Source organism: Mesoplodon mirus (genome assembly GCF_964341445.2).
Source record: "Mesoplodon mirus genome assembly, chromosome: 10".
In the NCBI taxonomy this organism is placed as follows: domain Eukaryota; kingdom Metazoa; phylum Chordata; class Mammalia; order Artiodactyla; family Ziphiidae; genus Mesoplodon; species Mesoplodon mirus.
The window spans coordinates 39722279-39866457 of NC_138986.1; the positions used below are offsets into that span (position 1 = coordinate 39722279).

Genomic DNA, 144179 nt, shown 5'->3' on the forward strand with positions numbered 1-144179 from the left:
AGGATAGATCACATCATGGATCACAAATCAAGCTGCAGTAAATTTAAGAAAACTGAAGTCATATCAAGCATCTTTTCTGACAACAACACTATGAAATTAGAAGTCAGTTACAGGGGGAAAAGCATAAAAAACACAAACACACAGATGCTAAACACCACGGTACTAAATAACCAAGACGTCACTGAAGAAATGAAAGAGGAAATCAAAAAACACCTAGAGACAAGTGACAATGAAAACACAATGATCCAAAGCCTATGGGATGCAGCAAAAGCGGTTCTAAGAGGGAAGTTTATAGCAATACAATCCTACCTCAAGAAACAACAAACAACTCAAATAAACAGTCTAAGCTTTCACCTAAAGGAACTAGAGAAAGAAGAACAAACAAAACCCAAAGTTAGTAGAATGAAAGAAATCATAAAGATAAGAGCAGAAATAAATGAACTAGAAACAAAGAAAACAATAGCAAAGATCAATAAAACTAAAAGCTGGTTCTTTGAGAAGATAAACAAAATTGATAAACCATTAGCCAGACTCATCAAGAAAAAGAGGGTGAGGACTCAAATCAATAAAATTAGAAATGAGAAAGGAGAAGTTACAACAGACATCACAGAAATACAAAGCATGCTAAAAGACTACTACAAGCAACTCTATGCCAATAAAATGGACAACCTGGAAGAAATGGACAAATTCTTAGAAAGGTATAACCTTCCAAGACTGAACCAGGAAGAAAAGAAAATATGAACAGACCAATCAAAAGTAAGAAATTGAAACTGTGATTAAAAATTTTCCAACAAACAAAAGTCCAAGACCAGATGGCTTCACAGGTGAACTCTATCAAACATTTAGAGAAGAGCTAACACCCATCCTTCTCAAACTCTTCCAAAAAATTGTGGAGGAAGGAACACTCCCAAACTCATTCTATGAGGCCACCATCACCCTGATACCAAAACCAGAAAAAGATACTACAAACAAAGGAAATTACAGACCAATATCACTGATGAATATCGATGCAAAAATCCTCAACAAAACACTAGCAAACAGAATCCAACAACACATTAAAAGGATCATACACTTTGATCAAGTGGGATTTATCCCAGGGATTCAAGGATTCTTCAATATATGCAAATAAATCAATGTGATACGCCATATTAACAAATTGAAGAAGAAAAATCATATCATCATCTCAATCGATGCAGAAAAAGCTTTTGACAGAATTCAACACTCATTTATGATAAAAGCTCTCCAGAAAGTGGCATAGAGGGAACCTACCTCAACATAATAAAGGCCATATACCACAAACCCACAGCAAACATCATTCTCAATGATGAAAAACTGAAAGAATTTCCTCTAAGCTCAGGAACAAGACAAGGTTATCCAATCTCGCCAGTAGTATTCAACATAGTTTTGGAAGTCCTAGCCACGGCAATCAGAGAAGAAAAAGAAATAAAAGGAATACAAATTGGAAAAGAAGAAGTAAAGCTGTCACTGTTTGTAGATGACATGACACTATACATAGAGAATCCTAAAAATGCCACCAGAAAACTACTAGAGCTAATCAATGAATTTGGTAAAGTTGCAGGATACAAAATTAATGCAAAGAAATCTCTTGCATTCCTATACACTCACAACAAAAGATCAGAAAGAGAAATTAAGGAAACAATCCCATTTACCACTGCAACTAAAAAAAAATAAAATACCTAGGAATAAACCTATCTAAGGAGGTAAAAGACCTGTTCTCAGAAAAGTATAAGACACTGATGAAAGAAATCAAAGATGACACAAACAGATGAAGAGATATACCATGTTATTGGACTGGAAGAATCAATATTGTGAAAATGACTATACTACCCAAAGCAATCTACAGATTCAATGCAATCCCTATCAAATTATCAATGGCATTTTTTACAGAACTAGAACTAAAAATCTTAAAATTTCTATGGAGACACAAAAGACCCCGAATAGCCAAAGCAATCTTGAGAAAGAAAAACAGAGCTGGAGGAATCAGGCTCCCCAACTTCAAACTATACTACAAAGCTACAGTAATCAAGCCAGTATGGTCCTGGCACAGTAATAGAAATATAGATCAATGGAACAGGATAGAAAGCACAGAGATAAACCTATGCACCTATGGTCAACTAACCTATTTCAAGGGAGGCAAGGATATACAATGGAGAAAAGACAGCCTCTTCAATAAGTGGTGCTGGGAAAACTGGACAGCTACATGTAAAAGAGTGAAATTAGAACACTCCCTAACACCACACACAAAAATAAACTCAAAATGGATTAGAGACCTAAATGTAAGACTGGACACTATAAAACTCTTAGAGGAAAACATAGGAAGAACACACTTTGACATAAATCACAGCAAGATCCTTTTTGATCTACCTCCTATAATAATTGAAATAAAAACAAAAATAAACAAATAGGATCTAATGAAACTTGAAAGCTTTTGAACAACAAGGGAAACCATAAACAAGACGAAAAGGCAACCCTCAGAATGGGAGAAAATATTTGCAAACAAATCAGCGGACAAAGTATTATTCTCCAAAATATATAAACAGCTCATGCAGCTCAATATTAAAAAAACAAACAATCCAATCCAAAAATGGGCAGAAGACCTAAATAGACATTTCTTCAAAGAAGACATACAGATGGCCAAGAAGCACATGAAAAGCTGCTCAGCATCACTAATTATTAGAGAAATGCAAATCAAAACTACAATGAGTTGTCACCTCACACCAGTTAGAATGGGCATCATCAGAAAATGTACAAACACCAAATGCTAGAGAAGGTGTAGAGTAAAGGGAACCCTGTTGCACTGTTGGTGGGAATGTAAATTGATACAGCCACTATGGAGAACAGTATGGAGGTTCCTTAAAAAACTACAAATAGAACTACCATATGACCCAACAATCCCACTACTGGGCATATACCCAGAGAAAACCATAATTTAAAAAGACACATGCACCCCAATGTTCATTGCAGCACTATTTACAATAGCCAGGACATGGAAGCAACCTAAATGCCAATTGACAGATGAATGGATAAAGAAGTTGAGGTACATATATACAATGGAATATTACTCAGCCAGAAAAAGGGATGAAACTGAGTCATTTGTAGAGACGTGGATGGATCTAGAGACTGTCATGCAGAGTGAAGTAAGTCAGAAAGAGAAAAACAAATATCGTATATTAATGCATATATGTGGAACCTAGAAAAATGGGACAGATGAACCGGTTTGCAGGGCAGAAATAGAGACACAGATGTAGAGAACAAACGTTAAGGACACCAAGGGGGGAAAGTGGCGGGGGTTGGGGGTGGGATGAACTGGGCAATTGGGATTGACATGTATACATTAATACGTATAAAATGGGTAACTTATAAGGACCTGCTGTATAAAAAAATAGATAAATTTTTTAAAAAACTTATAAGGGAAAATAATCTGAGAAAGAATATATATATATATATATATATATATATATATATATATATATATATATATATATATATCTGAATCACTTTGCCGTACACCTAAAACTAACACAATGTTGTAAATCAACTATACTTCAATAAATAAATAAATAGATAGATAAATAGATAAAGTACAAACTTTCAGTTATAAGAGGAATACGTTCTGAGGATCTAATGTTCAGCAAGGGAACTACAGTTTATAATGCCGTATTGTATACTTGAAAGTTGCTAACATAGTAGATCTTAAGTGTTCTCACCACACACACAGACAAAAAGTGATAACTAAGATAATGGATGTGTTAATTAACTTGATTATGGTAATCATTTTACAATGTACATGTATATAAAATCATCTTATGCAACTTAAATATATGAAATTTTATTTGTCAATTATGCCTCAATAAAGCTGGAAAAAAAAGAACCCCTCACTTCAGAGTCATCTCAAGTGAGATGCATTTGAATGAGAAGCTAATGCATGAAGCAAGAACTGAGAGCAGAAAGAAGATGGGTCAAGAGGACAGGAGGGAGAAGCAATCAAAAATAGAGGTAAGAATGGTCTGGGGTGAAGTTTTCGGTTCTTTCTGACTTCAGTTTCACTGCAAGGAGGCAAGGAGAGGTGGGTGTGTGTAAGGTGGCAAAGCTGAGGGAAAAATGTGGAGAAGGGAAAGAGAAAGCCTAAGAATAGTAATAATGATTTGGGGAATTGAATATGACAAAGCACTTCTTTGGAAAGTTGGATTCCTTTCTACCTTCTTTTGATTGCCCTTTAAAAGAACTGAAAGTGGAACTTCCCTGGTGGCACAGTGGTTAAGAATCACCTGCCAATGCACGGGACACGGGTTCAAGCCCTGGTCCGGGAAGATCCCACGTGCCGCAGAGCAAGTAAGCCCGTGTGCCACAACTATTGAGCCTGTGCTCTAGAGCCCGTGAACCACAACTACTGAAGCCCGTGCACCTAGAGTCCGTGCTCCACAACAAGAGAAGCCACCACTATGAGAAGCCCACGCAATACAACGAAGACCCAATGCAGCCAAAAATAAATAAATAAATTTATTTTTTTTAAATTTTAAAAATAAAAGAACTGAAACTGACCACAACTGATTATTGATTATTAATAAGGATATCATAGAGACAGCTCATAGAAAATAAGTGTACTGCCTAAAAGGTCTTCCATTGGCTTTCCCGAGCAGCTAGCCCCAACCAGAGACAATTATTAACATGTTGCTTAGCTTGTATCTTTCCAAAAGTGATAGAAAGGCCAACAGTTATAAGCTCAATATTTACAGCAATATAAACCCTACTAAATAAGTTTTATACCTTAACATAATGATATAGCTTAACTCCCATAAAATTAACGTACAGAAAAACTTTACTTTTAAGTCAATCAAAAAGCCATTTCTATATACTGCATAAAATTACAAACTCTTATTATCTTTGATCTGAAGAGAACTCAGAAATAACCAGATCAAATCTCTCTTTGTGCTTTATTTTTTATTTATGATAAAATGAAGTGCTTCTTTTAAAAAAGAGAACTTATATATGTGCTGTGGTTGGAATATTTGAGGAATGTTCTATACTTTTATTAACATCTATGGCTTAAAATAGGATTTTGTGTTTGGGACATAATAAAGAATAAATAAAAGTTCTTTGGAAGAGGATTTGAATGTGTTTTTCATATTTACTCTGGTAGAATGTTGCCATTAATAACCTTCAAACCTCTTCTCTCTCCAAGGAGAGAGGCACTGTGTCCGTAGCTGTTACTGAGCATCCTGTTTACAGCTGATCTCCTTATAAACCTTGAGGTATTGTACTTGCCACATCACAGCGGCAGACACGTGTGCAGGCACTAACATCCTGTGTAGATTTGAGTTTCCAACATTACCACACTGTGTTCTATGAATAAGTGGGAGAATTCTCTCACAGGAGTTCAAACAATTGGCCATCACACCTTTTTGAAGTTCATCAAAATCTTTTTGTTTTTCAAAGACTTTCCCAATAAAGGAACAATAGAGACTAAAGTTTTCACACAATCATTTTGGCTGTTAGAAGTGAACAAACACAATAACTGTTTTGTCATAAATTAACATTTATGTCATTTAAGAGCCTTTGGTGGAGATTTGAAGAAAATGAAAAAAAGGGGGGGGGCAATGATCTAATTTTATTGTTCTTCATTTTCTTCAAGCCAAATTGCAGAAATCCCTCTGTTCATTTAGGGGGAGAACAAGACAGAAGGAGATGAATATCTCTTTGAAAATGTTTTTCTAATACAAATTTCAAAAATATCTCCAAACGCTAGCTTATAGAGGCACAGACTTTCTCAGATTCCCTACACTGACTTAAATGTTAGGATCGGTTATTCCCAAAGCGTGCTTTTGGCATACAAAAAAAAAGCAATTAACTCCTTCAGTAAATTACAACCTAATTATTATAGAAAAGAGTTTTGGGGCTTCATAAGTCTGGACACTAAGTGAGGCTGTGACACAACTCCTATTAGAAGTGTTACGGAACATATTCCCCTAGTCTGAACAAAGCCTGGTTGCAATGCCTTCCCACTCAACACTGGTTCTAGATAAAAGAAGCCACCAACCTGCAATGAGAGGAAATAAGTCATCATTACTCTGTCTAAAATTAAAGTACCTATTCCTGCTTTACAGTTTATCAGATGTTTGGTCCGGAAGCTGATTGTTTTAAAAGTCTGTCTAAACATAGTATATTTCCTAAAGGAATGTTAGCAAACTAAACACTTGCTTCAAGTTACAACTTCATAATTTTATTAACATAGCAAAGATAAATGAGTGAACAGACTTGATGCTAGTCAGTATATGTATACCCCAGGAAAGCAAAACTCATGCCAGAATATGATTTATGCTTTTTACTGTAAATTATTAATTATCAGCTACAACAAAGATTTACCTAGTGCTAAATTCTTGGAATTGAAAAACATTAACCTTCCAATTGTGTGCATAAAGTCACTAACTGCCCTTTTTTCTAGTTCCTGATGAAATTATTTGTATAGCAGTGAACAAGAATGAATGAATTTGAAACAAATAAATATCAGAGCCCTGTCCCCTATTATTTCTTACACATACTTGTGGTTTGGTTTTCTACTGAAGAACAACTTTTAGTGATGGAAACTTGTGTAAGCCATGGTATTTATTTTTTCAAGATTGTTTTTATGCTGTAAGTTGAAAAGAAATCCATTTTTCTGGGTTGAAGCTTTTGCCTTTGCTCTAATTTTTTTTTAAGTTCCCCATACTTTCTGCCTCTTCCTGAATAAAGAATAATTATTCTGCTGAAGTTTATATTCAGCACATGAGTAAAACATCTTTTGAAGAAGCTCAAAATAACAAAGGAAATACTGAAGGGGTAATGGCTCTGACTCCTACAGTTATTTAGACTTATAAAGCAAATTAAATAGATCGATGTGTGTGGTAAGGGATCTTAAGATATTTTTAATGAAATAGAGATTAGCCGATCCAGCAGGTAAACACATCATTCTGGAGTGTGTTTTGGTAAACTGGAGAGGATTTTAATAATGTAGGTCAGTAAAGCACCATTTAGTTCTTTGGAGTTACTTTAAGTAACTGATTTTTTCAAAACATCAATTGTGCAATGCCACCGAGTCATTTAGGAAATTATGAGCCTGAATCCTATAAGATGCCACCAGGTCCAATAAATATTATGCTTTTCTTCTTCATCTCTTTCAACACATCTGCACATCTTCGTGGTTTGAAGGTCATCCAGCTGACATATGAGTAAGCATTGCTAATCCTATAATAATTGATTGATTTGTTTTGATTTTAGTTTTCTTATAATTGATTTTAGTTTTCTTCTTTTTACTTAATAATCCATGCAGAATTTTTATCTTTTGTTTATTCTGGTTTACTATATGATCTGATGAGACAATGCTCATACAACTTACAATTTGAGTGTTGCCTTTCATTCAATTAGCCTAGCTGTTAAAATAAGCTACAAGTAGCTGCAAGAGTCACTGCAGTCAGAAGACTTTTTCTTAGAAAGGTATTAAATAGTTCATGGTATGACTTTTGAAGTGTCATTAATAGTTGACAAGAACAATATAAATGGTATCATATACATTTTTAGATGTTTAAACTTTATTAGGACTTATGTTTTACTGTGAGAAAAAGAACCCAAAATGTTAGACAAAAAAGAATAAAAATAGCTATAGAAATGTTAACTTATAATTTTTAATCTATTTTTTATTGAAGTAGAGTTGATTTACACATAATTCTTAAACCACTTGGAAAATTCATGTGAGTAGTCTATGTCTGTGAACTCTTTTTTTTTTAATTAACTAGATTTAAGTTGAGTTATAAACAACTAACTAACTATTTTTTGGGCTAAAAAAACAGCTCAGGAAGCTCAGTTTTAATATGCTTTGTTTTCTTTGATTCATTAATCATAATGTTGGTATTTGATACTAGGCTCTAAGGCCTTCATCTAGACTTCAGAACTATTACTAACAGGCAAAAAGCTCATTCTTACACATGCCAGTAGGTCATCAATGCAGAAAGCAATTATTAAATACCTGTTTTATGTGCTGCACGAATGCCTTGGAAATTGGGTACAAAGGAAGTAAAAGACACTGCTCTGTCTTGGAAGAATTTCTAAACTCTTTGGCATAAAAGAATGAGTGGCTTTCATTGCCTCTTCTTCCTCTGACGATTTCTTAAATGCAGCTCACATTTTCTTCTCTTTTGCTCCGTATCTTCCACGGGTATCAGTAACTTTTCCCAGCAAGTCTAAGACCCAGGGCTCCAACATACCACACATAAGGTAATGTGTCCAAAATCTTTATTTTTTGTACCCCAAATTTATTCAAGTTTCAGGGTTGTGTTTCCCTTTGCCTTCTGAATAAATCCATGTTTGTGTCCCACAAGCTCTTGAAGAGATGCAAGTTGATGTATCCTCTCTACACATGCCAACCTGTTTCTTCTACTTGCCTTAAGTTTGTTAGTGGCTCACAAAACCAGGAAACCTGGAGTCCTTCTCACTCATATCACATGACTAAGATCTATCTAGTCTCCCTCCCTTCCTGTTTCGTGGTCCAGCGACCTATGGCAGATTTCATCAACTTGCATTTAAATTACTGGGGTAGCCTAGCTGGTCTCCCTGCCTCTAGTATCTCCCTTCTTCCTCTTACCTAAACACAGCATCTGAGTTATTCTTCTAAAATTCAGATATGATCACTCATGTAACTCCCATGATTAAAAGCCTTTTATGGCTCCCATGTGCCTGCATGACAAATTTCAAAATCTTTATCTTGTTATAAAGCCTCTTTCTTGCTTAGCAACAGTTTGTACTTCCAACCACTTCGCCGTTTTCTCTTTTCCCACAAACTATACCTGTTTCTGCTACAGTATCTCAATTTTTGGAGCACATTAGAATTATCTGTGGAGCTTTATAAAATGCAACTTGCAGGACTCCTGAACCAAAATCTTTTTAGCAGAGCTTGGGAATCATTCATTCTCACTATTAATCTGTCCTGGAATACCCTCTTGGGGGTTAGCCCCTACCTTTCTTGTTCTTTTAGCAGAATTTCCACTTATCCTTTAAGATCTTGCTCCAGTAATTTTTACTCAATATCTTTGGGGGTTAGCCCCTACCCTTCTTGTTCTTTTAGCAAAATTTCCACTTATCCTTTAAGATCTTGCTCCAGTAATTTTTACTCAATATCTTTCCTGTCCACCACACAGAAAAGAAGTCACTCCTTAGTCATTGTGCCCATGAGACTTTAAATATTATTCAAGTACATAGATTTATAAATTATTTGTGTTAAAACTATATCCCTCATCTCCCTTCCTGTTTTACGATTCCCCACAGTATTTATCATCATCTAACATATTATGTATTTTACTTATTTATTTCTTTATGCCTGTTTCCACCCTCTAGTGTGTATGTTCTGTTGCACAGATATTTTTCCAACTCTCTAATAAAAGAAAAATATCAAACAAAAAAATTGTTTTTTTTTAATTGAGGTATAGTTGATTTATAATATTATTTTAGTTTCAAGTGTACAACATGGTGGTTTAAAATTCCCTGTGCTGTACACTATATCCTTGTAGCTTATTTATTTTATACATAGTAGTTTGTACCTCTTATACAAAAAAAAGAATTATACAATGAACCCTCTTCTACTCACCACTTAGAGTTGATGATTGTTAACATACTTTAATTATTTGCTTTACCTATCTGGATAAAGATGCAAATAAGTACTTAAAATTTTTATAAAATAAATACAGATAGTACCCTCTAATTATAGGCAATTATCTCACAAATATACCACTTGATCACAAAGGAGAACTTATGAAAGATTTTAAAAGGATCAGTTTGAAAATATTCCTGAATTGTGTGATAGCAAGTTGTGTACATCCTGACACTTCTCTTCTAAATATGTCAGCAAGCATATCTTAAGAATAAAGTATTTTGGGCTTCCCTGGTGGCGCAGTGGTTGAGAATCCGCCTGGCGATGCTGGGGACACGGGTTTGTGCCCCAGTCCGGGAAGATCCCACATGCCGCGGAGCGGCTAGGCCCGTGAGCCATGGCCGCTGAGCCTGCGTGTCCAGAGCCTGTGCTCCGCAACGGGAGAGGAAAAAGAATAAAGTATTTTATATAACCATAGTAATTATCACACCTAGAAAATTAATAATAATCCCCTCATATTGGCTAATATCTAATCCATTATAAAATTTCCTTGATTTTTAGTAGTTAGGATTTCTGTATTTTTTTTAACTTTTTATTTTATATTGGAGTATAGTTGATTAACAATGTTGTGTTAGTTTCAGGTGTACAGCAAAGTGATTCAGTTATACATATATATGTATCTATTCTTTTCCCAATTAGTTTATTACAGAATATTGAGCAGGAGAATTTCTGTATGTTTTCTTCACTGCTGTATCCCCAACAGCCCAAATAATGACTGGCATATAGTAAACCCTTAATTAATAATTTTTAAATGGATATATTTGTATCCCTGATTAAACTGAGGTTTTTGAAGGCAGAAGCTTTGTATTATTCACCTTTTTTAATCCTAAGTCCCTAACATGGTACCTGGAGCATGGTTGGAGCTTCATTAGGTGTTTGTACAATTTAATTGAAAAGAAGGGCACATTGCATAAATTTTAGCTTTGAGACTTGAAGTGACACAGAATTTAGGCACAATCAGAGAGAAAATAATTCAGGAAAAACAAAGAAAGCTAATGTGCTTGAAGAGGAGAGTTTGGATCCAAGTCTTAAAGGAAATGGTGTCTCTCAGCATGGCACAGAAGACATCTCTTTTCCTCACATACAGATAATTTTTTCTGACCTTAGGGAGTTATCTCACAAACATAAGATCTTGATCACAAAGGAAAACCTGTGAGAGATAAAGAAGACTCAATTTCTGTCACCACTGTTGAAGAAATCTACTCAAGGCCATGCCATAAGATGAAGAAATAACTATCACCTTCAGTAGATGAGCGATGGCAACACTTTCGGAATATTTTGTATCAGACCATAAAAGCATAACATGAAATTAAAATATACTGTCAATTTTGGTTTTGTTTCCTTAATGGATTTCTTCATAATATTCAGTTACATGTTTGCTTTTCTGTCTGCTATTATAGACTTTGCCCTGAACTCGGAGGCAAGAAATCTAGGCTCTAGCTCTGGACCTGTCGGCAGAAAGCTGAGTAACCTTCTGTCACCACTGTTCTGGGTCTTGTTTTCTTCTTCTTTAAAATAAAGAAACCTGGACTCCCCTGGCAGTCCAGTGGTTAGGGCTCTGCGCTTCCACTGCAGGGGGTGCAGGTTCGATCTCTGGTCAGGGACATAAGATCCTGCATGCTTCACAGCACGACCAAAAAACTTACATAGATAAAATAAAATAAAATAGGGACTTCCCTGGTGGTGCAGTGGTTAAGACTCCTCCTGCCAATTCAAGGGACACGGGTTCGAGCCCTGGTCCAGGAAGATTCCACATGCCGCAGGGCAACTAAGCCCTTGTGCCACAACTACTGAAGTCCTCGCGCCTAGATCCTGTGCTCCACAACAAGAGAAGCCACCGCAGTGAGAAGTCTGCACACGGCAACGAAGAGTAGGCCCCGCTAGCCGCAACTAGAGAAAGCCTGCATGCAGCAATGAAGACCCAAGGCAGCCATAAATAAATAATTTATTTTTTTAAAAATTAATAAATTAAACTAAATTAAGAAGCTAAATTAGAATGAGTAGTTTATAAACTATTGGAAGTAGAACTCTTTTTATACTTTGTTTTGTGATTCATACTGTCAAAATTCAAAACATAAAGATATAAGTGAAAAGTCTCACCCCATCCTGACCCTCAACAATTGATTCCCTACCCTGACAACACTAAGGTTCCCAGTTTTGTGTATGTCTTTTTCAACCTGACAACACTAAGGTTCCCAGTTTCGTGTATGTCTTTTTTGAAATATTCTAAGTATAAATACGAAGTGTATTTATGAAACAAGTATATGGATATATATTATATGAAATAAATATATAATATATGTGCATATCTTTTAATGAAAATGGTGCATATATTGTTCACACTATTCTGAGCCCTGCATTTAACACTTACTGATATATCCTGGAAATCCTGTCAGTATGTAGATTATCCTACTTCCTTCACAGCTACATGATAGTTCATTGTATGGATGTATTATCACTTATTTAACCAGCCCCCTATTGGTAGACATCTAAGTTGTTTCAATTTTTATAATTACAGAAAATACTTCAATGAATAAATTTGTATATAAATCACTTACACAAGTGTATTTGTAGGAAAGAGCCCCAGAAGTGAAATGGCTGGATCAAAGAATATGTGCATTTGTAATTTTTATAGATCTCACCAAATAGAAGCCCTGCCAATTTACATTCTCAGTAGCAATGTATAAAAAAATACAAGAGCTAATGTTTCTTCATATTTACGTCCAAAGAGTATATCATGAAATATTTCATATTTGAAATGTGTTAAATAAAACATGACATCCCAGTGTCATGTCAATTTTCATTTCATTTATAATAAGTGAGCTGAGTCTCTACACATATGAAATTTTTGTTTTCTTTTATAAGCCATGTGTTCCTATCCTTTGAGTATGTTTCTGTCAGGATGTCATTAGCTTTCAAATTATTTTATTATAGGTGTTTTTTATATATTAAGAAAAATTAAAACTCTGGGTTTCAAATATTTTTTTCTAGATTGTAATTGTCTCTAGACTTTGTGTATAGTGGGTCCTATCGTACTCAAATTTATCAGTAAATCTTTTAATATCTTCTTGGTAATATGTCACACTTATAAAGGCCTTCTTCACCCCAAGACTATTTTGAAAACTCTCCCATAATTTCTTCTATAGTAAAGTTTCGCATAATTCATTAAAAAATCTTATCTTGGATGTAATGTAATTAGCAAATGGTTCCCATCTTCACTAGGCCCCCATTTTCAAATTCCTAATTAAGTATGGGTTGAGGCACAAAGTGGATGTCAAAGCTGGGAAGGGAATACCAGGCAATTCTGTTTATGAAAGTATCCTCTGCTCCTCATCTCCCCAGTGGGAGCCAACAAAATGGATACCTTGTATTCTCCGGAGTCCTGGGATGGCTGCTGCCAACTATAGACCAAGAATGTCTATGGACAAGAATTCATGCAGACTTCACACTTTACATCAAAGCGAATTCTTGATGTTTCATAGCTTGAAATGTTAAAGAAAGAAAGAAGCTGTAACTTAACAGCAAAACCCCATCATAAAGAAAGTAAGATATCAAAATTCAATTGTTTAAAATGAGGGATTATATTACTGTGAGGTTAATGAAATGACCAAAACAGTAGCAAGCCAGTGTAACCAGTGGGTCAAATTCTGTGCTAACCAGCTGTGCTACCCATACTCATTCTTGACTGAGGCTTTATACTCTCATGGCAGTTGCTTATGCCCTCTTAAGTATCGATGGGGAAGCTTTTGGTGACTTTTTTAAAAATTCTTTCTTTGGTTTTATACATATAAAAGGACAACGTCTGCAGGTGGCTCAGCAGTCCTGATCCGTCAACTAGAGATGTGGTTACCTTTGTTCATCGGGTGGCACGGGATTCTGGAAATGGCCAAGGGTGGGGCCCCCAGGCAGGCAGCATGGAGAGTCTGTGCCCCTCTCCTTCTCCATGCTCCTTCCAGGTGCCTCTGGGAGCTAGGGACCTGGTTTCACCTGGAGGAGGTGGAGGGGCGCTCAGCTGGGGGATGCACAGGACGCAGGGTCTCTGCGTGGCTCTGCATAGAGGGCAAGTGGACTGCCAGGCCCAGGGTGGCAGGTGCTGTGTGGATCAGCTCAGCCCACCTGGCGGTACTGAAGGTGAGTCAGGAAACTGGAGGGCATTGGGCTCCTGAATGTTTCCAGACCCCCTGCAGCAATGGGCCTCATCTGGCCCAGGAGGCCTAGAGTCAGAGACTTTCTGGGCTGGAAGGAAGCTTGAAGGTCTTCAAAACCATCCTTCCCCCCATTTGATGCCCTCCCCCCAGCGTAGCCCCCTGATTTTGCTTGTTCACCTCCAGTGCTAGGGAACTCGGTCCAGGCTGGGACAGATTGAATTCGCACTGGCACCCTGTCACTTCCACCCCTTGGTCCTGGTTCTGATCCCAAGCAGGACGAGAGCAAGCTCACTCTCCATGGTGGCCTGCAGAGGTCTTCCCATCCCCAAAGGTTCTTTGCTGAGGTCCCGCATCTCCAGCTCCCCATCCACGCCCCAGCCTGGTCCCCACACCCTCCCCATCTTGGCCGGAGTCCATCTCAACATTCAGGGCCAGGGTGGCTCTCAGGACCCCAGTGCTGCATGGTCAGTGCAGGGGGATCAGTCCTTCACCACCGGCTTTGGGACCCTCTGCCTTTGCAGGCCCATTCCAAGGTCCTGCCACACTAAGCTGATGGCTAGCCACTGTCAATCTGTCTGCTCGGTGCACACCATGCCAGCCCTGGCCCATCATTGTGCCTTGGGATCTTGGGTACCAAGGGCAAGACCTCAGTCATCTTGCTGAACCCCCGTCTGAGAGGGAGCTCCCTTGGGACCCACGTGCAGCTTGCTTGGCCCCTCCTGCCCTAAGCATTTGTCTCCATGATGCACTTGAGGAACATGGTGTCGTCCTTCATGTAGGCATGCTTGGGCGACTGCAGCTTGTTGAGGGGAAAGAAGAGTGGGCAGCCACTGGCCACACTGGTTTCACTCAGGGGCCGCTGGAAGGATGCTGAGTTCAGGTCGGGCCGGAAGGCATCGATGGCATGCTCATGGTTGTTCTGGTCAAGCAGCATGAAAGTGACCTTGTTCCGGAAAGGCCATGGCAGCAGAGCATCATACTCCCCTCTCATGATCACGATGAAGAGGGACAGGTGGGTCCTCTTCCCTGTCCCGTCCCCATTCAGGTAGAGCCACAGACACAACTTGTATCCGTACTTGGCAGTGTAGGAAGCCGGGGAGAAGAGGCTGATGGTCCTGCCACAGGCTGACTCATGGTCCTGCCACAGGCTGACTCATGGCACCGCCTGGTGGCACTGGTGACCTTCCATAGGAAGGTGCCATCATAGGAGGCCTCTTCCAGGAGGCGGGAGCTCTGCTCCAGCTTGCCCAGGGCCTGGCCTTTCTGGTCCAGGGTCTGCTGCAGCTCCACCGCCCTCCGTTCCAAGCGCAGGATGTGCTCATGGTCCAGTCGGCTCTGGTGGATGGAGGTGGCCAGGGCCAGGTGGGAGGCCTCCACCTTCTTGTTGAGGACAGTGACAATGTTCTCAAACACACACAGCTTCCCCTCCAGCTCAGTCAGGAGCTTCTCCTTCATGAAGTGCTGCAGGGCCAGCTCCTCCTAGCTCTGGGAGCAGGGGGCCCGGTAGCAGTCCACCTCTAGGTCCCCAGCCGCCTCCACAGGCCCCTGCACCTGCAGGTCTGACAGATTCCACTCCAGGGCCATGGGCCCAGACCCCAGGCCAGAGCCCAGCTGGGTTTCACGAACCCCAACAGGAGGTTCGGGTGTGTGGCCTGGGTGGTGACCTCATGCTCCTGCATGAACTTTGGGCTCCCCTTGAAGGAGTAGCCTACACCAGCAAAGGGGCACCCACTCCAGCTTCAGCCACCTTGGGCTGATCCTGCTTCTGAGACAGAAGGCTTCCTGGCCTCTTGGATGGGGAGTCACCCCCTTTACATTTGGGACAGATCCAATCCTCGCCATTCCTCACGTTCTCAGAGAGACAGACGACGCAGCAGAGGGGCCTGGGCTCTGGTGGGTCCTGGCAGCGGTGGGGGCACCCAAAGGGAACTCCTTCTCATCGGGGGCCCCTGTTCAAGCTCCTCTGGGGAGGGGACCAGCTGCACGGAGTCTGTGCTGGGAGAAGAGGTGAGTTCTGGCCTGGCCACCCTCCCTGATGAGCAGGAATCTGATGATTTTACCTTCTCGCTGGCTTGTGTGGTTCAACATCACAGCAGGGGTGAGACAGGAATTACCCTTTGTGGTGAAAAAAAATCCCCTGGATGGTGACTGCAGGCTCTAGGAGTGGCCAGTCATTCTTTTGAGCAAGAGGGAGGAGGAGAGCAAGTCAGAGAGAAAAAGGAACTATGTCACGGACTTTCAGGAACTACAGTTAGAGTTTCCCCTGTCGGAGGACCTCAGGCTGACGCTGGCTTCCTCCACCTCCTGCCCGGGGGACAGGGGCAGAGAGACCCCCAGTGAGTGACTTGTCTATGTTCCCTGCAACCTCGGAGCAGCCTAGGATTCTCAGTGTGGGTGTTCACCGCCCCAGTGGAAATCCCCAGGGTTCTGGAGTCAGGTCCAAAAATGCAAGTTCCATGCATATTAACTCTGCCCAGAGTATCTTAGGTAAAGGTCACTTTCGCACAGCGGGTCTCTGTTACCCCATCTTGGTGCCGCTGCCGCCCCCCAGCAGCCCCGCGGGAGCTTCCGGTGGCGCAAGGACCCTTGGTGGCATCTTTACATTTTATCTTAATTTTCTCTATGTCTACCTGAGGCCCTGGGCTGTATATTACTCCTCTAATACACTACTTATAATATAATAAAACTCAAGGAATGTTCAATAATGAATCAATAATATAGTGATCTCAATGGGCATATACAATGCTTATCTTTTGTATCCATCATTTTAAGCTGCATTTAAAATCTTTATTTATATAGTGTAAAATTAAGTAAAATGAATTAGAGCCAGTGAAGATAATTATTAGAGCCAGTGAAGACAGTGAAGATAATTATTCACAGGGGAGAAATTCTTTGAAAATTGATCAGTTACTTCCAAATATATCATCCTACTTTTGAAAAAATGGAAGTGAATTTGCTCTGTATTGTAAGGAAAGATGTCAAAACATCAACCTGTTTAGTCAATGTGGACTGAATTTCATCAAACTATTTTCTGACAAATGAAGTATTTATAATCATGGACTTTTTTTGGACTAATTTTCTTTAAAGATTTTTTAATATATTAGGTCACCCTTAACCTTTGATGAAACAACCGCCCCACTATGTAATATGATTTAGATGTATCATAAAAATTTCCCTATCCCTAGAATACCTTTTTCATTCAGTTCACTGAAGCCCCAAAATCCAATCTCAGATGTATTCCTTTGACTAAAGATTACTTTCATCTTTCAAAATGGAAATCTTTGGGAATATGACATAAGTTATCAAATAATCAACAAATTTACAGATCTACTTTATACAAATGCTTCAAAGATTAAATTTATTGGACTCTTTCCATGGATTTTCTGGTTATTGGGGTCTTAAAAAAGAAAAATTAAAGACCATATTGAATGAAAGGGAGTGGGAAAGGGAAGACTGAAGACAGGAGAATTTTTTTATCCTACATATTTGCTCATAGCTGTCATTCTTTGTAGCCCTATTGGCCAAGTACTGTATTGATGTAAGGTCCAGAGTATATTGTTTAACCTTCAAAACCCTCTAAAACCAATAGATAATTTTATTTAAGTTAACAAATATTTATTAAATCCCTACTGTCTGTCAGTAGGTGCACCTTTCCTAGGTGCTTGGGATACAGCAGTGAAGCAAACAGATAAAACTCCCTGCCCTATTTAAGCTTATCTTCTACCAGGAGAAGTTAAGTAATAAACAGTAATCATAATAAGTAAACAAATTATATAGTTTTTTTTAGAGTGATGGTTACTATGGGAAAATAGAGCAGCTTAAGGGGAGGAGTAAGAGTGCCAGAGGTGAGGCAGGTTGCAATTTTAAATGAGATGATCAGGGTAAGCCACACTGAGTCTGTAATACAACAATCCTCAACAGTTTAAGGGTAAATTTTGTTGGCCATGAGAATATCTGAAGAAAAGACTATTCTTAGTGAAGTGAACAACCAGTTCCAAGGCACTAAGATGGGGACATGTTTGGCATGTTCAAGTAGAACAGGGAGGCTAGTGGGAGTCCAGTTAGAAAACTATGGCAATAATCTAGGTGAAGATGTTGCATTTGGGGCTGGGGGAAGACCACAGGAAATAGGAAGAAATGATCAGATATATTTTGAAAGTAGAGCCAACAGGATTGGCTGATGGATCAGATGTGGGATATGAGAGAAAGAGCAAGAAAAAGGTTGACTCCAAAAATGTAGGCCTGGGATCATCATCAAGTGATAGGGGGAAGACTGCAGGAGGAGGAGCTGAAGGAGAGAAGACCAGAAGTTCCATTTTGGACATGTGAAGTTTGAGATCCCCATTAGCCACCCAAATGGAGGTTTTCAGTAGGCAATTTGGTACACAAGTCTAAAGTTCAGAGGTCTGGGCTAAAGACATAAACTTGGGAGACTTATGACATATACATAGAGTTTAAATCCACAAGACTGCTTGAGATCACTAAGGGAGGGAATGCATATGGAGAAGAAGAAAAAGAACTAAACTCTGTGGCACTTCAACATTGAAAGTTCAGGCAGAAAAAGACAAACCAGTAAGAGGAAACCAAGAAGCAGCAACCAGTGGCATGGGAGGAAAACCAGGAGAGCGTGGTGTCCTCCAAGCCAAGAGAAAAAAGTGTATCGAGAAAGAAGGAAGCCTTAACTCTGCCAAATGCAGCTGACATGTTAAGTAAAATGTGTCCTGAGAACTGACCATACATGCATTTAGCAGCATGAATGTTACTGGTGACCAGAGCAAGGATGGATGGCATGATGGGGGCAAAATCTTGATGGGAAGGAGTTTAGGAGGTAGAAACAGACAGTGAGCAACAACAACTATTCCAAAGAAGCAGATACAAGTATTACATCTGCTTTACAAAGGCTCCAAGAGGGTTTGTACTTGCCCAAATGCACATACCAGTATCCAGTACAGCTGGGACCCAAAACCAGATTTGCTTGAATTCAGAAGCTCTCCTATACAGTCTGGGATCTGCCCTGTTCACAGATACAGTAATTTAGTGAATGGAGAAGCATGAACTAAAAATAACCATTGATCTCTCGTCTTCTGTGTTTTTCTACCAAAAATTCAGACTAGTGTTCTTACGGTCTTCCACAGCATAAAATCCCCTCTCACTCTCTAGTGCCATCCTCTGTGTGGTCTTGCTGTTACCTCACTTGTGTAAGCATTATCCTCACTCATCTGACACTCTTCTCTTAAAAAAACAAAAAACCACTTCTCTTGTTTACCTCTATGTCCAATTATCACATTCAACTGTTTCCAGATCTCTGAATCTATATGTTATTTCCCATTTACCTAGGAATCAAAGTCCTTCAGTCCATTTCATCTCGCAGTAGATTCTGTCTGTAAGATCTATAATAAATCCACTACTGATTCTGGCTGAGAGGTTAACATACCTCATAGAGTCAGAAAATAGAGTGAAGAATCTTTGTGTTCATGTATTGGTATATGGTTGAGGGTGGAGGAAGTGGCAGACAAGGAATAAACAAAGCCGGAGATAAAACTCCAGAGTAACCTAAATTTCTAGTAACATCCCTAGCACTGTTGGCAGAAAATGAATCCAAGGGTGGAAAAAAGCAATATGGTCCATAGCATGACAAAGAGAGGAATTGGAAAATAGAGTTTCATACCAAAAAGCTGGCAGAACACACGAAGTGGGGGAGGGAGGGAGTCATAACCATAGACTTGGGCCAGTCAGATGGCAGGGAAGATAGTGAGAATGAGCCCAGGAGCACAGACGACTTGGCATAAAGAGCCCTGCTTTTACCTCTCTCCTCATGGCCCGTCTTCAAGTGCCTTATTTGTTCTACTAAGTATTACCAAAACTCCTCCTTATACTGGAAATATTCACAGTCATAGTGACAAGCTCAGTATAAACAGAACGTCTATTCCTCAGTGCACTCTGATCTGGGGCACTGGAAACACTGATTTCTTCACAGATGCTACTAACCTTTATTAATATGACAGTCCTAGTCATGATATACATCTTTGCAACAAGCTGGTCTGTTCATGATGGAGTTATACGTTTTTTCAGCCTGTTTTTGCATACACTGATCTTTTCTATGTGTATTGCCAGCCTTATCTCAATGAAAGCCCATGACTCACGATCTGTGTCTCTGAGTCATGCTCTGAAGTTAGGTGAGTTAGCCTTAATTTGGTGCTTTACACTTATCAGTGTAAGCCTTGTGTCCTGGAGAACTTTGTTTTGTTTTCCTCCCTAGCACTTGGAACTCCCTCAATTGGTAGCTGATAACTTCCACAAGTATGCATTTTACATGAAGGAGTGAAAGTTGGCTCCATGACAGGCAAGAAGAATAAAGCAAATTGGCGCTGAATAGAAACTGTGTTGTGAAAGACAACCATACTGAGGAAAGCAGAGATTCTGTAGATAAAGTTTCTTGTTTGCTTCATTGTAAACCAACTGACTTCACCCTCTAACTGTAGGTCACAAAGGAAGATGACAACCCTGGAGAATTTGATAGATATGGGAGGGGGAGTTGAGAGGGAGATGTCTTGTCCATTCATGTATCCGAGATTAAATGATTGTACCAGAAAGGGAAGAGTGGATTAAATAAGAGAGTAACATGCAAGCATCAAATGTTTCTATCATAGCCTGATGCCCCAGAAGAAAAAAAGTCTGAACTTGTAACTTCATTTTATATCCTGACATTGTCTGTTATTTAAAAAGGCTTATGAACTAATAGCATCTGAGAACCTGAGAAATGTGTCTGGAACTGAACTATCAGGTCAGGAAACACGTAGACAGTGGTCTGAGTAATTCATTTATATGTTAGAACAGATAGGAGAACTTATTTACCTGTCAAAGTGTTTAGAAGGAGAATCTTGAAAGTGTACCCAACATTTCTTTTCTTTTCTTTTTTGCTCTACTATTTAAACTTCACTAATTTACCGTGGTCATTTTTTCAGCAAAGAAAGCTTAATGTTTTGCTAATTTTTCACATGCATTTTCAGACATTTAAGTAAACAATTCTTTACATCCTAGGAATTTTGCAGACTCATTCATAATAGTTTTAAACATGTTTAACACTTTATTACTCATTCTCAATGGGTAATACAAAATTAATTTTTATTTGATGTTGTAACATATTATGTTTCTTTTCCAAAAAACTCATCTACTTTTGGTCTATAACAAGATATTAATAAAATGAGAAGGCCAAGTGTTATTTAGCATCCAGGATAAAGCCAGTCTGTGGTTCCATACTTTTTATATATTACAGACATGACTAATTCAGAAGTAGATTGTTCTTGAATAGGTATGCATTATGTTCCATTTTAACAAAAATAGATCTTTGTTCCTTCTTCCCTTTACTTTTCCTCTGAAAAATATTCATGGAGTCTCACCTATTGTCTACGCACTGTGATAGATATCATAGATAGAGCTGTAAACAAGCAAAACAGACATATTTCTTGCTCTCACGGACCTTACATCTAGGGAGATGGCCAGTTACTGAAGAAATCCTTATACAGTCTCAATGGTCAGCACTATATAGACAAGTATAAGGAAATATATATTAATCTGTGCATCATGCTTCCCTGGGGAAAGGAACTAAAGTACAAGAAGCATTAAGCTAGATGTAAGGGAGGAGATTTGGGAGGCAGGTACATTCCAGGCTAGAGCTTGGTATAGTGGTCAGGATCGGATCATGAACAAGCATGATTTTTCAATCTTTCCCCTGAGCCCAAACCTGGAGATGCCACAAAGGTAAAAAAGAATTTTGAGGGATCCCAGAATCTACATCACAGACTGTGAAAAGTCCTTGGAGACCAGAAGGTGGGTCAAGTCCCACAAAACCTAGAGGAAATCTTTCTAGTTCTATACTTTCCTCTCTTCACATTTTACTGGCTGGCTCAGTGCCTCCTCTGCCCTACTGGGTTCGTGGGAGTGGACAGAAAACCTAAGTTCCAGTCAAGCACCTGCAACAGGTGGTAGTTCATCTGGGCACCATTGGCCCCAAGTTAGGTAGGAAGAATAGACTAACTGCCTAGTGCAGAAGGACTGAGTGGCTTTCCATCATCAAGCCCCTACTGGGTAAGTACAAGGAGAGACAGCCTCCAGAAAAAAGCAGTGTTTGGCGCAGGATGAGGGTGGGCAGGTTACAAAATGCAATACCAGACGCTCTTCTCCTTTTGTGGTCACCCTCCAACACACATTACCTTTACCAAGAGGTGTATCAGCTCGGATCTGAGTTGTCATCTCTCCCTTCAGGTACACATCATCAGCAAGAAAGATGGCAGTTCCACTAATATGAGCACAAAGGAAAAAATAAACAGACATCTGAGGGGTACAAGTGCAAACTCTATGAAAGAGAAAGCAAAATTACTGGACCAGATTAAAATACACAAGATATCCCTATTAAGAATAAAGAGAGAATATTTTAAACATCAAACTGTTTAAAAGATCTCACTAGAGCTATTAAGCAGGAAAAAATTAATATTGAAATAAAGGACTGAATTTCTTAGGGAGATTGAGAAAAAATACCAAAAATTATTTCTGAAAAGTTTGCAAGTGACTCTTTTTATTAATGAGACTCTTAAACAAAAAGAAACAGATTTTTTCCTATTTGATCATTGACTACATATTAAGAAGTTCCTCAAGCCTTTCTTTAGGACTCATTCTTTAGCAGAAAGAAAACAAACAGATGATCCTCAGCAAAAGAAAATTATTTTTTCATAAATAACACAAATAATGTATAAATATATACTTACTAAATAAAGTTCAACACAGAAGTATGTAGAGGAAAAAGTGAAAGTCTCTCTTCAACATCACTCTCAACAGTTTGCTTTTCTTTTTCTAATATAAGTAGGATAATACCGTGTTATTCTGTAACTTGCTTTTATCGTGTAAAATATATTTTTCCATGTCAGTACTTATAACTCATCTCTTCTTTTTTAAATTATTTGTCTTGATTTTCTACTTTATTTTAAAAGCGATTATATATGTTCATTATAAAAAATCAAACAACACACAAATGTATATAAAGCAAAGTCAAAATCCCCTTTCATCTATCAACCCCTTATCCTTTTATCCATTTACATACACACATGAAAAATAATATGTATTTATATATATATTATATTATTTATTTGTTTGTTTCCAGTGCTGTGAATTCAAACACTGAAAAGAGAAAAATATGCTTCCACTCAGATGAGTAATGAGAAAAGAATACATTGGTTTCCATTCCACACCAGTATATACATGTAAGCTCTTCTGTTACAGTTTGGCTATGAATGGAACCAGGCTATATATATGACCGCCACAGTTTATTTGCTCACTTGATAATATTTCTTGGCAACCATCTCTGGTTAGCATATGGAACTAAATTATTGAATTGATGAATGGGAATTCTAGGTTTTACCATTCCAGCCCAGATAGCATCTAGGTCTTTTAACAGAACTATTTGGAATGCTATTAGATTGAACCTAATTCTAAAGATAAAACCACATGTTTGCTATAACGATTTTTCTGTATAAAAAGTGATAATACACAAACATCTGTCTGGAACAAACAGTAGCAAACTATATACAGTATTTGAGTTTCCCTTTCATTAAGCTTATGGAGCTTAGTAATATCACAGATGCATTCCATCCTCTGGGCAGCTCTTGGCCTTTCCAAAATTGTACTTGAAAAACTAGAATGAATTATGATGAAATATCAAGTAATTATTAGTCTAAATAATTTTCTACAAAAAAATTGAAAGGTATATTTAGGGGGGTTTTACAAACACAAAGGAAACAGATAGGGTAAATTTTTAATTTTAGTAATCACTGCAGTTCAGAAGTAGTCTTCTCCTTTCTTCTTATTGTTTTCAGTGAAATAGTCCTGCTTTTCTTTTGTAGGTTATATCTCTGGTTTAGCTTAACTAAGTTAATAATAACTTACTGGATAGTAGTAAAAAAAAATACTATTTTTCTAAAATTTTTACTATTAAACTCATGAAATTTTATAGAGTCACTGGAAAAATCTAGAGATATAAAATTATTTCCATTTGGTTCTTCAAACACAGGTCTGTATTCTTCTTTTTAATATTGGGCATTAGACAAATTAACATTTTTATTAGACTTATTAAACTCATTTTAAAAAATCAAAAATTTTACAGAGAATCTCTTGCAATTACTATTTTTCTTCAGTTGCTTTATATTTGAAGCTATGAGAACAAAGAGAAAAAAATGAAATGAAATATAAAATATGAAGACAGAGAAATAAAGAATTTCATATGCAGTTCAGTGTGAATAGTAACCAGTAAAAGACAAGAAATGCTGCTTCCAACTTACAAATGATTAAATAAGCAGTAGTTAAATTAATCAAAGCTTCATGTTGCCATTATTCGAAACAAAATAATTATCCCTCCCTCTTGGTTCCAACTGGTTATTTTTGTGTAGTTTCTGCTGCTAAATCTGGATTCTTGTGGAGAAGGAATATCTTATTCCCTTTAGTCTCCCCACAGTAAGACACACAGGGTACCTTGTTAGTGCTCAACACAGTACTTGAATTAATAAAGCAGGACATTCGTAGTTTTTTCTGAACATTATCTTCAAGTTGGGGCAACAAAATGAACACAATTTTATTATGCAATGTTCCTCCTTGGGGTAGTAAAAACATGTGTGATTCCTCTAATCTTTTCTGCATATCATGTCCAAGTTGATATAAATTCATTCTCATCCTGCCATTGGAGACACCAATGATGTCTCTGTTTTAGGATCTAAAAAAACAAAAAACAGAAAAACAAAAAAACAAAAAACCATGAAAGTCGAACTCTAACTTGACTCCTTTATGTCAAGTGTCAAGCTTGCCTTTGGAATATTGCATAACTATAGTAATAACCTACAAAAAACTCACTTTACATTTTATAAGACTTTACGGTATAAAGCATTTTCATGTATATTATTTTATTTAATCTTCATAACAACATTGTAGCATCATTGCTGTTAAACTATATGAAAATCTTGGAAATAAGGTAGAAGGATGATTACATGTGCTTTCAATGTCACACTGGAGCACTGTTTAATAGATTCACCTAAGAACTATTGAAATCTCTAGAGCAATGAACTTTTCTTTCACATACTCTTTATTATCAATCAGAGTCCAAACTCTATAATGTTACATTTTACCTTGTGGATTTTGTCTGCTAGAGATGCAAATAATTTATGTCTGGAAATTGGAAATTATAACCAAAGGATATGGTTTTATTGCTCTTTATGATGTTATCCAAGTTTGTATTTAACTGAGAAATCCAACATTTTTTGTTCAGTGCATAGCAATGCTCGGTTCCTCAAATGCCTTTTGTAGCAGTTTACCATCCTGCTTCCTTAATTGAGGAAATAAATCTTTGACACATATTTACTCTTTATTTGTATAATACCCATGTTGTTGAAAAAGTATTCTTTTTTTTTTTTTTTTTTTTTTTTTTTTGCGGTACGCAGGCCTCTCACTGTTGCGGCCTCTCCCGTTGCGGAGCACAGGCTCCGGATGTGCAGGCTCAGCGGCCATGGCTCACGGGCCCAGCGGCTCCGCGGCACGTGGGATCCTCCCGGACCGGGGCACGAACCCGCGTTCCCTGCATCGGCAGGCGGACTCTCAACCACTGCACCACCAGGGAAGCCCGAAAAAGTATTCTTTGATATCATCACACTCATTCTCAATTAGCTTCTTTTATATCAATCATGAAGAAAGAAACAAAGAGGAGCTATTTTATGCAAAAGTGAAATAGGGACACATTAGAATGGTCCAGCTATAATGATCACTTGAATCAGTGTGTCCAAATTATTAATTCTTAGAAGACAGCTATTCATAGGTCACAAAGTTCTATAAAAAACAAAAATGAAACTATCCAGCATTTGCCTATGGGAAACACACAACCAGTACCAGACTCTACTAAAATGAAAGTTGAGGGTGGAGTCAGAGAGACATGAATAATGCCAACCGTACAGAGCTGTCATTTCATTTTTCTCATACAAGTTTAAAAGGAAACACACGTGATGTGTGGGTACTTCAAGATAAAGGCGAAGAAGTGACTAACCATTTATGAAACTGAGACATAAACAAATTGTCATCAAATCAAAAGCAAAAGCCAGGGCTTCCCTGGTGGTGCAGTGGTTGAGAGTCCGTCTGCCGATGCAGGGGACACGGGTTCGTGCCCCGGACCGGGAGGATCCCACATGCCACGGAGCGGCTGGGCCCGTGAGCCATGGCCGCTGAGCCTGCGCGTCTGGAGCCTGTGCTCCACAACAGGAGAGGCCACAGCAGTGATAGGCCCACGTACCGCAAAAAAAAAAAAAAAAAAAAAAAAAAGCAAAATCCAGCTCTGGTGTGAACAAGATCACTTCAAGAAGTACCTTTATTCTGTTTTTAGCTGTTGTCTTTTATGCTAACTAGAGAAGTTTGTGCGTGTGTGTGTTTTATTTTTAAGACCCCATAAATTTCTTTTTATCAGTGAGGAAAACCAATCTAAGAAACACTTCAGCAGAGTCCCCTTGCATCTCCTTGGCCAGAACTGGATTATATGTTCATTCCTAAAACAATATCTGCAATGGATTATCTTCTATCAATTGTGATTCAACATTTGGAGCTGGAGCTTGGAGCCACCACTCCTCAAGGATAGGACTGTGCAAAGGAAAGTAGATATCTAAACAAAATTAGAGTTCGACTTGAAAGGAGAAGAAAAGAGAATGGCTGTTGAGTAGGCATCCAATGGCCTCACCTTAAGATAGCCCTTATTCTTTTTACTTCAGCTATCCAGCCACTGCTAAGTCACTCAAGGCTGGACCCTTCATCAAAGCTTAGATAATATGAGCTCCTCTCTAGGATCTTTGAACTCAGAACCAGAGAATGAAATTGCTTGATATTATAGATAGTGTCCATAAAAAAAAAATCCAACTGGAAATGTAAAAGGGGGAGTCTTGGCAACAACTCATTGGTGGTTGTCCCTCAAGTCCTCATGCAACTCTCTCCTTCCCATGGTTCAACAATATGACACAATAAATGCTTCTTTGTCAAAGTTAGTTTGCTTGAGGCTAATGCCACTTGAACCTAAAGAGGTCTTGAGTAATAAAGCAGTGCCTCTGGTGATCTTCTCTGCTCCTTTGTAGTACCCATTTCCCCTCTTTACTTAAAACAGTACCCTGTGATCAGAGTTGATTTTCTCACTCCACTCTCAGCTCTGGGGATGGGCCCTGATTGTTCCTAGCTAATCAGTACTTCTCATTCCTTTGGCCATATTTCAGACTGGCTCAGAGAGAAGCCAATGACTCTTAGCTGATGTGAGTCAGACTCAGGACTTCTGCTCAACTTTGGGAGCAGAAAGATTTCCAGGGTCATGACTTGACCTCTGGTCAAGCCAGCCCTAAGCCAGCTCCACTGTCTTGGTTTGAATCTCAGTCCTTTACTGTGCTTCAGTTTCTGCATCTCTAAAATGGAGATATGCTACTATCTTCAAAGAGTCTTTGTGAGTATTAATGAATTAATTCATGAAAAACAATTAGACCAGTGCCTGACACATACTCAGTGTTCAATAAATGCTACCTATGACTATCATTAATCCTTAGATCGTCCGTGATTTAGTGAATAAATATTCTTTTTCACTTGAGCCAGTTTGTGTTGGAATTTCTGTCTTATGTAACAAAAAATCCTTAACTGTATAGATCACATAGAGAAGATGGGGGGCTATTCCTTTTCTCCCATCTAAGGCTGCATGCATATGTCCTCCACGTATGCTACCCAGAGGAAGGGCATGGCTCACTAAGAAAGAGGCAGAATACATCCACATGTAATAAATCCATCATGTCTTTCTACATGGAGCTGAAATCCCTCCGCTAGTAACTGTGCCAGAGCTGTGTGCAACATTCTGGACGGAAGTGCCTGGAGGCCTTGTTAAAATACAAGTTACTGGGACCTACCCTCTGGGGTTTTGAATCAGCAAATCTGGGAGGGTGCCCATGAATTTGCACTTTTAACAAGTTTCCAGGTGATGCTGATGCTGCTGGTCCCCATCTACATTTTAAGAACCACTGTTCTAAACCATGGAATCATACCTGGAGAGTATGAGAGGGGCGTAAAGGTGCCTATCTCCTCTGGCATTCTGAGTAAACCATAGAGTAGCTTCCTGAAGATGAAATGACTGTCTAAACTAGTAGCCCTACATCTATCATGTATCAGATTTGCTCTGTTAGCATTTGGTTAAACCATCTTTATTGGTTCTTCCTATTCCTTTATGTCTCCCCTAAAGCAAATATAAAATCAGTAAGACAAGTGTAACTGCTCTTATAGTCTACTGAGTGAGTAGAGGTCATGAAAGCTATTAAGATAGAGTAGGAAAATGATTGGTTAGAACAAATTATATGCTCGGATGCAGATGTCCCATAACAAAGCCAAAATCAATCTCTGTATATATACTAAAAGAAGAAAGCTATTAACTGTGTTGAATTAAGATTTATTTTCTGACCCTTGCGAGTGATATTTATTTCCTGGCCAATTACTACAGAAGTATTATTTGCTAAAGTTATACAAACTATTGGGATATTTTAAGGGAGTGCTAGTGAGAGAAAGTTCTTAAAAACTCATAAAAATGAGTAGCAGCTCATAAATCATAAAAAAATGTACATAGAGTGTCTCAAACAGATTAATTTGAGATACTTTTGTTACTGAAATATCCTCATATTTTCTACTACTCCCTTTAAGACATGTGAATTGAAAATCTTTTGACCCATTGCAAAACTTTCAAAATAGCCAAAGGTGTCAGTTCATACAGATCACACTAAATTAATAAACATCTTCTAATAGTCTTCTCCCAGAATTTTTAAGTAGGAATTATTTTCAGTTTTACTTTTATTTTTGAATTGCTAGAATACAAATAACCACTGAAATCAAACCAATGTCTCTATTATCTTCTTTATTTGTTTTTGGTAATCTTAAGACTTAAAAATGTCCAGACAAATTATTTTTAACTGAGTTTAAAGAAAAAGAAAGAAAGAAAAGGAAAAAAATTTTTCCATGCTAAAACCTCAGGAGCCATGCTTTATCCCCACAGAAAATGTTAATGGCTAAGTAAAGTTACCCCAAATTTATGGGTTCATTTAAGTATGGAATAAGGTTAAATATAGTGGTACGAAAAGCACCACTAGACAAATAACAGAAAATGTATCTTGATGTTATGCCCAATATTTATTCACTCAGGTTGAGAGCTGCATAAAAGCAAAATAGAACCTTAAGGAGAAGTTTGAATGATTAGGAAAATGGAAAACTAGATGTTGGCATTTTTCCATAATTCTCACTGCCATGTATTGGTTTCTTCTATTCCTATGTAGAAGGGAGAATATCACACTCTATAAAGTTTCTTTTTCTTACTGAAACCAAAATAAAATGTCAAGCTATATGGCAAAGGAATTCAAGGTTTGGGGGAGAGTTGGTTTGTTTTGGTTCATTCCTTCTATACGTGTATTGCAAAAAAAAATTTTAACCTAAATGATGTTTTGAAATATTACCTACTTGCAGACTGTCTAAAATAAAAATCAATAGCTTTTTCATATTCCTGTAAAAAACCTGTTAGAAAATTTAAATTAAATGAATATAGATCTATTGACAGTAATTTCAAATCAATGTCACACACAGCAAAGGAAAAGGTGAGGTTGAAGGTGGGGAAGGATCTAGAAAATGCAGGACTTTTCTTTAGGCACATAGAAGCCATGCTAGGTCCTAAGTGGGGCATGACGTGGTTTGTATTTTGAAAAGCCCCATCTTGGCTGTTGTATAGAGAATAATTTATAGGAGCAAAAGTGGATGGCAAGCCAGCTGTAGTCTAGGAGTAGCAATGGAAATTGGATGTATGTTTGTAAAGTGCTTAGCACAGATTCTTGAGCAGAGTAAGCACTAATTAAAATTATTCATCAAAATAACCCCATATTTCTAGGTTTTATATTTTTCCTCTGAATCGTGTCTCTCCTACAATGTGAAATCTATATATAAAAGTATATTTAAGATCTTTTGTTATTCAAGTTCTCTTTATTTTTCTCAATTCCCCCCAAAAGTCCTCTATTCCATGACTTGGCTATTAAGCAGAGAAAATAGAAGCCATCATGCAATAAATCCTTCAGCTTTCAAATGCCAAATCTTCAAATTTGCCCTAAATATGCATTGAGTCTTTCCTCCTGGTACTTGCTTAAGAGGCATTTCTTCTGCCCAAGGCTAATCATTACCTCAACTCTAGATTTTAGCCTATTCAGCCATCTTTCTTTAGATCATCACTTCTTTCTCTGGTATCCTTTTTATTTACTGACTCCTTCTCACAACACTTAAATGTCTTCTGCTTCTCCCATTTACAAAGAATTCCCAACTCTTTCCTCTCTTCACTTCAAGATTTCTGAAGTTTCAGATTTTGTGGTCTCCATTTCCTTACACTTGGGGATCTCCATTTCCTTACTCCCCCCCCCCTTTCTTCAACCTCATAGAATTAGATTTTTTCCTCCATTTCTTCACAGGAACATTTTTGCTACCAGAGAAAATGGGGTCTTTTCAGTGCTTCTTTCGTTTACCTTCCTGGAAGCCTCTAGCACTGTGGAGTAATCTTCTCTTTTACTCTTTTACTGAATTCTATGAAATTGCTCTTTTCATTTCCTCAGGAGAATTCTGCCTGGTCCCACAGACTATGTTAGGTACCCTGTTATATGCTTCTGGAAGAGGATTTACCATGGAAGTTTTAGCCGAACCCTAAAAATATACCAAAGTGAGGTGCCAAGCCAAGATGGAAACTTTTAGAAAAAAAAATATCAAAATCTGTTTTGTGACTCTTCAGGCTCTCACTCATATTAAGAGAAAGAATTTTTGAAGATGACTTCTTGGGAATAGCTGGGCAGTGAGGCCAGTGTCCATCAATGGGGAAGGTCTCTCCATCAATCTCAAACCTAGTGTGAGAGGCTTCAAGGAGACCTTTTAAAGGACGCACTATTTGTCACCTACAGTTACAGAGGCATAGAAGACTGGTGTCTTACATACTGTCTAGAAAGTACAAAGGGGATAAGAGATGGTCTATATGCTAAGAGATGAGATGAAGGAGAGGAGGCTGCTTTGGTGGCAGCCTGCACTCCCGGAATCTATAAAGGCAAAGCTTGTGTAAAGGCCCTCAAAATCAGCTGTGAGACATGCACAACAGAAAACAGATGTGGAGTTGACTTAGGTCTTGTCTCACAAGGTCATCTAGAGGCAGGGGTGGGATAGAAGACCTCAGCGGAGAGAAGCTAAAGGAATCCTGACATACTTAGGGTATGAGGAAGGTGTATGCAACCTGCAAGAAGAGAATATATCATCTCATGAAAGGAAAGCACCAGTGAGAGACCCTACTAAGAGCACACAAAAATATCCTCTATGGAGTCAGCTTTAGAGATGGGCCAGACCCAGAAACCAAGAAGTAGGGTTAGGATAGTCTCAGTCAAATAAGAATTTTTCTGTTCCCCTGCCCTCTCCTCCCTTCCTCAGAAGAGTCAGAAACAAGAACGAGTAAAAGGGTAAGGATTTGAATGACAAAGAGAAAAGAAAACAAAGATGCTGCTCCCCCTGCAGAGATTCTAAATGGGGGAAGGGAATAGCTTGTACATTGAATGGACTTGGAAACTTTGATTATTACAAGGGACAAGCACTCTGATTTGGAAAGTATTTGCAATTTAAAATGACCATAAGGGCTTCCTTGGTGGCGCAGTGGTTGAGAGTCCGCCTGCCAATGCAGGGGTCATGGGCTCGATCCCTGGTCTGGGAAGTTCCCACATGCTGCAGAGGAACTGAGCCCGTGTACCACAACTGCTGAGCCTGCTCTCTAGAGCCCGCAAGCTGCAACAACTGAGCCCGCGTGCCACACCTGCTGAGGCCCACGCTCCTAGAACCTGTGCTCTACAACAAGAGAAGCCACTGCAATGTGAAACCTGCCCACCACAGCGAAGAGTGGCCCCCACTCGCTGCAGCTAGAGAGGGCCTGCGTGCAGCAGCAAAGACCCAGTGCAGCCAAAAATAAATTAGTTAATTAATTAAATGAAAAATAAATAAATAAATAAAGTGACCATAAGAGAAAAATGACACTACCAGTGTTTTCATAGGAACAGGAGAAGATCACTTTCCACCACATTAAAGGGATAATGGGAGACAACATAAAGGTACATTGTCTGTACATGCATTCGTCCTGTGTGTTTAATGTGCCAATTACACTCATAGAAACCTGGCACACAAGTTCAGCTTTGTAAATTTCATCACCATTATAAGTATTTATTTGATGTCTGTTTATCTCATGAGAGCTGTCTTGTAGCTCTATCCCTTGACCTAAGCATTCAGTGCATCATTCCTACATTAGTCTTCTAATTTCATACTATTTTCTAGACACATCACGTCCCATATCTTCTCTCAAGTTTTGCTCCTGCTATTGTTCCCATACTGATATCTCTACCTCTTCAAGTCAGGAAGCTAAAAAATATAAATGTTACTTAGTTTTAAGTCTCTCTTAATCCTTCTTAACTCTTCTTTCTCCATGACTTGTTTCTTACAGCTCCATGCCTTGGTGGCCATTGCCTTCTCTGAACTACTCTATATTCTCATTTTCACATTTCACATTTTCATGTGTTGACTTATCTTCCCAACAATATTATAAGGTCTTTTTGAATACAGATCAACAATTATATTATTTTCACAGTCTATTGCAGTTAAAAATATTATTCATTTCCTCAAAAAAATATTTTTAGAGTCTACTTTGGGTCAGGCTATGTGGATTAATAAATATTTATGGACTTTGAAATGATGTCTGTATGACATCTCGTACATAAGGTAGAATCAGTCAATTGTTTTTCAAATGTGCATTTTATTTTAAGAGGCACATTTAATTTAATTTAATTTTGTTTTATTTTGCTTTATTCCATGGAAAAGAAGCCCAAATAACATTGTGCTGCATTTAAATTCTGCAGACTTGATTGTTCAGTAGTTTCACAGCTTCTGGGTCTGTACGTTGATTGTACATTTTTCAGACTGTCGTTAGAAAACAATGTTCATTATTTGGAAAGTACCTGAAGCAAATTTTTTCTCTTCCCTTTCATTATTTCTTCCTCTATTTTTATTCTCTTGCTGTTTTTTTTTTTGTTTTGTTTTGTTTTGTTTTGGTATGCGGGCCTCTCACTGCTGTGGCCTCTCCCGTTGCGGAGCACAGGCTCCGGACACACAGGCTCAACGGCCATGGCTCACGGGCCCAGCCGCTCCGCGGCATGTAGGATCTTCCCAGACCTGGGCACGAACCCGTGTCCCCTGCATCGGCAGATGGACTCCCATCCACTGCACCACCAGGGAAGCCCAGATGTTCTTTATCTTAATTAAAAGATTGTTATTTATAACCAACAACAGAAGTTCAAAATAAATAACATCAACAATAAATGTATACAAAAGAATGGTTTGAAGAAAATCTGCTAAAATGTTAACAGTAGTTGTGTGGATGTAAATTGCAACTCTGAGCATTTTGGGGGTTTTTTTCCTCCTTGTTTGTTTATTTTATTTATTTATTTATTTTTATTTTGGCTGTGTTGGGTCTTCATTGCTGTGCGCAGGATTTCTCTAGTTGTGGTGAGCAGGCATTACTCTTCATCGCAGTGCACAGGCTTCTCATTGCAGTGACTTCTCTTGTTGCGGAGTGTGGGCTCTAGGTGAGCTGGCTTCAGTAGCTGTGGTGCATGGGCTTAGTTGCTCCATAGCATGTGGGATCTTCCTGGACCAGGGATTGAACCTGTATCTCCTGCACTGGCAGGCTGATTCTTAACCACTGCACCACCAGGGAAGACCTGTTTGTTTATTTTTGATAAACGTTCCTTAATGAGCATGTATTCATGTAAAATAAAGATAATCTTTAGGGGTTAATTTTATAAAATGTATCCTGTCCACTTTCCTTTTATTGTATTCTAAATCTAAATATATCCCAGGCTTCCTTTTATTTTACTGTTATTGTATATGTACATAAGTATAACGGGAACTGGGAAACATTACTTTAGTGACATAGCTAATTGTATTCTTGGTATTTAAAAAGATTTTTCATGAAACTCTCCAGTAATGCTTTATCCCTTTGATGAGCAAAAGACTGAGCTAAGCCAAACTGTTTTTTAATCAAGCATGTTTAAGAGACAACCTGCTCACAGTGCTAACATCAAAAATGAATATTTCAGTTGCTTAAATTAATGCATTTAAAAATCCCTTTGGACACCTCAAAAGGTATTTCTACCAGTGACAATACAAAACTACTTTATCTGGGCCATGTTTATAGTTGTTTATTAAGTGTGGTGTACTGTATTATGCTTTCATCTCCATTTCAGAATCCAAGTAAACATTAAATTCTACATACTCTTAAATTAAAAGAACATAAAGCTAGCTGTGTTTCTTAAGAAAATCACAAAGTATTAACATAACATGAGTGATTATTATCTGATGCTCCTTTCCAATGTATTATTAAGTTACATTATTTTAATTGACTTTCAAAGTTTTCTTAGTAAAACTTGTAAAAGCTAGTTTTAGGATAACCAGGATTTTTGTTATTTCTCTTACCTCTGAACCATCTTTCTTTCTCTCTTTTTGTTTTGCTTTGTTTTTTTCTTTTCTGTTTTTTTTTTTTTTTTTTTTGTCTGTGCTAAGTTTCTATGTCTTTGAAGTCACTACCTGCTTTGAAGTTTAGCCTGGGAAAGCATTTTGTTTTGTAAGCCAAGAAATAATCTGGGAGAGATAATCATAATTATATGTGATAGTGTGAAGGATTTTTCATTCTAGCATAAATACTTCATGCATGTAAATCTTACCACTCACAGGTTTTTTTTGTCCCTTTTATCCCAGTATGAAGCATATACTACAATGCCTGCCTCCTTTCTCTCATGAAATTCTTCCCAGTGAGGAGAAAATCATGCAATATATTGAAATTCTAAACACACACTAGAATTAAGAGCTGAAAAGCAAAGTTATAGAAGTTTAAAACAAGTTGGGCTAACAAAACTGCAATGAAAACTATAAAGAAGTATTAATGAAATTGTTTAAAGGCATTCCTTGAAACATTCAAGAAGTTTCATTTTCACTAATTACAGTAAAAGAGTAAAAAGATTATTAGTACAAGAGATGATCTTTAAAATTTTTAGTTTTCACCATTTCCTATAATGATCTAAATAATAATAATAGTAAGTCTAATGAACTAAAATATTTAACTGCCTTACACTAATACAAGTTATCTATGCATTTTAACATTCATTAATTCAACAAATATCTCCCAAATGCCTACTATATTTGAGGTAATTGAGCTAAACATTGGGGATACAGTGATGAACAAGATGCAGTCCCTACACTTAGTGAAGTTTCAGAAAGACAAGGAAACAGGTAATTTCAATATAATATAGTAAATGTTACAATGGTATTAAAGTTACATAAAAATAGAATCTATCCTAGTTTTAAAGTTTTGAGCAAAGTTTCCAGGAGAAAGTGAAAATCAAGTTAAGACCACCTTTCTGTGAAAAAAGCATTTACTTAACAGTGAGCAATAACCATATATGGAGACAATAATTATTTAGTCAACAAATAAGTGAAATAATTAAAAGTAATGTACCCTTTAAGGTAAGAAAAAAGAGAAGACTAAGAAAAAGATGACATAAAGAGAGAATTAAAAAACAAAGTTGAAGAAGAAAGTAAGTTTTTTAAATTGGGTGGTTAGGACTTCCCTGGTGGTGCAGTGGTTAAGAATCTACCTTCCAATGCTGGGGACATGGGTATGTTCCTTGGTCCGGGAAGATCCCACATGCCACGGAGCAACTTAACCCCGTGTGCCACAACTACTGAACCTGCTCTCTAAAGCCCACAAGCCACAGTTACTGAGCCCACATGACACAACTACTGAAACCCACGTGCCTAGAGCCCATGCTTAGCAACAAGAGAAGCCATAGCAATGAGAAGCCGAAGCAGACGCCCCTTCCTCACAAAGACGTCCACACTCTTCTTCTCGGAGTAACTTTCGCTTCCACCTTAAATAAACTGCTTCTTTGTGTGCTCTCCCACACATACTGTGCTTCTAGTAAACTCTGTGCCTGCTGTACAAAAAAAAAAAAAAAAAAAAAAGCCTGAGCACCAAAACAAAGAGTAACCCCTGCTCATCACAACTAGATAAAGACCATGCACAGCAATGAAAACCAAACACAGCCAAAAAATACATTTATAATAAATAAATAAATAAATAAATAAAATTGGGTGGTTAAGCAAACTCCTCTTATTTCTTGTCTTAAAAATAACCTCCAAAATGCAAAAAAGGACAAGAAACAGAAGTACAAATTCTCTCTTTCATATAAGTAGGAGACAGGAGACATCTGTAATCACATCCACAATAGGTTATAAACTTAGAAAGCAGATAAAGAAATGGAATATGCCTTAGCAGCAGGGAGAGAGTTCAAAGCCAAGTGCTTAGGACAAAGAATCCTGATGCAATCCTGATGCAGTTTGTATTCAGATACCCCCAGTGTCTCAATAATTAGAGGTATCAGGTATTTCTAAAGGTAGGCATGTCAGGGATTTGAAGACAACAGAAATATCTATGAAACTTTAAAAAGAGCAATAAGAGTCAATTTACCTCCTCTCTGTGATATTAGGTAATTACCCCTTAAACACACTGCAGGAAATGAATTTATTATTTTTTTCCCTAAGAGAAATTGAATCTGAATTGTTTCAAAGTTGGAAAACAAAACCCAAAGCAATTTGGGAGTAAGATATTGGTAAGGTAAGATGGAATTTAGTAAAACTCTACATACTTTACTGTGAGCTAAACAGCTCTGGGACCTACCCCCACCCAAATGCCGGCTGTCAGATTTACAACCTCAGAGAAGGATTCTGGAGAATTTTTCCCTGGAAACACTAAACACAGCCTACAAAAATCCCATAGGTCCATCAGTCCAAACGACAATCTGTCCCAACACAAAGAGCTTCTAAGCCCTCAATTGTTGCTTCACTCTTGATTATCTATTGATTTTCAGAGAATGTTAAAAGACAATCTGAAACACAATAGACAGTACCAAAACTAACTGTGAAGTTTACTACAGAGACAGCTAAAATGATTTAGGAAATGAAAGGAGAAAACTTTGAAGAAGCTATATTAATATTCTCAAAGATGAGTTGTTTTACTTTTGTGAAAGAAGATTAGGATTCCACTAAAATAGGAAAAATAATAAAACAAAAAAAGAAAGTGGTCTTGGACATTAAAAAAGATACCCAAATAAATAGTCAATAAATGAATTAGAGCAAAAAGTCAAGAAAATCTCCTAGAAAAAATAGAATTAAAAACCAAAAACGAAAAGGCAGACAGCACAAGCAAGAAGCACTACAATTCTGCAGCCTGTGGAACAAAACCCACATTCACAGAAAGATAGACAAGATGAAAACGCAGAGGGCTATGTACCAGATAAAGGAACAAGATAAAACCACAGAAAAACAACTAAATGTAGTGGAGATGGGCAACTTTCCAGAAAGAGAATTCAGAATAATGATAGTGAAGATGATCCAGGACCTCAGAAAAAGAATGGAGGCAAAGACTGAGAAGACGCAAGAAATGTTTAACAAAGACATAGAAGAATTAAAGAACAAACAAACAGAGATGAACAATACAATAACTGAAATGAAAACTACACTAGAAGGAATCAATAGCAGAATAACTGAGGCAGAAGAATGGACAAGTGACCTGGAGGGCAGAATGGTGGAATTTGCTGTGGAACAGAATAAGGAAAAAAGAATGAAAAGAAATGAAGACAGCCTAAGAGACCTCTGGGACAACATTAAATGCAACAACATTCACATTATAGGGGTCCCAGAAGGAGAAGACAGAGAGAAAAGACCAGAGAAAATATTTGAAGAGATTATAGTCGAAAACTTCCCTAACATGGGAAAGGAAATAGCCATCCAAGTGCAGGAAGCACAGAGAGCCCCATACAGGATAAACCCAAGGAGAAACACGCCGATACACATACTAATCAAATTAGCAAAAATTAGAGACAAAGAAAAATTACTGAAGGCAGCAGGGAAAAATGACAAATAACATACAAGGGAACTCTCATAAGGTTAACAGCTGATTTCTCAGCAGAAACTCTACAAGCCAGAAGGGAGTGGAAGGATATACTTAAAGTGATGAAAGGGAAGAACCTACAACCAAGATTACTCTACCCTGCAAGGATCTCATTCAGATTCGTTGGAGATTTCAAAAGGTTTACTGACAAGCACAGCTAAGAGAATTCAGCACCACCTAACCAGCTCTAAAACAAATGCTAAAGGAACTTCTCTAAGTGGGAAACACAAGAGAAGAAAAGGATCTACAAAAACAAACCCAAAACAATTAAGAAAATCATCAAAGGAACATACATATCAATAATTACCTTAAACATGAATGGGTTAAATGCTCCAACCAAAAGACACAGGCTCACTGAATGGATACAAAACAAGACCCATATATATGCTGTCTACAAGAGACCCACTTCAGACCTGGAGACACATACAGACTGAAAGTGAGGAGATGGAAAAAGATATTCCATGCAAATGGAAATCAAAGGAAAGCTGGGGTAGCAATATTCATATCAGATAAAATAAACTTTAAAATAAAGAATGTTACAAAAGACAAGAAAGGACACTACATAATGATCAAGGGATCAATCCAAGAAGAAGTTATAACAATTGTAAATATATATGTACCCAACATAGGAGCACCTCAATACATAAGGCAAATGCTAACAGCTATAAAAGAGGAAATTGATAGTAACACAATAATAGTGGGGGACTTTAACACCTCACTTAGACCAATGGACAGATCATCCAAAGAGAAAATTAAAAAGGAAACAGAAGCTTTAAATGACACAGTATACCAGATAGATTTAATTGATATTTATAGGACATTCCATTCACAAAGAGCAGATTACACTTTCTTCTCAAGTGCACATGACATATTCTCCACGATAGGTCACATCTTGGGTCACAAATCAAGCCTCAGTAAATTTAATAAAATTGAAATCATATCAAGCATCTTTTCTGACCACAATGCTCTGAGATTAGAAATCAGTTACAGGGAAAAAAACGTAAAAAACACGAACACCTGGAGGCTAAACAATACATTACTAAATAACCAAGAGATCACTGAAGAAATCAAAGAGGAAATCAAAAAATGCCTAGAGACAAATGACAATGAAAACACGATGATCCAAAACCTATAGGATGTAGCAAAAGCTGTTCTAAGAGGGAAGTTTATAGCTATACAAGCGTCCCTCAAGAAACAAGAAAAATCTCAAATAAATAATCTAAACTTACACCTAAAGGAACTAGAGAAACAAACAAAAACAAAACCCAAAGTTAGCAGAAGGAAAGAAATCATAAAGATCAGAGCAGAAATAAATGAAATAGAAACAAAGAAAACAATAGCAAAGATCAATAAAACTAAAAGCTGGTTCTTTGAGAAGATAAACAAAATTGGTAAACCACTAGCCAGACTCATCAAGAAAGAGAGGGAGAGGACTCAAATCAATAAAATGAGAAATGAAAACGGAGAAGTTACAGCAGACACCACAGAAATACAAAGCATTCTAAGAGACGACTACAAGCAACTCTATGCCAATAAAATGGACAATCTGGAAGAAATGGACAAATTCTTAGAAAGGTATAACCTTTCAAGAGTGAATCAGGAAGAAATAGAAAATATGAACAGACCAATCACAAGTAATGAAATTGAAACTGTGATTAAAAATCTTCCAACAAACAAAAGTCCAGGACCAGATGGCTTCACAGGTGAATTCTATCAAACATTTAGAGAAGAGCTAACACCCATCCTCCTCAAACTCTTCCAAAAAATTGTGCAGTAAGGAGCACTCCCAAACTCATTCTATGAGGCCACCATCACCCTGATATCAAAACCAGACAAAGATACTACAAAAAAAGAAAATTACAGACCACTATCACTGATGAATACAGATGCAAAAATCCTCAACAAAATACTAGCAAACAGAGTCCAACAACACATTAAAAGGATCATACACCATGATCAAGTGGGATTTATCCCAGGGATGCAAGGATTCTTCAATATGTGCAAATCAGTCAATGTTATACACCATATTAACAAACTGAAGAAGAAAAACCATATGATCATCTAAATAGATGCAGAAAAAGCTTTTGACAAAATTCAACACCCATTTATGATAAAAACTCTCCAGAAAGTGGGCATAGAGGAAACCTACCTCAACATAATAAAGGCCACATATGACAAACCAACAACAAACATCATTCTCAATGGAGAAAAACTGAAAGCATTTCCTCTAAGATCAGGAACAAGACAAGGATGTCCACTCTCACCACTATTATTCAACATAATTTTGGAAGTCCTAGCCATGGCAATCAGAGAAGAAAAAGAAATAAATGAATACAAATTGGAAAAAAAGAACTAAAGCTGCCACTGCTTGCAGATGACATGATACTACACATAGAGAAACCTAAAGAGGCCACTAGAAAAATACTAGAGCTAATCAATGAATTTGGTAAACGTGTAGGATACAAAATTAATGCACAGAAATCTCTTGCATTCTTATACACTAATGATGAAAAATCTGAAAGAGAAATTAAGGAAACACTCCCATTTACCACTGCAACAAAAAGAATAAAATACCTAGGAATAAACCTACTGAGGTAGACAAAAGACCTGTATGCAGAAAACTATAAGATACTGATGAAAGAAATTAAAGATGATACCAACAGATGGAGAGATATACCATGTTCTTGGATTGGAAGAATCAATATTGTGAAAATGGCCATACTACCCAAAGCAATCTACAGATTCAATGCAATCCCTATCAAATTACCAATGGCATTTTTTATGGAACTAGAACAAAAAATCTTAAAATTTATACGGAGACACAAAAGACCCCGAATAGCCAAAGCAGTCTTGAGGGAAAAAAAATGGACCTGGAGGAATCAGACTCCCTGACTTCAGACTATACTACAAAGCTACAGTAATCAAGACAATATGGTACTGGCACAAAAACAGAAACATAGATCAATTGAACAAGATAGAAAGCCCAGAGATAAACCCACGCATCTATGATCAACTAACCTATGACAAATGAGGCAAAGATATACAACGGAGCAAAGACCATCTCTTCAATAAGTGGTGCTGGGAAAACTGGACAGCTACATGTCAAAGAATGAAATTAGAACACTCCCTAACACCATACACAAAAATAAACTCAAAATGGATTTGAAACCTAAATGTAGGACCGAACACTATAAAACTCTTAGAGGAAAACATAGGAAGAACACTCTTTGACATAAATCACAGCAAGATCTTTTTTGATCCACCTCTTAGAGCTATGGAAATAAAAACAAAAATAAACAAATGGGACCTAATGAAACTTAAGTGCTTTTGCACAGCAAAGGAAACCATAAAGAAGATGAAAAGACAACCCTCAGAATGGGAGAATGTATTTGCAAACAAATCAGCAGACAAAGTATTATTCTCCAAAATATATAAACAGCTCATGCAGCTCAATATTAAAAAAACAAACAACCCAATCCAAAAATGGGCAGAAGACCTAAATAGACATTTCTCCGAAGAAGACATACAGATGGCCAAGAAGCACATGAAAAGCTGCTCAACATTAGAGAAATGCAAATCAAAACTACAATGAGGTATCACCTCACACCAGTTAGAATGGGCATCATCAGAAAATCTACAAACAATAAATGCTGGAGAGGGTGTGGAGAAAAGGGAACCAACCCTCTTGCACTGTTGGTGGGAATGTAAATTGATACAGCCACTATGGAGAACAGTATGGAGGTTTCTTAAAAAACTAAAAATAGAATTACCATATGATCCAGCCATCCCACTACTGGGCATATACCCAAAGAAAACCACAATTCAAAAAGACACATACACCCCAATGTTCATTACAGCACTATTTACAATAGCCAGTCCATGGAAGCAACCTAAATGCCCATCTACAGATGAATGGATAAAGAAGATGTGGTACATATATAAAATGGAATATTACTCAGCCATAAAAAGGAACGAAATTGGGTCATTTGTTAGATGTGGATGGATCTAGAGACTGTCATACAGAGTGAAGTAAGTCAGAAAAGGAGAAACAAATATCATATATTAATGCATATATGTGGAACCTAGAAAAATGGTACAGATGAACCGGTTTGCAGGGCATAAATTGAGACAGAGGTGTAGAGAAAAATGTATGGACACCAAAGGGGGAAAGCTGCGGGGCGGTAGGGGTGGGAGTGTGATGAATTGGGCACTTGGGACTGACATGTATACACTGATGTGGGTAAGACTGATGACTAATAAGAACCTGTTTTATAAAAAATAAAATAAAATAAATAATAATAATTTAAAAATCCTTATAAAAATTACAAAAACCAAATATAATGGTAAATAGAAAAGCAAAAGAAGAAAACTGGATAATTGATCCAAGATGCCCACATTCAACAAGTACCTATCCTGAAAATAGCTAAAAAAAAAGAGAGTGTGGAGAAAATTATTCCCCCCCCAAAATCAAAGAGAAATATTTCCCAGAATGAAGTAAAATAATCTCTCTATAAAAAAGACCAACTGGGGCTTCCCTGGTGGCACAGTGGTTGAGAGTCCACCTGCCGATGCAGGGGACACGGGTTCGTGCCCCGGTCCGGGAAGATCCCACATGCCGTGGAGCAGCTAGGCCCATGAGCCATGGCCACTGGGCCTGCGTGTCCGGAGCCTGTGCTCCGCAACGGGAGAGGCCACAGCAGTGAGAGGCCCACGTAATGCAAAAAAAAAAGGACCAACTGACTGTTCAATAAAATTAAAGATGGGCATGGGGACTTATAACAGTGCATTTTATTATAAAATCTAAAAAAAAGAAGAAGAAGAAGTTGAAAAGAAGATCCTAACAGCTTCTAAATTTTTTAAAAAATAAAATTACATGAGAGGACTGAGAATGGGTTTCTCTTCTATAACACTAGATGCTAAAAGACAAAACTATGCCTTCAGAATTATTTGAAAATGATTTTTAATCCTAAATTCTATAGCCAACCAAAATATTAATCAAATGTAAGGCAAAAATAGAGACTTTTTCAAATATTCAAAAATTCAAAACATGTATTTCTCTTTTACCTTTTTTCAGGAAGCTATTAGAAAAATTTCTGTTCTAAAATGTATGATTGAATTCCCTGGCAGTTAGGACTCTGTGCTCCCACTACAGGGGGCATGGGTTCAATCCCTGGTTGGGGAGCTCAGAAAGTAAGATCCTGCATGCCACACAGCATGTCCAAGAAAAAACAAAAACAAAAATCTAAAATGTGTGATTAAACAAAGAAGAAGAAAACATGAGTCCTGGGAAATTGAAGTCAAACATTAGAGATATATGAAGAAAATTCCAAAGTCAAAGGGAAGCCTATATAGCTATTGGTCCAGACTAGAGTGAAAGGATGGATGGTTTCAAGAGAAAAGTCTTTCACTAAAAAAGTAAATGAAAGATTATTTGACAAGTTTAATTGCAGAAAATCTACATTTTGGATTTTGGAGAACTGTTGGAAGGTGTAGAAAACTTAACTCCTGGTTCAAAGAAACCAAATAAATGAAAAAATATGAAGCAATGATTAACTCCAGGAAAAATTTTTAAATGTAAGAAAAGAACTCATACCAGTTAGCTAAGCAATGAAAAAAATTGCATAGTCATAACAATAATTCTAACTATGGATTTTACAAGTTGAGCTATAAATATATTGAGCAGATGTGGAAATAATAAAGAGAATGTAAAAGAACTAAAATCCCTACCTACTTTGAGAAAGTAAGTATGAAATATCCAAACTGAATGAACCAAGAACTATCAATACTTTAACAGTGTTTAGGAATATGTAAGTAAAAACTACAAAATTGTTTAAAAGTTGAAAATGGTTGCATTTAATGAGTAGTAAAAGTCAAGGAATCTATGAAAAGAAGGAACCTTTGGTTTTATTTGTTTGTTAAGCCTTTTTAAAATTATGTGCATGTGTTACTTTGATAAAGGTAAAAAAAATCAAAATAATTAGAATTTTAAAGGATATTTAATGTAGTTTGACCATTTAGCTATACACAGAAAGTGGAAAACAGCACAGCTAAATCTTCTATTTTCTATCAGTTTTTTGACTGTGCTAGCCTTTTAACCAGTACATCATCTGTTAGTGAATCACCAGAAATTTTGTAAACACATTTTCTCTTCAAGTCCCCAAACCCAACACAGGCCCAGGTCCAAATTGTTTAGGAAGTTTAATCTGGTAAATGTTGACAGAAGTCTTAGAATAGTTCTATAAGATATTTATAAGTAAAATAAGGAAGAATTTAATATACATTTCTTTTGAGGGTTTTACATAATATTTGCCTTTCTAAGTATATTTACAAATGATGAACAGTCTATAAGAACTTTTAGTTTTCTATTTGAGATATTCCTATACTTCCTAAACTGTCAAGGGATCTCTTGATCCATCTGCTGGACAAAATACTCCTAATATTTTACCTTTGTTTCCATTAAGCTTTCTTTTAAAAGTTAGTATATGCCAAAACCTCCAGCAAATCAGTAACACATATTATTTCATTTAATCTCTGTAATCTTGTGAAATACGTACTATATTGAGAGCAGAGGCTCAAAGAGGTTATAGGACCATCCGTGGTCACACAATTAGCATGGAACACAGACTGGACCTTATGCTCAGAAAAAGGTAGAATTTTTTTTTCTAATCAGTATTTAACGTTATAAGGTTTCAAAATATTTGTTGAGTAATCTAGATCTGTACTTTAATGTCAACAAAGATTAAATGTTCCTTTTAGTCAGAAGATTTATTAAATCCAATTTGATACATTTAGTCTGTTTATGTCTCTGAACATTAACACAATCAAATCTAAAGAAGCAGAAACATGACTCAAGGGATTATTAATTCTTAAAAGAGTCCAAAACTAAAGCTTCTACATGCTGAAGAAACTGGAGGAAAATATAGTGATGTCTACAACGTACTTTAAAATACGTCAAAAAGTGACATGGGGGAGTTCCCTGGCAGTCCAGTGGTTAAGACTCAGTCTTTCACTGTCATGGCCTGGGTTCAATCCCTAGTCTAGGACCCTGCAAGCCATGCTGCAAGGCAAAAAAAAAAAAGTGACATGGATGGGTGGATGAATAGAAAAAATAGATAGATGGTTAGACACGTGACAAAACCAATATAGTAAAATGTTGATGGTACAGGATATGGATGTTCACTGTATAATTGTTTCAACTTTCTATTTGTTTGAAAACTTTCACAATAAAATAGGAAAGAAAAAGAAACTAAAGCATCTAGATCACACTGTTTAATAGAAATATAATGAGAAACATAACTTTGAGTCACATGTGTAATTTAAAAAATTTTAGTAGCCACATTAAAAAGAATAAAAGAAACAGGTAAAATTAACATTAATAGTATATTTATTTAACCCAATGTATTCAAATATTATTTTCAACATGTAAGCAATAAAAAATTATTAATGAAATTTTTTTCATAGTAAGACTTTAAAATCTAGTATTTCCCACTTACAATACATTTCAATTCAGATTAAAACATTTCACATGATAAATAGCTACATGTGACTATTGGCTACTCTACTAGCACTACTAGTGAATACACTTTGCTACCATGTTTGTAAACTCATTTTAAGCAGCTGCATAAAGCAAATATAGAGATAAAAGTAATTTCATAAGAGAATTGTAATAAATTATGACCACTTAATAGTAGGTCTTGGCCAAAAAAATATTTACTTAAAAGTTGTATATAGGGACTTCCCTAGTGGTCCATTGTTTAAGGATCCGCCTTCCAATTCAGGGGACGCAGGTTCAATCTTTGGTCGGGGAACTAAGATCCCACATGCGGCGGGGCAACTAAGCCCTCACGCCACAAGGAAAGTTCCCACGTACCACAGCTGAGACCCAACGCAGACAAAAAATTAAAAATAAATTTAAAATTTTAAAAATTGTTTAATAAAATAAAATAAAATTGGATATTTGTCTTTTTTAAAAAGTTGTATATATTTCAAAATATATATTGAAAATATATATTGAAAATATATATATATATATTTCAAATATATATATCATATTCTAATGTTTCTTCTGCTTATTCTTGGGGGTAGGAAATAATCCATTTGATAGGTAACTGTATAATAAGAACCTATAAATAACATTTTTTTAAACTACAATTCTTGCCTCTCCGTACTCTTCTTTACTTTTCCATAGTTATATACAAAATAGTGCATATAAAGAAAAAACGTTTCTTCTAAACTTTAAGAAATATTTTACCAGGTTGTGGCATTTTTCCAGCATTTTCATCATTTTTCTCTTTTAAACCTCTGGTATGATAATATACTTCTCATTACTAATATCACTGCACACCTCAGAAATAAAAATAGAAATACAAGTACTGACACTGTAGGCAGATGACACAATTTCTCTGTTGTTTTGAGACTAGTGGTTTTCTGGCAAAGATGGAATTTCTAAGATTAGAAATAAATAAACCATCAATCTTTTCGTACAGGATGAGACTATTAACTGAAAGCTTAATAATCACAAAAATAAAAGTCTCTTCTGCAACATAAATAATGGTAAAATTTTAATGAAAAAATTTTTGTCCTATAAGTCCTTAGTGACTTAAAGCAAATATGATTAGACTCCCAAAATTCTCACTAAATGAGAAAACAAATATCAATCTTGAAATAGATTAAATTAGTATGATATATTAAGATTAATATGATTTAACCTATTTGATGGGTTTTACAGATAGTAATCCATCAGGGAACAAAACACATCCCTGTTAAACTTGAAGCTAAAGGCAGTCTGCATCCAACAACTTGATGCTAGGGTACCAAGGCCCAACCACATTGTCTTAATTCAGACAACTCTGAAGGGCCAACTCAACTCCAGAGCTCCCCCGAAACATCACCTCTGGTCTCTGCTGCTAGGTAGCACAGTTCACACTCTCCCTCTGTCCAAACTCGCTTCCTTCACTCTCTTATAGATGTTTCTAAGAGCACTTCCCAATAAACTTTATGCATAAAAATCTCCACCTCAGAGTTTGTTTTCAGGGAAACTAATCCCAGAAGATCCTATGCAGTTGTTTTGGCCTTTCCGGTCCAAGTATGAGAGAATTACATTTCTTATCTCCCTTATAGTTAGATGGAGCTATTTGACTAATTCTGGCCAGTGGGCTGTGAGCTGAAGAAATATGTGTAATTTCCAATTCTGGACATGTAATTGTGTGTGTGAATTCTTCACAGTCTCTCTTCTCCTTCTGCTGGCTCCTCACATGTCACCTGTTCCAGATGATGTAGCCACAAGTGGTGAGATCTGGTTTAAGAAAAAGGAAAATTAACACAAGGTCCTCTGAGCTATCTTTCACTTTCTTACTTTGATAGAGAATTGCTCCCAACTTCAGATTATGTTCTTTAAATATCAATTCCCACTCAAAGGAGTCAAGACTCCTGAAATGGCTGGCTCCATATCTGGACTGAAAATGTACAATATGACCTTAGAATATTTTGTCCAACAGATAAAAAAGACATTTTCAAAGTTTGCTAGGGTTATGTCAAAAATACTCAAGAGCCATACTAAGCAAAAACAAAAAACTATGAGCGTCAATATGGATAATAACTGCAACGGACTGAAACATCATAAATATGTTTGAACACATGAGTTGTAATACAAAAAAAAATTAGTCTCAAATGGAGGATGTTAATTATTTTGAGAAACTTGTAAACAGAGGGAGAGAATCAAGCATTTATTAGACTATTTATTAGACTATCAACATTTTGCAACATTTAATGAATTGATGGATCTAAGCATTGAGCACTAACAACTGCTAGTGAGAGAAAGACAGAGACCCTAACATTATGTGCCTCCTGATAGACAGAATATACCACCACCTATGAAATACTATTTCCAAAAACTTCAAGACAATTTAAAGGAAATACAGATGATAGAGGAGCATGCTAGATTTTACCCTGGACAGGCAATCAGCAAATTTTGGACTGTGAGAAATTCTACAAAACAATCAACCAGGGTTTTTTTTAACAATAAATAGCCAGAAGAAAGAGATGAGTAGGGTGGGGGAGAGTGAGGGGAGAGAGAGAAAAGAAGAGAAGGAGAGGGAGAGACAGAGACTAAGAGACTAAGAGATGCTATAAATGAGAAGAGATTTAAAAGATATATCAATCAATTATCTTGTGTAGACCTTATTTTAATCCAGATTTAAACTGTATTTATGAGACAATTGGAAATTTGGTATTGGATGATATTAAATACTTATTGCTAATGCTTATGTGTGATTGTCTTATTATAGCTATATGATTTATAAAAGGGTCCCCATCTTTTATTGTTACATGCTAAAATATTTACAGATAAAATGATAGGATGTCAGGGATTTTCTTTTAAATAATACAATGGAAGGAAGTGGGTGCTAATATAGATGAAACAAGATTACACTTGAGTAATGACAGTTAAACCATGAAATAGGGTCATGGGGAATTATTTAACTATTCTATCTACTTTTCTATATGTTTGAAATGTTTTGTAATAAAAGTCTTTTTTAAAAAAATGGATTTAAGAAATATCTCAGTTTTGCCTTAATTCTATCACAGGCAAAACAACAAAATGTGTATGATGGTAAAAGGCAGCTGTCTCCTGTCCATAGAGTCAGGGATGGTGGGGAATGGCAGGGACTGTGGCAGACAAGAGAGTGCATGTCCATTGCAAGAGGCAGGAGTGTGACAGCCTAAAACTATCAGTACCAAGTATGACAGCAAGGTCAGTGATAACAGATCTTTTGGTGTTTTCAGAAAAGCTGTAAATTGAGAGGTAAAATATCTTTAGTGTTTTTATCTTTAAATGCTGGCAACTAATGCAAATTTCTTTTAAGTCACTCTGTGGGTAGGTATTATATCCATCAAACAAAATATGATATTTTGCATCCTCTGGTTTATAATGAGCCATCACAGCACCTTAACAACTGGCTTCCTCATCACCTATAGAGGAGTCACAGGTTATAAAACACCAGCACTTAAGTCTCATGGAATATTGCCAGGAACCCCTTGTTTGGTCTACATTCCTTTGAGTCACTCCATTTGCCTCACGTCCAATTTCTCTGTCTGTGCCCAGTTTCTCCAGATTGATCCTTTAGCTGGAATAACTGCTTGACTTTCAACTCCAGATTCCCTCCTAAATACTATATTAATCAGATCTTCAGAGTCTCAGGGTCCACTCTAGCTCCACTTTCAGCAAATCTTTGTAAATCCCCATCTCTGTCCAGAACCACAAGCACCCTGCTAGTCCACGAGGCCTGTTTGGTAAGAGGTTAATTCATAATCATAGTAAATATTAATTAATATGACTTTACTAGGACTTCCCTGATGGTCCCATGAAGAATCCGCCTGACAATGCAGGGGACACAGGTTCAAGCCCTAGTCTGGGAAGATCCCACATGCCGTGGAGCAACTAAGCCCGCGTGCCACAACTACTGAGCCCACATGCCACAACTACTGAAACTCACGCGCCTAGAGCCCGTGCTCTGCAACAAGAGAAGCCATCACAATGAGAAGCCCACGCCCCGCAATGAAGCATAGGCCCTTCTCGCCGCAACTAGAGAAAGTCTGCGCGTAGCAACGAAGACCCAACACAGCCAAAAATAAATAAATAAATAAAATATATTTTTTAAATATATGACTTTACTAAAAACAAAACACATATGTTTTCCTCATTCTCATTCAAGACTAGCTTCTCCTTGCCTTCACTAAACGCTTAACCTCTTTAGATAATTATATGCTGTTTGTTTATAATCCATGCCCCGTTGGAAAATCACTATCTAGCTGAGTATAAACACATCTAACATTTGACCATCAAAATGACCCAGCCACTTCCTCTACATCCACATGTATGAATAGTGATGTAATAAGATCTCGAATATCATCTCACTAGTACTTCCAACTTGTTTGCTATTCTTGAGACTGGATATAGTCATATAAATGTTGATTTTAGGTTTAATTTGTCTAAACATTACTCTTTGTAATAAAACTCAGTGTACAGATGTTAGACACTTAAAATATCACTAAGAAAAATAGAGACATAAATTTACAGTGGTTGAGATATTTACTATCAGGATTTTTTGAAATATTTCCTGGTTCATTAAAGCAAAATTTAATAGAATTACTTCCCTATAGCTGTTTCTCCACCATTCCCTGTCTTTCATCTTTGCCATGTGTAGATCAAACACAAACCCACATTTTTATGTATTAGAGTAGTTGGGACAAAACAAAATGAGATAATGAGTTTGATCAACATCTACAGCATTTTAAATATTATACTATCTAAATATATATAAATAAAATGAGTTGGAACCTTCTGTAAAATATCCTTTGCTTATGATAAAAGGGCATTTAAATTATCTATACTGATAATTCCCTCAATAATAAAAAGAAAATATTTAAAATTTGCTTAAATTATAAATCATTTATTCATTGGTGGTCATTCCTCTAATCTCCAGAGCCCAGCTACGAGGCTTTGGTGCTCTCCCATTGCCTGATGTTGGAGCAGGTATGGCAGCTTCTAGCAAACCCTAATCAAAAGTCTTAGTTCATATCTCATTTAGAATTAGTTTTCATGGGCTATTTTTCTCTCCATTTAATTCTTTTTTAAAAACATTGTTTTTTAAAAAAGATATTTTTGTATAAGAGAGTCTCAAAACATAATTGTAGGACAAGGTCAGTGGAAGACCACTTAACAAAATTTTGGATGTTCAGTGGTGTGTGTGTCTGTGTGTTCTGGTATAATTAGTTTATAAATTGTGTTAAGTTTATTTTCCTGAAAGAATTCAGTTTCTCCTTGTTTTGTTAGATAAAGCTAGAAAAGTCTCTACTCAACTAAATCTTAGAACGGTAGCAATTTAAATGTCCTTACATTTAAACTAAACCATTTATCGGATCATGTACTTAAAATTAGGGAAAAGAAAAAGAAACTATAATACAAAATAGAATGTGTTAGAAAAGAGACATTTTTAGACTTCATTAGGAGGTCTAAGGGATTTAGTTATTTTCTATATATTAAGACTCAGAAAATATATATTTACACACTAATATGTATAAAATAGATAACTAATAAGAACTTACTGTATAAAAAATAAATAAAATAAAATTCAAAAAAAAGAAAATGTATATTTAGTTGTAATGAAGTAGCTTAGGCAAAAAAAATGCATCGTTTGGCAAGAATAATATCATTTATTATGAAAGCACAATTTATCTTATGCTGATTGAAAGTTATACATGCATTTCATTACTTTAAAAAGGGAAAATATGGGACTTCCCTAGCGGTCCAGTAGTTAAGATTCTGCTCTTCCACTGCAGGGGGTGCGGGTTCAATGCCTTGTTGGGGAACTAAGATCCCACATGCTGCACAGTGCAGCCAAAATAATTAAATAAATAAATAAATAAGGAAAATATATCATTAATACCTAGAATGTGCAATTAAATCAGCTGACAAAGCTTTCAGAGACTTTGGGTATAGTAGTCAAAATGTTAAGCATCGTGGATATAATCTAAGATGGAATACCATTCCCCTGGAGACCAGAAAACTAAAATTACTAAGAGGAGTACATTGACTCTGAGCCAGTACATCTCTTCTATTGACATAAGGAAGAAGTTTCTTTTTTCAATGATGATTCTTCCTGGGTTAAAAATTAGTCCTTTTAGATTTCTGTGACATAATTCACATTTTTAATAAGTATTACGATTGACTCCCTAACATCCATTGCTCAATTCTCCACTGAGTAGCAGTCATTCACTTGGGGAATTGTTGTTAATTCAAGAGATGGGTCAAGGGGCTTCCTTGATGGCACAGTGGTTAAGAATCTGACTGTCAATGCAGGGGACATGGGTTCAAACCCTGGTGTGGGAAGATCCCACATGCCAAGGAACAACTAAGCCTGTGTGCCACAACTACTGAGCCTATGCTCTAGAGCCCGTGAGCCACAACTACTGAAGCCCGTGTGCCTAGAGCCTGTGCTCCTCAACAAGAGAAGCCACTGCAATGAGAAGCCCACGCACTGCAATGAAGTGTAGCCCCCACTCGCCCCAACTAGAAAAAGCCTGCAAGTAGTAATGAAGGCCCAACACAGCCAAAAATAAATACATAAATTTATTTAAAAAAAAAAAAAAAAGAGAGAGAGAGATGGGTTTACTCCAGCTAAGGATAATCCCGTTTCCCTTGCAGGTGACTGGTTCAGAATGGTCTGATTCTAATCATTCGGATATGTGGAGGTTGATGGACACTTCTGGAAAATATCCCTCTTTACTCTTAAAGGCAGTAATGGAAAACTGTTCTCTCTTCCTCCTACAGAATGTGAATTTGAAGCACATGGCTCCACTGGCAATTGGCAGCCATCTTGAGAGGAGGAGGCATGAGAGCCTGTAGACAAATCTGATGTTGACAATGCAAAGCTGAGAGAAAAGCAGAGCAATATTGTTAGAATCCTAATTAAAATGTGCTTAAATCCTTCTTCTGGATTTATAGTTATGTGAGCCAATAAAATCCTTTGCTGTTTGGTCAGATTGATACTCGGATACTTCCAACCAAAACCAGCCTACCTGAGAAAGCATTGGTCCTTCTCTCCTTTATCCTCCCCATGCCACACCAAGAACCAAAGCTACAAGATGTGTTTGTTCTCTAAGAGCTACAAGCAAACATCTTCTCTCCTCTTGAGTTCTACAACAAAAACTGTTCTCCTTTTTATTTTGTTAAAATACATATCACTATACCTAAGTATACCAAGGCACGAAGCAGCTTTTATATATAGTTACCTGAGTGAGAATTTTAAGCAAATGATAACATGTATTCCACTAAAAGAGAAGGACAAATAAAGATGACCAAGGCCACTCCTTAAAGAATGCACTAGAAAACGATCTCATCCTCAATAGATTACCCACGGCCTATTGTCTTAGCAGTAAACATTTCCCCAAAATAGAATAGATATTTAGACGAGTCAAGATGTTGTTGAATAAACAGAAGCATCAGTTTTCAACATGATGCTAAAATAACTTGGGTGGTATTTAAATCACTATACAAGTCTCTATTTCTCTTAATTTAACTTCTATCCTTCCTCCATTTATATAAATATGCCAAACAGCAAGATAATATTGTTCCTAAAATATTGTTCCTACAATAAATGTCACTCTTGACCCTTTCTTATTTGCATCTCTCCTATGACAAGTGCGTGGCAAGGGTTAATTCCAATAAATTCCTGCTACAAATTTAATCTGACATTCAGAACTTCTCCCCAACCAACATCAATTTCTTGTTCCTAGCTTGTAGCTTTAAACTTTGTATCTGCAAGTATCTCAGGGGGCAGAGCTGAGAGAACACAGTAATGGAGAAATTCAAGTCTTGACAAGTTGCAAATTTTCATGGAGGTTCTAAGCCAGCAAAATAAGATTTCAGTATCAAGGGCTTGTCAAAATATATCACCTATGCTAAAGACCAAAAAAAAAAATTAGAAAAGTCATAAGCTAAGGTTTCCAAAGTTTTTTGGCTATCAGAAACACTCCAAAAAAGTAATCTAATAATAGTCATGCATTAAGAACAAATATAAGATGAAGTTTCTGCAAAAATATCAAATGTCGAAATTTAAGAGGAAAAAAACTCAGAAAAAAAACTGCAGGGGTGTGTTTGGCACCTCAGAGACACAAAGACTTCGTGTGTTGGCCTGGGCTGCAAGGAAGCTGTTCTGGGAAAGCATGCAGCACGAAAGAGTCAGGATTTCCAGAGGAACTGGTGATGGCAGCAGATGGCACTCAGACACACAGCAACTAGAGGGGAGTGTGAGGTAGAGAATGACATTATGAAATGTGCTACAAATGAAGGGTGGCAACCTCCTCCGAAGAGAGTGTGGAGATTGTGCCACTAAACAGTTGACTCTTCAATTCGGGAAGGCTAGGTGCACAGGGTTCAAAAGAAAAACCGGAAATGAGTTTTGAATAAGCAAAATGAGGAAGAAGGAAGCTCAGATAATCATCTGGTAGATCACGGTAGCACCCAGTTTCCTAACTGAGTCTAACTTTTCTTACATGCCATTCTAAAAAAAAGGAGACAGTTGGATCAGGGATTGTTTCCGCAAGATAAATATAATGCCATAGTTAACATCTTCATGGGAGATGTTTCCCCATCAAATTTCAAGTCACAGTTAAAGATTTTGGACAACAGGCAAAAACCAACCAGGATGTTGCTGAGAATGAAACTGAGAAGATTTTCAGTTTCTGATAGACTTGCTTCCACTTAGAAACTAGTAATTGTGTTCCTGGGGTCCTTGGGTGGCGATAATAACATGAATCTTTATTTTTACCATTTGTTGGATACTAGAGATTTGCTGATGTTTATGGGTGTGGGTCTGGGACTGTGATAGACTTCTGGGTCCTATTAACTCTTAGATTCTGTACAAAGAGGGCACATGCGAAGTGTGAGCTGGATTGATGTGATTAATTTCAGCTAATGTACTGAAAGAAATATGTACCTAGTGAAGGATGCTTGAGGCTTCACTTCCAAAAGTTTCAGTTGCTTGAGGGTCAGCATCCCTAACCCACACACTGTTCAAGGGTAAACTGTATACAGGGAAAGTGGTACTTCTCAAGGAGTAGCCTCATGAAGATGGGAGCAGGATTGCCCTGAAACTTTCTAGTCTCCTTTCTCAAGGAAAACAATCATATGTGTAATTAACACAGGGTGAGTAATAAGCCCAAAAAGTCATGGGAACAAAATCAAGAACCATTTTCTATTCTCCTTCCCCACACATACACACACAAATTTCTGCCCAGACCTATAGAACAGAAACCAAGGAAGAATGAATGCCTTATCTCACTGGTGAAGTTGGGACTAAGTAGTACCACTTCCTCCCTCACCAGGTTACATAAATCCAGGAACCAACAGGTAGGGGTGGAAAGGATCCCTCTCACTATTATATCATCCACTGAATTTTAAGTGTCTGTCTCCACAGGCTCAGGCTTGTTGATTTGAAGGTCCTAGATACTAAAGGAGGAAATGCTTCCAATGAGGAACACAGCCATGTTCCATTTAACTGGAAGCTGAGACTGCCCTCTGACCATTCAGACTTCTCCTACCCATGGACCAAGAGACAGAGATGGAGGTTACTCTATTCATCAGGAGACTGATTCCTATTTCCATGGGAATTGAGGTGATCATTCTCTTACTCCCTCCTGAGTCTGGAGCAAAGTTCTTGGCTATAGTTTCATTCTTGACTATGACTACAGCTCCTACCAGGCAGCTCCTCTTCTATGGGGCTCCAGTAATAATATTTTACCCCCTTTGCCTTTTCAATTTTAGCTTCCCACAACTGATAGTCCCTCCTGCTCTAAAGTCCTTACTTGGAGTAAAAGCCAAAGATGTTGCAACAAGCTGCGAAGACCTACACAGTGTGTCTGTTATGTCTATTTGCCCTGTGACGTCTCGGATCTCACCCCCTACCAACCTCCCCCTCATTCTCTCCATTCCACCTCCATAGACCTCTTTACTGGGCGCGCCCTGTCCTGGGGTGTGTGTGTTTACTTTTCTCTCCACATGAAATGTTTTTTCAATGATGATTTGGCTGAGCTTCTGTACAGTCCAGTGGAGAAGGAAAGATGAGAGGGAGGCATGAAGCAGGTGGAATAGATGAATGAAGACCGGCTATGAGGTGATCATTATTGAGTCTGGGATGGGTGTGTGGGAGTTCAGTATGTCATGCTGTCTACTTTCGTATGTTTGGAATTTTCCATAAGAAAAAGTTAAAAAGAACATCTGGTGTAGGAACTGAGGAAAGCACATTCTAGCAGGCTCCTCATGTGATCCTCGGGTGCTATTGTTTGAGAACCCTCATCCTGGTGCCTGTGAATCTTCCTTACTGTTCTGTAGAGTGGGAGGTTTCCATGTAGCCTCGGTTGTGCAGTTTCTCCTCATTCCTCTTTATAATCTTTTGCTCACCAACTCTCCTCACAAGTCCTTGCCACATTCTTAGAATCCATTCCTCTCTGATTTTCACCTTGGATTTTTGTTACATCCAACGTGGGAGCTCTTTACCCTCTTTAATAAACCTGGTAGTTTTCCTCAAACCCTTTGGCCAGTGCCACCCACAAAGAGATGAGCTGACATTCTGCTCTCCCATAATTACAGAGTGCCTCGGGCAAAAAGATAAACATAGAACATATCCTTCAGGTCATCGGAAACACTCCCTCCCTGTTTACAGCTCTGAGTTTACAGATGATCTACAGCTTTTGAAGCTCTTCCTGGAAATTACCCTACTAAATTGTCACAACAAAATGCTCTTTTGCCCTGAAATTTCTCTCTTGAACTTGCTGACACCTAGGAAGTTAGAAACCCCTGGGAACCAAGAGGGCCCTCAGCTTGCTGCACATAGCAAACAGCTGTTGGTTTACTGAAGTGTGGGTAATTAACAGTTTGTGTCAGCTCAGTGTCAGCCAGCACACCTCGCAGGCACCATAAACACACAGAGGCTCTGGAGCCAAATGTTCCAAACATTGGCACCTTTCCTTGCCTGCTATTCTCTAATGGACTCCTTTTTTTTTTTTCTTGTCTTTTCTTTTCTTTTTTTAGTAGTAGTGCAATGTACAGTGAGAAAAGCAGGGAGTCAAAGACAGCTCTGCCAGTATCCATCAGTCCTTTATCTATATGTAAGGAGATTTGAATGCATGGTCTCTCCAGCCTTGCTACTCAAAATGTGGTCCCCAGTTCAGCAGCACTGGCATAACCTGGGATCTGGTTAGAAATGCAGACTTTTAGACTCCACCCCACACCTACTGAACCAGAATCAGGATTTTAAATAGACCTCTAGGTGATTCCTATGCATACCATGTTACTTCTCTATTTCTGCTGTAATGGATTAGCACAAATTAGTGACTTAAATTTATTGTGTTACAGTTGTGCAGGTCAGAAGTGTAACACAGTTCTCATTGAGCTAAAAGCAAGATGTTGACAAGGGTGAGTTCCGAGGCTCTAGGGGAGAATCTATTTCCTTACCTTTTCTTGCTTCTAGAAGCTGCCTGATTTCCTTGCCTCCTGGCTCCCTTCTTCCAGTGTTACATTAGCAGTGTTACATCTCCCTGACCATTCTTCCAGAATCACATCTCCCTCTAACCCTGAACTCATAGGGAAAACTTCCCCACTTTTAAGGACCAATGTGATTAGACTGGATTCACTCAGATTATCTAGGATAATTTTGCCATTTCAAACTCCTTAACTAAATCACATTTGAAGGTCCTTTTTGCCATATAAAGTAGCATATCATCAGTTTCCGGGGATTAGGATGTTGACATCTTTGGGGGCCATTATTCTGCTTGCCACACTCACTAAATGTTGAGCTCTACTCTCTACAACATACTCATCTGCAAGAAAATAAAGAAGTGGAATTCTTTTATTTGTCCGTTGTTGACTGCATTCTTCCTGTGTTGGGGAGGGTCCTAATCCAATAAGACTGGTGTCCTTACAGGAAAAGTAGACTAGGATACAGACATGCACAGAGAGGAAAAAAACAAACCATGTGAAGACAGAGACAGAAGACAGCCATTTACAAGGCAAGGAGAGAAGTGTCAGAAGAAACCAAGCCTGGCAACTCCTTGATCTCAGACTTCCAGCCTCCAGGCTATGAAAAAATAAATTTTGTTATTTAGGCCATCTAGTCTGTGGTACTTGGTTATGGCCGCCCTAGCAAACTAATACACTCCCCCGTGCAATTTCAACATATCTTGAGACAACCATGACTACATTCTCATCGTTGTTGCTTCATTATTGAGCTACTGAAGTCCTCCTGACCAGAGTTGAGTTACTTTTGTTTCTTTCCACCTGTTAAGCACCTAGTCTCCATCTTGGTTACACAGAATCATAACCCAGCTTGCCTGATTTCCTGGGGACTCATTCTTCGGAAAACATGTTCATCCTTCGCAACAAAACTCACAAATTCAGCTCAGCTCTTCATCCAATCCTGGAGACTTTTCCCAAGATTGTATACCTTTAATTATCCCCTCTCTCTCTAGCATCATCAATCTCTCTGCCAAGGAATCTTCCCTAACTACAAAAATACTTGGTCCTACCTGCTCAGTAGAGCCACCAGCCTGTAGTTCTCTAAAAGCACTAAACTTGTGGAAAAAGTTTCAACCTCTGCATCCTCATCACCAATCCACTCCTTCACACCTCACAATATGACTTCTATCCCATACATTTGGCTGGAACTGCACTTCTGCTATCTCCGGTAACCATTTTTACAACTGCCAAATCTAGAAGTTTCTTCTCACTTATTCTCTTTGATTTGTCTGCAGTTTTGACAGCATCAAATGCACTCTTTCTCAAGGCTGTACTTTTTTTTTTTTTTTTTTTTTTTTTGCCTTTTCCTTGCTCTCTCGCCTATCTTTCTTTGCCTCTTGCACTGGTTCTACTAAAAATGTTTATTTCACCCCTATCATATTTCAGAACAAGGCTGATTCCTAATCTCAAATATTTTCAAGAATTTGATCTTTTCCTTCCCTACTTGAAGTGGGCTTTCCCACGTTTAAAGGTTAAATTGCTTCCCAAAGATCAATCTTTGATAATCTCATTCTTTATAGTCTTTCTCATAGCAATATATTCACTCCTAATGATTTCAACTATGGCTTCAGGACAAATAAAGTCCCAAACTTTATTTCTCTAAAATATTTCTCTAAAAGTTTTCACTCAACTCTTCTACCACCACGTTGCTCTAATATTTTATATTCAATATGTCTCAAACTAAACTCTTTATTCAAGTTAACCACAATTGTCAATTGAAAAAGATAGAATATACAATATTAAATACCTTTGTAGACTTGACCATTAGGTTGAAACTAATAATATGAATTTTAATGTGGAAAATTCGAAGTCCTGCAAATATTGACCACACAGATACAAAGATGAGAGAGCAGTTCTTACAAAGGAATCTGTAAAAAGAGACATGAAACTACATTAGAAAGCTAGTAAATCTTACACCTGAAACTAACGCAATATCGTAAATCACTATACTTAAATTGTTTTTTAAAAAAGCTGGTAAATCTTAGACTGCATTAAGATAGCATAGAATCTAAAACAAGGGGGAAAAACATTCCATTGTTCTTTGAGTAGATAATACTAGAGTCCAACTTTTGAAACAGTTGCTGGGGCCTACCAAGGGACAGCTAGCCAAAGAACATCAGTAAAAACAATCACGAGGGAGGGAATCTGGAAATTGTTTCCTATGACAAACACTTTTTAAATTTTAGGGACTTCACTGGTGGCACAGTGGTTAAGAATCTGCCTGTCAAGGCAGGGGACACGGGTTCGAGCCCTGGTCCCGGAAGACCCCACATGCAGCGGAGCAACTAAGCCCTTGCTCCACAACTACTGAGACTGTGCTCTAGAGCCCTCAAGCCAGAACTACTGAGCCTGCGCTCCACAACTACTGAAGCCCATGTGCCTAGAACCCGTGCTCCACAACAAGAGAAGCCACTGCAGTGAGAATCCCGTGCACCTCAATGAAGAGTAGCCCCCGCTTGTGGCGACTAAAGAAAAACCCACGCACAACAATGAAGACCCAACACAGCCAAAAATTAAATTAAATTAAATTAAAATTTTAAAAAAATGTAAAAAGGAAATACTTTGGTTCAAATGGCTAGCTTCAAGTATTTGAAGAGCTGACATGTGGAAATGTAGTCATAGAGGGCAAAACGCATAGCAAGATCTGATCAAAATATGAAAGACATTTCTAACAAAGATGTTAAAAAATATATACAGTTGACATATAATGGGCTTTGCATCACCAAAATTCTATACATCACCAAAAATGTCCAAGCATTTAGGAGCCACATTGAAGAAAAGCCACCAAACCTCACAGAAAGACAAAGAACTTTGGATTCAGATAGTATTGAATTCAAATACCGGCTTAGTCACTGCCACCCAGGTCATCTTGGAGAAGTTCCTTACTTCTCTGAGCCTCATCTTCTCATGTATAAAACCGGATATTGGGACTTCCCTGGTGGTACAGTGGTTAAGAATCTGCCTGCCAACGCAGGGGACATGGGTTCAAGCCCTGGTCTGGGAAGATCCCACATGCCGCGAGCAACTAAGCCCGTGAGCCACAACTACCGAGCCTGCGATCCACAACTGCTGAAGCCTGTGCACCAAGAGCCTGTGCTCTGCAACAAGAGAAGCCACCACAATGAAGAGTAACCCCCACTCACCCCAACTAGAGAAAGCCCGTGCGCAGCAATGAAGACCCAACGCAGCCAAAATTAAATTAATTAATTAATTTAAAAAAAAACTGGATATTAACTTGGAATGCTGTGAAGAGTATACATAATACATGTGGATCATTTGACCTTTATTATTATAATTTTAACAATATATAGGTGAAATCTTTAAATAAATTAGCTCTGAGTTCTTTTCCAGTTCTAAGATCTTATGATTTCAGATTGGCTGAGAGCCAGTTGAAATATATAACATAGTTTAAATACAGTTGTTTCTCTACATCACAAAAGAGTTCTTTTATCTCTGTGTTACAGTTGTCCAGAGAAACAAAATGTGTGTGTGTGTGTGTGTGTGTGTGTGTGTGTATAGATACAGATGATAGAGATAGAGACAGAGATAAAGTTATTTCAAGGAATTGGCGCACATTGGCCAGCAAGTCCCCAGACTGCAGGGAAGGCTGGCGGGCAGGAGATCCAGGGAGTGGTGATGTTGCAGTACTGAATCTGAAGGCAGTTTAGGGGCAGAATCGCTTCTTTCTCAGGCAATCTCAGTCTTTTTTTCTCTTAAGGACTTCAACCAATTGGATCAGACCTATTCACATTATGGAGGATAATTGTGTTTACTCAACTTCTAGTGATTTAAATGTTAGTCACATCTAAAACTGGTGTTTGATCAGACTTCTGGGTACTGAAGCCAGTCGATGTTGACAGTTAAAATTAGCCATTAAAATCCTCGTTGTCCCCTAAAGTGAGGGACACTAGTATCAGATGATGGTATCTTCCCATTGGTATTAGATTACCTCCTGGCTTGCACTCAGCAACTTTAAAGATATCCTTTCTAGGAATGTCATCATTTTCATTGATCAAATAGATATACAAAGTTTCTCACTATATAAATGTATTCCATATTCTGTTCTATTTTCCTAAAATGATCATTGGAATTTATAATACGATTTGAAATGGTCAAGGCTTTGGTAGAGTTTGCTGCTAAAGTTGACTTCCTTTCACCGTTGACCACAATCCCCTTAGTTTCACTTTCCGGAGCTGTGTGCCAACATTCACCCCTCCAGAAAAGTGTGAATGATCAATATGCTTGATCTGAGAAAAAGCCAAATAATGAATAATCTCTAGCATTTTGACTCTTCAACTTCTGCACTCATATACCTGCAACCCTATTAAAAAACAGAAAACAAAATGACTGTTTAGCTGGGATGACCAGGTTTGCTTCTCTGTGCAACTGAGCTGAACCTCTGGAAAGAATTGAGAGAACGGGTTCATTTCAGGTTCATGTTTTTCTCTAAATTATAGATATGATTTCTCCATGCCAAATGAAGTACCTAAAGTTAAGACACTTCATGTATTTCCATTTCAATTATTTTTAAAGTTTTCAGTGCAACAAGGGTTATTTTTTAAAGAGTCATATTTTGGAGCTGTAGATTGAAATATTTACTGAGAAAATGGTAAAATGTCTGAGGTAGTGGTTGAAGCTGGAGGATGATACATGGGTACTCCTTATACTATTTTTTTTTTTTTTTAATGATATGCGGGCCTCTCACTGTTGTGGCCTCTCCTGTTGCGGAGCACAGGCTCCGGACGCACAGGCTCAGCGGCCATGGCTCACGGGCCCAGCCGCTCCGCGGCACGTGGCATCTTCCCAGACTGGGGCACGAACCTGTATCCCCTTCATCGGCAGGCGGACTCTCAACCACTGTGCCACCAGGGAAGCCCCTCCTTATACTGTTTTTGATGTTTGTATGGGTTTGAAAATTTCATAGTAAAAAGTTATAAAAAGATTCTATGTGGCATGCTGATATTTTGTTAGTATTTTTTAAATGAAATAGGCAAATATGTTTTGCTGCTATCTGTTCCTTAAAGCTACCATCAGTGTATGTCAGTTTATATTTTAAATTATGTGACCATAATCTTTACTCTTGCATTTGTCTCTATGCTTGTGCCTACCTCTGTTAGTCCCCAAGCTGCTCCCTTTGGGGAAGAAGGAGATATTTTCAGTAGAAACACAAATTCTTAATCTTTGGGGCTCAACATGTAGCTGAAAAGAAAAATTCAATGAACCGTTCCATACAAATAATTTTCAACAATACTTCAAGTTTTACTATGAGGATTACTGAAATGCTATCATTTATTGGGAGATATTCTAGGATTTGGGAAGGATTGCTGGTTACTACAGCTATGGGTTTTTTTTGTTGTTGTTGTTGTGTTTTGTTTTTTTCGGCTTGTGAGATCTTAGTTCCCCTACCAGGAATTGAACCCACACCCTCAGCAATGGAAGAGCAGAGTCCTTACCACTGGACCGCCAGGGAATTCCCTACCACTATTTTATTGTATTTAGTTTCTTAAATTGTCATTTATTTATTTGATTGTGCCAGGTCTTAGTTGCCGCCAAAGGGCTCCTTAGTTGTGGCATGCAAACTCTTAGTTGCAGCATGCATGTGGGATCTAGTTCCCTGACCAGGGATCGAACCCAGACCCCCTGCATTGGGAGCATGGAGCCTTAACAACTGCACCACCAGGGAAGTCCCTCCCTACCATTATTTTAATACTTGCCATGGCCCTACTCATCACTGACCTCAGCCCTGTTCTCCACTGTGGGCTCAAGGAACCTTACAAAATATGCAGAATAAAAAAATGTCCTTATTCCTAATTAAGGTTAAGGAAGAATGAACATCCTTTAGTGAATTCCTGTGTGAACAATGACTTGAGGCAAAAGAGTCATATGTCACTTTGTGTAGACTACTATGTAAAGACCCCTGATTTGTCAGAAAGAGTTTTATCAACATAAAAGTTAATTTAATGGGCAGCATTCTCAGAGGTTGAACTAAGGTCTTCTCATTGCAGGGCACTCAAATTGCCTTGTTCTATTTGATGTATGTGATGGATAATATACCTACTGGATAATTGCAAAAAAAAGTCACATGTATACCATTAAAATTTTTAAAATAACATTTTTTCAGTAACAGTTTTCTTCTTAAATAAGCTAGATTTTTAATGATATCTGTTGTGTTTATGGAGCTTCAAATCTTCTCTCTTCTCTCCTATATATACAGGTCCTGCTGAGTTAATGGTTTTCTATTTCCATCTTGCTATTTATAATACTCTGATGTTTCTTACCAAGAATCTCTGGTTTAATCCACAAAACTCAAATCAACCATCTGAGCCCATTGCCAGTGCTATAGTATCACTGTTTTAATGTCATTATTCAATCATATAAATATTTTCTGTGCACACATTCAGTTCAAAATTATGTAAAATAAAATCCTTTAAAGCTTTCAGATTGTAGCTCACAATTGTTTTTGTACCTTAAAATACTTTGGACATATTGCTGAAGGACTGCATGTACTATTGATGAAAATCATTCTTTGCTTCATTTTTCAATGAGCTTAAATAGCATAATTTGGAAATTTATTACATTTGTTTTTCTTCCTTTACTATGCCATCAACACTGGCTGCACATTCTTTGAATTGCAGTAAAGAATTTGACTGTCTAGACACAACAAAATAAGAACACAAGGCTTACTTCAAGTAAATCACCAACTCATGTTAGCCAACAGTGAGCAGAAAGATTTTCCTAACAATTTTGCTCTGTGTCATTGAAGGGATCTAGGACATAAAGACCATATGCATTTCATATTTTCTCTTCTATCTTTCCATTCTATGAATAAATATTTTTTAAAAGAGAAACTACCAAAAAAGTGCAGAGCTTGGCCCAAATTGTCTTACACTGATATGTTCTCATCAGACAGGTTTATGTAAAATACATACTATAAACTTTGCCTAACAAATCCAGAAGCAAGAGATGTTACCTGTTTCCCTGACCTGCATTTGGAGAGCTTCAGGCCAGACTCTTGTTTATTACAATAATATCACAGCCTATTCAAGGAAGAAAGAGTTTGGAGATTTGTGCATAGCCTCCTTCTTTTATGGCCACAGAAACCACAGATAGATCAAAGGTGTTTTCCAAAATCACTCAGCGAATCAGTGTTCTCTGGACTCTACTGACTCCTCACAGACCTCTTCCTTAAAAAAACTGAATAGACCTAAAAGACTTTTCTGTCCCAGAATTGAAAGAGCAGCTTAATTCATGGTAAGTTAGTTTTACATGGAAGAAAAATTATTACTTTTAATACATGTGTACCTAAATCATTTGCCTAGTAGAGCCTCCTTAAAAAGCAAAGCCTTCAAAATTCAGATCTCCATCTGCTCCTTTTGGTAAAAATTAAGAAACACATACCATCTTTGCTGTGGTTAGCCATGACAGAAAACACAGAAGCATGTCTTTTAGCTACTCTAAAGGGATTTTTAAACCCTCATGAAAATTCCTTAAGCCAAATTACTAATGCTAATTTTGTGATGCTCTAATGGTTTTACTTGTTTGTTAATACAATAACATTTAAATCCTATTGTTAAATCTAGACATACCAAGAGAAATTTCTAGCTCCATGTGTGACAGATTACTCTCATATTCCCATTACAAGCAATTCAATAAGTAAAGCAGTGAGGCATTTGACTGCACACTGGCTGCGGGGAAGAACAATTTAAGGAACTTTATCTTCCTTTATTAGAACTGCTAGATCTTGGTATTAGAAAGCTTGGAATTCAAATGTAAACTAGGCTGTTCCATGCTAGCCCTGGTATACTAAATTTTGAAGAGATTTCAAGTTTTGTTTGATGTGACTTTTTTTTTTGCATCAAAAATTCTTTCTGTAGAATCTTCATGGACAAAGCTTCCTTCCCCCCCACCCCCACAAACACACCACATGCTTACAATGCTTCTACCTTAACTTTTGAAGTTCAGTATCCCAAAAGAGAAGAGAAAAAGGCATATCCCCAGGATATGAGAGTTTAAGAGAGACTGGTCCTCCCTATCACAAAATTTCTTTGAAGTTTCATGTCTTGAAATCTTATATTTTATTTTTTTAATTACTGTAAATTTTGCATCTGGCTGCATAATATGTTCCTGTTTTAATATAAATATTATGTCTCAAAGAACTAAGTGACCAAAACTGATATTCCAAGAAGATATATGCCCTGTAGCTTCCCATACACAGTGACATAGGTTATGGGCACCCAGTTTGAAAGTCCGGAAGTACAAAAGGTACCTGTTAGCAAAATTGAGATGAGATTTAATATAATCTGCATAGCTGTCAATCCAAGTTTCCCAGTTTGTATCCAGGTAACCTAGAACAAGTCCACTTGGGGCCTAGAGATGAGGAGAACAGGAAGTCCGAGGTCTTCCAAATGGCAAGCAGGAGGTTCAGTTCAGGGCAGGCAGGTGGCTACATATTAGAGGAGTCATTTACTTGTTTGTTTATTCACTCCCTTCTGAGCTTCAGGCACTGAAATAGACAGCTAGCTAGAAATACAAAAAATATATAAATTGCACTTTCTAACCAAAGGAGCTCACAGACTAGTGGAAGAAAACAGACACCTACATTTAAATTATAAATCAAAGCAAAAAGGTAGAGAGGCGTACTACCTTTGGAACTGAGGAAGTGGCAGGAACCAAGGTGGTGGTAATGGCACAGAAAGAAAATTCTGCCAATTTTGCCTCTTCCATTGTCTTCAGAGGTTTAAGAATTGTTTTAAGTTTAATTGTACAGCACAGGGAATATAGCCAATATTTTATAATAACTTTAAGTATAATCTATAAAAATATTGAATCACTATGTTGTACATCTGAAACTAATATAATATTTTAAATCACCTATACTTCAATCTTTTAAAAAAAGAAGAAGAATTGTTTTCAGTTTCTGAAGCAGGGCTTGGAGCTCAGAGAGAAACATGAAAAATGCAGGTTTGTTACTTTCTTTGAACTGAGACCTCAGTGTGAAGAGGGAATGTCTGGCTTGTTTCAACAAGACCAATTCTAAAGCCATGCTCATAAATAACTGATTATTCCAACAGGTTGCGAACAGTTTTCTTGCTTTCAAAGACTTATCTGGATTTAATCACATTGCTTCTCCTGGAAGGCAGGTCACAGAGGTTTTGCTCCAAGGAATAGGGTCTCAACTACCAAACTGGGTGAAGGGACAAGACTTGATTGGTCAAGTTAGATATCTCTTCAAGATTAACATGATGGAGGATGGGGATATATAGAAGTACTCAAGAAAGATATTCTATGTCATCGTTTTGAGCCAGTCAGTGTGTAAGGTGATAGGAAACATAGGAAGATAATTTTTTTGTGGAGGTTGGGAACAGAACTTGATAAATTCAGATTTGGACAAGTTGGATTTGCAATGCCTTGCAAACCAGCAAAATGGATGTGTAAAATCTTCTGTTAGGTTTATAGGTCCAGAGGTCAGGAGAGAGATTGGAACTAGAGATTTGGGGTGGGGGGGGTAGTTTTAGAATATCAATAATGATAGCAGCTAGGGATGATTTAGGGACAATGGATAGACTCTGAAGTTTCCACTGAAGGAGACCAAAGCCATAGCCATGAGGGAAACCACCCTTTCTGTGTGAGTAGATAGAGGAGAGCCAACAAAGAGGACTGAAAAAGTGCCCCGGGAAATTAGAGAAGATCACAAGAGTGTGTTTTCTTAAAAACCAGTAAGAGAGGGTATTTTTTGAAAGGAGGAAGTGATCAAAGGTGTCAAATTCTTTAGAGGGATCAAGATAGGGGGCAGATCTAAGGATGTAAATGTCATTTGTGATCTTAATGAAAGCAATTTCAGGCTGTGGTAGAGCAAGAAGCAGATTATGCCTCTTGAGAAACCAGCAGGAGGTTAGGAAGCAGAGACAAAACTATGGGTAAGTTGTTCAAGCATTTGGGCTGTAAAAAGCATGAGAGAGGTCAGTAGCTAAAGAGATGTGAGATCCAGGGAGAACTGTTTGTCTGATTTACTTGTCTTTTTCGTGTTCACCTTTTTGGTTTTTTGGTTAATATCATGCACTTGAATCCAGTGAGCAAAACAGAGCAAGAAAAATGGAAGAAGTTGGAGACAGAAAAGAAGGGAGGATAATTTTCAGGCCTCGTGCAGGGGAGGAAGAGGCAGATCTTTCCCATTAAAACTGTAGGAAGGAGGAAAGAAAGGTGGGGGGAGTGTAGTGCTGTGTAGATGTAATGCTGGAACATTGAGAGAGTCTCTGTCTAATGGCATCTATTTTCTCTATTAGGATCCACTGCAGAAAATGAGGTGAGAAGTGAAGGAAAAAAATGGTTAGAGTCATATGTTTGAGGGGAATTAATTAGGTTTGAAATTACCATAATGAAGAGTGGAAGGACAAATTTGCTCAGGAAATAGAGAAAATTTGCCCATCAGTGTTCATGGGCCAGTAGAAGTGGTTACTTTGAGTTTAATGAGTATTAGTCATCCTGGTGTTTTTGTTTTGTTTTGTTTTGTTTTGTTTTAATTTTCTGTGGCAGTGCTTAGAAGCTCAGAAAGTAATGTGAAGAATATAAGTTCATTACTTTCTCTGTTGTAAGACCTAGATATGAAGAGGTAATGTCTGGCTTATTTCAACAATACCAATTCTAAAGCCTTCCTCGAGAGTTACTGATTTATTCCAACAGGATAAATACATTTTGCTGCTTTGAAAGACCCCTCTCAATTAATCAAGTTGCTCTTCCCTGAAGGCAAGGTCAGGTCACAGAGGTCAAAAAGATCATCTTAGCTACCAAACTGAGTGAATGGGCAAGATCTGAATGACCAAGTTAGGTATCCCTCCCAATTTTAGGGGAACGGAGATACAACAGAGTACATACAGAGGTCAACACCAGTTGTCAGTCATAGAATAAAAGGAACTAGTTCTTAGAACTAACCTGGTCACAAGAATGATTATCTATTTAATTCATTGTACAAAGTCAGAGAACAAAGAGCTATGCTAACTTGATAGGTCATTATTGGCCAAATTTTTCTAAATCCCTACTACTTCAGGGAAATTGGTCTGAGAGGTTGAGTTGAATTTACAGATAAGAATTAAATGGCCTCAACTGTGTGGATTGAAGGTTTGCAGAGTCAGGCAGATTACAAAATAAAACTGTAATCTTAGAAGAGCTCACTCCCCACCCTCAATTCCCTAATCATATGCTCAGAGCATTTGTGTGGTATCACCAAAATGATGGGTGCTGTAGTAACTACATGGGAATTAGGAGAATATGCTCTGATCATGAGCAAATACATTATAATGAAAAAAGAGGAACACAGAAAAATGACAATAGAACCAAAGTGAAAGAGAGGTCAGAAGTTCAAAAATTCCAAAGGAAAATTTCACATGTGAATAAAAACAGAGTGAAAGGGTGTAGAAATGCTAGTAGCCCTTCTTAGTTTTCCTCAGATAAAGCACAGGTATGTATGGTATAATGTAGGAATGCGGGAAAAAACAACAAATATTTGGGATAGATGAAGAAAAGAAAGTAAGCTTAGACAATGGGAGTCAAGCATAGCATTCAACAAGAAACAAAGAATTTAGGTAGGATACACTGAAAATGAGCAGCACGAGCATCTGGGACACCCATAGGAATCTTCCAGAGGGGTAGGAACACAACAGTAAGAGACTGGAATCTAGAGCATTGGTTCTTAAATACTGTATGGTCTGCTATTGCTCTCAAAAAATGTTTTCAGAAATTGCTTAAACTAAGATTTATCTTAATTATCCAAGACAGAAGAATGAACCATATGTAATTTAAGAATAAGAATAATTACGCACTTTTCAACATTGCTGGCACAATGACTATTTTGCTGTAGCTTTTATTTAATAATGTTGAGAAACTCAAATCTTTGAATATATATGACATCATGTACATTTATATGCCTTTTGAGCTTTTGATGATAAAAGTGGTGAAAACATTATCATACACATAAATATGATTTCATCCCTCACATTGTCTTAAACAGCTTTGGAAAGCATGCTGCTTGAGCAGTCCAAAAATTTTCAAATTTCATTGCCTCCAATTATATTTGGATTAATCACCAGGGTCAGCAAATATTTTCTGGAAAGGCCCAGACAGTAAATATCTTAGGCTTTGTGGTCCCAGGGTATCTTTTGTAACTACTCAACTCTGATGTCACAGCTCAAAAACATCAGTAGATGATAGGTAAACAAAGAGCTGTGGTTGTGTTTCAATAAAACTTTATTTACCAAAACAGGTAGAGGGCCAGATTTGCCCATGGGCTGTAATTTGCAGACCCCTGGATTAGTCTGTGAATTTATAAATTAATTAAATTCTTTCATCTAAATACTGTTATTTACATAATCTAGGTTTATTATTTAACTAAAAGCTTATAGAACACGACTCAATCTGTAATTATTTTATTTATATATTTATCTACTGTTAAAAATGACTGAAGAAGACAATTTATGTGATATAAACAGACTTTATTTAATGCTTCATGAAACAGACAGCCTTATTTTGGAGAACTGCAAAATGGGGAGGAAGAAAGAAAGCTTTTATAGGATAACACAATAAAGAACAAGAAAGAGAAAATAGGAAATACCTGATTGGCTGGGGTCACATAGTCAACCTTCTTTGGGGTGTGAAGCAACAAGGAAATAAGTATAGAGCCCAGAGTTGGCTTGGCATTCAGTTATTGGCTCACTAGATATATGTACTCTGTTTGTGGTCAAGTGAACCATTTACAGGGACATGAAAGTTACCTAAACTTCAGTTTGCTTACATGGCACCCCAGGAAGGAGCTGCTTCTTCTGTAAGCAGATAGGGTAGGGAGTCCCCAGAGAAAGAGAAGGAAGCCATTTTGGCCTAAGTCATTTTGTGATCTCAGCCTGGCCACAATGCTTGCCCTTGAACAAGTCTCAGTAATTAACGACCTTAAGGGAAATGAGGGAATGCAAGAACAAAGGAAAAGCAGTCAAGAAACAATAGTTCAGCAATATAACAAAGTCCTAGTTCTGAGACAGGAGGGAAGCAGGCAGGACACAATCCTTAAAGAATGACACAGACATTGAGAAAAACTGGATATGACAAAGACTGGTTAGAACCGACTAGGCCCAAGATGGCAGAAGATTCAACTTTCCGTAGACGTTGAGCCTCATTATACACTCATCATAATGCATTAGCCTATGCTAAATGACACATCCACAGGCACGATGACAGTTCCAAGGCTGACCATAAAAGGCCAGAAAGTGGGTGGTGGCCCAATTCCTGGAAATCACTGCCACTTCCTCAAAATAGTTGGAATAATCTTCCCACTCATTAGCCTATGAAATTACCCAGCCCATAAAAACTAACTACCCCATATTTTGGAGCCACTCTCACCTTTTGAGACAGACCACATTCTCCCTATGGAATGTGTATCTCTGCTTTCACTTTACTATGGCTCGCTCCTGAATTCTTCCCTGTGAGAAACCAAGGACCTTTACTTGGTGGCTCATCCCAGGAACTCACCCAAAATCTGGGAGATGACCATCCTCTCATGCCCCATTTTCCTGCAACCTCTTTACAAAGGATATTTATAAATCTACTTCTTAACTATCACTTTGCCTCTTGCTGAATTCCTTCTGCACCGAGACATAAAGAACTGGAGCTTCATTAAGACCTGAGACAAGGGACTTCCCTGGCGGTCCAGTGGTTAAGACTCAGTGCTCCCAATGCAGGGGGTCCAGGTTCAATCCCTGGTCAGGGAACTAGATCCCACATGCCACAATTAAAGATCCTGCATTCCACTAAGAAGATCCCGTATGCCACAACTGAGACCCAGTGCAGCCAAATAAATGGAAGATTGTGGATTCGAGTCCCATCTGGGTGCAGTTTCAGCTCCTCTTCAAGGGATATACATAACAATCTGATACAGTCTTTGAGTTCTACAGGAACTAAGGTCCCCAACCAGGTAGAAGACAGAACGATGATATTAACCTTCCTGACTTCAATCAACTAAAGTTTGGACTCTGTCGATTTTTGCCCCAATTCTGTGCTGATCTCCTCTGCTCAAGCCCCTTCATGAATATGCATGTACCCTTAGCTTAAAACTTCCTCAATTTTGCTGTTCATGAGACACTGCTTTGGGAAAGATACCCAGTGTCCTCCTTACTTGCTGCAAGTAACAAATCCTTCCTTCTTCTGATCTTTGGCTTGGTTGTGTCTTTTGGCTCCACACCCACCAAGAGGCGAGCCCAGTTTGGGGGTAACACTTCTTGGGCCTAGAAATTTATTTCAACACTACTAGCTTATTGAAATGTAAGCTTTATGCGGACAAAGACTTCTTCATTCACTGTTAGTGCTCTAACACCTAGGAAAGTCCCTGTCACATAGTAGGTACTATACACATATGTTTAATAATGAATGAATAAACTAATTTATTTTCTGCACTGAAAGCTAATAAAATTTCTCTTCCAGGGAGTCTATATCTGAAATGAAATTTTCCTAATAGTTTCTAGAAGGTACCATGTTTGTTCTACCTACATATTTAAATAAATGCCCTGTCCAAATATAATTTTCATATATACTAGCCAAAGGATAATTGTTTTTTTTTTTTTTTTTTCCGTACGCGGGCCTCTCACTGCTGCGGCCCCTCCCGTTGCGGAGCACAGGCTCCGGACGCGCAGGCCCAGCGGCCATGGCTCACGGGCCCAGCCGCTCCGCGGCACACGGGATCCTCCCAGACCGGGGCACGAACCCGCATCCCCTGCATCGGCAGGCGGACTCTCAACCACTGCGCCACCAGGGAGGCCCAGGATAATTGTTTAAGTCACTAATTAAATTATTAATTTTGTTACCCAACAAAATGGATATTTCTTTCTCTTTGCATTTCTTTATTACTAGTTTGAAACACCACCCCCTGACACACACACACACAAACACACACACACACACACACACAAAGGATACTCTTTCCTTCTCCTTGCCTTCCTACTGTAACACTCCTAATTCTTTTTGAGGCTACATAGATGATGCTGCCTATCGAAGAAAAGGTCAAAATGAAAAGGGAAATTTTAGCATTTTCATATTCATAAGATAGAATGAACATCTGGACATCAGTAAACCAGCCACTAACCAGGCTGTCTGCCCTACAGTCCAGCCTCTCCTGAGCATCAAGCCTGGACCCTTTCTCTCCAGATAGCCAATGCCCCAACTTGACCCCATCTCTTTGTTTGCAGGATTATGAGAGAGTCCAGGACATAAAGAGGACCTATCTTACAGGTCCCTGCAGAGAAATACTCATAGCCATAGGGAGCAGGGGGTACTCAGCAAAGTCTCAGGGCACACAAGAGTGTCCTTCTGCTAGACAATCCCCCAGGGACTAGGCAGCTTGGATATAAGGTTCGTCATCCAACAGTTCCACAGACACTGGCTGTCATGTGTTCCTGGCAATGGCCACCAAAGATACTCAGCCTCTCTGCCCGCTGCCTCTACTGCAAACTCCCACTTCTCCACCAGCACAAGCTTCCACCCCCCTCCCCCCCTCCCCTGCCACACACCCTTCAAGGTCACACCGAACCACTCTCTCTTCCTTCCTAGGTCACCTTATCCTCCTGTGGTGGGGCAGAAACAGAGATCTTCAGTCTCTTCCTCTATTCTCTCTCTAGTCCATTATCAGCATAAACAGTGTTGTACAATCCTCAGGGACTTTTCTTTTGATACTCAAAAGCCTCTTTGAAAGTAAAAAAATAAAATAAAATAAACATTGACTTTTTTCCTCTTTTCATTCCTGCTACATTGTTAGCTTGGGAATATTAGCCCTTCTCCAAAAAAAAAAAAAAAAACTACGTCTTCTTCTGGCATTCCTGCTGTGACAATCTGAATTCTTTCTGCTGCTACACGTATGATTCTGCTATCAGAGAAAAGGTCCAAAAGAAAAGGAAAAATTTAATAGTTCATATGCATAATAAAAAGCCAAAGTCCCTTCTATGGCCTTAGATTGTTCCATGATCTGTCTTTTTTTTTTTTTCCCGGTACGCGGGCCTCTCACTGCTGTGGCCTCTCCCGTTGTGGAGCACAGGCTCCGGACGTGCAGGCTCAGCGGCCATGGCTCACGGGCCCAGCCGCTCCGTGGCATGTGGGATCTTCCCGGACCGGGACACGAACCCGTGTCCCCTGCATCGGCAGGCGGACTCTCAACCACTGTGCCACCAGGGAAGCCCCATGATCTGTCTTTTCTTTAGTCTTTGACCTCATAGCCTATTACTCTGCCCTTCTGTTCTACCCTAGAGCCACACTGCCTTCTTCCTTTATCTCAAAATTCTCAGAGCATTCTCATATCAGGGCTTTTGCATTTGCTGTGACCTCGCTTAGAATGGTTTGTTTTTCCAGACATAAGCTAGCTCTTTCACTCTATCACATCTTTACTCAAAAGATATTTTCTCAGTGAAAGCTCACTTGCCATTTTATCCAAAATTGCAAATACCATTGCCCAACACTATATATCCTTCTTTCTCCATTTTTTTCTAGCTAGCTAACTCCTTATTTATTTTATATTGTTTACTGTTAATCTCCTCTTTTGATAATTTAGTTTCCATGAGGGCCAGATTTTCTCTGTTATTGTTGCATCTCCAGTGCCTAGCATGCTGTCGCACTCAATAAATATTTATTGAATTAAAGGAATACTTGATTTATCTTAAAGTGAAAGATGGACAATATGCTCAGATTACTATTCACTAAAAGCAAGGGGCTTCCCTGGTGGCACAGTGGTTAAGAATCCGCCTGCCAATGCAGGGGACATGGGTTCGAGCCCTGGTCTGGGAAGATCCCACATGCCGAGGAGCAACTAAGCCTGTGTGCCACAACTACTGAGCCTGCACTCTAGAGCCCGCAAGCCACAACTACCGAGCCTGCGTGCCACAACTACTGAAGCCCACGTGCCTAGAGCCCATGCTCCACAGCAAAAGAAGCCACCACAATGAGAAGCCTGCGCACCGCAACGAAGAGTAGCCCCCACTTGCCACAACCAGAGAAAAGCCCGTGCACAAAGCCCGCACGCAGCAACAAAGACCCAATGCAGCCAAAACATAAATAAATAAATAAATAAATTTTTTAAAAAACAAAGAAGAGGCAATGATTTAAAGCATAGTCTCTGATAAAGTTTACTGTACTCGCTGCAATAAACAGTCTTCTGTTTCCTAGGCAGTTTCAGAGTGGCAGTGAAACAGGAGGGAAGGGGTCAGGACACAACCTTTGGCATAGCCCGAGGAAATGACATAAATGGATTAGGACCAAATGGGTCCAAAATGATGGACAAGTCGACTTCCACTAGATATTGAGCCTCAGTATACGCTCCTTGTAACACATCAGCAAGCTAAATGACACACCCACATGTGCCATGACTGTTCTAAGGCGACCATAAGGATCAAAAAGTGGGCAGTGGCCCAATTCCTGGAAATCCCCACCTCTTCCTAAAATAGCTGGAATACTCTTCCCACTCATTAGCCTATGAAATTACCCACCACTATAAAAACTAACAACCCCATACCCTGGTGACTTTCTCACGTTTTGAGATGGTCCACACTCTGTCTGTGGAGTGTGTTTCTCTCTAAATAAACCCACTTCTTACCTACCACTTTGTCTCTCACTGAATTCTTTCTGCGATGAGACATCAAGAACCTGAGCTTCATTAAGTCCTAAAACCAGGTGTGTGATCTCAGTTGGAAGACTGTGGGTTTTGGCCTGGTTTGAGTCCCAGCACGTGGGTTCAATTCCCAATCTGAGGAGCAAGGTTTCAGCAAGTACATAATGTTGCAGCAAAAGTAGTCATGAAAATATGAGATGTTTCTTTGTTTTATAGCCACAAAATCCCGATTTTTCTTTTCCCTAGCACAATAAGGGTGCAATCAGTACAAATGAGTTCACACCACATATGACAGGCATTATCTCACACTTTGAAATGAAACTGACAAGGTTGAACACACCGTGAACTATACAATGATTCACTGAACAAGAATTCTGCCATAATTAGATTCTTTTTTACCTGCTGCACATATACTAAAATCTGCCTACAGGCATCAGTGCAAATTGATGTGTTTAAGCAAAACCCACGTTAAAAGACTAACTGTATCTTCCATAATTTGTCAAGAGATATGCTGACTCATCACATGACTTCTAGAATGGACCAAATCATTGAGCGAAGAGATCTCATAAAGCTTCTATTGTGCATGAGTTTTGACATTCCAATGCATAAAATCTCACTAATTAACTAGCAACTGTGTTAAGCTTTTAACACAGACATATGGAATGTGGTAGAACATTTTGTAATAACTTTTCAAGAGACAACAACCCAAATGTCCTCAGGTTTGCTGTGATCAGATTGTGCTCAGGTTATCAAGGCCATGTCCATCTGCAGCATAGTTTCAAGAGCTTGAGATTAGCATTTGGAAATAGTGTAAGCAGATAGGTTAGGGGATCCCCAGAGAAAGAGAACTAGGAATGGCCTCTTGAGATAAGAGAACCCATTTTGGCCTAAGCCATTTTGTGATCTAAGCCTGGCCGCAATGCTTGCCCTTGAACAGGTCTCAGTAATTAATGATCTTAAGGGAAGGAATGCAGAAACCAGGGAGGAGCAGTCAAAAAACAATAGTGCAGACTTGGGGCAGCGGCCTGGTTCCTCAAGGGATATAATAATATATCTTTGAGGTCTGCAGGAACTAAGGCCCCACCCAGGTGGAAGATGGAATGATGATGTTGACCCTCATGACTTCAATCAACTAAAGCTTGGATTCTGTTGACCTTTGCCCCAATTCTATGCTGAATTCCCCTCTGCTCAAGCCCCCTCACAAATATACATGTACCCTTAGCTTAAAACTTCCCCAATTTTGCTGTCTGGGGAGACACTGCTTTGGGAAAGATCTCCAGTGTTCTTCTTACTTGATGCAAGTAATAATGAATCTTTCATTCTCCTGATATTTAGCTTGGTTGTGTCTACTGGCTTGACACCTAGTTTTCAGGTAGCAATAATTGCACGGTATACATTGTGATGTTTGATTTCCACTATCTCTGCCTTTTTGTGATTGAAACTAACACAGGTATCCTTCAATTTGAGTTTCAACTTGGCGCCAAAAAAAAAAAAAAAAGAAAAGGAAATTCTGTTGTCAAAGTGAGCTGGAATCAATACACTTACTCTTGGAGACAGAGCCATGAAGTTGTCACATTATCATCTGTGTATGCATCAACAAATAAAACAATCTCCCCCACCCCAGTTACAGATTGATGTAGACCACATCCTATTGCTCACCTTGCTGCCATATATAAGTTTTTAGGTACACACAACTCACCAAAGTACATAACTTTCCCAATGGTCAGAATTCTCTAATAACTAGTAAGCGCATATTGTGCCATGTGAGTTGACCAAGGGTGACTGGGGTACCGTGGTGAGTTGGCCCCGATGAACTTACTAGATCTATATATAATTTACACAAAACATAAAAAAAACATTTTATTTTAAATGTTATTTTAAAATAGCTTTATTATTGCTGTATTTTGAGTTAGGCATTGTGTACACATCTCTCATCCCCTTAACAACCCTGCAAAACAGGATTCTTATCCCCTTTCTTCTTTTTTTTTAAATTAATTAATTTATTTATTTATTTATTTTTGGCTGTGTTGGGTCTTCGTTGCTGAGTGCAGGCTTTCTCTAGCTGTGGTCAGCGGGGGCTACTCTTCGTTGCAGTGCGCGGGCTTCTCATTGTGGTGGCTTCTCTTGTTGTGGAGCATGGGCTCTAGGCATGCAGGCTTCAGTAGTTGTGGCACACAGGCTCAGTAGTTGTGGCTCACAGGCTCTAGAGTACAGGGTCAGTAGTTGTGGCACACAGGCTTAGTTGCTCTGCAGCATGTGGGATCTTCCCAGACCAGGGCTCGAACCTATGTCCCCTGTATTGGCAGGCGGATTCTTAACCACTGTGCCACCAGGGAAGTCCCCCTTTTTCTTAAATGAATAAATTCAAGCTCAGAGATAGCAAGTGATAGCTCCAAGGCCACACAGCTGGTAACTGCTAGAGAAAATTTATTACAAATCTACCTGACTGTGGCTCAATGGGCAAGATCATTTCTATTAAAAATCTAGGGACCATAACCGCTATTCCCAAATACTATGAAAGGGGCACATAGTTTACTTTAAAATAATTCATGTTATGCTCTTTTCTGTTCCATTCACCCCCCTGCAGTTCCTTCAGTAGCCTGTTTTCCACAGTCATATGAAAAAACTCCCACTGGTCCTCCCACTGGTCCTAAGTCTTCACTGTATTGTTTTTCTGCCCTTCCTCCTGCATCTGGATCACAAATGCAGCTCCATCAAACTTTGACTGATAACAACAAAACCTTCTTCAGTTTGGAGCAGTGTTCCCCAATTTTTTTCCACAAATTTTCCCCTAAGAAATTTTTCAGTTGTTTTTTCCCCCCAATTATCCCTTCCATGAAATTTTAATACCACAGATATACATATCTGTTTTTGTAGTTTAGCCCTTTGAAGGGCCATGAATTATTTTAATATCTGAGTCACTCTGTCTTCCCCCCACCCCCAATCCTCAAAAACCAATTTTCATCTCCTTGGGGGCAATATCACCCTTGTTGAGGATGTATGGTTTAGAGCAATTTCTCAACCTCAGCATTATTGACAGATAATTCTTTGTTGTAGGGTGTTATCTTGTACACTTTAGAATATTTAGCAGCATCTGTGGTCTAACCAATAGATGCCAGTAGCAATCCCAGTTGTGACAACCCAAAGTGTACCAAAAGTATCTTCGGACATTACCAAATGTCCCCTAGGGAGTAAAACTGCCTTGGTTAGAACCACTAATTTAGAGGGGAGAAGACATGAAGGTCCAAATGGCCAAGGGAAGAGAGAAAAACTTTGAATATTTACATAATAAAAAAATGAAACCTGGAAAAGGAACCTTACTTGAACCTGACCATGCTGGCACCTGATCTTGGACTTCCAGACTCCAGAACTGTGAACAATAAATTTCTGCTGTTTTCTAAGCCACCCAGTCTGTGGTATTTTATTGCAGCTCAAATGGACTAAGACATATGGCAACCAATGCCAACTGGAGAAGCCCAGAGAACTCCAGGTTAGAGGTCTCCAAAATAAGGTAGATAAACTACCTGATGAATCTGAACACATTAGACAACTTGACAGAGTCTTGGCTCCAATTCTTAATAAAGACATAGAAAACCAAGTAAACAAACAAATAATAAGACAATTATTAACTCTTGGGAGGAAGTTATGAATAGCATGTAAATTGTCATAATAATGTAGACAGTATCTAACAAAGCATATTTTCATTGAAGCAAAAGTATCATATAATTAAATAAGGAGGTAGAGGGAACAGGAAGGGTGTAAGTATCAGAGTTGGGGTAAAGAAGACCATGGGGAGGTAAAGACAGCTAAATCTTTATCTTATATGGTAAAAAGTCAGGTGTAGTGTCCCAAAATGAAATAATCAGGAAGAAGTAATATAATAATTTCATTTAGAGACATAGAGGTCAATAAGCAAAAAGTAAGCTAAAAGAGCTAAAAAAACAAAAATTTTTTTCTTAAGTGGAGAAAATAAGGAAGAAGGAGAGAAGCAGACACTGATATTTAAATAGCTTTATAAAACATGAGTTTTCAAATAATCTTCAGGTATAAGAAGAAAGAAAATTATTTTTAATTGAAGTATAAAGTATAATGATTTGCAATGTTATTAGTTTCAGTTGTATAACATAGTGACTCAATGCTTTTATAGATTATACTCCATTTACAGTTATTATAAAACATTGGCTATATTCCCTGTGCTGTACAATATATCCTTGTAGCTTATTTATTGTATATATAGTAGTTTGTACCTCTTGAAAAAATGTACTTTTTAAAAATAAGAGAAGGAAGAAAGAGAGAGAATACCAGTAGGGGATTACATGAGCCATTTAAAAATCCAAAGTCAATCTTTAAGTATATTTTGGTTTTAATGTTTAAAGTTGTCAACTATTCTTAAGCCAATGACTTTAAAAAAATCTAAACAAAGTGACTTCAATTCAGGAAAGTATCCAGGGACAAGAGTGTTATTATTTAATAATTACATGATACATGGAGATATGGAGATATATCTTAGTTATATAGAAAACACCATAATGCAAATTGATTTTTTGTTTTACAGTTAAATTAGGCAGAAAGGATTCTTGGAAGTTGATGGAGATGGTAATGGTATAGTTTTTTAACATTCCTGGATCCCCTCGCACAGAATCATATAATAGAGCAAAACCAAAAACCCACAGACAACATTTGATATAAAACTATGTGACAAGGTATCCTCATAAAGTCCAGAACAAGACGGTAGGTACAAAAAGCCAATAGCCACAAGACCGGCATGGTACTGGCATCTGTAAAGGAGAAAGAAAGTTGCCAAAATAGCCAATAGGTATTCATTGGAAAATGTTTCGTGCCCATTAAAAAGCAGCAGCTAGGGCTTCCCTGGTGGCGCAGTGGTTGAGAGTCCGCCTGCCGATGCAGGGGACACAGGTTCGTGCCCCGGTCCGGGAGGATCCCACATGCCACGGAGCGTGATTAGTAAAACGTTTACTGGAAAAGCAGAGTACATGGGAAAGATGCACGGACGAACCCTGCGAGAGAGTGGCAAGAGTCGCGCCTTTAGAAGTTTAAATACTTTATAAGGGGACAGTTTTCCAGGTCTTTGTCTTCCCTCTGGCCAATTGTGTTGTTTTGCCCCCCTGGCTAATTTGTCTCAGGACCCTCCCGTAGGTGCTGTTGCACCCCTCAGCCAAGATAGATTTCAGCACAAGAGCATCTGAGAGGGAAAATAGCAAGATCTATTATGGCCTGGGGTCCCCTGACTTTTGACCACCAAGGAGCCTTTCTGCACATGTGCAGTGTCCCTTGCCCCAAGGAGGGGAAATATGTGACCTCTACTCAAACAGGGTCTAGCCCCTCTCTGTTCCTGCTGTGACTGGCATCTTAAGGTGTCCACAGGAGACAAAGCCTAGCTGTTTACCCTGTTTCTGTTGTTATTTCTATTTTGCAGAGCAAACAGGAGGCTGATTGTAAATGCCTAACCTGGAGCCCACCTATCTCCTGTCTCAGGAAATGCAAACAGGAGGCTCGTTGTAAGTGTCCGGCCTGAAGCCTACCTTTTTCCTGCCCCATGAAGTGTAAACAGAAGGCCAGTTGTAAATGCCTAACCTGGAGCCTGCCTATCTCATGCCTCAGTAGCTGTTGTCAACATACAAAATCTCAGAAAACTGTGGTCCCTTCAGCCTCTCCAGATGAATCTATTAGAAAATAAGTTTCAGGCAACCAAATGACTAGACACTTAAAGACTAAATAAGGGAGAGAATACACTCAGTGATGGCTTACATGTGCTGAAAGTGTAGATGTACCACATATACATGGTGGAGGTAGGAGAATGGGGAAGAAAATTCAAAAATAATTCAACTGTTTCAGTAATAATTAGAGGTGATAGGAATTCTAACAAATCTCTGATTTGTATTTTTCCAGACTGCTATTTGTTTAGGATGTCAAAAATACATAAATATTTTAACTCTTCATGGATGTAAACAGAGATTATCAGACATGTGACATGTTGCTATTCTTTCTACACATGAAGTTTCTCAAACATGTCAGATCTGGTTCCTGGGCAACCTCACATAAAAAAAGGTCTGTACTAAAAATCATGGAATCATTGATTTTGAATGAAATTACTGAAAAGAATGTTTTTCATTAAAATGTAGGCCTCTAAAATGACTTAAATTGAGTTTTAATAAGCATCAAAGGTTGTTATATATCAAAACAGAATCCAATAAAATTCCTGAAGCACATTTTCATAAGACAGAACTTTGGTTCTGTCTGCAATATTGACAAATAAGGAACTGCTTAAATTGTTGGCATACTGACCATTTATTTCTTTGTTTCACTACAGCTGTTAATTTCCTTACTAATACATTGTAATAGTCCCTAGTGTATGTAAAACAAATGAGTTAGAATCTATTCCCACACTGCTCCATATGCTTCGCTGAGCCAGCTTAGTCTGAAGCAAGCTGATCCACTAGGACTTTAGTTGACGTGTGCATCAGGACACGTTCATAGCCTAGTTGGAGTTACTCAGAGCAAATGATTCACACAATATTTAAATCTTTGGCTTTTTAAATCTTGTTGAGCTTGTTTTTTTTTTTTTTGAGTCCAAATTTCCCCTCCCACATATACATTAAATAGGTAAGATGTGGACTTTTGCCAGTACAACATCTGATTGAAATTCTGAGCCAAATACGTGTGTTGTTCTAACTTCCAGCATCAACTGTTTTAGTCACCTTATTTCCTCACAGCCCGATTTGATATTCATTTACAGCTCTTTTTAAATAAACTCAAGGGACAAACATGTATTTCTCTAATGCTGTTCCATTTTAGAGGATCTCTGCCTCCTGCCTAAGGGGAAGGGCCCTGCAAGGAATTTTCTCTTCACTGGACTACTCCTTATGCTAATGATTTGAAAAACTACAACAGGTTGGAAGTCTGAAGATTACCTCCTAAGGATTCTTATGGGGCTGTGAAAAGTGGCACCCATTAAAGACAGAATTTATATTTGTGCATTATTCCTAAGACTATTGAATATCTGTCTTGACAACTTGCAAGCAGTTATTCTTGCAAATAGAGGAACTCATCCTGAGGGGCTAGAAATGAAGAGGGGAGAGAAATATGCCAAGAGCTGTGATAGGCAAATTTCTCATCACATTCCTGTATGATCAAAATATAGGAAATAAAAAAGTATAGAAAAAGAAAGGATGGTAAGAAATTAACTATACATCAAAAACTCAAGAACATGTGAATAATGAAAAAGACTCCCTCTTGAGAAAGCTGAGAACTGCAACAGATGATGCGTCGTAATTGTCACAGGAAATATCTTTCTTGGATAATGTAAGAAAGGAATATTTAATGCCAAATGATGCAAAGAATTAGAAAAAATAGCACTTTCTTTTTAATTCTTTTAAAGAAAGATAAAAACAGATCCTTATAGGTTAAATATAACAGATTTATAGAGTCAAGGTAGGATTTTAGTTAACATAGCAATTTAACTCACTCTTTTCTCTTTAAATGTTATAATTTTCAGTGGTTATAAGCCAAAAAAAAACTTTTCTATTTTTAGTGTTAGCGTTCCACATGAAAATATTTTCTGTGTTTTGGAGAAGAATTTGGACCTAATGTTACAGTCACCTGCAAATTGACACTTTTGAGAAACAAGGGAAAATGGTATTTCTCTAAGATAAAGGAAAAGAGGACTCTGTGAGTACCCACAATATGTTACTCCAAAATTCGTGAGAGTGATGGAATTTTTAGTATTCACTACAAATGTTTCATCTAATTGAGAAGAATTTTGTGTAAATTTTACAATATGCTGTTACTTTTCCAATTTTAGAAACTGTTACAAAATCAGACTTCATTTGAACATATTTTAAGTGTTTTGGTCTTTTGTGTGGGCCAGATTTTAAGGGAAAACAGTGAAGTTATTATCTCCTCCATGACACATTTGAATGGTCACTCCCAAGTAATTCCAGCTTTCAAAAACCATAGATTTTCCAGCCACAAACAGCAAATGGATTTCATTCACTGATGTTATTCACAGCTATGACTGTTTAAAAACTGACGGTAGTAACTATAACTAATATAGTTGTATTTTGCCTGGATTTTTTAAAAAAGAGATTGCATATTTCTTTTAAAGTGCACATTAGTAAAGAAAATCAGTATATATCATTTAAAGAATCTCTCATGATGGTCTTATAATGTGTATTCTAAGAAAAAGTTTCACAGAAGTTGAATTTGCTGGTTCAATTTAGATGGAAACTGAAATTTGTCTGCATAAAAGTTTGAAACAAGGGCATCAGAAATTCCATAATTTCAAAATAACATTTATTTCAAAATAGCTGTTATTTGTTATTATTATTAGCTGTTATTTGCAATTGTATCTCATCTATATCTCTCCATATTGACCTTCAGCCTCAAATATCTTCCCATTTTATCCATATTCTGCATAACTATAAGAGTTTTCCTTCATAAAACAGAATTTCCTAAAGTATGTTACAGAAGACAAATGGGAAAAGGGCAGAAAAGAGAGTTCCATGATCACATATGCATTTAGGAAACAGTAGGCTAAATATATTAACAGGCTTATTTCCTGCAGAATTTTTCCCAGCCTTCAATCTGTTGATGAACACAGTGAATCTCCAAGAAGGAAATGGAGACTGCTGCATACCCCTTATTTGTTTTATCACAAGTCCTAATTTGTGGGATTAGTGTTTCTTTAGACTAGAAGCAATTTTCAAATTGCTATTCCAAAATAAAGAAGCAAACCTTCTCAAGGACTTTTGGGTCCAATTTTCTACCTAATGAAGTCTGGATTCTTTAGCATGACTCTGTATTATTTATAATGTGCCCCAATCCATTTTACATGAATCTTTGGCCAAATCACCCTATTTTCCCTATGCCTTCACCATCTTGAACTATTGAAATTCCCTTCAGACGTCCCCGCCCTCCACCACAGTGTCCCTTCCAGCCTGAAATGCTCTTTTCAATACTTTTGTTCAGCTCTTAGAATCTCAGAGCAGTTTTATTCTCTTTGTAGATCCCTGCTACCATCCTCCTCACTTCCCATCTGTGTTCCTATAACACCTTATTCTCACCTCTCCTGTAGAATTTAACAAAGGCTGTTACCATGAAGTTGTATCTTTGTTTTCCCCTCCTCCAGATTGTGAGGGTTCCCTGAGGGCAGACCTAGCTCTTATTTATATTTGTACTACCAACACCAAATAAAATGCCTGTAATATAGTATGTACTTATGAAATCATGGCTAAGGACAAAAATAGAAAAATATCTATGTATACATATATATGCATATATACATATATATAGTTTCTTCTTTTAATGAAAACTCTAGTACTGTTTTACACTGTAAAAATAAAGAGGTGAATTCAGCCAATCTTCTAGGGAATTAAAGTCTAAATATGAATATCCTAATTATCAGATAATTTAGATTTGATGGTATAAATTCATTCTGAAATGGATAGTACAATTAATCCATTACTGAGTTTTAGTGTGTTAGAAAAATTCATACCCAAACACCAATTAAGATTCTTTAGTTGCTAAAATTATCATAAGTACCATCAAAAACAAGTTTAAATTATAGAGGAAAATATTTCCAATTAAGCTTTAATCTATAACCCAAAAGATTCATAGTTTAGTTAATTCTTCAAACATTATGGCTTAAACGATTAAGTGGTATGCCATGATCCAGGTGACAAAATCTCGAATCCTTTTAAAAAACTTCTTAGGAAAAGAACTTTCTAAAACGAGGTTGTTATATACCTCAGGAGCATTGCAGTTCCTTAACTGAGAAGTTTCATCATCTACTGAACACCCACCCGAGATACCACTGGAGGATAGCGTAATAACGTACCAGGTTAATGAGAATATTCTACTAATGAGGACAGTCACAAGTATGAAAACATAGGCTAATAAAAATAACCAGAGCCCTCATGACTTAACCACAAATTTTGCCTATGTGCTTTTTTCTCCCATTTCAGACATTAATAATCATTATTTAATAAACTACAGATGTGTCAAATAGCTATTTTCTCAAAATTCACTTTTTTTTTTTTGAATTGGCAAATTCAGTTGAAAGTGCCACAATGTTAAAACTCTGGGTGCTAAAATGAGTTAACTTTATGTATCTAAATTCTGTTAGAATTTAGGGCCTATTATCTTATTCTTACAAAGGGAATTTTCACAAGGTTATTTTAGTAGATAAAGTAATATAACAGTCTGCTAAATATGGTATAATCTGAGCTATCCTAAGAAAAAAGCCAAAGAATCAGATGTGAGCTGGGCTGAATCAAAACCTACTCTTTAGAAATGGTGGGCAAAATACAAAGTTGTTCATTTCTCCTGAAATCTCTTTTTCTCTAAATTTCTAAAGTCAATCAACTTGAGTTGCATAGAAAATGGTTTTAGAAAAGTTGAAGATTGTTTTAAAGATATCCTTGTTAAAACTGTCAGAGTGTACCCTAGTAAGAAAGGAGAAAAAGGAACCAGATTGAAAGTTCAGCCAGGGAATGAGTCAACTCAGGATGTGACATAACATAGTAACAGAAAACACTGGGCAAAGATGAGTTTTCTTCAACATAGAAAAGTGATATGTGATTTAAAAAGCAGGGAACTACTGGGGGACAAAAGCTGCCAGTGTTCATCTGCATGAGTCTACAAATGTGATAATCATAGTACACATCCATTTTTCTTTTCCGTGTCAGTGAATCAGCCTATTCATCGGAACCTATCAGTGACTTTCTTGCTTATGGTGTTATTCCTATTACAATAGTAGCACTCATTCATTAAAGATGACCACAGGGGAAAATGGCCAGAAAACCTATCAAAAAGGGAAATATTTTCAACCTGTAGAAACAAGGTTGCATATATTTTACTCCCTACATTTGATGCCTTTAAATTTCATGCCAAAGAAATTTACCAGGGATTTTTTTTTAATGACCAGAAAATACCTAAACTTGGTAAAATGAATAGATTGGATTATTACCTGAGTGAGTCATTTCCACTTGCTGATTCTTTGACTCTAAGCACCTTTAAAAAATAATGAAGATTCAACTGGCATTGCTAGATCATACATTGGGCTAGCATGAATATCACTGTCCATTGTCAGCTGATTATGATGATGGCACTACTTCCTGTGGCTGCAATATGTGAAACAATAAACTTTTAAAATACACACACATACACACATTTAACTGGATGGTAATAATAATCACATAAGAAATAACTGTTGCTACTAAATAATATCTTCTCCCAAAATGTCATGACAGTTACACACAGCACTCCCAGGGTCAGAAACTTCAGGGAAAAAAAGCAAATTATTTTTTTGATACAAATACTCCTTCACTTAAACGCTTTTCATAAAGATGTGGCCAAGAGAAGATATCTGATCTTCAGAGTATATTATTAATAATCATTTTCTTAGGTACCTTTTTTCCTATCAATTAACCGTGGCAATCTTTACCATAAGGCAAATTAGAGACCATGTTGAATTTACAGTCCAAAGACGTGTTGTTTTTTTTTCCCTGCTTTGCTGCTAACAACTAGAAGTTTCTTCATAAATAAAGACATTGGACTAAATGATCTATAATATACCTTCTTATTCAAAAATTTTGTGCTGCAGTTATGTTGCATGTGTCTTCTTTTGTTATTTAACCTCCAAATACCAAGAACATTTAGATTATCTGGCACATTCTGAAATCAGTGAATCCATGAAAAAAATAATATAGCCACGATTTAAAATATTTCACTTCTGTTTTGGATTTCTAAAAATGTAAGCAGTGTCTCATGGTCTTTAGCAGCCATACCCCAAATGTCCACAATAAAGAGATATTTTTAAATTTTCAACTGGTGGAATATATACACAGTACAATATTCAAAAGGAACAAAATTATACAAAGAAACAAAGTTCTCTTTCTCACACTGCCACTGAGTTCCCCTCCCAAAATACAATCATTTAAACCAGTTTTTGTGTGTACTCTTTTAAATATAATCTACGTATTTATAAATAAAGGCACACACATAAATACTAGGGAGACGTATAAGTAGAAGAGCAGAATATGGCACTGCAAGTGCAACATTCTCCTTCCTAGACCAACAAAAACAAAGAACAATGCACACTCACAAATATGAGCCAAAAATAGTTTAAAAGCTTATGTGAGGGCTTCCCTGGTGGTGCAATTGTTGAGAGTCCACCTGCCGATGCAGGGGACACGGATTCATGCCCCGGTCCGGGAAGATCCCACATGCCGTGGAGCGGCTGGGCCCATGAGCCATGGCCGCTGGGCCTGCGTGTCCGGAGCCTGTGCTCCACAACGGGAGAGGCCACAACAGTGAGAGGCCCGCGTACAGCAAAAAAAAAAAAAAAAGGTTATGTGAAAAACTTAGTAACTGATGATGCTGTCATAACAGAAGACAAAAAGATAGAGATTGTTAAGGTTGATTTTATGCAAACATAGCAAAAAACTTAGGAGAAAGCTGCTTTGCCTTTGCAGTGATGTGGTACAGTGGACATAATACTAACTTCATAGAACTGGATTTAGCTATAGGGCCTTGGCAAAATAATTAGTTCTCCAGGCCTACTTCCAACTTCAAAAATGTGATGATCAGCTGCAGCTCATGTAGTCCTGAGGGTCATATAAGATAATGTTTATATGAGATTTGCATATAGAATTCTATTTTTCACTGCTTTGGAGACCACAGATTTAAATATCTTCCATGTTCCTTTTTTTAAAAGATAAATGAAAAACACAACAAAAATCAGGTAGATAGAATAAAACTGCATGATGACACTCCCCAACAGTCATGTAAAATCCCATGTAAAATGCAATTGGGAATCTCCTCCCAGGTTCCCAGAACTCCCAGCCAGTCAGCTGCACAGGCCCACCACTATCATTCCATCAGCCTTGCAATAAGTTGAGTCTTTCTTTTTCCAATTGATTTTTTTTTAACCACACTTATTAGCGATCAGGTGGGGTTCTCCTACATTAGAAAATTATTAAAATAATTTTTCTCCTACACAGAGAATAACTGTCCCATATTTTCAATAAAAAAATTAATTACCTTCAATATACTGTTTAACAAAGCAGATGCAATTAAAATATATTTTAGAATTATGACCTTTTGAAACAAAAACTTTCTAATGGTGAACTCAGAGATATCTAAGAAAAACAGCTATCCAGAATAAGAGAATACCCCATTTTACCAAATGACTGCAGGTTTGTTGTACATGTAAAGCAGTCCAACTGAAAACTGGACCATTTGTGGACTTATGTATCTAAGCCTTGAGTTAATCAGGGTTAACTCTGATTTTTGGGGGGTTTTCTGGTATTTTTGTTTGTTTGTTTTTGACCTAAAGGTGCTCTGGGCTTGTTCAAGGGCCACCCCCTCATTCATAATCTATTCCAAAAATCTTATCTCATTGAAATGCATTGCATCATTCCCTTGATACTGATTTTTCATGGATATTTAATTCTTTCAACATAAAGTTATTAAATCAAAAAGAAATGAAAAAAAATTAAATAACTACAGAAAAATCTCTACTGTCATGGGTAACAAGAATTTATCAAGTTTTCTTCTTTCTCTCACTTGTACAATAAGAAGAAATGCAGGGAGGGATCAGTGACAAGTCCAGCTCTCGGATTAAGCTGTGCGAACTCTCCCAGATACTCTTGAAATAAGTATAAATGTGAGTGATTCTGGCAGGGACCCCAAGAACATATCAGATAGATAATTTTTCATAAATCCACAGATCTGTGACAGTAACAACATTAATGTAGAAACAAGGGCAAAGAAAGTATCATTTTTACGAAACTATTCATGGTGTTATAAACAAGGTCATGATAAACTGTGCTTAATCAGAATTAAACATGTAGGCCTGTTTCAGGGTCAAAAAGCATAAGCATTCTGCAGAACACAATCAGTCATTTTTGTGAATTTGTTCATGCTAGAAATACACCCTTGAACCACCTCTGATAGGTACCTACTCAGAAATTAGAAATAAACTTGAGTTAAGGGAATACGGCAGAGATAAGATTTTTTTTAATATTTTTAAATGTTGAATAATTATTGCCTTTTGAAAACAGTATGAATTTTCATTAGACTACACATAACTGAGTCTCTGTAGTGATTAATAAATTTCAGAATCATTTATATGAGCACAGAGCTCTATGAAGGACTAACAAGACAGCATTAATAAGATTACTCATCAATGACATAAAAAATAAATATAACTGCTCATATCTAGCTCCCTCTCCACCCTCAACCTTTGTTCATTCTCCCCTAAATCTTCTTCTAGTTCCAAACAGTATTGTTTGAGTTTCCTTATAAGTTTAGCTAAGAAGAACAGCAATTTCTACAAGCTATCAAATAACTCACTTAAAATAATTAGGACTTTTTTTTTCCTTTTCATTATGTTTACACTCTCTTCTGCCTTAAAGTAATGGCAAATCACATTTCTGCTTATTAATAAAATGGAGGAAATAAAATTCTAATCCATGTAAAACTAAACAACAGGGCTCAAATTAAAATAATGTTTTAAAATCATTAGATAGCCTAAGAAAAAAATAACTTCAAATATTTCTGCTAATTTGAGTATTATACACTGGAATAAAAATTATTATCAACATTAATTCACTATGATTTATAAATTTTCACAATTACCTGTTGCAAATAATAATGGTATCTAACACTTTTTGCATATCTACAGGCCAGATATATACTTAATTTAATCCTCGTAACAACTCTATAAGTATTAGGATCCTTTATTTAGCAGATAAAGAAAATAAGATTAAGAGAAGTTAAGAAATTTGCCAAAAGTCCTACACCTCCTAGGTGCCTGAGATCAGAACTCTGGTATAGGTTACCCATGCTTCTTCAGTTAAGAATCATTCTTTTCTCTTAGAATCAAGGTTCTAAGAAAAATATAGTAATAAATTTCTATAAAGGGATTTATGACATTGCTGATGGTTTCTGCAGGATTTTTCTTTGAATGAATCACACTTTATAATCATCTTTAAATTATCTTATACCTAATAAAGCAAAGTTAGTAAGAACTATTACCCATATATCATGTAATTTTTTTCCCTTAAGTTTTGTGAGTTCCTTGGACTCTTTGAAGGATATATACTAAGTTTGTTGCGTGATGTGCAAATCTACTTAAGTTTCTGAGACAGTTTGGCTTAAATGGGACCAAAATATTGAGTAAAAGGTATTCTATCCAGCACTTTAAATATCATTTATAGTGGGGAGCTTCAAGATGGCGGTAGAGTAAGATGTGAAGATCACCTTCCTCCCCACAAATACATCAGAAATACATCTACATGAGGAAGAACTCCTACAGAACACCTACTGAACGCTGGCAGAAGACCTCAGACCTCCCAAAAGGCAAGAACCCCCCCACACACACACGTACCTGGGTAGGGTGAAAGGAAAAAGAAAAAACAGAGACAAAAGAATAGGGATGGGACCTGCACCAGTAGGAGGGAGCTGTGAAGGAGGAAAGGTTTCCACACACTAGGAAGCCCCTTCGCGGGCGGAGACTGCGGGTGGCGGAGGGGGGAAGCTTCAGAGCCACGGAGGAGAGTGCAGCAACAGGGGTGTGGAGGGCAAAGCGGAGAGATTCCCGCAAAGAGGATGGGTGCCGACCAGCACTCACCAGCCTGAGAGGCTTGTCTGCTCACCCGCCGGGGTGGGCGGGGCTGGAAGCTGAGGCTCGGGCTTCGGAGGTCGGATCCCAGGGAGAGGGCTGGCGTTGGCTGCATGAACACAGCCTGAGGGGGCTAGTGTGCCACAGCTAGGTGGGAGGGAGTCCGGGAAAAAGTCTGGAGCTGCGGAAGAGGCAAGAGACTTTTTCTTGCCTCTTTGTTTCCTGGTGCGCGAGGAGAGGGGATTAAGAGCGCCGCTTAAAGGAGCTCCAGAGATGGGCGCGACCCGTGGCTAACAGCTCGGACCACAGAGACGGGCATGAGATGCTAAGGCTGCTGCTGGAGCCACCAAGAAGCCTGTGTGCAAGCACAGGTCACTATCCCCACCTCCCCTCCCGGGAGCCTGTGCAGCCCGCCACTGCCAGGGTCCCATGATCCAGGGACAACTTCCCAGGGAGAACACACAGCACGCCTCGGGCTGGTGCAACGTCACGCTGGCCTCTAACGCCACAGGCTCACCCCGCATCCGTACCCCTCCGTCCCCCCGGCCTGAGTGAGCTACAGCCCCCGAATCAGCTGCTCCTTTAACCCTGTCCTGTCTGAGTGAAGAACAGACATTCTCAGGCAACTTACATGCAGAGGTGGGGCCAAATCCAAAGCTGAACCCCAGGAGCTGTGTGAACAAAGAGGAGAAAGGGAAATCTCTCCCAGCAGCCTCAGGGGCAACGGATTAAATCTCCACAATCGACTGATGTACCCTGCATCGGTGGAATACATGAATAGACAACGAATCATCCCAAAACTGAGGCGGTGGACTTTGGGAGCAACAATATATATTTTTTTTCCCTCTTTCTCTTTTTGTGAGTGTGTATGTGTATGCTTCTATGTGTGATTTTGTCTGTAGAGTTTTGCTTTTACCACTTGTCCTAGGGTTCTGTCTATCCGTTTTTTTTTTTTTTAGTATAGTTTTTAGTGCTTGTTATCATTGGTGGATTTGTCTTTTGGTTTGGTTGATCTCTTCTTTCTTTTTTTATTACTTAAAATTTTTTTTAATAATTATTTTTTATTTTTTACTTTAATAACTTTTTTATTTTATTTTATTTTATTTTATCTTCTTCTTTCTTTCTTTCTTTCTTTTTTCTCCCTTTTATTCTGAGCTCTGTGGATGACAGGCTCTTGGTGCTCCAGCCAGGCATCAGGGCTGTGCCTCAGAGGTGGGAGAGCCAAGTTCAGGACATTAGTCCACAAGGGACCTCCCAGCTCCATATAATATCAAACAGTGAAAATCTCCAAGAGATATCCATCTCAACGTCAAGACCCAGTTCCACTTAACGAACAGCAAGCTACAGTGCTAGACACCCTATGCCAAACAACTAGCAAGACAGGAACACAACCCCACCCATTAGCAAAGAGGCTGCCTAAAATCATAATAAGGCCACAGACACCCCAAAACACACCACCAGATGTGGTCATGCCCACCAGAAAAATCCAGCCTCATCCACCAGAACACAGGCACTAGTCCCCTCCACCAGGAAGCCTACACAACCCACTGAACCAACCTTAGCCACTGGGGGCAGGCAGCAAAAACAACGGGAACTACCAACTTGCAGTCTGTGAAAAGGAGACCCCGAACACAGTAAGATAAGCAAAATGAGAAGACAGAGAAACACACAGCAGATGAAGGAGCACGGTAAAAACCCACCAGACATAAAAAATGAAGAGGAAATAGGCAGTAGACCTGAAAAAGAATTCAGAATAATGATAGCAAAGATGATCCAAAATCTTGGAAATAGAATGGAGAAAATACAAGAAACATTTAACAAGGATCTACAAGAACTAAAGAGGAAACAAACAGTAATGAACAGCACAATAAATGAAATGAAAAATTCTCTAGAAGGGATCAATAGCAGAATAACTGAGACAGAAGAACGGATAAGTGACCTGGAAGATAAAATAGTGGTAATAACTACTGCAGAGCAGAATAAAGAAAAAAGAATGAAAAGAATTGAGGACAGTCTCAGAGACCTCTGTAACAACATTAAACACACCAACTTTCAAATTATAGGGGTCTCAGGAGAAGAAGAGAAAAACAAAGGGATTGGGAAAATATTTGAAGAGATTATAGTTGAAAACTTCCCTAATATGGGAAAGGAAATAGTTAATCAAGTCCAGGAAGCACAGAGAGTCCCCTACAGGATAAATTCAAGGAGAAACATGCCAACACACATATTAATTAAACTATCAAAAATTAAATACAAAGAAAAAAATTAAAAGCAGCAAGGGAAAAACAACAAATAACACACAAGGGAATCACCATAAGGTTAACAGCTGATCTTTCAGCAGAAACTCTGCAAGCCAGAAGGGAGTGGCAGGACATATTTAAAGCAATGAAGAAGAAAAAACTGCAACCAAGATTACTCTACCAGCAAGGATCTCATTCAGATTTGATGGAGAAATTAAAACCTTTACAGACAAGCAAAAGATAAGAGAATTCAGCACCACCGAAGCAGCTTTACAATGAATGCTAAAGAACTTCTCTAGGCAGGAAACACAAGAGAAAGAAAAGAACTACAATAATAAACCCAAAACAATTAGGAAAGTGGTAATAGGAACATACATATCTATAATTACCTTAAATGTAAAAGTATTAAATGCTCCAACCAAAAGACAGACTGGTTGAATGGATACAGAAACAAGACCCATATATATGCTCTCTACAAGACACCCACTTCAGACCTAGGGACACCTACAGACTAAAAGTGAGGGGATGGAAAAAGATATTCCATGCAAGTGGAAATCAAAAGAAAGCTGGAGTAGCAATTCTCATATCAGACAAAATAGATTTTAAAGCAAAGACTATTACAAGAGACAAAGAAGGACACTGCATAATGATCAAGGAATCAATCCAAGAAGAAGATATAACAATTGTAAATATTTATGCACCCAACATAGGAGCACCTCAGTACATAAGGCAAATACTAACATCCATAAAACGGATAATCGACAGTAACTCAATCATGATAGGGGACTTTAACAACCCACTTTCACCAATGGACAGATCATCGAAAATGAAAATAAATAAGGAACCACAAGCTTTAAATGATACATTAAACTTAATTGATGGACTTAATTGATATTTATAGGACATTCTATCCAAAAACAACAGAATACACATTCCTCTCAGGTGCTCATGGAACATTCTCCATGATCATATCTTGGGTCATAAATCAAGCCTTGGTAATTTTAAGAAAATTGAAATCGTATCAAGTATCTTTTCCAACCACAATACTATGAGACTAGATATCAATTACAGGAAAAAAATCTGTGAAAAATACAAACACATGGAGGCTAAACAATACACTACTAAATAACCAAGAGATCACTGAAGAAATCAAAGAGGAAATCAAAAACTACCTAGAAACAAATGACAATGAAAACACAACAACCAAAAACCTGTGAGATGCAGCAAAAGCAGTTCTAAGAGGGAAATTAATAGCAATAAAATCCTACCTCAAGAAACAAGAAAAATCTAAAATAAACAACCTAACCTTACACCTAAAGCAATTAGAGAAAGAAGAACAAAAACACCCCAAAGTTAGCAGAAAGAAAGAAACCATAAAGATCAGATCAGAAATATATGAAAAAAAAAGGACATGAGAGCAAAGATCAATAAAACTAAAAGCTGTTTCTTTGAGAAGATAAACAAAGTTGATAAACCATTAGGCGACTCATCAAGAGAAAAAAGGAGAAGACGCAGATCAATAGAAATAGAAATGAAAAAGGAGAAGTAACAACTGACACTGCAGAAATACAAAGGATCATGAGAGATTACTACAAGCAACTATATGCCAATAAAATGGACAACCTGGAAGAAATGGACAAATTCTTAGAAAAGCACAACCTTCTGAGACTGAATCAAGAATAAATAGAAAAGATGAACAGACCAATCACAAGCAGAGAAATTGAGACGGTGATTAAAAATCTTCCAACAAAAAAAAGCCCAAGACCAGATGGCTTCACAGGTGAATTGTTTCAAACATTTAGAAAGGAGCTAACATCTATCCTTCTCAACCTCTTCCAAAATACAGCAGAGGGAGGAATACTCCCAAACTCATTCTACGATGCCACCATCACCCTGATACCAAAAGCAGATAAAAATGTCACAAAGAAAGAAAACTACAGGCCAATATCACAGATGAACATAGATGCAAAAATCCTCAACAAAATATTAGCAAACAGAACCCAACAGCACATTAAAAGGATCATACACCATGATCAAGTGGGGTTTATCCCAGGAATACAAAGATTCTTCAATATACGCAAATCAATCAACGTGATACACCATATCAACAAATTGAAGGAGAAAAATCATATGATCATCTCAATAGATGCAGAAAAAGCTTTCAACAAAATTCAACACACATTTATGATAAAAACCCTCCTGAAAGTAGGCATAGAGGGAACTTACCTCAACATAATAAAGGCCATATATGACAAATCCACAGCCAACATCATTCTCAATGGTGAAAAACTGAAACCATTTCCACTAAGATCAGGAACAAGACAAGGCTGCCCACTCCCATCACTATTATTCAACATTGTTTTGGAAGTTTTAGCCACAGCAATCAGAGAAGAAAAAGAAATAAAAGGAATCCAAATTAGAAAAGAAGAAGTAAAGCTGTCACTGTTTGCAGATGACATGATACTATACATAGAGAATCCTAAAGATGCTACCAGAAAACTACTAGAGCTAATCAATGAATTTGGTAAAGTAGCAGGATACAAAATTAATGCACAGAAATCTCTGGCATTCCTGTACACTAATGATGAAAAATCTGAAAGTGAAATCAAGAAAACACTCCCATTTACCATTGCAACAAAAAGAATAAAATATCTAGGAATAAACCTACCTAAGGAGACAAAAGACCTGTATGCAGAAAATTATAAGACACTGATGAAAGAAATTAAAGATGATACAAATAGATGGAGAGATATACCATGCTCCTGGATTGGAAGAATCAATATTGTGAAAATGACTCTACTACCCAAAGCAATCTACAGATTCAATGCAATCCCTATCAAACTACCACTGGCATTTTTCACAGAACTAGAACAAAAAATTTCAAAATTTGTTTGGAAAAACAAAAGACCCCAAATAGCCAAAGCAATCTTGAGAATGAAAAACGGAGCTGGAGGAATCAGGCTCCCTGACTTCAGACTATACTACAAAGCTACAGTAATCAAGACAGTGTGGTACTGGCACAAAAACAGAAAGATAGATCAATGGAACAGGATAGAAAGCCCAGAGATAAACCCACACACATATGGTCAACTTATCTTTGATAAAGGAGGCAGGAATGTACAGTGGAGAAAGGACAGACTCTTCAATAAGTGGTGCTGGGAAAACTGGACAGCTACATGTAAAAGATTGAAATTAGAACAGTCCCTAACACCATACACAAAAATAAGCTCAAAATGGATTAAAGACCTAAATGTAAGGCCAGAAACTATCAAACTCTTAGAGGAAAACATAGGCAGAACACTCTATGACATAAATCACAGCAAGATCCTTTTGGACCCACCTCCTAGAGAAATGGAAATAAAAACAAAGATAAACAAATGGGACCTAATGAAACTTCAAAGCTTTTGCACAGCAAAGGAAACCATAAACAAGACCAAAAGACAACCCTCAGAATGGGAGAAAATATTTGCAAATGAAGCAACTGACAAAGGAATAATCTCCAAAATTTAGAAGCAGCTCATGCAGCTCAATAGCAAAAAAACAAACAACCCAATCCAAAAATGGGCAGAAGACTTAAATAGGCATTTCTCTAAAGAAGATATACAGACCGCCAACAAACACATGAAAGAATGCTCAACATCATTAATCATTAGAGAAATGCAAATCAAAACTACAATAAGATATCATCTCACACCAGTCAGAATGACCATCTTCAAGAAATCTAGAAACAATAAATGCTGGAGAGGGTGTGGAGAAAAGGGAGCACTCTTGCACTGCTGGTGGGAATGTGAATTGGTACAGCCACTATGGGGAACAGTATGGAGGTTCCTTAAAAAACTACAAGTAGAACTACCATATGACCCAGCAATCCCACTACTAGGCATATACCCTGAGAAAACCATAATTCAAAAAGAGACATGTACCAAAATGTTCATTGCAGCTCTATTCACAATAGCCAGGAGATGGAAACAACCTAAGTGTCCATCATCGGATGAATGGATAAAGAAGATGTGGCACATATATACAATAGAATATTACTCAGCCATAAAAAGAAACGAAACTGAGCTATTTGTAATGAGGTGGATAGACCTAGAGTCTGTCATACAGAGTGAAGTAAGTCAGAAAGAGAAAGACAAATACCGTATGCTAACACATATATATGGAATTTAAGAAAAAAAAATGTCATGACGAACCTAGGGGTAAAACAGGAATAAAGACACAGACCTACTTGAGAATGGACTTGAGGATATGGGGAGGGGGAAGGGTAAGCTGTGACAAAGCGAAAGAGAGGCATGGACATATATACAGTACCAAACATAAGATAGATAGATAGTGGGAAGCAGCCACATAGCACAGGGAGATCAGCTCGGTGCTTTGTGACCGCCTGGAGGGGTGGGATAGGGAGGGTGGGAGGGAGGGAGACACAGGAGGGAAGGGATGTGGGAACAGATGTATATGTATGACTGATTCACTTTGTTATAAAGCAGAAACTAATAAAAAAAAAAAGAAAGGAAATCATTCGCACCAGCTTGGTTATGTTAATCGCTTTGAGGTTTGGGTTCCACATAAGTTAAGCGAAGAAAACCTTCTTGACCGTATTTCTGCATGAGATTCTCGACTTAAACATAATGAAAATGTTCTGTTTTTAAAATAAATTGTGACAGGCAATGAAAAGTGGATAGTGTACAATAATGTGGAACGGAAGAGATCGTGGGGCGAGCGAAATGAACCACCACCAACCACACCAAAGGCCGGTCTTCAACCAAAGAAGGTGATGTTGTGTATATGGTGGGATTGGAAGGGAGTCCTCTATATGAACTCCTTCTGGAAAACCAAATGATTAATTCCAACAAGTACTGCTCCCAGTTAGACCAACTGAAAGCAGCACTCTGTGAAAAGTGTCCAGAATTAGTCAACAGAAAATGCATAATCTTCCATCAGGATAATGCAAGACTGCATATTTCTTTGATGACCAGGCAAAAACTGTTTCAGCTTGCCTTGGAAATTCTGATTCACCTACCGTATTCACCAGACATTGCACCTTTGGATTTCCATTTATTTAGGTCTTTACACAATTCTCTTAATGGAAAAACTTTCAATTCTCTGGAAGACTGTAAAAGGCACCTGGGACGGTTCTTTGTTCAAAAAGATAAAAGGTTTTGGGAAGATGGAATTATAAAGTTGCCTGAAAAATGGCAGAAGGTAGTGGAACAAAAGGGTGAATATGTTGTTCAATAAAGTTTTTAGTGAAAATGAAAAAAAAAATTTCACAATTTGTATGGAAACACAAAAGACCCCAAATAGCACAATCAATCTTAAGAAAGAAAAACGGAGCTGGAGGAATCAGGCTCCCTGACCTCAGACTATACTACAAAGCTACAGTAATCAAGACAGTGTGCTACTGGCACAAAAACAGAAATGTAGAGCAATGGAACAGGATAGAAAGCTCAGACATAAACCCACACACATATGGACATCTTATCTTTGATAAAGGAGGCAAGAATATACAGTGGAGAATAGACAGCCTCTTCAATGAGTGATGCTGGGAAAACTGGACAACTACATGTAAAAGACTGAAATTAGAACAGTCCCTAACACCATACAGAAAAATAAACTCAAAATGGATTAAAGGCCTAAATGTTAAGATCAGACACTATCAAACTCTTAGAGGAAAACATAGGCAGAACACTCTATGACATAAATCACAGCAAAAGCCTTTTTGACCCACCTCCTAGAGAAATGGAAATGAAAACAAAAATAAACAAATGGGACCTAATGAAACTTAAAAGCTTTTGCACAGCAAAGGAAACCATAAAGAGGATGAAAAGACAACCCTCAGAATGGGAGAAATCATTTGTAAATGAAGCAACTGACAAAGGATTATTCTTCAAAATTTATAAGCAGCTCATGCAGCTCAATATCAAAAAACAATCAACCCAATCCATAAATGGGCAGAAGACCTAAATAGACATTTCTCCAATGAAGATATACAGATTGCCAACAAACACATGAAAGAATGCTCAACATCATTTATCACTAGGGAAATGCAAATCAAAACTACAATAAGATATCGTCTCACACCGGTCAGCATGGCCATCATCAAAAAATCTACAAACAATAAATGCTGGAGAGGGTGTGGAGAAAAGGGAACCCTCTTGCTCTGTTGGTGGGAATGTAAATTGATACAGCCACTATGGAGAACAGTATGGAGGTTCCTTAAAAAACTACAAATAGAACTACCATACGACCCAGCAATCCCACTACTGGGCATATACCCTGAGAAAACCATAATTCAAAAAGAATCATGTGGGCTTCCTTGGTGGTGCAGTGGTTGAGAGTCCGCCTGCCGATGCAGGGGACACGGGTTCATGCCCCGGTCCGGGAAGATCCCACATGCCGCAGAGCAGCTCGGCCCGTGAGCCATGGCCGCTGAGCCTGTGCATCCGGAGCCTCTGCTCCGCAACGGGAGAGGCCACGACAGTGAGAGGCCTGCACACCGCAAAAAAAAAAAAAAAAAGAGTCATGTACCACAATGTTCATTGCAGCTGTGTTTACAATAGCCCGGAGATGGAAACAACCTAAATGTCCATCATCCGATGAATGGATAAAGAAGATGTGGCACATATATAAAATGGAATATTTCTCAGCCATAAGAAGAAACGAAATTGAGTCATTTGTAGTGAGGTGGATGGACCTAGAGTCTGTCACACTGAGTGAAGTAAGTCAGAAAGAGAAAAGCAAATACCGTATGCTAACACATATATATGGAATCTAAAAAGCAAACAACAAAAAATGGTCATGAAGAACCTAGCGGCAAGACGGGAATAAAGACGTAGACCTAGTAGAGAATGGACTTGAGAATACGGCGAGGGGGAAGGGTAAGCTGAGACAAAGTGAGAGAGTGGCATACACTACCAAATGTAAAATAGATAGCTAGTGGGAAGCAGCCGCATAGCACAGGGAGATCAGCTCCGTGCTTTATGACCACCTAAAGGGGTGGGATAGGGAGGGTGAGAGGGAGGGAGATGCAAGAGGGAAGAGATATGGGGATATATGTATATGTATAACTGATTCACTTTGTTATAAAGCAGAAACTAATGCACCATTGTAAAGCAATTATACTCCAATAAAGATGTTAAATATATATATATATATCATTTATAATTATACATATATAATTATGTCCTAATTTTTGGCAATAATGAAAAACTAATGGTAGCTATTATTATAAATAGCAAATGTGAAAAAACAGATTGAAATTAGAAAAAGTTTAATAAATACATTTAAACTGAAATTATTGAGGAAGGAACTGATTTATACATGTAAATTTTACAGGAAGTTTAGATTAGCCATTTTAACTGCTGCCATGTGTTTTCCAAATATCCTGGATAGTCTTCCTTGGTAGCCATTTGCCACCTGAGCTCTGTCGGTTATAATTGTAAGAATGGATCTTCCACATGCCTGTTCCTTCAAGAGCAACCAAATGAGGCCCTGATAGACATTTTCCCACCCAGAGAGAGAAAATGGTCTTCTTTCCAATTATTGGTCGCTGCTGCTTTTCTCTGTTGACAGGTGTTGCTTGTTGTTTACCGTCCCTCCACTTGCCCTCTGCTCAGCCCTACCCCCTCCTTCTCATCACCATCACCTACTTTCTCTGCTTTGCCTTTTCCCTTTGTTCTTCTGTCTTCAATTGTTTCTCCTGCTCTTCTTGGCTTTCACCCCGCAAACTTAATATTTTACGTTTGTGAACTTCACCAGCTTGCCATGGCAAGTCTTTCTTTTTTATTGATGAAGCAGATGAGAAAAAATACTTGTTTGAGCTTTCATTCTTTGCAGACACTTTCATTTTTGGGGGGATTTAAGGGAAGTTTCCTGCTCTCAAAGGTTTTTGTTGTATCTTCATTTTAGATCAAAGCTATTCTGATGTGATGAGTTTGAGTTGTATCCACTTGGCTAAACTAGAAATACATTTCCCAGAATTTTCTTTCCTGCAGATTCTTAGTTAGCATAGTCCACAGGAAGCATTTGCACAGGAAGCCAGAAGTGAAAGATGGACCTTAGTCCTTTACATTCAGGAGGTCAGTGCAGGGCCTCCGGCACTGTTGTCTTATCTGCTGGTTTGTGCGTTGGCAGAAAGCAACAACTGGGCTGACAGCATCTGCAGCTTCTGCTAAAGCTTCTCTGAATTCTAGGCCAGGTGTAGTGAAGGGAACTAGTTTCTCCTGCAGGATGCCCCACTCATGGAAGCTGGGAGCTTGGAGGTAGTGGCAGGATGAACTATGTGCCTTCACAGTCCTAACTCAGGGCTCTATCAACTTCTCAGCCATATGCCAGGGACCTTGATCACCACCCATTTCCCTCTGTCCATTACACTGATGGTATCATACCGATTGGATTAACTGAGCAGCAAATAGTGATAACCCAAGACACATGAGTGTGACAACTGTGTGCCAGCTGGTGAGAAATAAATCCTACAGAAATTCAGTGAAATTTCTGGAAGTTAGTCTTCCAAAATGAATTGCAAGTTGCTGTGTCTGGCTCTCCCTACCATTAAGAAAGAGACATAATGCCACTAGACATCTTTGGATTCCGAAGGCAACATACTTGGCATTTGAAGGTGCCACTCCAACCCATTTACAAAGCAACCCAAAAAGCTGCCAGTTTTAGGGGGGCCCAGAACAGAAGAAGGCTTTGCAGCAGTCCCATGTGAGCCGCAATGCCGTTTGGACCGTATGGCCCTAGAGGTCTGAAAGTGGTAGGAAGGGATGTAGTATGTGGCCTTTGACAGTCCCCTACAAGTGAATGACAGCACAAAGTATTCAGATTTTGTAAAAAAAAAAAAAAAAAAAAAAGAAAAAAGAAAGAAAGAAAGAAAGAAAAAAAAAGCTATGCGTTCTTCAGTAGAAAGTTACTACCACTGTCCTTTTGAAAATCAGATTCTCACTTGCCACTGAACCTTAATAGAGGCTGAACCCTTGAACATGGCCCACCAGATTACTATGCGATGTGAGTGTTTATCTTGGCTTTTATGTCCTACTAAGCCCTAAAGATAGGCACACACAGCAGTACTCCATCATTATATGAAAGTGGTATACAAGATCCAACTTGATCAGGTCCTGAAAATACAAAGAAAGTGCATGAGTAAGTGGCACAGATGCTCATGACCAATATTTCTGTCACAAAGCCTTCTCCTTCTCCACCTTAAGGGGAGTTTCCTATGATTAGCTAATTGGGGAAGTAAGAGTTGGGGCTTGGGTTGAAGGTGGTTCTGCATGATAGGCTGGCTGTACCTGACAAGCAGACAACTACAGCAGCTCCAATCTGAGGTACCTTGAAAGAGAGTGGTGAAGAAAATCCTCTCAGTGCACAGAACTTTGAGTAATACAGCTGGCTGTTCATTCTACCTGGAAAGGAAGATTGCCAGAAATGTGCATCCATACTACCTCAGCAGCAGCAGCTAAGGATTTGGCTGAATTGTCAGGCAGTTAGAAAGAACATAACTAAAAATTTGGTAATACAGAAACCTCTATGAATGTGTACAAGATGTGAAGATATGTATCTACATGGTCACCAAAGAGAAACCTCAGTGGAGGAGGATATTAATAAGTGGTGTATAAGATGACCCATCATACGTACAATAGTCAGCCTCTTTCCTCAATCATCCCTACACTTGACCAATAGGCTCCTAAAAAAGTACTAATGGAAGCAAGGATGGAAGTTATACATAGCCACAGCAGCATGGATTTCCCTCACTTATGGTGATCTGATTACAGCCACTGAAGGCCCAATCTGACAGCAGCACAGACCAACATGGAGTCTCCAATATGGCACCATTTATTTGGGGGTGGGAGGGGAGGGAACAGAATCAGCCAGGCTTGCAGGATCTTGGTTCCCCGACCAGAGATCAAACCGGGCCCCAGCAGTGGAATCGCAGAGTCCTAACCACTGGATGGCCAGGAAATTCCCTAGTGATAGATTAACTGCATAAAACCATCTCTGTCATGGAAGGTATAGTGCTTTGTTCTCACTGGAGTAAACACTTGTACTGTATATAAATTTGTTTCCTTCCCTACAATTCTTATGCCAAAACTACCATCTTCTAATATACAAAATATCTTATTCTCAGCATTGTTCTAACCAAGAAACTCATTTTACAGCCTATGAAATCTGTTGATGGGTTTATGACCATTGAATTCACTGGTTTTTCCATCTTCCCTGTCATCGTGAAATGGAAGGCTGAACAAATAGTGGAATAGACTTTTGAAGACTTAATTATGGTACCAGCTAGGTGGCCACACCTTGCAGAACTGCCGTGACCTCTGGAATGGGGTACGTACCCTCATTCAGAGACAAGTATATGATACTGTTGCTCCTCTAGGCAGGATTTAGGGCTCTGGGACTCAAGCAGTATACAAGGAACTGGCTGCTCTAATGATTATCACTATTGATCACTAATGAAATGTTGGCTTCCTGTTCTTGTACTCTGAGCTCTGTTGGTCTAGGGGGAGTTACCAAGGAGGGAAGGCTTCTACCAGTGGGACACAGCAGTAGTTCCATTAAACTGTAAGTGAGACTGTCACCACACCTCTTTTATACTTCTTAAATCAAAGAATCAACAGGTAACAGATAACATGCCTGATCCTAAACTCAAGGGGAAATTGAGTTACTACTATGCAGTGCGGGGAGAGAATAGTATGTCTGGGTTGTAGATTTCCTGAGATGACTCCTTTTACCTCCAAGGAGATAAAAAAAAAAAGAAATAGTCCAATACAAGCAGGACTGCATAGGGCATAGAACCTTTGGGAATGAATACTAGTTAACATTATAGCTCAATATTTAAGTTACTTTATATCAAAGAGGAAATGTGATTCAGTTAGAAGAGAAATGAAAATCATTGCAAGATAAAGGATTTTATATCTTTATGGGGGGATGGTAGTGTGTTTCCAGTTGTATAAAGGATAGTTGTTTTATGTTAGGTGGAAGTAAGTTTCTCCTATTGTCTTTACTTGGAAGTTAAGTGTGGTTTAAAAAGGTGTATTTGGATGGCAAGTTAACCAAGGTTAAACTATGGTGGATTCGTATTATGCCAATTTAATTAAGCTGAAACTTCAGTACTTAGAACTCCCTTCCCTGCATAGTTCATAGTTAATATGGGCCACAAGGAACATCTTGCACAAGATTTGGAAGGTGGAAATGAAAGAGCAAACATATTCCTCAAGCAGATGGTGCAGGGAACAAGGCACTGCTGCATCTCACACACATCACCGCTTATCTACTGATTTGCACCTTTGGCAGGAGGCTGCATGGGCGGGCCCTCAACATTTCCAGCTCCTGCTGGATCTTCTGATTCAGCTTCTCTCACTTCTGAGCCAAGTGCATGTTTAGCTCCCAGGAGAAGGGCTTTGGTTTCTCTTGCAAAATGGTCCCCTCCTAGAAGCTGGAAGTTTGGAGGCCAAGAGACACTGACAGGAGTTCCCATCCTTGTGGTTTCTGGCTTAGCTTCACAAGCTCTGGCTTTTCCTTGCTTTTCCCACTTCATGTTCATACACCCCTCCCGACTGCTTGCCATATGGACTTCAGACTCCAGTGCCAGACACAGAAACAACAGCTCCCACAATTATATTATAAGATCAAATCTCTACAATAAATCTTTTATTTTATATGTTTAATTTCCTAGTGTCCCAGCTTCTCTGATTGATACTCCTGAATGCCAAAAGCCTGGTTGCCAGATAATCAGAGTGTTTCCTCATATGTACAGCACTCTGAAAGGCTTTAGAAAAGATGGGAGAGATTTTTTTCTTTTTTTTTGGCCGCCCTGCACAGCTTGTGGAATCTCAGTTCCCCAACCAGGGATTGAACCCCGGGCCATGGCAGTGATACCAGGGGGCAAAGTGGGGGAGGGATAAATTGGGAGATTGGGATTGACATATACACACTACTATATATAAAATAGATAACTAATAAGTACCTACTGTACAGCACAGGGAAATTTGCTCAATATTCTGTAATGGCCTATATGGGAAAAGAATCTAAAAAAGAGTGGATATATGTATATGTGTAACGGATTCACTTTGCTGTATGGCAGAAAGTAACACAACATTGTAAATCAACTACTGTATACTCTAACAAAAAAAAGTTCATCATTCCTAAAAAATATGGATAATTAGTTCATCTATATACTTTTATTCTGGTATTATCCTTTGGTTATTTTATTAATATGCTTTAAATATCCACCTAAAATCTACATTTCTTAAAGGCCGGAAATGTATTTTATTCTTTAAAAAAATCCACTAAGATAAATAAATATTTGGGTGCATAATAAAAAAAGAAAAACAAAGAAAAGATGGGGTAAATGGGAGACAAGGTCCTTGGTTTCAAAGATTCGAGAAATTAAAGACAAACTTTTCACAATGATTCCTGATTTTGAACTATGTCAAATAACAATAGTCTCTTGCAGTAATTTTAATGCCATTTTCTTAGTTGAAGGAGGTGGGCTGGATCTGCAAGTGACCCAAGAATATGCCCAGGAAATTACTTTTAAAAAAATAGTCACCACCTGGGACTTCCCTGGTGGTCCAGTAGTTAAGACTCTGTGCTTCCACTGCAGGGGGCATGGGGCACAGGTTCAATCCCTGGTCAGAGAACTAAGATCCTGCATGCCACGTGGGCAAAAAAAAAAAAAAAAAAAAGAATATTCACCATCTGAGATTGCATTGTCATTATATGCATTTTCTCTTTAAAAATTAAGTGCAGAAAAATAAAATCAAGCAGTTTTAGGAAGCTAGTAGTTTGATTTACAATGATGGAACACTTTCACCCCATAATATACCTTTAAGCCTATTCCAGAAAAGGAACACTTAAGAGTAATCAAAGATTGGTTGAAAATTAAACCTCAAGCTCTGTTCAGGCTAATAAAGACAAGATGGCAAGAATTAGGCAACAGTTCTACAGGAAGGAGAGTATTTCTCCACTGAAAGATGGATCTCCGTGTCTGGGATGCCAGGCTTATTTTCACATGTGGTTGGACAACACTTCCCAAACTGTCTCAGCATACACTATTGACTGTCATGGTGGTTATGTTTCATCCAAAGAAAACTGCATCAAAGACCATCTGTCTTATTTGATAATTCTGCATGTCTTTTAGCAAATTGTCATTTTTATTTCTTAAAAGAAAAATCCAAGTAAATTCTGTGTACAAGCTCATCATCTGGTGTACAGATCTGCTAAACCTGAATTTAGCTAAAATTTAGCATGTATTTCCTTTAATATAATGTGAATCTGCACCAAAAATAAAGGTAGATCAACAGACCAATTCAAATTTTTCACTAAAAGCAGACTTAAATGTTTTAGATGACTGTAAAATCATCATAATGGTGCAAAGTACCACAAGTTTTAGTTCTTGAAGGCAAAAGCAAAATTGATAAAGATTTACCCCTCATATTTTTATTTTTCTTCTTTCTAGGAATGAAATTTTATACTCAGTAGGTTTTATATTTCTAGTTATTACAATCAATTTCTCTCTACTTTCAAGGCTTATTTGAATAACTTGAAGTTATCCAAAGATGCTGTTTCCATGTGTGCACAATGACTGTCATGGTTACTGATACTTCTGCCACAGGTTCTATATGTCAAAATTATGGTATGGCTGGCAGCTCACAGTGAAATACAAATTCCCTGCTGTTCCAGAGGCCATTCTTCTAAGGAACATGCATTACTATCAAGGAGGTTGTCTTAGTCTGTTCTGACTGCTGTAACAGAATACCACAGAGTATCCTTTCCTCAGCTGCCGCTAAGGCTCTCTGTTCCTCCGAGGAGGGTAAGGCCACTTTGGGGTGAGGCCCTCACTTCATCTGGCGACTAGCACCACGCCCAGCAGCCCTTGCCCAGCCCTTGCCCGCACGATGGCCTCCGTCTCCGAGCTCACCTGCATCTACTTGGCCCTCATCCTGCACGACGATGAGGTGACGGTCACAGAGGATAAGATCAATGCCCTCATTAAAGCAGCTGGTATAAATGCTGAACCTTTCTGGGCAGGCTTGTTTGCAAAGGCTCTGGCCAAGGTCAACATCGGGAGCCTCATCTGCAATGTCGGGACTGGTGGACCTGCCCCAGCGGCTGTTGCTGCACCAGCAAGAGGTCCTGCCCCCTTCACCACTGCTGCCCCAGCTAAAAATGATAAGGAGAGATCCATATGTGAAATGTGAAGTTTTAAAACCACCTTTTGGAAAAGAGAAAAACGAATTGAAAGAAGTCAAAATATTTATGCAGCAAAACAACTTGGTATGTTGCTACAAATTCAAATAAAATGTGTCAAATCCTTAAAAAAAAAAAAAGAAAAGAGAAAAGAATACCATAGACTGGGTGGCTTATAAACAACAGAAATTTATTTCTCATAGTTCTGGAGGCTGAGAAGTCCACGACCCAGTCACCAATAGATTCAGTGTCTGGCGAGAACTCGCCTCCTTGTTCATAGACAGCTGCGTTATTGCTGTGTTCTCACATGACAGAAATAGGGGAAGGGAGCTCTCTAGGGTATCTTGTCTACGGGCCCTTATCCCATTAATGAGGGCACCACCTTCATTACCTAATCACCTCCCAGTAGCCCCACCTCTTAATGCCATCACACTCAGGGTTAGGCTTCAACATGTGAATTTGGGGGGCATGTAAACTAACCTGTGCTATAGAGCACAGGTAGATGAAAAGAAGCTGGAGTTACATTGTGCCTGAGGCCCAGGAAAGAGAAAGGAAAGTTTAATGTCATAGACTTCAACTTACCTCTTGTTTTTCCCAGCTGAAGGTCATGATCACATATCACAGTCCAGCTTCCCAATAACACTCTCCCACTAAGTATATAAACATTACGTGAGTCTATTCCTGGAAATACTCAGAGGAATACACTTCTCAATCTCCCACACATTCAATTACTTTCTGATTGTTTATGAGAAGCTTCTTCCAAACCAAGAGTTCCCACATGTTCCCTATAAGAATTTTCTCTGTTCAGCAAGACCTTAAAAAGTATAGGCTCCCTAAATAAAGTCTTAAATAAGGTGATTCTTCCTGTGTTCGGTATTCTTGTGTCATTATTGTAACTATATAGCAAATTTGAGTTTATAAATTACTTGTATGTATGTTATCTTCTTTGGTATTTTCAAGGATCCTTTAGTCAAAGTAGATTTATATTTTCCCTATTTCTAAATGCAAAAACAAACTAGCTATAGCTAAAGTCACAATTGAAACATAGCCAGATGCTCTAATTCCTATTCCAGTGTTCTTCCTGATACCATGCTGCTTTTAACAGGAGGATCCTCTTAAACTATCTTCCATAAATGACAATCAAACTGAAGTTTTCACAGGCACAAGACAGATACTGACCACAGTGTGAATCTGCAGCACTAGGAAAATTTTCACAACCTATTCAAACTCAGGACCTCTAAACATTTCACAAATAGTAAATTCAGAAGACTCCTCTGAGACAGGAATTTCACCTAATTTCTATCTTGTGGGAAAAAAATAAGCCAAAGCATAAAATGGTGTAATAAGTTCCAGGAAATCAAATAGTAAAGAAATAAACCCAATAATTCTTCACCCAGGACTGACACTAGTTCAGTGTTAATCAATATATTGTCTGGGGGGCTTCCCTGGTGGCGCAGTAGTTGAGAGTCCGCCTGCCGATGCAGGTGACGCGGTTCGTGCCCCGGTCCGGGAGGATCCCACATGCCGCAGAGCGGCTGGGCCCGTGAGCCATGGCTGCTGAGCCTGCGCGTCCGGAGCCTGTGCTCCGCAACGGGAGAGGCCACAACAGTGAGAGGCCCGCGTAACGCAAAAAATATATATATATATATATTGTCTGTGAGGGACTTCCCTGGTGGTCCAGTGGTTAAGACTCCATGCTTCCACTGCAGGGGGCACAGGTACCATCTCTGGTTGGGGAACTAAGATCCTGCAAGCTGCATGGTGCAGCAAAAAAAAAAAAAAAAGATACTGTCTGTGAGCTACCTGTATCAGAAATACCTGGGATGTGTGCGAAGATAACCAGCTCCTGGGCCCCAACACAGATCTATTGAATCAGCATAGGGGCCTTGGAATCTGCATGTTGACACACTTCTCAGGCTATTCGTACGAAACTACTGTTTGAGAATCACTTCACCAACAAAGTTTTGTTCCCATGAGACAAAAAAAAAAAAACTCTAAAGTAAGACTATGAGAGATTCAGAGATCTGTCCAGAAATCCATTCACTATTAGGATGCAATGTGAACCATACATACCTAAAGTGAGGTCAATGAGAAACAAAGGAGTTAGTTTATGTCACTGAATAAGTGTGTTCACATGATACCATCTGATTTAGTAGTATATTGCTTTATTCATCTATGCAAATAATACTTGAGTGTTCAGGAAATGTGATGATTAACTCAATGACAGTAATAAATGTGTTGATATAAGCAACTAGAGGGTAATGAAAGAAAGGATTATAGGAAAAGACTCATCAATATCATTTCCCATCCTTGAGAATGATGTTGTGTGCATTGCAATTAACAGCAGTTACTCAAGCAGAGAAATAATAATACTAGCTCTCAAAACTGGCAGCAGTTTGAATAACTCAGCATATTTTATGATAAACAGGTCATACTGTCTACAAAGCTCTTACTTGGATTGGGAATCCTCTGGCAGCAGGAGCCGTCTCAACCTGCCTGGTTCTGTACATCTTTGTCCCGATGATTAGATAATTAGCAAGAATATTGCTACCGTGTGAGAACTACAGTTTCACCAGCTGATCTTAGCAGAGAAAAACATATATTATTACCTCTCTTTTGATAGTGGCTGTGATTAACCTTAATAAAATATATGGCTAGTAATTTCAACAGCACATGAATCCCTGAAATTATTTCTTGCTAGGAATAAAAGGATTTTAGATTAAGAGCTCTTAATTTAAACTTGTAATTTGGGTTTAAACTATTCATTATAAAAATCAAGCCAAAGCTGAGAGAAATTATCAAGGGCCTAGGGAAAACAGATCCCTCTTTCATGATCAAACTCTTTTTTTTTTTTTCCCCCTCAAGTGAAAAACCAAGTGAGTTCCTACTCTTTCCCTTTTTACTTTCTACCTCTAGATCTAGGAAAACAAACACCTCTGTCTTGCCCCTGACAGTAATTTTGAAAAGCAGCTGTGTTTTGTGAGATATATTTTGAGCAGTCAGAAAGTACTTTTGGAAGTTGAATAATAATTCCTTTTGAAAAACTCAAAATTATTTTCCTTTTTTTTCCCCACTCTATGCCACTACATTAAATTGTGAAGAGTCAAGTTACTCTTTTAAAAGTGTCTGTGTTACCTGAACTCTATCTACGTTTCTTTTTACTGAACACCAAGGATCGAAGCTAGTAAACCCTTTCTCTATGGAACAAGTCCTCTGGTTTATTGTCCTCTCTAGAAGCCCAGCTGCTGCCACAGAAAGGAGAGGACACTGGATTTCGCTTTGGTTTACTAATCTGATAAGTTGACTTGCTACCCAAGGAATAGACATCTGTTATTCTAGCTGTTTATGTGAGGAGAAACTGTCACATGCTATTAGAATCTTCAGTTACAAAAGTGCTAGGAAGATCACCTCCTCTGCAGCAAGTCACTCTACATATCTGTCCTCTTCTGAAGCATGACAGAACCTGTTAGGATACGATACAAATCCATGGGGGAGAGAGATCTTAGATCCCATAACCTGAATTCTTCTACAGTGTTGCATTGTGAAATACACAGTAATGAATGTGTTTCCTGTTAAACCAACCTTATCTTTTTCTTTTTATTACTTATATTTTATGGTAACATCATAAGCATCTCTAGAGAAAAAAAAAAAAGTTGCAGTGGATATAAGTGGAAGCTGGCATCAGCTCAGGTTTTTACAAAAGCACATGAACTACCTGCATAATCTGATAAATCAAGAAAACCCTGTTTGTTGGGTATTTCAAACAAGGGCTTTAACAAAAAAAGCTCTGATATGCAGCTGCTTTTAGACAACAGCCATGAATCACTGATAGAAAAGCATGAGACATAGTCGGCAGGCTTAATTATATGTCATTACCCCAAATAATGGCAACATTTTAGGTATGAGTTAAACCTTTAGTGGTGGAGACTTGCATCATTCTGGAATGTTAGTCAATCCAATGATTTTAAAAATCCGTAGACAAAACATGCCGGGCTTGTCCATTTAGGAGGAGTTGCAAGTTTCTTTGTATTCACTTTTAGAGGCTTTTGGGGAGAAGAAAGAGTAATTCTTTTTTGAACGCAGAAGAAAAGCTTTTCTAAAGGTAGGAGACAATATTTATAATGAGAGAGAATAAAGATATCACCAGAAATGGCTCAGAGCCATGTAATCACAGCCTGGAATGAGAACTAAGGAGCCATTTAATCCAACCACCTGACTGCAGTCAGGACTTTCTCCAGGTATTTTTCTAAGGTAGGACTCAGTTCATTCCCCAATGTTAGGACCCCAGTTGCTCACCATCCCCCCCAGGATTTCTGCTTTGATGCTATGGCATAATGCACCTGTGAAGGAAAACTGGTCCAGCTCCGAGAAAGCTGGTGCCAAACTTCTCTTCCCTTTCTTCCCCAGCATAGTTCAATCACAAGAGGAAAAAAAAAAACCTAGTGCTAATGACTTGTAAAGATATTGACAACTTTAGAGAGTTGTTGATTGTGGAAACATATCTGGCTGCAAAACTCATGAGGGACCAGGTTCTACTCAGTCTTCACCAGAAATCACAAATGCGTAGCTTCACAAACTAGTCTTGACCCCAGCAAACACCTTTAGTTTGACCCACTTCGGGGTTTTATTTTAATTTTATTTTTTAATCTGAATTTCAAATAAAAATTCAGATTTACAGGCTTCACATTTCAGGTTTCAGTTTCCTGAGCCAGCATTCCTTCAGGGCCCCAAACCCAGATGCTGAGTGATCTCCATCCAACTCTGTAAGATGGGACAGGAGGTCTCCAGTTTGCCACCATCTTGGACCCAGCCCCACTTAAAGCATCGACATTACTCAGCAAACTTCAGTCATTTGTAAGTAATTTGTATGAGGACCGATGTATAGCATCTTAAGTAGATTTTTCTTGTATTATAATCATTCATGTTTCTTGAAAAATAGATTTTACAATATCTCATAAATTTATTCCTGTTTTCTCACAGTCCTCAGACATAGAAGGTTCTCATCTGACATTACATAACTTTCTTCAGTAGACTTAGTATTTTCTGTCTCTTGAGATGTGGAAAATGACTACCCATTACCAAAATATTTCATTTTTCGTAAATCCAAAAAACTTCTATTGAGTCAGTTTTAAGTAAGGACACATCCTCTTCTGAGACCTGCTATTTTCTCAACATAAGCCAGGCTAATCCTTTGCTGTGGGAAAAGAGCCAATGAGGAATTGAAAGAATTTAGGAACATCAAGAGTAACCCACTTTCCTGCTCGACCACCGCCAGGCCTCCCTAGCCTGTCCCATCCCTCCCAGGTCTGGTATAAAAAGAGAAAACATATGGACAGAACTATAACTTCATCATCACGGAGACACATTGAATGTCTCCCTAAAGCTAAAATGAAACTGCTTTCCTCGCCCCCAGCTCCCACTTTTCTGTCATTGGGGAAAATACGGAACATGGAATCCTTAAGTCATTCTGTCTAAATGGGATACATCTGGACTCAGCACAGAATTGTTTCATTATATTTATATTATAGTAACATTGAAATTGGCAGGGAGGAAGGGACAGGGCAATAGATGAGCTGTCCTCAGGTCTCTTTAGTCATGTGAACCAAAGGGTAGCTTTCTCTCCTCCAGCTGAAACAGTGTTGTTATTTTAGCCTTTTCTCCCTGGACTATTTCTTTCCTTTTTTTTTTGGTTTAACATCTTTATTAGAGTATAACTGCTTCACAATGTTGTGCTAGTTTCTGCTTATAACAAAGTGAATCAGCTATACATATACATATATCCCTATATCCCCTCCATCTTGTGTCTCCCTCCCACCCTCTCTATCCCACCCCTCTATGTGGTCACAAAGCACCGAGCTGATCTCCCTGTGCTATGTGGCTGCTTCCCACTAGCTATCTATTTTACATTTGGTAGTGTATATATGTCCATGCCACTCTCTTACTTTGTCCCAGCTTACCCTTCCCCCTCCCCATGTCCTCAAGTTCATTCTCTATGTCTGCGTCTTTATTCCTCTCCTGCCCTTAGTTTCATCAGAACCATTTTTTTTTAGATTCCATATATATGTGTTAGCATACTGTATTTGTTTTTCTCTTTCTGACTTATGTCACTCTGTATGACAGACTCTAGGTCCATCCAACTCACTACAAATAACTCAATTTCATTTCTTTTTATGGTCGAGTAATATTCCATTGTATATATGTGCCACATCTTCTTTATCCATTCATCTGTCGATGGACACTTAGGTTGCTTCCATGTCCTGGCTATTGTAAATAGTGCTGCAATGAGCATTTTGGTACATGACTCTTTTTGAATTATGGTTTTCTCAGGGAATATGCCCAGTAGTGGGTTTGCTGGGTCACATGGTAGTTCTATTTGTAGTTTTTTAAGGAACCTCCATACTGTTCTCCATAGTAGCTGTATCAATTTACATTCCCACCAACAGTGCAAGAGGGTTCCCTTTTCTCTACACCCTCTCCAGCATTTATTGTTTCTAGATTTTTTGATGATGGCCATTCTGACCGGTGTGAGGTGATACGTCATTGTGGTTTTGATTTGCAGCTCATGCAGCTCAATATCAAAAAAAAAAAAAACCCAATCCAAAAACGGGTGGAAGACCTAAATAGACATTTCTCCAAAGAAGATATACAGATTGCCAACAAACTCATGAAATGATGTTCAACATCACTAATCATTAGAGGAATGCAAATCCCTGGACTATTTCTTGCCTTTGATTATTCTTATTGGGTTTCTCCAGTCACTCGCAACTCTCACACTGTACCGGTTTTCCTAATGACTAGCATAAACTTCCTCTGCACCCTTCTAAAAAGGTTTCTTTTCTCTGTTGCAATTATATTAAAGAGAACTGGTTTTTTTATAATATACATGTTCATATATTTTAAAATTACACATACTCATTCATTCATTTCCATATATTTTTAAATTACATATATTCATTCATGTACTAGTCCTTTCTCCAGTACAAATAACTGCAATATATATAAGTATTTCTGATGAAACAGATTTTCTCATATTTGAATGTACCTATATTTGTTTTCTCTTTACATCTCATTCGAGTTCTCTAAATCTCACTTAAGCTGTTAAACTCAAAACTGGGCTATAATAAATGTATAATAAAGGCCTTACCTACACTGAATACAGCTGCCCCTCAGTATCCACAGGGGGTTGGTTTCAGGACTCCTGCAGATAGCGAAACCCAAAATGGCTTTTGGATTTTCATAATATAAAATTCCCTTCCTTCTGCCTTGAACATGTAATATTGATTATTATGTCTTAATTACTTGTGCATCTATAAGCTGTCAGTTTGCCTTATATCCCCACCAACTCCTTTTATTAATGTTTGTATGTGTGATTGCTATATTGTGATATAGTTATCTATTTATAGTTTTTGTCCTCACCTCCATTTCCACCTCCCATTAGATTGAGCTCCCACAAAGGGTGAAGTATATGTCATATTGATTTGGTATCTCTATTCACAAGTACAATGCCTGGCAAGAGAAAATGCAGTATAGATAATACAATAAATGGTTAACTGATCTTGTTGGGCTAGGACCTTAGAATTTGACAGAATTGCATCAGATCTATAGTTGTTTGTGCAAAACAAACAACAAAAAAGCACTTATAAAGCAATTTTTTTTTTTTTTTTTTTTTTTTGGCCACACCACGTGGCATGTGAGATCTTAGTTCCCCGACCAGGGATTGAACCCATGCCCCTACGGTGAAAGTGTGGAGTCTTAACCACTGGACCTCCGGGGAAGTACCAAAACAATTCTTCTAAAATAGCAGATATAGATAAATAGATAGGTAGATAGATAGATAGATAGATAGATAGATAAATTATGATATAAATAGGGTAAATTTTGAAAGGACATAAAAATCAAGACACTAGATTTTGTTCCATCTACAATTAGGTTTGTCTAACTCATTAGTTCTTGAGAATTGTTTTCATCCTAAGATACTACCTATTTCTCCCTTTTATTTACCTACAAGAAGAAAAACACAAATGTAATAAGAAAAATTGAGAGTGAAGAGGGACAATAAAGAGAAAAAGAGGAAATCAGGCTGATAATAAGGTTTACAATTCCATTAAGTGTTGGAAAGTGTTTTCATGAGACACCACACATGTGAAAGGCATTTATAATTTTATTTGGGGAGACAGCTATGCAAACAAAAACTGTGAGCATGCCAAGTCTACAGTATTAGTAGACTAAAGCAATCTCCTGAACCAGGATTTTGCTTACACTGCCTAAAATAATCCTCTAGCCTTCTTGGCTTATTGATAACTGTGCCTTGAAGAGTCAACTGCAAATATTCATCAGAGTCTTTTTTTCTTTTTCTTTCATGAAGGAAAACAATTACTTTGTAGAGATACGTTGTGTTGTTGCAAACTCATACCATTTATTGTTTATTGCTTTGTTTTAAGTGATTGCAAATTAATACACCTTTGTACTACAAGTTTAATCTACTCTGCTAAAATATAATTTTACAAGATAGATACCTCAAAAGGTGATTCTTTACAAGAGTGTTGACCACATTATTTCTCCAAATAGGGGAGCTTTTTGGAAATACTTAAATTGTGATTTTACTTATTAAATGGAAGATTTATTGCACAGTTTTCAAAAACACACATGTGTATAGTAAATTTGGCTTTTTTGTCCCTTTATTTTATCACAGATTAAAGGGCTTGGCAATTTCTAATAAATTCTGAGAGACTGACCTCTATTTTATGACAAGCTTGCAGAGAGCACCAAAAAATTGATTGGATTTCTAAAACTTACTTATTTTCATATGCTACAATCCCTTTAAATGGAAATATTTACTTTCCTAGACTGGGACTGAAGAGCACTGCTTTTTTTTTTTTTTTTTTTTTTTTGGTAAGATGTTTAATCAGGTGGAGACAATCTAAATCAGATGTATGTTAAACTACAAAATACACTAGGTGGCATTGGAAATAGACCATAGAAGCTGTCTGCTCATAAAATGGTTCTTATATACTCAGGGATGTTAAATCAACTTTAGAACAAAGACATGTAATGTGATCGCTCTTTTGTGTTGAGGTTCTCTTTTATTAATTTCCAGATTTATGTAACGACTGTTGGATATAAATGTCCAATGAAGCTAACAATAAAATAATAACGTTTTGGGCTTCCCTGGTGGCGCAGTGGTTGAGAGTCCGCCTGTCGATGCAGGGGACACGGGTTCGTGCCCCGGTCCGGGAAGATCCTACATGCCGTGGAACGGCTGGGCCCGTGAGCCATGGCTGCTGGGCCTCCACGTCCAGAGCCTGTGCTCCACAACGGGAGAGGCCACAGCAGTGAGAGGCCCACGTACCACAAAAAAAAAATAAAAAAATAAAAAAATAAAATAAAATAATAACGTTTGAATAAAGAACTAATTCTTAGTAGGCCCTTGGCACCTCACCGCATCTCCCCAAACATACCTTTATGAAATCTCCCATTCATAAGCATCAGGGTGTTAACAGCAAGCCATTATAAACGATATTATGGGATTCAGGCTAGGCAGTGAAGAGAGGACTTTCAAAGATTAGGTCCTGCTCTGACTCCAACGTTTTAGAAATACTTGCAAAAGATGAGATAAACATAGATATTCTTTAGGTTTCAAGGGGCCACTGAATGTACTTTGATTTTTTTTAACTTAAGTATGACAATGTAATAATAGTACCCTGTCCTAAAGAGTTTACTTCTCATCTCAATCTGATGAATATGACCAACAGAGGGGGCGGGTGGGGTAGGGAGAGAGGCATTAAATCACCTTAGAATGAATAATTTAAAGGTACTTTAGATATACTCCAGAAATTTCATCTGAGGTCTTGCCCACTGCAAGCTGTGCTTTATAAAATATTCCTTCGTATCTGCCAAAACCTTAGAATAACCCTTGTAGAAACCATAAATATGGTGCAGGTAAACAGTGGCCATCTTACATAATGAGGTGTCCTTGCCACATGGGAGCAGAAGACAAGATGCCTGCCTCCCACTAAGCAACATATTCCAGGCCTCTCAAGCCTGAAATACCATCATTCAGGGAGCGGCTGGTTCCCGGCAGAAGCGAAGGTTCCCGCTGGGCTACCGCAGGGGAGAGCATTGCAGCCCTTCACGGCAAAGGGATAGCCATCTATCTTGCTGCCTTGTGCTCATATCATCTATTAGCATGTGCTAGCATGAGGGGCAAGGAGTCTGCCATCATTTCCATGCTTATCGTAGTGCATCACATCTAACACTTGCTTGATACTTGTTGAATTCCTTTTTAATCTCCAGATGAGTTTATGAAGTTATCTTTTTCATGAACAGGATGGACACGACACAGTGAAAGTTACACAGAAATAGCACTTTCTTCTAGGAAGTGTCAGTCTGATTCATTTGATATATATCAACAAAGGACAAAGAGCAAGGAGTCAGACTGAAAGTTAAAAGTATTAATAACACTTTTTTAGGCTACTGAGAAGGGTAAGTGTTTAAGCGGACAGACAGCACAATGAGGTAGAGGAATTATCAGCCTCTGTTAAGCACACTTCTTGAAGGAGGTGAGAGTTCATAGGACAAAACTTAGTTACTAATGATGCCTCATTCCGCGGCTTCATTCTTCTTGAGGTGGATAACCTTGGGTAAATTATGTAATCTCTTCATGCCTCAATTCTTTCTGAAACTGAGATAAAATACCATCTATCTTTGGGGTTGTTAATAGATACTGAATTAATTTTGTAAAGTGTTTAGAACAGTGCCTGACACTCATATGAAGTGCTATAGTGTTTGTTAAATAACTAAGTAAAATACATAAAGCCCTAACCCCAGGAATAAAGCAACAGTATATGATACCAGAAAAAGGTGGGGAATGGAGTTGACCCCACAAAAACAAGCATTCCTTAGACCTTTTATAAAGTTTATTTTTTCCTAAAAACTTAAGCTGTTTCGTATTGGCATTGACAGTATCCAAATTCTGTTTAATAGTCATGTTCAGTGTGCTGCATTTTATATTACCCTTTTTCATCTACTTTTCAAAAGTAAGAATTATTAAGGAAGCCAATAACAGTTTTTCAGAAAACAAAATTAGAAGAAAAAAATAAGGAAAGAAAGTTGTCCATAATCATGTTCCTCTTCGCCATTTTTCTTCCTACTTAATTTAGCCCAAAGTTCTGAGTAGCTCTCTGAGCCTTAGCCCTTAAGATCTAATGGCTGTAGCTATAGCTCTTCTGAAGAGTGAGAGGTGAGTGGCACTTGTATACTTTCTTATACTACTATACGTGTTGAACATCAGTTATCAATGAGCTGTTACTCAAGTACCATATTTGCTACTTAATAATTTAGAGAATGTGAGACCTGAGACATTTAAAGGCATCTAGGTAAACCTCAACTCAGGCTTTTGTATACACCATTGAGAAGGACTTCAGGATGCTGTTTCTGACATATACTTGACCCTTCTGTCACTAATCTTCTTTGAAATATTTGGTTTTCACTGCTGTGTTTTAGTTTCTATAGCTAAGCTTGAGAAGAACAAAGTCTATTTTTTATAATGGAGACCCAAAGAAATTAGTTGAGATAATCCAAGTTTGGTATTAGAGAAGACATACTGCTTAAACCCAAGGGATTATAATTTTAAAATTTTTTAGATGATCTAGATGCTATCTACTTTAAGTGATGAAATTCAATATATAAATTCAATCTGACAACTATTTATTGAGCACTTATTTGTTGTAAAGCACCACATTAAAAACAATGAGGTTAAAGAGAGAGGAGTTGAATAAGTCCTCTACCCTCAAAGAACTTGTAGTCTGATGGGGGAAGGCAACATACAAGCACCTGACTATAATACAAACTGAACAAGTGTTATAACAAAGGCACAGCTGATCGTCAAGAGGTGCAGAGGTAGCAGTTACTCAATCAAGTTGAGAACATATGGGAAAGAGTAAAGGAAGACGTATCACTGGATCTGGCCTTGAAATATAAGATTGAAATTCCTATTTGTATTATTTTCATATTATAATTCACATAGAAATTGAAGGAGGGGGTCAAGTACCTACTATAGGATTAAATATTTATATGTGTACTTGGTTTTGGAGTAGGTCAGCATGCTTCCTCCTATCAGCAGGTGCTATTAAGAGCAATCTGAATATATCAACTCTCTTAGGGTTGGTATTTAGATCTACCATGTTGATTATTTTGACAGACATCTCTGTTGAAATGTTTTTCAGAGCTTTTCTATTTCTAGACTATATAAAGACATTATTAGCCTCCATCTTTCCAAATTAATGAAAATGTGAAAAATTATACCCTCTCTCACTGTAGTATTTTTTTTTCTTCCAGTTTCAGTGCCATGTTTCTTCTATGAAATTGTTCAGGCTTTCATTTAAGTGAGTAAAAGCCTGGTCTAGATGATGGATAGCTCAATCTCTTGTCATCTGTTGAAAGCTTGCCACTTGTTCTGGACATAGCTTTCCTGGACAAAAGCAGATATGGTATCTTAGGGGTTCTACCACTTCTTTCTACCCCTCTCTCTGTCATTCTGGGAGCCTCATTTTTGTTTCCTTCTTACAGGGGGCCATTTTCCATTGTCATGTAAATTCCTCCTAAGAGGTGCACCCCCTCACCTTCCCATAGCTGTTTGTATTTTAGTTTGTGACTAGCACATGCCAAAAGGCCTTCAAGAAACATTAAATGAAATCTCTGATTTCGGGTCAGTATGGAAAACATTGGTCAGTGAGTACTTCCTGGCACCCTTCAATGAACACCACCGACATTTGATGAGCCCAGGTATCAGTGGATGCAGGTATTACACGCCTGTGGGGTTTTCCCCCTCCCTTTCTTTCTTGCAGCTTCTCTATTCACCAACACAGGCTATTAACGCAGTGTGATTTGCACCCACAGCCTGCACCCCAGGCAAAGCAGCTGACTCTAGAGTCTACAGCCCTTTACTCTGCTTGCTGCCTGTGCAAAGTGGGTTTCCTCCCCAGGGCCTTCCTCCAGGGGAGATCCTACTCTGACTAGAGTCAGCGTCTCTAAATGGAAAGACAGGAACACAAGCCTCAAAGTTTCATGTTGGCTAACAAAAAACAACAGTGAGAAACAAGTCTTATCAGCAGGACTATTTCTTGGTTGTTTCATAAATATTTTCCCACCTTCCTTTATCTACTTCTCTAAATAAGAACTAAAAAGGGTGCTTAATACACCCTCTGAGAGAAGGCACATTGACACTGGGTGTGTAGCTGGGGAGGGAAAATCATGATGTGACAGGTCATGTATTTCATAAGCCTATAGCAGGACCACAGTGGCTCAGGCCCGCTTGCTTCTGATATCCTTATGGTTGTTAATTTAGGAAAATATTACAGATTACAAGGGAACACTCTCCTTGTCTTCTATAGTAACCTCAGCCATCTTTCTTCTGGAGACAAGAAATTCTTAAAAAATCATCATTAAATAGTAACAAGGGAAATATTAATAGTGTCTGTGATTTGCCTAATGGATAATTTTACTCCCTGCAGTCCGGGTAAATGACAGTTATGTGAGATCTGGTATGTGTTGCTTTGAAAATACCTTATTCAGAAGGAAGCCAAGCAAAATGTTCAATTTTTTCGGACTCTAGGGGAAATGGAACTAACTGAAATGTAATTCATGCCCCATCCATGTATGGATTTGGGGACTGCAGAGAAAGTGAGGGCAAGAGATGTGTATTTGGCCCAGACCACGTGGCCCTGTGCCCTTTGTGTGTCTGTGTTAGCAGAAATTTTCACAGCCACAAAAAATATCTCTGTGGCCAAACAGCTACAAACTGTCTGGTCTATTTAAGAAAAATCCGTGACTTTGTAAGGCAAAGTTTTTCTTAAACAAGAATGTGTATGAAGGTCCCAAGACCATTTAATTTCCATGTTTCAAATTAACAGCAAAACGCCTAAAGGAAAAGCCAACTGGTCAAATAAATCAAGTCAGAAAGTTGCCTCGGAAAGCAGTCTTCCTAAAACAGGGTGCATTTTTTAGGATTGACAGCTTTCCTCAGGGAGATTTCAGCACTGAAAGCCTGTAATTCCTGAGCAGTGCTCCAAACAGATCAACTTTCCTTTTATTACTTTGTTTTGAACTTTTCTGAGGTGGTACTGAAGATATTTTGAACACCTCTTTGTGCCCATCAGGGTTTTATTCATCTTCTAGCTTAACCTGAGAAAGTGCTGCTGAATTTATGCTGTGCATTACACAGACTGAACCACCAACTGCCTGACGGCTCACTTATTTCCATGTGGCAGCCAGATTGCCAAAGTTCTTGATGATTCATTTGTACTGGTTTGCAGGATCCAGAGAGAGAAGTGCCTGTGGAGACAGGGCAGGGGGCTGTTTCTTTAATCCCAGCTTTGTCAAAGCTCAACTGCAGCCTTAGAAAGGCCATCAGTTTCTCATCAGTTTCTTCATCAGCAAAATAGGAATCACCCTAATATTATGGCACTTAATTTTGTTTTCTTTTATGAAGTGCTTTGACGATAAGAGTTGCATTTATTTTTCTTAGCAATTTAAATTAACAGGGTCAGAAGCGTGACACGTCCTGTGCTTGGTGACACTTCCTTCATTTTCTTGCTCCGCCTACTCCTTTGCTTACACGTTCAAGTTCATTCCACCTCCTCATTGCTGACTATCTCCAGTCGAATATACTTTTGGTTTTTTGTTGTTGTTGTTTTTGTTTTGCGGTACGCGGGCCTCTCACTGTTGTGGCCTCTCCCACTGCGGAGCACAGGCTCTGGACGCGCAGGCTCAGCGGCCATGGCTCACAGGCCGAGCCGCTCTGCGGTGTGTGGGATCTTCCCGAACCGGGGCACGAACCCGTGTCCCCTGCATCTCTCAACCACTGCGCCACCAGGGAAGCCCTACTTTTGGTATTTTAACTCAAGATTTTTATTATTGAAATAAACAAGATAGATTTTAAATTTAAATTCTGCTTTAGACATAATTGTATATAGTTTATATTGAGATATGTATGTGCTATACTTAGCTCAAAAAAAATTTTTTTGAATGTGAGTAATGTGTGGAATATGTGAAATGAAAGTTGTATGTTTTATCCTTACATATTTTTGTTATGTTCGTGAGTCAAAACAACGAATTTTAGCCATAAAATTCATTAGAAGAAAATATGAAAATATTATAATGAGTGGCCTCAAAGATGACTCTAAGAGATGATCCAAAATAGAATTCAAAAGCGGGGTAGGAGAGTTTGATTTATATTAAGTTTTTTGGCCTGACTCCTGCAATATTCTCAGAGCATTGGCTGATATCCTACTCATTTTTTACTGACTTAAAACTTTAGAAATTATATTTTCATTTTTTAGTAAAATGTATTTTGTTTACTAAAATTTAGAGCCTGAATGTTCTTTCAGTTATTGTAAGTGAATATCTCACTATGATGGTTAATTTTATATGTCACCTTGGCTAGGCTACGGTACCCAGATGTTTGATGTGATTAATGTTTAAATCAGTATACTTTAAGTAAAGCAGATTACTTTTCCTAAGATGGTGGTTCTCATCCAATCAGTTGAAGGCCTTAAGAGAAAAAGACTAAGGTCCCCGAGGAAAGAAGGAAGTGATGTCTTCAGACTGCCCTTGGATTCATGACTGCTATATCAGTCCTGAGTCCCTAGCCTGCCAGTTTGCCCTGCAGATTTCAGATTTGCCAGCCTACACAATGACATAAGCCAATTTCTTAAAATAAATCTCTCTCTTTATATATACAGCTTATTGTCTCTGTTTTTCTGGAGAACCCAGACTAATTCCCCTACTTTTTTAATCATTATTATTTTAGCTTGAATTTATTTCTTGGCCTTTATAAATTCCTCTATATACTTTCTTGCGTGATGCTGACTGAATCCACCAATTGTCAAGGAATGCAGACACAGGAGAATGAGGGAAGAGCAAAACAAAGAGTTGAGGAAATGAAGTGGAACTGTGCTCATGCCCTAGCTGTGTTTATACAAGGGCATTCCATGCACTGCCATCCAAAAAGGAAAGGAAAAAGTGAATATGACATACTCAGGCAGTGAGGTCTGTGCAATTAAGAACAAAGTTGAACTGAATGCTGAGAAAAAAATATTGACACTCTTGGAATCATGTTTCTTAATTTTGTTACTCATAGACTTTTTAAGGTTACAATATGATCCTGAATCACAAATGTTATTTATTTCTTTATCAGACAAAGCCAAATGAATATTGGGCTTCCTTGCAAGAAGACTTATACACCAGCAGTCCCCCTCAGCTGGCAGTGTAACTCTGTCAGCTTGACATGGGCCAATTCCTGGTGCACTGACAATGCTTCTCTCTGGATAACTGATGCCAAAATTGTCACACTAAGAAGTCTGTAAGTATCAGGATGCCAGAGGCTCACCGCTGACCTCAATGAAAAACTGTCCAGAGAAACTGTTCCTACTGCATAAACATTCTTTTGTGGTTACTCTGGACAGCCACACTGAGAGACTTACTTTTACAGAAAGCCATGGGACCAGGGACGAACTGGAGGCTAGAGATCAAAGATCTAAAAATTTACAGCTTTTACAATGCCCGGAGCAGTCCAGAGAATATTGAATGAGCATTGTGTTTTGACATTGCAAAAAGGCCCTCCATTACCCAGTTGATTTGTACCTCATGTAGCAGGTCAACTAAGGGTCAGCCATGCCTTCCAAATTGAGTAGCAAAGTTTGTCTAAGGGAACACCTTACATACATACACACATTTGTGCAAGTGTTAATAAACCCAACTCTGCTTCTTGGCGTTAAGAAGAGTGTGGTATTTAGCTTAGGCTTCGCAAAGGGTCAGTGACCCTGCTTCCAAGCATCCTCAATGTTCATGTTGAAAACATATTTTGAATATGTAGAAAAGAGTATTTCTTTCATGCTACCAAATTTTCACCGAGAGTTGCCATATGTGAGTCTCCAGGAGTCTCAAAATGAAGGACCTGGCCCTTTGAAGAATCCAGAATGAAAACATAATAAAGCCTACATCATTTTAAGAGGAGGAGATAGCAACTAGTATATTTGAGCATTTATTACTTACCAGACACTTTTATATTATTTATTTATTCTCACAACTTTTTGTTGAGTTCCTGTTATCTGCATAACCCATATCTGTGGGTGACCAATTTGAAGCTCAGAGAGTTTTAGTAATTTACCGACCCCATGTGGTATGCAAGTTGACAGAGTCAAGATGCTGCTCCTTTCTATAAATTCGAAAAGAAAAAGAGGATGAAATATATATTTTTTGTATCCTGGACTTACTGATAAATGATTTACATATCATTTATATATTACATTATGGCTCACGGTAGACAAAATATGTTGAATTCAATTGAATATTTTTTCTTGCAGCAAAAATAGAATATATTCTTACATATTGTGAATAAAATTGAAATGAGCATGACAGTGTTTGGTTTGGATAAAATATAACATATTTTTAAAAGAGTGCACATTTGTTCCAAATATTTTCTGAGAACTGTTGTACTGTTAACTGATGCACATGATGACAGGAGCACCATTTGGAGGAAATGATTTATTAGCACGCTGTAGTCACATGTATGTATGAACATTTCATCCAACAGATTCTGACCCACTGTCAGCAGCATGAGAGCTCTGAGCTGTTTCTCCAGAAATGGAGATGTGGTTGCCTTGAATCAAGTAAATTTTCACTCACTTCTTTTGTGATCAATAGAAAATTTTTCAAATATTCTTGGATAGGATTAATTTTCTCTACCCAATGCTATGAGTCACTATGAGGATTGCCACTTGTCTCATATCATAAACAATGTTCATAACAGTAATAATTATGATGATGATAACAGTAATAGTTACTTAGCAAGGATCATGTAGCTGATTAAATGGCAGAAAAGTAAGTTCTAACTCAGTCTGTGATGCCAGAACCTAGATTCTTGACCACCAGTATACTGCTCTTTTTTTTTTTTTTTTTTTTTTTTTTTGCGGTACGCGGGCCTCTCACTGTTGTGGCCTCTCCCATTGCAGAGCATAGGCTGCGGACGCTCAGGCCCAGCGGCCATGGCTCACGGGCCCAGCTGCTCCGCGGCATGTGGGATCTTCCCGGACCGGGGCACGAATCCATGTCCCCTGCATCGGCAGGCGGACTCTCAGCCACTGCGCCACCAGTGAAGCCCTACCACCAGTATACTACTCTTAAATTCATACCTTTTAAATTGAATATGGAAATTGTAGAATTAAAAACCATGCTACTTTGACAATAGTTAAGTCTGAAATGACACATATATAAGTTAAATGAGGGTGACAGTGTAATTTACCACATTCCATCTATTAAAATAAGATGAACTTTTCTTGCAGATGTTAATATCTCTGAATTTAGGATGCCTCTTAACTTTGTGTCCTAGTTTAATTGACAATGTCTTTTTCTTTTATAGTGGTACATAAAATAATGTGTGACTTATAGCTTACGACATCTTAGATTTAATTAAATATCGTATATGAAAACTCAGTTATATTTATTTCACAGACTATAAGACAAATATGTTTAACATATTTTGTCACTCAAAATTTTTATGATATATATGATAATGTATATTCTCAGGTATATTAATATATATTGCCAGGTATATTATCATATATATATATATCCTCATAAAAATATCTTATGATTTAAACAATGTTAGCATTATTATTATTCCTATTTCACAAATGAGGAAACGGAGACTCAGGCTAAATCATGGCCTAAGGTTTTACCATTAGTAATTGTCGTGCCAGGTGAGAATCAAAACCAGTCTTTGACTCTAAGCTCAGAGGTACCTTTCACAAGTGACCCATTGCGTATTTATAATCTCGTAGATTATTTTGACCTTACAAATGTATAAAAAGTTTTTAAAGGAATTGACAGGGTCTCTGTATTAAGCTCAAAGCTCCACCATGCCATTGTTATACTCTCAAAGAGAAGTACAATGGCCTTGGCCCAGTTAGGAGCTATGCTGATAGTTGTTACCAGGAAGCAGGGAGATTTATAATTTTTGAAATACAAACCAAAGGAAAAGGACCTTGAGTAAAGAAAGTATTTTAAAAGTCTTCTTGTCATTTCTCAAGATCAGTGATATTGTTCATTAGCTAATAGTTCAGGACACCACCAACACACACTCCCATCTCAAGTCATGCCATCCTAACCCTGCTTGAACACTTATTCTTTTGACATGAGAGATTACTCCATTTTTTTTCTTTCTTTTAAATACAGCTTAGTTATAAAAACACCACATATTATCTAGCAATCCAACATTTCCTCTTCTTATGGCACTATACCTGAAGGACAAAACTGGGTCATGCAACCTAGCTTATTTCACTGAAGAAAGGTAAGCTCCACTGGGCAGGGGTTATCATCCGTTTGGTTCCTGATGTATCCCCACATGTCCAGAACAGTGCTAGGCACTTAGAAGGTGCTCAGGTTAGTTGTTTTACATCTTTTATTGCCTTTGCCTTCACATCAAAATCAAGATCTTTTGAGGACACAAGCTTTACATAGACACCTATAGGTTTGCTATATTTCCCCAAAGAGCATGATGGGAACAGTATCAGAGTATGTTTCTGAACAGTTTTCTGTCTGCATAGGAATAAAGAAGGGTTATTAAGTTACTTTAAATTAAACATTATTCTTCTCTTAAAATACTACAAACAACTTATATTCAGTACCTCAATTCTGGAAAAATGCTTGTGGAGGAGAAAGTAGGTGGTCATGTTTTTCTCTATTTAAAAATTAGGAAATGTTGAATAGAATTAAAGCTTTCCATGAGTTAATCACAAAATCAAAATTGTACCCCAGATTATACCTATACTTAATCTTCTTTCCAATAATCTTTCTGTGATGATTTTTTATATATTTATAAACAGTCCATATCTCATATATGATTGAGCTGTGAACTTATAATTTTGTTAAATCAAAACCTCTAGAAGAAAATTTAGGGGGTGTAATTGTTGTGCTTCTTGCAAAGTAATTCTACCTGTGACCCCATTTCACTGAAGGAAGAACATTCCTAAGACAGACTTGTATATCCCCTTATTCAATTTGACTCCTTCACTAAATATGTATTAAGCATCTGTTACTAAGGGTGCCAGTTTTGAATCAGTTTGGCATTTACTGGTTTTAACCCAGTCTGGACGTTTTTTTTTTTTTTAATTATTAGATATATCCTCAGTGTTCTTAAAAGGATGCAATTGTTATTTTAGGAAAGACTTATGTACAAGCAAAGCAACTTAATATAAAATGTAAACTGTAACATATATTGTTGTCAATAATATTTCCATGGCCCATATCTTTAGCAAATTAAGCCTTTTGCTATTCCCAAGTGAGCTTTTAATTGTTTTGGATTGGTGGTATTAAGCAATCACACTTTTGACTACAGCCTGGATGTTCAGACAAGACACTCTTCAGTTTCAGGTTTTCCTAATTCCTTTAGTTCAGTCTGTCTTAATTCAGCCATTTTACCATTTGACCATGAAGTTAGTAAGACTGAATCTCATTAGAAGACTTTATTTCATTTTACTTATTTCCTGCATAACTAATTGACTTTATTTTTTTAGTATAATTTTAGATTTACAGAAAAATAGAGCAGATAGTACAAAGAGTTACATGTACCAAGCCCAGGGACAGAGCTTTCCCTATTACTAACATCATGCATTAGTGTTTTGTTACAATTAATGAAACAATATTGATACATAATTATTAACCAAAATCTTATTCTTTTTTGTTGTTATTCCAACAAATTTTATCAGTTACATTTGGTTTGCTGAACCCGTTTTTAGCAGCCCTATATATTGTGTACCATTATAGTACATGCTGAGAATAAAATAGCAATAAAGACAGCTTTCTGCCTCTTAGATTCCAGCAGGGAGATGCACCTTATATAAATAAAAATATTGCTAATATTTATTAAGAGCCAGACCCAGTTCCAAGCACTGTATGTTGACTCATTTAATTCTCATATTAATCCTACTTCATAGGTGCTTTCGTTATCCAATTTTTTGTTTAGGAAAGCTGAGGCACAGAAAAGTTAAGCAACTTGCCTGAGGTCACACAGCTGGGAAAAGGCTGACACGTAATTTGAGGCCAGGCCTCTAGAATACATGCTCTCAGTCATTCCTCAGTGCTTCCTTATGGAGTAATAAATCCTACACATGAGAAATACCACATGTTTGAAAGTGTAAACCACAATCATGGTGCTTTCTATTTAACTCATATTTTACAATGATTTTATTTGTAGAAACATAATAAGAAATTACTATTATAGCAAAATACTTAGACCCTCAAAAACATCTAAATGCACAGCACTATTTTGGAAAACTGGACATTTGAATTTGTTAATTTTTATTTCCATTTTTGTTCTTGTTTGAGCACCTAGGGATTTCAGTTGTTTGACCATCACATTTAACCTCCACCTACAGGGGCCAATGTTCAGACAATGGCCACCCTGAATGTGTACTCATAACTCAGGATGCATGTCAAGAGACATTCAGAGACTCAAATGAAGTGTGGATCTAACCATTTCCACCAGTCACACTGCATTTAAACACATGTAAGCGAAGATGCCTAAAACTATACCTGCTGCCTGCAGTCGATTTCCCTAGAGATATATATTGCTAGCATTTCTCTACTCAGTGTGTAGCTGAAGTAGTCCTTTCATAGGTGTTACCTTAGTGTTATCCCCAGAGAATATTTCTTTATCAACATAACCATGCAAAGGTAAGTACAATTGAATGATTTTATCTATATCTCCAAAGATGATAAAAATTCTGTGTTGTGGAAGCTTTCATGTTATTCTACTGAATATTTTCCCCAAGGGAAGTGATAGAAGCCCCTTTATTTAAGCCATTAAAATCTTGACTAGACCAAACAATTTAAACCACATTGTGAGAAATATTTAGCAAGATGTTTTAACAGTTCATGTCTCGACTTTCTCCAAAGAGCTAAGATAAGAAAATCGTTTGGGAGAAAACAATGAAATAGTCTTCACCCTGACCAATTCTGGAATAAGGTATGGTATATTCTTAGATAGATCAGCCCACAAAAGTACTTTCCTATATTGGTTAAGTTAACTTTCATATTGATTTTCTCACCACAGTGACAACTCAAAAGAAAACTTGTAAGCATATGAAAACTGGGTATCTATCACGGAGTTGCAGTGCTGTGATATCAGTAATATGTTTCCGTATTAGACTTTTCAAAGAAAAGCTTTAAAACAACTTTACCGCATTTCTTTCTCATTCTTTACAGATGCCAATTGTTACTGAGCAATTTTCAGATATTTTAAACTCTGAATAAATAAATATTTTATCGATCATTAGTTGGTGTCAGGTACAAAACAGATACTTTCTCTTTAATCTCATGGGGTGGGGGGAGGGGGGAAGCCTCATGTTATAGAGAAGGAAGCTGATCTTTAGAAAAGTAAAACATCTTATCCCAGAAAAGATATGAACAGGATTTGAACTCAGCTCTCCTAACATTCCATCTTCTCCTAACATTTCTGCTCTCCCTTGTGCCTCAATTAATTTAGTATTAATTGATCTAGAACAAAAAGAGGAGTAAAATCTTAGAAAACAAAAAAGACAGAATTCCCTGGCGGTCCAGAGGGTAGGGCTCAGTGCTTTCACTGCCATGGGCCCAGGTTCTATCCCTGGTTGGGGAACTAAGACCCCGCAAGCTGCGTTGTACAGCCAAAACAAAACAGACTTTCTGTGGAAATCAGGGAATTCCACATAGAAAAACCCCAGTCCCAGCTCCTTAGCTCCAGGCCAGCAACCTCTAGTCTCACCTCTTCCTTTCCTTTGCTCTTATTGTCACCTGCAATGTCCTTCAGAGTTCCTCTCTCTCTGGCCAGGGCTCTGGAGAGGAGGCATACTACTGATCCCCACCTCAGGTCCAGGTAGGGATGGCTACTTTGAAGACAAGCACAACAGCCCTTTTAATCTAAAAACATCCTTGTTAGTCACTGTAGGAAAAGTGAAACAAGATTTGAACATTGGCAAATTGTACAAAGTTTATAAACTTCTAACAGGGGTGGCTCCTGGCTTTGCCAGACTTACTTGAAATGGAAATTGGTTTTACTGAAGGTGGCCTTCCCTTACCACTTCCCTGCCTTTCAGAACTGTACATGTTTTCCCTGTGGAATGAATGAACAAATCATGACTGAGCATGTCATTAAGGCAAATCTGTAGGTAACTTCTAATTCCAGGTAGACAATTTATATCTTTAAGAACCTTTGACTGAATTATTTTTGGAAGGCTTATGCCCTGCCCGGTAATGATCCTCTGTACATATTTCCTCACAATTCAACAAAGAAGAAAGTTCAACAACAAACTGTAGAAAGTAACTTCACTTCTACCCTCTAGACAACAAATATCCCTTGCGTGCAGAGAAATGAATTTTCCTTGTATCCATTCAAAAAGATCTCTAATTCTTCCTTGGAAGGCTGACTCTTTTTGAGATAACAGGTTCATTTTTTTGCCTAAAACAATAAAATCAAGTTCAGTTGGTTTATATTTACAAATTATGACTAGCTTAACTAGCAGAAAATTCAAGACCACGTTGTTTTATCTATCATTATCTTTACAAAATGTCAACCACAGATTATACCCTGACTTTACTGGTAGTGATTTTTGGCCACTTCACGGTATGATACCCAGTATATCTATGAGAATGAACTGTATGAGCAATAAGTAACTACAGTTCCTTTCTATGGCTTAGCCCTCAGAGGGCTCCCCCATTGTTCATTTAATTATACAGTTGCACTACATCTTATATCAAGTTTCAAAGTCCTCTAGTATATAATAAAAGGAAATGCTAAGAAGAGTGTAGAAAAGTATAGTAGGGTATGTGGCAGTACAAAACTGTTCAATATATCCCTTAAAAGTTGAAGTGCATGATACTTGAAACAATAGACTTAGGGGTCATTTTAAAGGTATAAACTAGTTCTCAACTTTATTCACTATAAAAGCACAGGGTTTGCCCAGATGATCAATAATGTCTTACATGTTATAATTCTTGGTTTGATAGTGATTTGATTCAATTCTTTGATTTGAAGCTGGGTGTGAATAAAAAAAGTGCTGCTTTGCTAGATCAGATTTAATGTCTGTTCAAACATGATGTTGAAGCAGTCATAATATTTTGTCTTTGAAAGGAAAAATATGCAGTAACTTGATTTATCTGAGTTGGTTCTCTGTATTCTTTGCACTATTCTCCTTTTGGTCATGTAGTCATAGGCTATAGGGGAGAAATTTACTACCAATTATGTCATTGAAATATCTATTAGAGTTTTGTTAAATTATCTATTAACTCCTTTCCAGTCTAGATGTTGTTCTCATATTTTAAATCCTGCTTCAGATTAAGGTTACTAACAATATACTAAGAACTTTTATTTTGTTGATGTAATAAGACATCAACAAACTAAATAATACATTTTGTTTAGTAATAATTTGGGCAAAGATAATCAAAAAATTAATGTCTCTACTACTCATCATACACACAAAACAAACCTAAAGATTAGCCTGGTCAGCATATTGTGTGTAAATTGCTTTATGTTGAAGAGATTATTTTTTTTAAATCAATCATCCTCATTAGAATAGTCAATTTAAAAACAAGGCCAAATGATATCAAATAAATAATAATAACCATTTTGGCCTGTCTTCTATTCAATTTCTCTGTACATATTTGATTTTAACTCTAGGGAAAACAAATAACCACGTGCAGTTCATCAACCTGTACTGGCCATTGGGCTTGCTGCTTTCACACAGTTTTTTATTAACCTTTCACAGTTTTTATGAAAAATATTTTTTTCCTTGTGGTACGCGGGCCTCTCACTGTTGTGGCCTCTCCCATTGCGGAGCACAGGCTCCGGACGCACAGGCTCAGCGGCCATGGCTCACGGGCCCAGACGCTCCATGGCATGTGGGATCTTCCCGGACCGGGGCATGAACCCATGTCCCCTGCATTGGCAGGTGGACTCTCAATCACTGTGTCACCAGGGAAACCCTGATGAAAAATATTAATTATTGTCTTTAGAGGGATCAATGCTAATATTTTTTTATCTCTTTAAACCACTTCATTGTTATAAATCTGGTTGATTTTTTTTTTTTTTTTTTTGGCTGCTCTAGGGCTTCATTGCAGTGTGTGGGCTTCTCTAGTTGTGGCACGCAGGCTCAGTAGTTGCAGTGCATGGGCTCAGTAGTTGTGGCTCGCTAGCTTAGCTGTCCTGCAACATGTGAGATCTTAGTTCCCTGACCAGGGATTGAACCCACATCTCCTGTATTGGAAGGCGGATTCTTAACCACAGGACCACCAGGGAAGTCCCTAAATCTGGCTGATTTTGATAGAAGTAAAAATAAGAGGAAGAAGGAATAAAAGATAAATCAGGAAGGTGAGTCTTAAGTGCTAGAGCTCTCAGAGTCATGGGATAAAGAAGGTAGAGACAAGGTGCCTCCAAGTCCTGGGTCCAGCAGACTGTGGCCGAGATGAGGAAGGCCACAGAAAGGCACAAAGTCAGTGGATGACTAATTCATTAAGCCACCCTCTATAAAGATATAGAGTAGGTCACCAATGTGCCCATCAATGCTGGCATCATTGCATCAACACTGAGACACTGATTAATTAACATGACTCAGAGCTTTCCAGATCTCTTCCTGAAAATTATAGCTGCTGAGGTATGTTACCCTTCCTGAAAGTCACGCCTCTTCAAGATTTCTGCAGTTAGATTAGAACCCACTACTAAGATGTACTTTAAAAGAATCACTTTTAGATATGAAGTCAACTGCTATTATTTGTCCTTTCCGTCTTATGTGTAAGGTCAGTTTCTCTTTAAGCAATTGATGCTATGATTCCTCCTTGTTTTTATTGCACACCTGTAAAAAGTCTAGCTCACAAAGGAGAGAGAAGACGAGAATCTTTAATGTTGTCTGTAAACCACTTGGTCTCAATTTTTATAATTCATTTAAAAACACTGTTATACATCTTATGATTACTTCCTCTTATGATGTCATTATTTTGCTACCAATACAAATTAATCTTAAAGGGCCATTAGCTTGGGCAGGTGTTCCCAGTATCCAAAGTTATCATTTTTGTGAGATATTTTACATTTACCTTAAACTCTAAAGAGTTTACTTGTGGTATCTAACAACATATATGATTGTATCACTTTTCAGCATACTTAACTTCCAATTTGCAAGGTATTAAAGGGTTAGTGATTTTATACTTCTGGTTCAATCCAATGTCTTACCTATGCTTCTGTAACCCAGTACCTCCCATCTAGATTTGAACAAGTGAGAAGCTGCTCTCCACCTCCCATCTTAACTCTGCACCACAGAGCAACTCCTGCCACCTTCTCTTCTCTTTGTTATTTGTTCTTCGGATTCTGAAAGTCTTGGCCTCCAGAGATCAAAAGGCTGAATCTTTGGGAGTATTTCTTTGTAAGTCTCCTTTACCTTTTTTATTTCTGTTTGCATGGTAATAACCATGTGTCATTTCAGAAACATTTATCTTCTTAATTAAATGGTTGGGTTTTTTCCTACTGTGGAGGTGTACATGGTGGGCAGGGCCAATTTTATTGTTCACTGGTTCCAAGCAGCTGCTTCGAGGTCAAATCACTGAAGAATAGCTGCTGTGCAGTGGGAGAGGCTATACCTGAGATTGTAAGGTTAAAAGCTATTGTTCTTGCAAACTACCACAACATTTAATAGATAATTATTTTGGTGTTTCTAGCCCTTTTATCATTGAAATGAAAGTGGTTTGAGAGTTCAGTCAAAATAAAAAGGGGTGGGTCATTTATCAATAGACTACTCAGCAACAATTGAAGGCATTTATGAAAAAATTGAATAATATGGGAATATCCTTATGATTATGTTAAGCAAAAAATAAGACATACTAAGTATGATCTTAACTAGGTAAAGAAAAAGATACATACCAAAAAATGACAGGATATGAATCTATCATTTTTATCATATCAGTATGGTGAATAATTTGTTTTTCTGCTTCTTTAGACATCTATGAATATTAGCAGCCTTCTATAATAAGCATGTATTCCTTTGATTATGAGGAAAAAACTTTATTAAAGGAAAATAAGCTATAAACAATCATCATCATTGTGTCTACCATATTTTAAATACCTGTCAAGCATCATTCAACTTACCTGTATCATCATGAATCTTTATAACAAATACTGCAAGGGATGAATCATCTCCATTTTACAGAAGGTAAAACTGAGATTCAGAGAGATTAATTTTTTCAAGACAACACAGGAAGAAATCAGCAAAACTAAGATTCAAATACAAGTTTGTCCCTTTTCAAAGACTATTCTCTTTCTATTATATTATTGAAGGAAGGAATAATCCATGAAGTTTCCACCTCCATGTGTTGAAAAAACTACAGAGGAAGAAAAATGGGAATCAGTCAGTTTAAAGATGAAAAAGGGTAGCAGGGATATACAGTTTGAAACAGAGCCAGTCTCATAGGGCCAACACACAATGAGAAACTTGATTCTGGCAAATAGTAGTAATAATATTAATAATAATTCCTATAAGACTTACCTTAGGTGAGCCATCATAATTTATTATTAGATTACTTTTTTAACTTTAAAGAAACAAAAATGAACCTTACTTTTAAAAAAAACTCATTATTCTGCATAAACTGATTTAGCATATCATTACAGATAGATGCTTTTATTTCAGAAGAAGTTTCCTCTGACAGCTCCAGTATCAGATCATTTCTGGAAAAAATCAAGTCTTTTCCTTCAATTAAAGAAAAATACTTTGTCAAGCATGGAGCAGAGAAACTTATTTGTCATTGATTTGTGATGTGCTGAGTAAATTTCACCTTCGAGCTATTATTCTTTCTGAAGTAGTCTGGTCTTTATCAGTGGTTTGAGACTTCCCAGATATAGGGCACACTAGTTTTGCAAGTAACTACACTTTCTTCTACCCTGTTATTTTAGTATTACTAAGGCAGTGTGTGTATAATAATATTTTTAAAATATTAATGTATTTCTTTGTATATTAATTAGGATCTTTCGGGGTTCAAGCTTGACGTTATTCAAAGCAACTGGAAGATGGTGGCTGATAAAGAGAGAGTTGCCAAAATTATTGAGCTTGTGCATGAAGAAGAACAAAATAAAGAAAGCACAAAAATTAGTCTATTTTTGGGGAATTCACTGGCTGTCCAGTGGGTAGAACTTGGTGTTTCCACTACCAGGGGCCCGCCCAAAAACAAACAAACAAAATTAATCTATTTTCTTAATGCTGACCAGATTTTATATTCTGAACCATTGGGTAAAAAGTAGGATTAATAGTAACAAACATTGAGATTGATTTATTGGAGAAGCAATTCGTACTCTAGACCCAATCTCACCTATAAGTATTTCATTTCTAGTCTTCAGAATAAAAGATATATTCATTCAGAGCGCTTATTCACTAAGTCATTCAGGCAGCATAGACTTATTGAAATCCTATTATGTCCTAGCAGAAGCAGGTTCAGATCTGTACAACTTATAGAGGAAGGGCCCTGCACTTGTTTTAATGCTCTGCTGTCGTTGCCTTGAAATTCTTAAAAATTTTTGAACAAAAGATTCCATGTTTTAAATTGGCCCTGGGCCCTACATATTTTCTGCTAGGTACTGGGGAGAATAAAAGCATCATACAATTAATTAACAAAATGCTATTAGTTGTATGATAAGAAAAGTACAGAGCAAATACTGTTAAGATTGATAGTGTTCAGAAGATCTATTTTGTTGTTAGGAAAAAAGTGAAACACAAAATCTACTAGCAAAATGGTAAGGGACGTATACTTCTATTTTTTCCTATTGCTTCAATCTTGCCATGATGAGAGTTGAAATTCAGTAATTTTGTGGTTTATCTCTTCAATTCTGCTGAACTTTGTCTTGCAATGGTTAATATACTTAAGGGAAATCTAGGACATCTCAAGCCAGAACCACATCTGTGGCTTTTTCTGTCCTTGCCTCTACAATTCCTATTCACAATACTGGATCTTGTGGTAAAATAAGGTTGTAATCTAGGGTTGCAGTTTTGGTAATGTTCAAAAGATGAGTCAAGAAAAAGCACTATCATTAGCCCTTGTCATGTGAAGTTAAAAAATACCTTGTCCTGCCATAGCTCAAGGGAAAGTCTGAGCATATCTGCATTCAGCATTTTAAGGAGTTAGATTTTTAAGATTTTTAATAGCGTGTTGGGTCTTTTCAGGTTGTTAAGGGAAAAGAGATACTCTCAACTTGACAGAGGCCATGATCATTTGTCACAGGAATAAACAAGAAAGGAAGCACAGAAAATCTCAGAACCCTTGCCTCCTGGGGCCCTGGAACAGCACTGAAGACACAGTATCCCATGTAGGGAACGCTGGTCTCATGACTCAACTTTCTCTGTCTCTTTTGCCGTACGTGGGCCTCTCACTGTCGTGGCCTCTCTCGTTGTGGAACACAGGCTCCGGACGCGCAGGCTCAGAGGCCATGGCTCACGGGCCCAGCCACTCCACGGCATGTGGGATCTTCCCAGACCGGGGCACGAACCCATGTCCCCTGCATGGGCAGGCGGACTCTCAACCACTGCACCACCAGGGAAGCCCCCTCTGTGTCTCTTTCTAAAGCTACTTAACTGCATATGTGGTTCCAACCTATTGCTAGCAATCTATTCTAACCTGATGACATTCTTTGTGTTTCAGTACCATGTGGCTCTCTCTCAGGATTTTTGAGTGTCTTAATTCAAATTCACCAGGAGAGAATGAATCTGATTAGAAAAGACTCAGCAGAAAAGAAAACCTCTAATTCTTTTTTCACTATCTGGTGTGAGCACAGCTTCTAGAAGAAATCGCACATCAGCTCATCTCATAGGCTGCTGGCCATCACACAGATAACTGCCCTTCATTCAAATTCCAATCTGTGGTTCAAGCTAGGGCTTTAGGATCAATTGGCCAAATGTGACAATGTCTACACTTTGCTCAGAAGAAGCTTGGGAACGACAGCTCTCAAAATATCACTGAGGCCTTAAAAAAAAAAAAAAAAAAAAAAAGAGGTTAGCTTGATTATCCTATGTGAGTCTGGGGAGGACAAGAACATTTTCATGTTTTTAAAGCTCTGTAGCAGAGGAAAAAGCCATCTCTCTCACTACCGTTCTATGTGTGAACATATGTGCACATACATGCATGTATAAAGGGGGTGCAGGCAGCTGGAGCACATGAACTCCAGGGGAAGGAAAACTCAAAGTATTATTTCACATCTACAAACTGCCATAACATTTTTCATTTTACCTCCATACATTTCAATCTTCAGATTTGCTGACTTGAGAATCAAATTGTTAACATGACAACAAGCACTTCCACGTTTGAAAAGAAAGTGATTGGTAATAGAGAAGAAATCATGTGGACAAATCCCCCAAATCAACGAGGAGCTGTTGTATCTACGCAGAGCAGGGTTCCAGGTCACCTGAAGGAACGTGACGGCCCAACTGAGGCAATGCTATCTGTGCCTATGGTACTTGATAAAGATGTACTGAATAAAGGGAGCTTTCTAAGTGTTTCTCATTACTGACGGTTTAAAGGGCAGGATATAACTGGAATCTCCTGCCAACTGTAGATTCTTGAGGTCAAAAGGAGTCATACATGAGACAGTTAACTCCTGATGACCATTTCTTCATAGATATTCCACAGCTTCTGACTTCTGTGCCCACCACAGCTCCAGCTACTGCTCAGTATGCTTTGCTCTCCACTGACCTAACACTGCCTTACATGCCTATCTTTCACTCCCTATGATTCAGAAACCAGATGTGACCCGAGAAAGAAACGCCTGTCCATTAGGGTGACACATTTGGCTCCTTTTCCAAACCAGCTTTTGAAGCATGTATCTGCAGCCCAGGTGTGTCTGCAATGTCAGCTTAGGGAGCCTGATAGGGAAGCAGGATTAGGAGGGAGGGTTCTTGATTCTGAAGGTTAGAAAAGCCTTAAGATAAAGGCAAGTTTCTGGATCTATGCTTTGTTGAAAAGAGTAAATCCAAAAAGGATCAAAGACATTTTAAAAGGAATGGGAACCTAGAGGCTATCTATGGGGATTATCAGAAATTTGCTGTCTTGAAAGACGGATCTAAATTTCATTCATTGTACTTGACAGAACAAAGGATTTAAGCTCAATCTTTACATTTCTATAATGACCCAATTGCTTTGAGCTTCGTTTTCTTCATATAAAATATTTTATCTAAATTTCAAAAGTTCCTTTCAGCTCATAATTCTCTCTCTCTCTATGTACAAAAACATAGCAATGTCTTCATTCTAGTACAGGATTTACTTCCAAACAGGATTCACTGACAAAGTTTCTGGGAGCCAATGGCAACTCCCTAATGATCTTTGTGAACTTTTGTAGTTTCCGGCTGAAAATCCCAATTTCACTCCCGGAAACAGAATCAGTAAATGCCTCATATTCTTCAGAGATACCAGGAAGGGTAAGTAAAGCAGATACTGGCAACTGGTCATACGAACTCCACAGGGTCTCTGCTAAGACATGACCTAACCCACTGTATCCGCACGTCCGGAAGCAGTACGGACACCACTTCCTCCTCCTTCAACACTGCATTCTGTGAATCATTCCCAAGAGAATTGTATGTAGCAGTCAAAGAGTCTCCGTTTCTAGAGGTAGAATTTTCACCAGAGAAAACATAGAAATGTAAAATGATTCATTCCCACAGCCTTCATAAAATCTGAAGAATGTAAATAAAGAACATTTTTAATTCAGTAGACGGAAAATGAAATATCACTTACATACTTCTAAGCAAAAGTTAAGGATATAGTATATAAATAGATCCATAATAATAAAATAGTAAGCTCAGGCATCATCTGAGTCATTCAGGTTACCAAGAACCTTTTTTTTTTCCTCAAAGCACATTGCCTGTGGGAAGCAGATTTTGTTATTTTTGAACTGTCTTTATCCTTAGTTGTCTCCCCTCTTCACTTGGTGTTTTTATTTTATTTTATTTTTTGCAGTACGCAGGCCTCTCACTGTTGTGGCCTCTCCTGTTGTGGAGCACAGGCTCCAGACCCGCAGGCTCAGTGGCCATGGCTCACGGGCCCAGCAGCTACATGGCATGTGGGATCTTCCCGGACCGGAGCACGAACCCGTGTCCCCCTGCATCGGCAGGTGGACTCTCAACCACTGTGCCACCAGGGAAGCCCTTCACTTGGTGTTTTTAACCTTCACTCTTAGGTCTCTCAGAGTCTGTCTTATTTCTTCCAAACAAGATTATCATCAAAGTTTAAAAGACAAACTTCCTGGCAAACAGCCTGAAGTTTTAACCACACAAACAGCATTTCCACCCAAACCATAACATTATCAGTTAAACTAAAATATGGTGACAATTCTATTTAAATAAAAGTTCCTGTCTCAAATGTCAACAGATCCAACATCGGGTTAGAGTGATATCCTGTTGTCAGATTTTGTCTCTGTTAGATAAACTATGACTCTTCAGCTTGTTATGGGACAGTGGATTCCAACAGAGAGTTGGTGCAGAAGAAATGCAGTATTAGTGGAAGAATGTATTTTTCATTCAGCCTGATCTTCCAGGCTTTGAGGAAAACCAAGTACCAACCATCAATTTTCTCTACTGCCTACTCATTCCCCCACTACCAGACTCATTTCCATGATATTAACTCCTTTGCTTCTCTATAAAGTATGCATGCCACCCTAATCTGGGGGTATAGCATTGTGCAGACATAGAAAGTTGGTCTCCTATCTGAGTGTAGGGTCATGATTAAGAGGAGGCAAAGTACACATCCAGACACCTGAGATTTGGATGTCCTTAGTTGACAGTTGCCTAGGTGGAACTGAATATACTTAAGAGCCATTGTTAACTCATGGCAAGAGAGGCTACTGATTGTGAATCAGAAATTTTCTACTTGAGCTGGGAATAATCTTGGTAAGAGCCAAATTCTAGAACTTATTTGGAGTATGGAGTGTTTCTTACATTTATAGTTATACAAATTCCATTGTTTTGCATCAAGTCCTAAAGGAGAGGCAAGTGAACAACTCTAAGGTCAAGCACACAGGATGAGAGGCACTTTTTGAGAATCTGAGGAAATATCAAAGTCAAGATTAATATATTAGTGGTTCTGTCACCTACTATAAAATTATGTTTTAAGGTCTGTGTTTTAAATATCAGTTTGTGTACAATAAATTGTAAGTATACACTAACAATTTACTTTATAGCTATTAAAATTGACTTTGTTTTAATAATCTATATATTTATTCTTTAAAGCTAATATATTCCCATGATTCAAAATTCAATAGGCAAAGAAGATAAAAATAAGGTTTTCCTCCCTCACTTATACCCTATCCACCTAGTCCTCCACCCACCACCCCCTTCTCCCAACAAGAACCAGTGCTGTCCCATTCTTGCCTCTCCTTTCCTAGGTCTTTGATGCAAATTCACTCATATATCATTTTCTTCCTTCTCTTTGAACAAATGGTGGCACCTTATATAAACTTTTCTGTCCCTTGCTTTTTTCCCCTTAATATATTAGATGAGAGATATTTTAATATAAATTCATAGAGATCTTCTTCATTATTTTTTATGGCTGCATAGCATTACATTGCAGGAAAATACAATATATTTAATCAATTCTCTGTTTTGAATATTTAGATTTTTTCCGATCTTTTGCTACTATGTTGAATCATATGAAATGCTACAATTGCTAACCTTGTACTTTTATCATTTTGCAGATGTACAAGTATATCTGTAGGATGAACTCCTAGAAGTTTAATTGTTAGAACAAGAAATATGTGTATTTGTAAGGACTTTCCTGGTGGTCCAGTAGTTAAGACTTCGCCTTCCAATGCAGGGGCTGCAGGTTTGATCCCTGATCGGGGAGCTAAGATCCCACGTGTCTCGTGGCCAAAAAACCAAAACATAAAACAGAAGCAATATTGTAACAAATTCAATAAAGACTTTAAAAATGGTCCACATCAAAAAAAATTCTATAAAAAAAAAGAAATATGTGTATTTGTAACTTTAATAGATCTAAGCAATTTATTCATCAACCAACCCAACCAACTATGTCCTCTAATTTGTTGTCTCTAAATCTGATAGGTAAAAAAATATATCTCAGTATAATTTTATCTACATTTATCTTATTGGGACTGAGTTTGAGTATCTTTTCTTAGCAGAAGAAGCATTTTTATTTCTTTTTCTGTTTGTTCATAGTATAACTGTTTTTACAGTGTCCATATTTTAGAATAACTTTATCAATATATACAGTGTTTACCATTATGATTTACCTTTTATTAGTTGAAGAAATCTAAGGACATGGTCATTTTCTCTGCCATGGCATTATTTCTATCATACATGATAAAAATTCAGTTCATAAATTCATAGAAATCTACCTGATTAATTTTTCTAATCAGAGAATCTATAATACTGAAAATATTCTTTAAAATGACTCTCCCTAATTTTCTTTCTTCTATCAAATAATAATGCTTCAGTATGTTTTCTTTATTTGCTAGAAATATTGCTTACAATTGTCTACTTTCTCTCAAAACTATCAGGAATTGTATTTTCTTTGTTTTTGAGTATTCTTTTGCCTCAAATCATAATAAATTTAGGGGATGCCCATGAACTTTGGGGCCTGAAACAAGGTTGTTATTCTATGAGTTAGATGAAGATAGGGGATTTGCAAAGTTCTAAGGAGAACATTCTGCCACTGTTGAGTGTCGAAGGACATTTTCAACTTTTCTGAGTGGCAGTGAGTTTGCAGGGCTACTGAAAAAAAAAGCGTAAGACAGTGTGGAGCTGGGGAGAATAGGCAAAGGGTAGCTGAAAGAAAGAGGCCAAAGAGGAAGATTAAGGAGAAGAATTGAGGTTGTTTTCCTCACTAATGCATGGCATGTTCATGGTAATTCATTTCTGTGGTTGAATCAATGCTCCTATAAATTTAAAGTTGCTGAAAGTTACTGAGTGTGTTTAACATTTCCATCCTTACTTTTACTTTAGTTCCAAAAGAAATCAATTAGTGTGCCTGTTAGAAAACTGATTGATAAAGTTAATCAAATTATAAGCAAATATTTGTTGAGGGCTTACCATGGCAGACTTTGTTTTCTAGGCTATAGAGAGACAGCATTGAATAGGAAAAAGAAATGTCCTGCTCTCAGGCAGTTTACATTCTTGTGGCACCAGACGGATTAAAAAATATGGAAACAAAAATTAAAGACTATAAAAGAAATAGAGACAAGAAAGATGGGCCTTATAGTTAATAATTAACAAAGCAAAGCATTCTATATTTACTCTTTTGTTCTCTAAGGCTTACTGAACTAATTTTCAAACAACTTTTCTATGTATCCCAAATGAGCTCATTGGTTATGATATTAGTAAAATAAATCACTCAACTGGAAACAGCGTATAAAGTACAATCTATTTAATTTCTGATCCTTTGAGGTCTATTAAAACTTGCCAGAATTCTAGCCTAACATATATCTCTAAGAATGTAATAAAAAATGTGCATGAAAATGTTTGCTGAGAATCCTTCCTTGGTTAAGAAATAGATTAAATGATCTGGCGAAACGTGATTTTATTAGCTTGAATGATGGTCCAAATTAGACTAATAGGGGAAAATAAATATAAAATAGAAACTTCAAAAAGTAGAAATATAAAATTTAAATAATTATGAGATAGGAGTGGAAAGTGGGGGAAGGTTTAGAAAAACTTTCAAGGGCATGAATTTGGCAATGTTTTAATTGTAAAATATGATTAATGAATATGACAGAATTTGGAGAACTTAAAAGTACAAATTGTTTACAGTCCTGGTCCAGGCATAACTGCTGACTAAATCTGTAAATGTTGAAGATTTCTCCACTGTTTCCTTACTTAATATTTAGCCAAGTATCCATTTCCTTTTGCTCTTAAAGCCAGATGAATGACATTTTAATTTTTACATTACCTCTTTTTTCTCCTACCTACAGTTTTAGAAGCAAGTTTATCTAGCCAACAAATTAAAATGGAAAACAGTCCAGGGAAAAATAACAATGAACCAAAGAAGATTTGCAGTGTGACTTGAGATGCCCACAGTGTGCTCAGTATTGAAACACTCTTGTTCATCAATCTGTTTATCTCTTTATCCTCCTCCCTCTAGAATGTAAACTCCATGACAGTAGTGTCTTTTCCTATTTTGTTCAACACATTTTCCACGAATATATTTCAGATTGCCGAGCATAAATATTTGCTCAACCAACAAATCCAAAAATGCACTTAAATTCCAGCTTAAATTCCTTCTTTGCTACAACTTAAAATTATTTTCTCTCGTTTAACCTCCATTTGACTAAGAATCAGTTTATCATAATAAAAAATAATTTCCTAATATTTTGATAATGGTCTTAAAACCCACTTTGAAGAAATGGGTTAGTCTATGTTTGGTTTTAGTTTAATGTTACTGACTCATCCTAGAGACCCTTGTTGACCAAATCCTTTATGAAGATATTATAGGTCATAATGGACAGGGGTCCTTATTTGTTATACTATGTTCTTTATTTGTTTCTACCCACCACATGTTTTGAAAGGATTTCAGGCAGCTTTGTGGATCCACTGGCATGTTTGTTCTTATTAAAGTTATTAAATTCTCAAATTACATAACCTGTTGCTAGGCATGTAAGGGATCCTCAGTGTATCAGTGATATTAGACTGTTTACTCAGAAAAATTTCTAACCTGATTAATAAGACACATAGAGAATAATAGAAACAACTTCTAAAGTTTAGTTTCTCTTCTCTGGTACTTATATTGACTTTATACTTTCCAAACTCTCTCACATACAAGTCACTCATCAGTCATCGTCAACTGTCTAGGGGGTCCTGTCCCATCTATTGCTTAATCCTGGTTAACTAACTTCAGACACTGGAGGGAATAAACTCATCCTTCTAAAATGTTGCATTATTTCTAGAGTTCTCAAAGAGGGATTACATTTTGTGAAGCACAGAATGTCCAACCAGGGAGTGACTTGGTCATTTTGAGCTCCTCCAGTATCTCATATCCACAATTTGAGGATACATTGTTTGTAAAAACAAAAACAGACCTTAACTTCAGGAGCTTTCATGAATCTCCCATTGTCAGTATTGCAATTTTGCCTGGCCTCTGTTATGCTCAACAATTTACAAGCAAATATTATATTTATAAGGATGTTACGTGGAAATCAACATGACCTTTAGTTACACAGACCAGTCTTTAGGGAAAATCTGCAAAAATGACCACGCTATAGCACATTACAGAGAGTAATAATTCTAAAAGAGAACACTCATGTGGCAGTCATAAAAAAGGAACCAGAGACTTTTCCGAAACAGAGCCTGTATTTTAAAGATGTTGACAGCCAGGATATCAAAACAAGCCATTTGTGTTATGTCTCCTGTGTCTATTCAAAA

The 144179-nt window shown here is 37.8% G+C and overlaps 1 protein-coding gene and 1 pseudogene across 2 annotated transcripts; one reads left to right on the forward strand and one right to left on the reverse strand.

Moving 5' to 3' along the window:
• Positions 1-14569: 14569 nt before the first annotated feature.
• On the reverse strand, positions 14570-104104 carry LOC309811178 (TNF receptor-associated factor 1-like; annotated as a pseudogene). The gene is made up of 4 exons: positions 103852-104104; positions 100635-100819; positions 22059-22179; positions 14570-15794 (listed from the first exon to the last, which is right to left on the reverse strand). The product of its transcript is annotated as a TNF receptor-associated factor 1-like (transcript).
• Positions 104105-106455: 2351 nt separating this feature from the next.
• Positions 106456-106769, forward strand: LOC309811249 (large ribosomal subunit protein P1-like; the record flags this gene model as incomplete). The annotated part of the gene is made up of 1 exon (XM_082633831.1): positions 106456-106769. Exon 1 carries the CDS (start codon positions 106467-106469, stop codon positions 106767-106769), a length of 303 nt encoding a protein of 100 aa, XP_082489957.1. The 5' UTR covers positions 106456-106466.
• Between the last annotated feature and the right edge of the window lie 37410 nt (positions 106770-144179).